This window comes from Bufo gargarizans, chromosome 2 (genome assembly GCF_014858855.1).
Source record: "Bufo gargarizans isolate SCDJY-AF-19 chromosome 2, ASM1485885v1, whole genome shotgun sequence".
Lineage (NCBI taxonomy): Eukaryota > Metazoa > Chordata > Amphibia > Anura > Bufonidae > Bufo > Bufo gargarizans.
Genome location: NC_058081.1, coordinates 483,589,053 through 483,733,231, shown reverse-complemented (window position 1 = coordinate 483,733,231; position 144,179 = coordinate 483,589,053). Strand labels below are relative to the sequence as shown.

At 46.2% G+C, this 144,179-nt stretch overlaps 1 protein-coding gene and 1 long non-coding RNA gene across 3 annotated transcripts; one reads left to right on the top strand and one right to left on the bottom strand.

The window, feature by feature from the left end:
- Nucleotides 1-26,635: 26,635 nt before the first annotated feature.
- LOC122928378 lies at nucleotides 26,636-31,169 on the top strand. Its single transcript, XR_006387878.1, has 3 exons — nucleotides 26,636-26,676; nucleotides 26,771-26,889; nucleotides 30,474-31,169. It is a non-coding gene; the product is annotated as an uncharacterized LOC122928378 (long non-coding RNA).
- Nucleotides 31,170-31,902: 733 nt separating this feature from the next.
- Nucleotides 31,903-116,204, bottom strand: DNM1L (dynamin 1 like). Of its 2 annotated transcripts, XM_044281156.1 has the most exons (19): nucleotides 115,966-116,204; nucleotides 106,040-106,187; nucleotides 104,489-104,527; nucleotides 89,401-89,447; nucleotides 85,144-85,215; nucleotides 65,356-65,442; nucleotides 64,895-65,057; nucleotides 64,129-64,249; nucleotides 62,929-63,060; nucleotides 59,673-59,879; nucleotides 58,919-59,039; nucleotides 58,655-58,810; nucleotides 53,861-53,950; nucleotides 51,690-51,782; nucleotides 51,552-51,611; nucleotides 46,171-46,344; nucleotides 45,554-45,663; nucleotides 45,319-45,478; nucleotides 31,903-32,413 (listed from the first exon to the last, which is right to left on the bottom strand). In XM_044281156.1, the coding sequence occupies exons 1-19, from the start codon at nucleotides 116,065-116,067 to the stop codon at nucleotides 32,357-32,359; spliced, it is 2,139 nt and encodes a 712-aa protein (XP_044137091.1). In that variant the 5' UTR covers nucleotides 116,068-116,204; the 3' UTR covers nucleotides 31,903-32,356. The 2 variants fall into 2 exon arrangements, with proteins under 2 accessions (XP_044137091.1, XP_044137092.1); XM_044281157.1 differs by lacking the exon at nucleotides 104,489-104,527.
- Between the last annotated feature and the right edge of the window lie 27,975 nt (nucleotides 116,205-144,179).

The following is a 144,179-nucleotide window of genomic DNA, read 5'->3' as shown; positions in this document are numbered from 1 at the left end:
GAGGACAGCAGTACAGAGTGGGAGGGATCCGCAGCACTGCAACAGGCTGAAAGAGGCAGTGGGGTGGCAAAAGGGAGAATGCGGGCCAGACCAAACAGGCCCGCAACTGGGTCCACAATCAGTGTCTGCGGGTCACATCACTACCTCCTCTTCCCCTGTTTTACGTGCTGGCCAATCCCCTGTCCAAGACGCAGGCCCGGATGTCTCCCGCCATGCACCTGGACCTTTGCAAGAACCATCAGTTACCATATCCACTTCTGTGTTCCAGCGCAGCGTACAGATATCTATACCCCAGGCCTTTGAACGAAAGCGCAAATACCCACCCACAGGCCATAGCACTGCTGGCCCTGGAAATGTTGCCATTTAGGCTTGTGGACAGAGTGAGGCTTTCCGCAGACTGATGGCGGTGGGCGTCCCGTGTTAGTCTGTCCCCAGCCGCTAATATTTTTCACGGTGTGCAGTCCCAGCCCTACACCAGCATGTGTCCTGTAACATCACCTGTGCCCTGACCAACGCAGTTATTGGGAAGGTCCACTTAACGACTGACACATGGACAAGTGCTTTTGGCCAGGGACGCTACATTTTCCTGACAGCACACTGGGTCAACATTGTGGAGGCCGGGAGCGAGTCGTACCCTGGGATGGCACAAGTGCTACCGACGCCAAAGATTGCGGGCCCTACTTCAATGAGGGTTCCCCCCCCCCCTCCCTTCTCTTCCACCTATGAATTATCGTCTTGCAGCACCAGTCAGACACCAGTCAGTAGCTGGAAGCAGTGTTGCACTGCAGTGGGGAAGCTGCAACAGGCCGTGCTTAAACTGATCTGCTTAGGTGACAAACAGCACACTGCCGCAGAGCTGTGGTAGGGGAGAAGAGACCAGAGTGAGCTGTGGCTCTCGCCACTCAACCTAGAACTAGGCATGGTTGTGTCTGATAATGGCCGTAACTTGGTGGCGGCTTTGGAGTTCGGCAAACTCACACACATACCATGCCTAGCCGACGTGTTCAACCTAGTGGTTCAGCGGTTTCTCAAAATCTACCCCAATTTGCCTGAGCTACTGGTGAAGGTGCTCAGTGTGTGTGCCCATTTCCGCAAGTCATCGTCAGCTTCCGCCGGTCTGGCAACGCTGCAGCAGTGCTTGCAATTGCTAGCTCACCGACTGTTGTGCGACGTGATCACCCGCTGGAACTCGACGTTCCACATGTTGGCCAGGCTTTGTGAGCAGCAGAGGGCAGTATCATGGCAACATGGCCGTTGCCTTTCCTGTCAACTTCTGCTCTTCATAAGTGATGAGTGGGTATTGATGTCTGACCTCTGTAAGGTTTTACGCAACTTTGATGAATCAACACAGATGGTGAGTGGCGATAACGCTATTATCGGCGTAACCATCCCACTTCTGTGTCTACTCAAACGATCGCTGCTCACAATTAAGGCGGATGCTTTTCATGTGGAAGAGGTGGAAATTGGGGAAGACAGTACACAGGGTGATAGCCAGACCACCCTCAGTTCATCTTCGAATTGAATGATGAGGAGGAGCAGGAGACGGTTGCCTCCACTACAGAGGGCAGTACCCATGGAAGTTTTATTCCATCTGTTCAGCGTGGATGGGTAGAAGAGAAGGAAGAGGTTGAGGAGAGTTAGAGTCATCCTCCTGATGAGGTCAGCAAAGTCTTGTCTGTTAGGACTCTGGCACACATGGGTGACTTTATGTTAGGCTGCCTTTCCCGTGACCCTCGCGTTGTACGCATTATGGCCAACACGGATTACTGGTTGTTCACCCTTCCCGACCCCAGCTACAAAGAGAACTCATCTCTCATTCCTGTGATGGAGAGGATGAGCAAAATTGTGCAATACCAGAAGGTCCTTGTGGAAAAATTGCTCCAAAAATTTCCAGCTGACAACGCTGGCTGCAGAGTACGTAGTTCCTTGGCCAACCGAGGAGCAGTGTCGGACTGGGGTACCTAGGGCCCCCCCAGTAAAATTTATTTTGGGGGCCCTCCGTACGTATACATTCAAATACAATAAATAATCTAACAAGTTTTTTATATGAACATAGGCTGGTTGAGGTGCTGTACATTGAATATATGTATGTATTGCATCAAGCTGATGCACGGCCTAGTGTCACAAAGAGGGAAACATTTTGGAAGATGGTGAAGGAGTACGTAGCAGACTGTGTCAGCGTCCTCAGTGATCCCTCTTTACCTTACAATTATTGGGTGTCCAAGCTGGACACGTAGCACAAACTGGCGCTCTACGCCTTGGAGGTGCTGGCTTGCTCCACCGCCAGCGTTTTGTCAGAGCGTGTATTTAGTGCTGCTGGGGGAAAATAATAAGCGCATCCGCCTGTCAACTGAAAATGCTGATCGGTTGACTCTTATTAAAATGAACAAGGCCTGGATTGCCCCTGACTTCTCTACTCCACCAGAGGAAAGTGGCTGAACATAAAGGCACTCTAAATGTGTCTTTTATGGTGTATTGAATACACTGTATTCCCATGCACCCCTTCCACCACTAAAAAGGGTATATGGTTCAATCTCCCTTTTCTCGTCCTTCTCCTCCTTCATCATCATGTCAGCTCAGCAGCAGGCCCTCATCCATAATGTTTTTAAGGGTCACCAGCAGGCCCTCGCCCATAATGTTTTTGAGGGTCACCAGAAGGCCCTCGCCCATAATGTTTTTGAGGGTCACCAGAAGGCCCTCGCCCATAATGTTTTTGAGGGTCACCAGAAGGCCCTCGCCCATAATGTTTTTGAGGGTCACCAGCAGGCCCGCACCCATAATGTTTTAGAGGGTCACCAGAAGGCCCTCGCCCATAATGTTTTAGATGGTCAGATCAGCAGCAAGCACTCGCCCCTAATGTTTTAGAGGGTCAGCTCAGCAGCAGACCCTCACCCCTAATATTTTAGATGGTCACATCAGCAGCAGGCCCTCGCCCCTAATGTTTTAGATGGTTAGATCAGCAGCCCCTTGCTCCAATAGTTTTTGAGGGTCACCAGCAGGCCATCAATCATAATTTTTCAAGGGTGTGTAGGATGCCCTCCTTTATGTGTAATAAAGGGTTATTTTAGTGCCGGTTCCTTGTAATTTATGGCAGCCCTTTCACTTAGTGCATAGGCTTTATGGGTGTAGGAGTCCCACTACCTGAACAATTGTAGCACCATGTGAATGAGGCCCTACTTTATGTGATATACAAGTTGTATCGGAGTGCCTCTTCCTTGTAATTTTTGGCAGCACTTGCACTTTATATACAAGTAAATATACAGGAAAGAATGTTTCCTAACAATTTTTCCTCTAAAATCGATTTTATCTTTGGTTTTGTGCGTATTATTGTCAGTCTGTAAAAGTGGTGTACTACTCGGACAACATCGTTCCCAGCAGTGACCTGGGAGTCCAAGATGCATCCAGACATCCTCCCCATGCTGTTCCCGAACCATTCCAGTGGTGTTTCCATCAATTTCTGACCTTTTCCTGTGAACCAGACACCCTCCTCTCTTCAGAGCAGGGGGTGTCTGTTTTAATGCTCTGGTTCTCCCATTGACTTCCATTGTGCTTGGGTGCTCTGTAGAGCACCCAAGCATCCTGAGGTGTTCTACTCTAGCACCCAAGCACTTTGGTGCTCGACCAACACTAGTAATCTCCGGTCCTCACAGGACCGCCTGTGTGTTCTTCACTCAATCGACTACAAGATTCATCACGTGCCTCTCTTCTACTCTGTAACTCCCAGCACATCAGACTCTTTCCCAACATCCATGCCTTCAAAAGTAACCTGAAAATCCACCTCTTCAGTAAAGCCTAACACCTGCAATAATCATGCTGCCACCACACAGCAAGATGAGCAGCCTTTACCCTCACGTACTCTATCCTTCAACTTCCCTTGTACCTTGTAAGCTCACGTGGGCATTGTCCTCTCCTCCTCTGTACCAGTTTGTTAATAGTTTCATGTTTATTGTGGTGATAAAGGTATCCAGATAGCAAAATTATTTTTAGGAGTAGGCAACTCCTCCCTTCACATTCCGGTGTTGGGTCATAACCTCATCCATGTTCCATTCCCAAAGCCAGGTCAGGAGATTGAAGTAAAAAAATCAGTAAGATGGAACCACTTCACAGAGACCAAACCCCTATCATGAAACTAGAAGATAGCATGATCGTCATACACAAGCCTTACACAGACTAGAACCGTTAGAGGGGTCAGGAAAAGGCTAGTGTCCTATCCAGTTGAGGTCACACATGAAATCCCTGTCTTGAGATATACAGTGCCTTGCAAAAGTATTCATCCCCCTTGACTTTTTTTGTGTTTTGTTACATTACAGCCTTAAGTTCTATGTTTTATGTGATGGATCAGAACACAATAGTCTAAGTTAGTTAAGTGAAATGTGAAAAATATATAAATAAAACTATTGTTTAGAAATAGAATATATAAAATTAGCATGTGCGTATTGTAAGGGGTTACACTCTCAGGTAGGGCCACGATGACAGATTCTCTTGTAGACCACAGGGTTAAAGTTCAATTGTTGCTTTATTTATCACACTCCGGCAATACAGGCAACCCCAGTTATAATTCACTGGGGAAGGTTAAGGTCCAGCACCACAAAACATAAACCAATGCAAAATAAACACCTGCCCGTCTGGGCTCTGGCTAATACAGTGAAGTTCCTAACTCACCTATTGAACACAGGTCACACAGAAAATTCAGCTTCTCTAGCCAGCAGGGCAGCCAGCCAAAAGATCAAACCCTCCCATTGCAAATAGTGGTCTATATAGTCCTCTTGCAAGTGCCCAGGGCGATGATTCACTATTAAGTTCACTATGCATTGAGATGCTTCATAACCTCTCTCCTGTGAGTAACAGCTGTGGTGTTCAACTGGTTGGATCCTACATTTGTCACTCAGAGCAGGGGGACGGTCAGTGAAGCAGCTCAATGCAGAGAACAGCGGGCACTTCACAGTGAAACCCCACCCTGGGCACTTGCAAGAGATAAATCTGGCAGAATAAAAACTCATATTCACACCATTGCTGATGACAAAACCTCCACAAAAGGAATGTTTGTTCTGGTTTCCCCAGCCTCTGTCTAGTGATTTCAACAGTTTAGCATAGTCAAAACTGCTGACATTCCCTTCAAACCTTTAGAGCTCCGGAATACAGAAAGATTTGTCTCCCTACTGAAGAATATTCTAATTGTTTCATAGTGAGGAGACAGAGAAGTTGTTCCAAAGAAAACATGTGTTTTAGTTTTATGCCAATCTTTGACAAACATTTTGATTTATTACTATTATTAGTGGATTTTCCTATACTCTCCAAGTCCTAATTGAGCTAATTCCAAGATATTTTCAAACTCAAAAAGCTTCAATACACCATATAAACAAAAAGAGAGGTCATAGTCCATGAAGTGCTGAAGCTAGGAGGCCAAAAAGTACTTAAGTTAGGAACAGCGAAACCACCTTTATTAAAAGGGGCCAAGATATTGATTGGTCTCATGCGTGGCTTTTTTCCCCCTCCAAATTAAATCGCTCAATAAAAAGTAAAAGACCTAAAGATCCAATCATCCAGCCAAACCGGTGAATTAGGAAAGAAAAAAAGAATTTGTGGAAACAATCATCTTGAATAAAAGGCAAATCCTATCAGCTCTTGACACAGACAAGGCTTTCCATCCTTTTATCCTAGATTGACATTCTCCAAATTATGGTTGCAAGTTTAGATCCTCAAAATCCCCCAACCTAGCTTTAATGTCAAGATATCTGAAGTGAGAGTTAGGTTTGAGCATGCAAACTTCCACACTAGTTTCAAGCAAATCTGGGTTTAATGAACGTGAACCTACAGGGAGAAGAATCAATTTACCTTTATTACTAGAAAGACCAGAGTATCGGCTGAATCCATCAACAACCCCCAAAACATCCATCAATCCATCAACAACCCCCAAAACATAAGGTACATCCTCCACCGCATGTCATAAGTAAAATAAAATATCATCCTATCCATCCGCCTACAAGGAAATACTGTCCTCTCTGACCTCATGAACAAACCCCAATGGACCTTCTGTAATCATTATAGCCAGTGGATCAATCAGCGCAGACAACAGAAGGGACAGAGGACAGCCCTGCTATGTGCCCCTAGTTATCAGAAACTCCTTTGACAACTCTCATCAGTGTGCCAGTAGGCTGCCTCTGCAGAATCTAAACCACTGCATAAAATTAGGGCCAAATTGGTAACAGTCCAGAGGAAGGGCCCCCCCCCCCACTATCAAAGGCCTTAACAGCGAAAAGAAACAGTATGGAGTGCCACTCCCTAACCTCAGTAGATTGCAGATTAAAAAACAATCTTCTGATACTAATATTGACCCCTTGCTGACGATGCGATTTTCAGTTTTTCACTCCCTGCCTTCTTGGAGCCATAGCTTTTTTATTTCTCCGTTCACGTAGCCATATGAGGACTTGTTTTTTGCGGGACAAGTTGTACTTTCTGATGGCACCATTTAACCCTTTCCTGACCGCCCAAAGTAAATTTAGGTTAGTGGCTGTGCATTTAAAAATGGCGCCCGCTGGTGCGTGCAGTGGGCGCCATAGCTGCCTGGTATCTGCTTTTTCATACACCCGGCACTAATATCTGCGACCGGAGGTAATATCGGTTGGGAACTTATAACCCTTCAGATGCCGTGGTCACATGTGACCACGGTATCTAGATGCCCTAAAGAGCGCGCACTTCTGGGTGTGCTCCGGCTCCACCTAGCGGGCATCAGGAGAACCGGAGCATGTATGCGGCAGCCCCTGTCCTCCTGTATGACATGAGGCTGCAGCATATTAGTTTCTATGGAGACCCTGCCTGTGGCTCCAATTGACTCCAATGCTAATACAAATGTAAAAAATTAAAAAATCTAAAAATTCTAATCACACCCCTTTCCCCAAAGTGTAAATAAAAATATGTAAACAAAAAAAATACACATCATGGGCATCACCACAAGCAAAAACGCCCATACTATCAAAATATAAAAAATATTTTTCCCATATGGAAAACGGCGAAATGGGAAAAAAGTCAAAATGGCCAATTTGCAGTTTTTTGGTCGCTTCACCTCCCACAAAAAATTACATAAAAGGTGATCAAAAAGTCCTTCACCCCCAAACTGGTATAATTGAAAAGTACAGATCGCCCCACAAAAAAAGAGCCCTCACACAGCTCCATACACATAGCTATAAAAAAGTTAGAGGGGTTAGAACATAACGATGAAAAGAAAAATACCGCACCACATGTGGTATTGCCGTAATCGTACTGACCTGGAAAATAAAAGTAACAGGTCAGTTTTACCGCATAGAAAATGTAAAAAAACAAACAAAACAAAAAACATAAATCATCCTCATAATTATAATGAGGTGGTTATTATGGGGGACTTCAACCACCCAGATATAGACTGGGAAACTGAAACTTGTATATCTCATAAGGGAAACAGGTTCTTGGCAATAACCAAAGACAATTACCTCTCCCAACTGGTTCAGGACCCGACTAGAGGGACGGCCATACTGGACTTAGTATTAACCAATAGGCCTGACAGAACAACAGATGTGCAGGTTGGGGGACACCTGGGAAATAGTAACCATAAAGTAATAACCTTCCAATTATCATTCAAAAGAGCTTTTCTACAGGGAGGAACAAAAATACCAAACTTTAAAAAAGCTAAATTTAGCCAACTAAGAGAGGCCATAGGCCAAACTAACTGGGACAAAGTCCTCAAAAATAAAAATACAGCCACAAAATGGGATATCTTTAAAAACATACTAAAATCTCATTGTGAGAGGTACATACCGTATGGGAATAAAAGGTTAAGGAACAAAAAGAAACCAATGTGGATAAATAGAACTGTAAAGAAAGCAATAAATGACAAAAAGAAAACATATAAATCACTAAAACAGGAGTGTAGCACAGAAGCACTGAAAAACTAAAAAAATAAAACATGTAAAAAACAAATAAAAGCGGCCAAACTAGAGACTGAGAGATAAATTGTCAAAGAGAGTAAAACTAACCGTAAAATGTTCTTCAATTATATAAAATGTTAAAAAGTATAAATCTGAAGGTATCGGCCCTCTAAAGAGTAATGAGGGGGGAGTCGCAGAGAGCGACGAGGAGAAAGCTTTTTCTCCAATGTATTCACTGAGGAAAATAAACTGTCAGATGACATGCAGAATGTAAAAATAAATTCCCCATTAAAAGTATTCTGTCTGACCCAGGAAGAAGTACATCAGCGACTTAAAAAGATTAAAATAGACAAATCGCCAGGACCGGATGACATACACCCCCGTATCCTAAGGGAATTAAGTATTGTCATAGTCAGACCCTTATTTCTGATATTTGCAGACTCTATACTGACAGGGAATGTCCCACAGGATTGGCGCATGGCAAATGTGGTGCCAATATTCAAAAATGGTCCAAAAACAGAGCCTGGAAACTATAGGCCGGTAAGTTTAACATCTGTTGTGGGTAAACTGTTTGAAGGTTTTCTAAGAGATGCTGGCTTAGAGCATCTCAAAGGAAATAAGCAAATAACGCCATATCAGCATGGCTTCGTGAAGGATCGGTCATGCCAAACTAATTTAATCAGTTTCTATGAGGAGGTAAGTTCTAGACTTGACAGCGGCGAATCAATGGATGTAGTATATCTGGACTTCTCCAAAGCATTTGACACTGCACCACATAAAAGGTTAGTATATAAAATGAGAATGCTCGGACTGGGATAAAATGTCTGTATGTGGGTAAGTAACTGGCTGAGTGATAGAAAACAGAGGGTGGTTATTAACGGTACACACTCAGATTGGGTCACTGTCACTAGCAGGGTACCTCATGGGTCAGTATTGGGCCCTATTCTCTTCAATATATTTATTAATGATCTTGTAGAAGGCTTGCATAGTAAAGTATCAATTTTTGCAGATGACACTAAACTGTGTACAGTAATTAACACTAAAGAGGACAGTATACTACTACAGAGGGATCTGGATATATTGGAGGCTTGGGCAGATAAGTGGCAGATGAGGTTTAACACTGACAAATGTAAAGTTATGCACATGGGAAGGAATAATGCAAGTCACCTGTACATACTAAATGGTAAAACACTTGGTAACACTGACATGGAAAAAGATCTAGGAATTTTAATAAACAGCAAACTAAGCTGCAAAAACCAGTGTCAGGCAGCCTTTGCCAAGGCCAATAAGATAATGGGTTGCATCAGAAGAGGCATAGATGCCCATGATAAGAACATAGTCCTACCACTTTAAAAATCGCTAGTCAGACCACACATGGAGTACTGTGTACAGTTCTGGGCTCCTGTAAACAAGGCAGACAGCAGAGCTGGAGAAGGTCCAGTAGAGGGCAACTAAATTAAATAACTGGAATGGGGCAACTACAGTACCCTGAAAAATTATCAAAATTAGGGTTATTCACTTTAGAAAAAAGACGACTGAGGGGAGATCTTATTAATATGTATAAATATATCAGGGGTCAGTACAGAGATCTATCCCATCATCTATTTATCCCCAGGACTGTGAGTGTGACGAGTGGACATCCTCTGCGTCTGGAGGAAAGAAGGTTTGTACACGAAGAAAAGGATTCTTTACGGTAAGAGCAGTGAGACTATGGAACTCTCTGCCTGAGGAGGTGGTGATGGTCAATACAATAAAGGAATTCAAGAGGGGCCTGGATGTATTTCTGGAGCATAATAATATTACAGGCTATAGCTACTAGAGAGGGGTCGTTGATCCAGGGAGTTATTCTGATTGCCTGATTAGAGTCGGGAAGGAATTTTTTATTCCCCTAAAGTGGGGAAAATTGGCTTCTACCTCACAGTTTTTTTTTTTTTTGCCTTCCTCTGGATAAACTTGCAGGATAACAGGCCGAACTGGATGGACAAATGTCTTTTTTGGGCCTTATGTACTATGTTACTATGTATAAAACTGTGGCAGAATGCTGATTCTTTTTTTTTATAATTCCAAACCATTTGGAAAAAATTTCCCTGCCTACCACCACTTTTTTTGCAACTGTATATGGTGCCATTACAAAGTGCATCTTGTACCACAAAAACAAGCCCTCTTACAGCTATGTGAATGAAAAAATAAAAAAGTTATGGCTTTGGGAGGACTGGGAGTAAAAAACGAAAATGTCCTGGTCATTACAGGGTTAATATTGCATAGGATGTAGTAGAAAGCTGGAAAAAAGCCAAATGTGGTGGAAAAATGAGATTTTTGTGGACTCACCTGTAAAATCTCTTTCTCGCTTAGTTCATTGGGGGACACAAGACCATGGGTATAGCTGCTGCTGGCACTGAGAGGCGGCACTAGGCTGTAAAGTGTTAACTCCTCCTTTGCCGGCTATACCCCCTCCAGCCTGGAGGCATATCAGTTTGTGCCCAAGCAGTAGGAGTAGGAGAAAAAATAAATAAATATAGGAAACAAACCATAACACAACTAATGCAAGTAGGAACAAACCAGAACTGAGGACCCTAGCGGCCAACCAACCGCCATCACCTGCGGCAATAATACAAAACAATGGATGGGAGCTGTGTCCCCCAATGAATTAAGCGAGAAAGAGATTTTACAGGTGAGTCCACAAAAATATTGTTTTCTTGCTCGTATCATTGGGGGACACAGGACCGTGGGACGTTCCAAAACAGTCCACGGGGAGGGAAGAACCACACGCCCATGGAAAATGTCCTCTCGGAAGCTTAAGACACTGCTGCCTTCAAGACCTTGCGGCCCAGAGCAGTGTCCACTGATCCAAAAGTATGCACCTGGTAAAACTTGGTGAACATGTGCAAGAGAGACCAAGTCGCCGCCTTACACAGCTGTGAAGCGGAAGCATGGTGAAAACGAGCCCAAGAAGCACCCACCGCCCTGGTCGAGTGGGCCATGATACCAAGGGGTGGTGCCTTGCCCCAGGAGCAGTATGCCTCAGCGATTGCCAAACAAATCCACCTGGCAATCGTCACCTTGGAGGCTGCCAAGCCTTTGTGAGGACCTTCAGGAATAACGAACAGAGAGTCTGTACGGCGGAATGAACTAGAAATGGATAAGTAAATCCTCAGAGCCCGAGCCACATCCAGCTGATGGAGAGCTTGCTCTCTAGGATGTGAAGGAGAGGGGCAGAACGAAGGGAGAACAATTTATTGGTTGACATGGAAAGCAGAGACTACCTTTGGCTGAAAAGAAGGTATCGGGCAGAGCACTGCCTTATCTTGGTGCAGAATAATAAAGGGCTCCTTACAAGAAAGCACTGCTAATTCCAAAAAGCGCCTGATGGATGTGATTGCCACCAGGAATGCAACCTTCCAGCAAAGAATACTGGGGAAAACTGCATCTAGAGGCTCAAAAGGAGCAGATTAGGGGGAACCAAGGACAAGGTTAAAGTCCCAAGAGGGCAAATGGGGGCGATAAGGAGAGACGGTGTGAGCCAACCCTTGCAGAAAGGTCTTAACCAGGGCCTGTTTTGCTATAGGACGCTGGAAAATAATTGACAGCTCTGACACCTGTCCCTTTAAGGAACTAAGAGCAAGACCCAAATACAAACCCGATTGCAGAAAGGAAAGGATAGTGGGAAGTGAGAAGCACAGTGGAGAGAGGCTACGTTCCGCACAGAAGCGCAGAAAAGACCTCCAAGTTCTATAATAAATTTTGGATGACACTGGTTTCCTGGCCTTAATCATGGTGTGAATGACCTTGTCAGTTAAACCGTGCTGCTTCAGAATGGCGTTTTCAACAGCCACGCAGTCAAACGTAGTGACTCTAAACGCTGGTGGAAGACAGGTCCCTGGGAGAGAAGATCGACTCTAAGTGGAAGAGGCCACGGCGTGTCTCCTAGAAGGAGGATGATATCGGTGTACCACGCGCGACGGGGCCAATCCGGAGCGATGAGAATCATTTGGATGCCCTCCATCCTGATTCTGGACTCTGGGCATGAGGGAAAGAGGAGGGAATATGTACAGTAGAGAGAACCCGTCCCATGGTGCCACCAGTGCGTCTACGGCGCGCGCCCGGGGATCTCTTGTTCGAGAGAAGAAGGCGGGAAGTTTGTGGTTGAGTCTGGATGCCATCAAGTCCACCTCCGGTTGGCCCCTACGGAGACAGATAGAGTCGAACACCTCCAGGTGCAGAGACCACTCTCCCAGGTCCACAGTTGTCCTACTGAGGAAATCTGCCGTTCAATTCTCCACTCCTGGAATGTAGGCTGCCGATAGAGCTGGTACATGTGTCTCCGCCCACTGCAGGATTTTGGCCGAGTCCTCCATCACCGCTTGACTGCGGATTCCCCCTTGGCGATTCATGTAAGCCACCGCCATTGCGTTGTCTGACTGGATCTGAATCCGCCGGCCCCTCAGGAGAGGGGTCCAATGGAGAAGGGATAGATGAATGGCCGGAGTTCTAGGATGTTGATGGGAAGTTTGGACTCCGACAGAGACCATACGTCTTGGACTGTCCGGGGCGGGAAGACTGCCCCAACCCTGAAGACTGGCATCGGTGGTAATGACCGTCCATGAGACCGGGAGAAAGGATTTCCCTTACTCCAAAGTTGGTGCCGAGAGCCACCACCTGAGTGCCGAAGAGCACCCTTGGGGACAGGACGATGTGACGGTCCAAGGACTCTGGCGACTTGTCCCAAGACGACAAAATTGCCCGTTGAAGGGAACAGGTGTGAAATTGTGCAAATGGAACTGCCGCGAAGGAAGCGACCATTGCACCCAAGACCTGCATGCAAAATCGGATTGACAGGTACCTGCGCTGGAGGAGAAGACGAACTGACCACAGAAGGGCTAGCCGCTTGTCCAGAGGGAGGCAAACTAATGCCGCAGCCATGTCGAGGATCATGCCCAGGAAAGTGATCCTCCTGGAGGGACGTAGGGAAGACTTCTGGAAGTTCACCAGCCAGCCAAAGCGTGCCAGGGTATCCAGAGGGATATGTAGACTGTCCTCGTTCTGACCGAAGGTCGCTGCACTGACCAGGATGTCATCCAGATATGGAACCAGGTTGATGCCCCAGGTACGAAGAAGGGTACGGAGAGGAGCGAGAACTTTCGCGAAGACTCGCTGTGCCGTTGCCAAGACAAAGGGAAGAGCAACCAACTGGTAGTGATGGGGCCCTACTGCAAAGCGGAGGAAGCGCTGATGCACTGGAGCAAAGGGGACGTGCAAGTACGCGTCCTGAATGTCCATTGAAGAGAGGAATTCGCCCCGCTCCAGTGAAGCAACAACGGAGCGAAGAGACTTCATTCTGAAGTGTTGAATCCGGAGGAACCGGTTCAGCAAGTTGAGGTCCAGAACCGGGCGAATGGATCCTTCTTTCTTGGAGACGACAAATAGGTTTGAATAAAACCCCGCGACGGCCCGACCTGAATCTCTGAGTGGCTGGGACAGAAATAATTTGTTCCGGAGGAGGATAAGCAAACTTGATATTGTAACCAGAGTTACGATTTCAAGCTTTCACGCGTCTGAGATGTGGGCCCGTCAAATTTCCTGAAAAAGGAGGAGATGACCCCCCCACCCATGAGGGCGGGGGCACTTCTTCATGCGGAGGACTGTTAGTTGGTCGAAGAACGAGCGGGCTGTGCTCGCGGGCGTCAGGCTGGTTGAGGCCTAAAGACTGGCTTCTTCCGCTGATCTTGCGTGGAGGACCTGGGAGGGGCTCCTGCTGCCGGTCGTGTACCAGAGAAGCAGCGAAAGTAATGGGCCTGAGCATTTGAATGCTTCGATCTGCCCTGTGGGAGGTGAGTACTTTTACTGCCTGTAGCCTCAGAGATAATTTCATCTAACTGGGCCCCGAATAATCGGGTGGCGGAAAAAGGGAGGCCTGTAAGGAAACGCTTTGACAATGAATCCTCTGCCCAAACCTTAAGCCACAGTTCGTGCCATAAGGTTACAGCGACAGCTGATGAGCGGGCAACAAGTGCACCCACGTCCAAGGAATCCTCACAGAGATACTTCCCCGCCTGTGAGATTTGCAGGGTCAAATGATTGGAGCTCAGCTAGAGGGAGGTCCACTGCCAAGTCCTGACTTAACCGGAGCGCCCATTCGAAGACCACCTTAGCCACCCAGGCGGAGGCAAAAATGGGACGAAGTGCTGATCCACTTGCCGCGAAAACGGATATAGAAAAAGACTCCATACGGCGATCTACGGGGTCCTGGAGGGATGATCCATAGGCCACAGGAATGGCGGTATGTTTGGCGAGACGTGCGACCAGAGGATCCACCTTAGGAGGAGAGGACCATTTAGCTACCCAATCCACCGGAAAGGGATAAAGTAGAGCAAGACGCTTGGATGTGGTGGACGGTCCCACGCCTTGACGATGACAACCTAAAAGTCATCATGTAAGGGAAAGGCTTTAGGCGTTTGCCTGGAGCGAAGAAAAGACACTCCCTGGTGGCTCGTGGAGGGGGAGTCATCCTGCACCTGGAAGGTGTCACGGACAGCAGTAACTAGGCTGTCCACCATGGAAGCAATCTTGGAAGATTGTTCCGAATCCATATCAAAGTCTGAGTCACCAATCCCCCCGTCTGATAGAAGGGAGGGAGGATGTGTCCGAGTGTGACTCGGGGTGGGGGTGGGTTGGGGATGCTGAGGCGTCAGGAGGAATGATGTCCTGCTCTGGACCGCTTGTGTGAAGGTCTGCCCCTAAGCTGCTCGCCCGAAGGGGCAGACTGTATAGGTGGGGATTTATCAACCAAACAACCCATGAGGGAAAGGGTGGATTGGGATATTTTCGTTAGGTCCTCCACTGCCCGGGATAGGGCACAGGCCCAGTCCGGTTCCACCCGGTCAGGGTGGTCATGCGGCTGCGTAGGCAGAACCTGTCTGGGCGCACAACATGCGGAGCATACAGAGCCTGGCTGGCCGCGAGGGAACTTCATTTTGCATTTAGTTCATGCATAATAAATAGTGGCTGGTGGTATGCGGGAGTCGCTAGTGGGTTCGAACATGGTTGCCTAACCAAACCTAATACTGGTCTCAGGGCTGGAGAGGGATAGTAACCATCCTATCAGCTTGCAGGAGATCCCAGGTCCTGGTGTCCCAGTAGAAGCGTGCAGCTGAGTGAAGCAGAAGGATCTGAATCAGTGCGGGGAAAATGAGATAAGGATCCTCCCAGGAAGCCACGGCGGGAAGCATAGCCCCGCCCCTTACGTCACGGAGTGACGTGCTGAATTGCGGCCTATACTTCCTATGAAGCTGCGACCTAAATTAAAAATTTGTGATCGACCGTGATGTACTTCCGGATGGCCAGAGGACGAAGGTACCCGTAGCGGCGCGCATGGGGCGCCCGCTTGCAAGGACCAGCCGCAGAGACCCATCAGCTTCCCGGGGGGAACAAATCTGGAGCGGGCTGTAACTCGAACAATGGGTAGGCCCGAAACGAAGCCGGGGCCTAGAGCAACGCGGTGGCCGGACGGGAGATTATCGGCAGTGCCGAAGCGAAGCGTGAGCTTCTATAAGGGCTTCCCTGTGGAGTAGGAGAAAATGGCCAATGGGGAAGGTAAAAGAATACTCACCTATTCCCGATTACTCACCCCATCTTCATCCTCTTCTCGTCACCCTCCCTCAGTGGACCAGTAGGGTCACCTCTTCAGCAGCTGGCACCCAAAGTGGCAGGAGTCTGGTATGGAGGGAGGGTTTTGTCGTATCCTGGTGACCCTTTGGCTGGTAGGAAGCAGGGGAGCTAGGCTGCCCTGGTTGACCTTTACTTCTTTGGGGAGGTTGGGCAGTGAGGGAAATCGACATCGGTGTTGCTCCCCGGGTAGATGGAGAGGCATGGGCGTAGGAAGCGGGGGGGACGGGGAGACGGATCCCCCCCAGGAAAAAATGCGGGGGGGGGGGACAGGTATGGTCAAATCCCCCCCAGCGGCAGCGGGGCAATGTGTGCGGCGGCGGGGCAGGCACTGAGATGAGCGCTTCCATTGTGGAAGCGAAGCGCTCATCTCCATAGTGATCTGTTTGTATCGCCGTCCTAAGGACGGCGATACAAACAGAAGGCTGTGCGGAAGAGGCCTGCATCGCATCGCTCCAAAGAGGTAAGTATAAGTGTTAATTTTTTTTAAAATATATACAATACTTAGTTTTACTGGCACATAATGATGGGGGGGGGCTGTTATTACTGGCACATGATTGGGGGGGCCGGGGGCCCTGTTATTACTAGCACATGATTAGGGGGGGGCTTTTATTACTGGCACATGATTGGGGGGGGCCCTGTTATTATTGGCACATGATGGGGGGGGGGGCTGTTATTACTAGCACATAATGGGGGGGGGGGGCGTGGGGCCCTGATATTACTGGCACATGATTGGGGGGGCCCTGTTATTACTGGCACATAATGGGGGGCCCTGTTATTACTGGCACATAATGGGGGGGGCGGGGGCCCTGTTATTACTGGCACATGATTGGGGGGGTGGCGGGGGGCCCTGTTATTACTGGCACATGATTGGGAGGGGCTGTTATTACTGGCACATGATGGGGGGGGGCTGTTATTACTGGCACATGATTGGGGAGAGCTGTTATTACTGGCTGATGAGAGGCACTGGGGGCTGCTGGAGAGGCACTAGGGGGCTGCTATGAGGCATGGGGCTTTTTTCTGAGGTCTGATTGGGGGTTATTCATATTGGGGTCTGAGCTGAGGTGTGATCTGAGGTCTTATTAACATTGGGGATCTTATTGGGGCTGTTAGCTGAGGTCTTATTAACATTGGGGTCTGATTGGTGGTCTGACCTGAGGTGTAATGAAAAATATTTTTTTCTTATTGTGCCCACTTCCAGCCCGGAGCCCAGCTGCCCAGAGCACTGATCCTGAGCAGCTTGGAGAAAAAGGCCTCACAGTCTCCCACACTTCTTCTGCCCGGCCAAGCCTGTCAGCACCCCTGAGTCTTCAGAACTGTAAGTAAATTATATATAAGGGGAGATTATTGTTTCGGCGGGGAGAAGGGGGGGGGGGGTGCCAGAGAAAGTACCCGGAATAACTGAAATATATGCTAAACGTTTGGTTAATTTCTGTGACCTGATAAACAAAAAACTGGTAATTTTGCATATTTTTTTGTTGTGAGATTTTTCACACACATACACACACACTTAAAATTTAACAATATAAACAACTCGCAGTTTACTGAATAAGAATATACCCGGCGAGCAAAAATGCTGTACCCCCCAGATTTTTTTGGGTTCCTACACCCATGCAGAGAGGCTAGGCGACTCTGTGTCCTATACCTAAAAGGGAAAAAAGAAATAAATAACAAAAGGAAACCGCCCTGCAAGCAGGGAGGTCTGTCTCCTACGACATTAAGCTAAAAACTGATATGCTCTCTCCAGGCTGGAGAGAGTTTAGACGGCAGAGGTGGAGTTAACACTTTTTAGCCTAGCGTTGCCTCCTAGTGGCAGTAGCAGCTATACCCACGGTCCTGTGTCCCTCAATAAATTAAAAAAAATGAAAATTTCCCGGTCATTAATGGGTTAATATTGCATAGGATGTAGTAGAAATCTGGAATAAAATCCAAATGGGGTGGAAAAAATGCAATTCCGCCACTGTTTTGGGGTTTTGCCCTTATAGTGTTCACTATGCTGTAAAACTGACTTTAGAAAAACATAATGTTGTTCATCACCATATTTTCAACCCCATAACTTTTTTTTATGGTTGTCTATGGAGCTGTTTGAGTGCTAATTTTTAGTGGGACAATCTGCAGTTTTTATTGATACCATTTTGGGGTGTATATAACTTTTTGATAACTTTTTATTGTTTTTTGGGGAAGGTGAAGTGATGAAAAATATGGCAAATTGGCCATATAATTTTTTTTTCAGTGACGCACTGTGGTAGGGGTTTATTTTTTTTAATTTTTTTTTTTGGGAAAGGGGAATGATTTGAATTTTTATATATTTTTTTAGGCCCTCCAAAACGCAATCATAGAATTAAATCCATGAAAAGGCTCGTATATTACAATTCAGTGCTACCACCTGCTGGCCAGAATTGGAAAATACAAGTAATAAGCCAAGAAGTCTAGTAAAGGCTCTGACTTATTACTTTAATGGAACGGCTTCCCCGATATACGCCTAGGGGAGGTGTTCCCACCCAGCAAGCGTGCTCCTCTGGGTTTTAGTCCTCTCAGATGCCTGCGATCAGTTTTACATTAGTCTGGGTGTCTGCTGTGGAAACATCAGACACCCGGTTGTTACGGCGCTCACTCCACTCCAGAGCAGATTCCATCTTTAAAGACCCAACATGTGACAAACTATTATATCACGTCATGAATGGGTTATTATACCTGTTAGGAACAAAACCTACCCTGACCAGAAGTTTAGCATTACAATTTATCAGCGATATTGGGTGATAGAGTCAATTTAAAGCATTTTTCCTTTTTTTTGTTTTTGTTTGAAGCAGTGTAATCACCGCCTCAAACATAGATATGGGCAAAGAATACGGTAGATATGCAGCCTCCAAGATCTTATCAAGTTCCTGCAACAACATCCCCTTTAGCTCCTTCATTCGCTTCTAACAACACAGGGGGTCATTTATCAAACTGGTGTAAGGTAGAACTGGCTTAGTTGCCCATAGCAACCAATCAGATTCCACCTTTAATTTTCCAAAGGAGCTGTCAAAAATAAAAGGTGGAATTTGATTGGTTGCTATGGGCAACTAAGCCAGTTTCTACTTTACACCAGTTTGATAAATGACCCCAATAGTATTTCCCACAGAAATGCCTGCAGTTCATCTGAACTATAGTTGGCTCTTGAAGTATATGATACATAGAACTGAAAAAATGCATTTATCACTTCGCTTTTTGTGGATTGCCCCATCCTGATCTTTGATTGCAGTTATGACATTTAGGGCCCTTGCACACGACCATATGCTCTCCAAGACATACAGTCCATATGTTCCGGAGCGGCATTGATTGTGCGCACGGGAGTACACAGCATCATAGATTACAATGATGCTGTGCACATCGGGCCGCTCGCAGGTCTATTGTCCTGCACTCATATGATCTTATGAATGCGGAACAATAGCCCCGCGTATGGCCAGACGTGGACAGCATCATTGTGATCTATGATGCTGTGTACTCCCGTGCGCACAATTAATGCCGCTCCGGAACATATAGCCTGCTCACGGACCGTATGTCTCGGAGGGCATACGGTCATGTGCAAGGGCCCTTACCCTCCCTCTGTTCCCAACCATTTTAACCAAAAAGCCTCCTGAAGAAAAGGGGTCCTAAAGGCCCTCTCCCTTAAATTAATCATATTCAGGTTGTGTCTCCTGCCATTTTATCTTAGATGGTTTTGTAGCATTGACTCTTTTTTCAGCAGCAGCTTTTATGTCCCTCTCCTCCAACTGCTTTTTATATGATGAGATAGACATAATCTGAGTCCCTCTTATACAGAACTTAGGGGATAATTTGCAAGCCAAAAATACGCCTATATGAGATCCTTTGAGCCACAATCTGCGACTTTTCCCCGCTCACGCCAGGTCTAAAAAAGGGGGAGTAGAAGGGCGTAGGTGCAGAAAATAGTCTAAATATAAGACAGCTAGGAAGCTGTCTCACATTTAGAAGTGGCTGTCAATGTGCCTCTACATAAATCTGGCGGATCCTCCACCAACTATAGGGGATATTAAGACCGGCGTCTAAAATGACAGTCCTAATAAATGACCCCCTTAGTCCCTGTAATGTTTCTAAATATTCTACCATGTTGGATCATATTTCCTCACAGTTTATAAACAGATCAAATCATATATTGAGCATTGCCAGCAAAGAAGAAATTATACTGTGTAATCTGTAAGAAATGTATAGGGAAAAGGCATAGAAGAAGATGAGGGAAGAAGGAATCACCGGCTTTCTCTTTTCTTGGGTGGGGGAAGCACGACTTGCTGGCTTTTTGTATTTGTGAATGTGGCAAGTAAGGCTACTTTCACACTTGCGCTTGATCGGATCCGTTCTGAACGGATCCGATCATATTAATGCAGACGGAGGCTCCGTTCAGTACGGATCCGTCTGCATTAATAACTTAGAAAAATTTCGCAAGTGCGCAAGTAGCCTGAGCGGATCCGTTCAGACTTTCAATGTAAAGTCAATGGGGGACGGATCCGCTTGAAGATTGAGCCATATGGGCTCATCTTCAAGCGGATCCGTTCCCATTGACTTACATTGTAAGTCTGAACGGATCCGCTCGCCTCCGCACGGCCAGGCGGACAGCTGAACGCTGCAAGCAGCGTTCAGCTGTCCGCCTGTCCGTGCGGAGGCGAGCGGAGCGGAGGCTGAACGCCGCCAGACTGATGCAGTCTGAGCGGATCCGCATCCATTCAGACTGCATCAGGGCTGGACGGAAGCGTTCGGGTCCGCTCGTGAGCTCCTTCAAACGGAGCTCACGAACGGACCCATGAACGCTAGTGTGAAAGTAGCCTTAGACTCTTGGGTTTCATCTTCTACCATGTAGGATATTTTTCTTGCATATGAATGTTTCAGTTACTGCACTTAACCAGTTATCTTTTTCATTTAGATATCACAATTATATACTCACATTTAGAAGTTTAGAAGCAAATCTTGAAATTTTTCTGAAATTTTAAAAAACCCAATTTTTAGGGACCAGTTCAGGTCTGAAGTCACTTTGTGAGGCTTATATAATAGGAACCACCCAAAAATGACCCCATTCTAGAAACTACACCCCTCAAGGTATTTAAAACTTATTTTACAAACGTCGTTAACCCTTTAGGTGTTCCACAAGAGTTAATGGCAAATGGAGATACATTTAAGAATTTCGATTTTTTGGCAGATTTTTCATTTTAATCAATTTTTTCCAGTAACAAAGCGAGGGTTAACAGACAAACAAAATGCTATATTTATTGCCCCGATTCTGTAGTTTGCAGAAACACCCCATATGTGGCCATAAACTACAGTACGGGCACACAGTAGGGCATAGAGCGAAAGGTGCGCCTTATGGTTTTTGTAAGGCAGATTTTGCTAGACTGGTTTACTTACACCATGTCCCATTTGAAGCCCCCCTAATGCACTCCTAGAGTAGAAACTCCATAAAAGTGACCCCATCTAAGAAACTACACCACTCAAGGTATTCAAAACTGATTTTACAAACTTTGTTAACCCTTTAGGTGTTGTACAAGCATTATTGGCAAATGTGGATGAAACTTTTCAATTTTTTGGCAAATTTTCCATTTTATTCCAGTAACAAAGCAAGGGTTAACAGCCATAAAAAATTGTATATTTATTGCCCCGATTCTGTAGTTTGCAGAAACACCCCATATCTGGCCGTACGAAGAAAAGGTGCGCCGTGTGGTTTTTGGAAGGCAGATTTTGCTGGACTGGTTTATTTACACCATGTCCCATTTGAAGCCCCCAAAGCACCCCTAGAGTAGAAACTCCATAAAAGTGACCCCATTTTGGAAACTACGGGATAAGGTGGCAGTTTTGTTGGGACTACTTTTAGGGTACATATGATTTTTGGTTTATCTATATTACATTTTTTTGAGGCAAGGTTACCAGAAATAGAAATTCTGAAATTTAATCGCCATTTGCCAATAACTCTTGTGGAACACCTAAAGGGGTTAACAACGTTTGTAAAAATCAGTTTTGGATACCTTGAGGGATGTAGTTTCTTAGATGGGGTTGCTTTTACTCTAGGGGTGCATCAGGGGGGCTTCAATGGTGCCCAAAAAAAAAAAAAGGCCATCAAAATCTGCCTTCCAGAAACCATACGGCGTTCCTCTCCTTATGCACCCTGCCGTTTGGTCATACAGCAGTTTACGGACACATATGGGATGTTTCTGTAAACTGCAGTATGAGGGTAATAAATATTAAGTTTTGTTTGGCTGTTAACCCTTACTTTGTTATTGGAAAAATACGGATTAAAATGGAAAATTTGCCAAAAAATTGCTTTTGTTTTTATTTTTTACCGTGTTCATCTGAGGGGTTGGGGGGTATTTTTATAGAGCAGATTCTTACAGACGCGGCGATACCGAATATGTCTACTTAAAAAAAAAAAATTATGTTTTACACCATATAATCTTTTTATAAACAAAACAAAACATTTTAGTATCTCCATAGTCTAAGAGTCTTTTTTTTTTTTTTTTTTTTAGGCGATCATCTTAGGTAGGGGCTCATTTTTTGCGGGAAGAGAGGACGGCCTTATTGGCACTATTTTGGTGGGCATATGACTTTTTGATCGCTTGCTATTACAATTTTTGTGATGTTAGTTGACAAAAAAAACACTTTTTTGCACCGTTTTTTTTTCATCTTTTTGACCGTGTTCATCTGAGGGGTTGGGGGGTATTTTTATAGAGCAAATTCTTACGGACGCGGCGATACCTAATATGTCTACTTTAAAAAATATATATATTATGTTTTACACCATATTATCTTTTTATAAACAAAAAAAAAAAACATTTTAGTATCTCCATAGTCTAAGAGTAATTTTTTGGGGTTTTTAGGCGATCATCTTAGGTAGGGGCTCATTTTTTGTGGGAAGAGAGGACGGCTTTATTGGCACTATTTAGGTGGGTATATGACTTTTTGATCGCTTGCTATTACAATTTTTGTGATGCAAGTTGAAAAAGAAAAAACCTTTTTTTTTTGCACCGTTTTTATTTTATCTTTTGACCGTGTTCATCTGAGGGGTTAGGGGGGAAGGGGGGGTATTTTTATAGAGCAGATTCTTACGGACGCGGCGATGCCTAATATGTCTACTTTCTTTTATTTATTTTAGTTTTACAAAATAATATTTTTTTAGTTTTTGTTTTAGTGTGGTACTCCCTGAAGCAACCGTCAATGCAGAGGCCCGGATGATCGGGGGGTCCGTCCCTTCTTTCCAGTATGGGGGACCACACCTGAAAAGTGTTGGCCAGGGACGATCCGGGCGCCTCCAGTTCCCGAGATACTCCAGCCTGCTCTTTCCCGGTCAGAAAAGATCAGGTCCTTGAGGACTGCCTCATAGAACTGAAGGAATTTCCCTGTGTTGCCAGCACTCTGGGACAGCACAAAAGAGTTGTACAAGGCAACCTACACCAAGTAGACCGCAACATTTTTGTACCATGCCCAGGTTTTGCGCATGGCGTTATATGGCTTGAGGACTTGATCAGAGAGATCAACTCCTCCCATATACCGATTGTAGTCGACGATACAATCGGGCTTGAGGACTGTTGCTGCGGTACCTCACACAGGGACAGTGGTGATGCCGTTACCATGAATTCTGGACAGTACAAGGACATCCCTTTTGTCCTTATCCCTTTTGTTTCCCGCTAACACCCAGAGTGGGGGGGACATTCTGGGGGTTGAATACGGAAATCTCGCCCCTCGTACACATGAAACCCTGAGGTACTCTCACAAAGTTTATACAGCTTCACACCATACCTCGCCCGCTTTGAGGGAACATACTGGCGGAAAATAAGTCTCCCCTTGAACGCAATGAGGGACTCATCAACTGCGACCTCCCTTCCAGGTACATAGACCTGTACAAATTTGGCCCCAAAGTGATCGATGACCAGCCTGATTTTGTACAGGCGGTCATAGGCAGGATCACCTTGGGGTGGACATGCTGCATTATCTGAATAATGCAGGCATTTCCGGATGTCCTCAAACCGGGTACGTGTCATGGCCGTACTGTAAAGTGGGGTCTGGTAGAGGATGTCCCCACTCCAGTAATGCCTGACACTAGGTTTTTTCTTTTTTTACTAACAGTGGCCGGACGTTAAGAGTGCCAGCCACAGTCAGCGTACACACAAAATACAAACAAAAAAAACTGCTTGCACCCCAAAAATGTTGTGGGGGGGAGGGGTGGGCAAGCTGCAGCACCCCTGGGGAGTCTAGGGTCACACAGCTGTGCTGTTGACCCTAGACACCCAATTTAGGGTGATGCAATCACAAACTTTTTTATTTTATTTTTTATTTCCACTAACTTTCCCTTTATATCCCTGCCTAACCCAACCTTTCCCTAAGTACCTGATTGAACAGATAGGGGGTTCTGGGGCACAGATGAGGTGATGCCTGGACAGATGGGAGGTGCTGAGATCCGATGACGTGCAGCGCTCCTCTGCTCCCCGGACTCAAAAGGAGGAGGAGAGGAGCGCTGCTCTAATTTGAACCTCCCGCCCTCCCACCTACCAATCAGAGCCGATCCTGAGAGGTGATGTCACATCACCTCTATGGATTGCAGGGTGGTGATTGGTGGTGTAATATCACACCACCGATCACCATCCTGTTCCAGGTTATCGGGTCCTCAGAGACCCGAATAACCCGGAAACGCAGCAAACTGCAGGTCTGAATTGACCTGCGGTTTGCTGCAATCACCTACAGGGGGGGGTCATAGGACCCCCCGGCGCATTGTCCTCAGGTGCCTGCTCAATGATTTGAGCAGGCACCGGGTTCCGATCACCGCCCGCCGCGGTGATCGGAGATACATAGGGCGTATAGGTGTGTCCTTTAGTACCAGAACATCAGGGCATACCTGTACGCCCTGTGTCCATAACAGGTTAAACTCATCTGGGACCCCCCTGGGCACTCCTATAGCATCTATATACACATGAGAATCAAGACTACCTCTCTTTTAGATGACGGGGAAGTGTAATCCTACTCTAAATTAGGATTTCTTAGCTTTTCTAGAGTCAGTATAAGGGGGGTAACAGGTTTGGGGCCCTGTCTCCCCAGTGGGGATCTTTATTTGCCAAATGCATCCTTTTTAGTAAGTTCTTTCCTTTAGAGTCAGTTTTCTGCACCCCCTCCACCGGCCTGTATCCCTAGTCTACCCCCGTGTTCATGAGCACATCAGACCAGGATGCACAATACTCATTACAGGGCCTGATGACATCCAACTGTCATAACATCTGCAATCAGCGACATCACAGCAGTCAATTTCAAACACTTGTATATATTCTGAAACATTCAACCAGAATACTAGTGCACCCATGTTGGGCTTTGGACTCCAGTCTGATCATTTGGCATACCAAGAAGCAGAGTAGTGGGTGTGGATATTGGCTTGCTTTAACAAGGTCCACACTCCCTCCCATTATGAGAAGGATTAGAAAATACATTTTCTTAGCAGGTTTCTGCAAGGGGAGCCAGGATCTTGTTGCAATGTGAGGCGTGTATCCAGGTCTTCTTGCCCTCAAGTTTCACTGAAGTGGGTGTTATCAGCAATACCTGGAACAGACCATCAAATCTGGGTTTGAGAGTTTTTCTGACGTGCCTCTTCACTAGGACCCAGTCTCCTGGTTGAAGGGTATGACTTCCAGGAATCTGTCTGGGACATGGAAGTAAAGAAAATACTCGAAAATGTAAGTCAGTCTGATGTTCACGCAGAGTAGATACATAAGCAGAGAAACAATCATTTTGCAAAGCAAATTCTTGGGGACAATACTGTCATAACTTAGGGGCACTACCAAACAAAATCTCAAAAGGAGACAGTTTCTCCGTCCCTCTAGGGGTATGTTTGACACTGAATAGGGCAATAGGAAAAGCCTCTGGCTAAGGCCTTCCAGTCTCTTGTGCCATTTTTAACATTTTTTAGTTTTAATGTGCCATTCATTCTTTCCACTTTTCCGCTGCTTTGCGGTCTGTATGGAGTATGGAAAGCAAGACAAACCTTAGTGTGTATACGCCAGAACTCTCCTTCTCCTTGTATGGCACCTCCCTCCCTCCAATTTATGTCTCGTTCTCCGTAGCAGTTCTACTTCTACTGCAGGCATGGCCGATGGGGCAGCCACCATCAAGGGGAGTAATGCTGTCTTTATGACTGCTTGATCTGTCACTGTATTCATCAGAGTTTCAGCAGGTCTGCTCTTTGGTGTGTGCTGAGACCTTCACCACAGCTGCCCTTTTATTTAATATCCATCCTATAGATGTCATACAGCCTCAGCATTCTATATAGGCTTACCTACAGAGCTCCAGAAACTGCAGCTCAGCCAAATGGCTCCAAAATCATGTGCTACACCAAACGCATACCTTGGGTCCATATGGATGTTCACCGCTTTTCCCTCATGCAGATTACACTTTGCAGTGATTGCCTTCAGCACCACATCTTGTGTCAAACAACTAGAAGGGAGTGGTTTCTGTATCACTGCCTCACCATTTTGGACTACAGCATACCTGCTGACAAATCTTTCTTGGTCCTTGTCCCATGATCTTGAGCCATCTACAAAAAAACTCAGCAGGATTATTGCGTGGTAAACCAGGCCGTTGTGTTCATACCTATCACTGCTTGGATTTCGCCTTGTTTTCCGCTTTCTCCTTGCCCACCACCCTTTTCCAAATACACGAGCAGCAATGTGTGAGTTCTTAATAAGCTCTTCTGATGCTACCAGATGTAAGGCAGCTATCCTATAAGTCAATGTTCAACCCTTGAGACATGACTCGGATATGGGGATTGGCAGGCTTCCATGAATGTTTGCACAGCTTCAGCATTTGTTATAGGAGTTCCATTAGCGTCTGTGAATATTTTGAACATATTGAGATCAAGGTTGCCCAAAATAGTTTGTTATTGTAAGAGGCTGTCTCTCGTTTAATAAATTCTATGCAGTCATAGCATTTTCCAGTGTAGAAGTCATCAGCAGAAGAAACATCCCCTTCATTGCCAATCCCCTCTTGCGTAAAAAGGAGGAGGGAAGTGGGGTTAGGCACATCACACCTAAAGATAGTAACAGTGTCCAGGCGGAGAAGTGAACATTACATGCGGAGATGCCTAACAGCAAAGGTGTTTGGAAGATTGCAGAAACCTCATTGGGGGGGGGGGGGGGGGGGGGTGTCAGGATCTGAAAAACTGCTTTTTTTTTTTTCCCTCTCTTCAGTGAGGTTTTGGCGTCATGACTGAGGCAATGCCAGAAGAACACTACCTGTTTGCACCACTGGATTTTGCCTTCATCCTGCAACACAATAAACTATCGCGAGGCACAGATATCACTTTAAGGTAAACCTTGCAACCAATTACAATCTCAATACCAGTGTTATTCATTACCCTTAAGATACCTAATGCTGTTTGATGGAACTCTGCATTTATTCCCCTTTAGCAGTGTGGTTTACTGAAGTACCTAGCTTTTCTTAATGTGGAATTTAATAGACTGGAACACAGGACTTCTCATCTTTCATGGGGGTGTCTTGCAACTAGGGGATGGTCTTTGTGTCTCCGACGTCTACCCTGTCCTTCTCTCTCCCTTCTTAGTCATCTAAGTCCACCCCTTCCGGTCGGACGATGTGATGCTCCCTCTTTTAATCAGTATTGTCTCAACTGTTCATGAGAACAGATCTCTGGTGTGAACAGAACATTTAACACGTAACTACAACAATTGAAAACGAACAGATGTAACAACACAGACATGAACACATAAAAGGCCCATAGGAAACGTTACATTGAATTTAAATTAAAAAAATTTAGTACTCAATCAAAAATGTTGGCACCAATAAAAAACTAAAATCTTCCAAGAACAATAAACCCCACCAATGCGCATATTATAAAAACAAATATCGCACTCCATACGCATTCACATTTTCATTTGTGCATTTCTTGCTGCAGTATTATTTAGTCATTTCCACAAACCACTCATAACCATGCCCTTATAGTGCGCGCACACACACAACTCTGCTACGCATCCATCAGTCTTCACACATAATTCGACTCAACTGCAACTCAAAGCCACACCCATTCACAGTCCACTAAATAATTTATGGCTTCCATCCCAGCCACACAGTTTTCTTTGTTTCATCCTAAAACTTGCAGCACAAACAGCTTTCCTGCAAACAGACACCACATCCAGAATCGCTGAGAATCAGTTTTTGTTCTGATGTTTCTTCCAACGCCTCCTGGTCTTCAATCTGTGATCAATCAAAATCGTATAACAAGACAGCATACAAGTTATAATCACACAATTTTTGTTAAACCCAAATCATCTTATATGCCACGTGGTCTTAATTGGTGTTACACATATACAATCATTTTCCTTTGAAACTGGATTCCCACATTACGGTAGCTGCTTGGGAAGGAAGAAAGAAAATGATTAAATCTTCACTTTTCTGTGTCTTGTAAAAGGCATTACATCATTAGCTAAACACATTCTATATTCTCATTGTTTCATACCCCACCCTCCTTCTTCAGTCACTTTGGCATTGCGAACATCTGTTATCTCAGTAACGTTTGCCTAGCAGACTATATCTCTTTGTAAGGATGGGACTCAGCCCACCACAGGCTTCAGCCCCCTTTCCAGGATTCATTCAGCTTTCCTGAGACTGCAGAGTTAACACAGACTATGAGGGGGATGGGACTATACAATGTCTTTATCCCTTAGCATCCCAGCCACAGATGGGGGTATTGTTCAACTTTCTTCAAACTCTTTCAATGATACCAGACAATACTTTATCTTTCCTGACAAACATCTCTTCTCACACTCTGGAAAGCAGAACTACTTCAACAGAGATATCTTTCTAACACCTTCATATTCTTAGTGCTAGCCACACATCTGTTGGCACATACTAGGTACAATACTTATTCATTAACTGACCCTCCTTTACTGCTCTGTTTTCTAACTCATCAGAACCCCCCCTCAATATCACAGGAGCTCTAATGTCCACAGTCTGCTCGCTCTAACTTCAAAGAGTCTTACAGATTTTCACTAGAATCTGCTCAGTTCTACAACTTTCCACAACACTGTCTCATGAGTTTACACACACTTACAATCACAGACAAGACAAAGACAACCAGCATCTCCCCCTCTCAACAGCAAGCAGAGTTCACCTCCACCAGCAGAATTTTTCCCTGGCTCCGCTAGCTCAGACTAATACATCTGCCAGCTCCTCTGGGGATTCCCAGTCCCAATTATAGGCAGAAATGTATTGTAGCCCCCTAGGACTAAAACATCTGCCACAGAAATTTATTGTAGTCCCTCCTGCGCTTCCCCTTGCCAGTAGTCTTCTTGCCTGTTACCCGGGAAAGGCTCCCGACACAAAAAAACTAAAAGGAGAATCCACAGCAGAGCAAATCTTATTCTTTTCAGGCTAAGGTTCTAAAAAACCTCGAGATTTCAACAATCAGCCGAGGGCTGCTACTTCACAGTGTAACAAGCGACCAGCAGAAAGATTACCATAGCACGCTGAGGTACAAAATAAGGCAGGCAAGGTAACCAGTTTCTTACCTTGTTTCTGGGGCTGCAGTCCCCATCCTCAAGTGTCATCCACCGTGCTTCGGGAACCCAAACCTTCAGCTACTGCTGTTACATTCTCTCGAGCCCCACGTTTCAGGCGCCAACTGTTAAAGATGCTCTTAATCAGAGCTAAAATGTTTGCTTCTGCTGCTCCAAATTAGTAGTTTAATACTAGGATTTTATGTGCACAGAAGAAGAGACTTGACGCCAACAGGGTCAATTCAGTCCTCAGCTTTTTTTTTTTTTTTACACAGCACATTCCTATACATAGTGAGGAAGGGGGAGGAGTACATTGTGTAATGTCCTCATTGGTCAGTAGTGGTACTATGTTTATCACAAATGACCCCTCCAGAAGGAGAGTATTCCAGGATGGGCTGAGACCCTCATGCTGTTCTTTGTTTGAACCAAGAGGATATAGGAGCCATCTTGATTTCTGAAGAATGATATACATGACAGCTCAGGTCCCACTCACGGATGGCAGCCGGGAACAACATTTTGATGCGTCCAGCTTTAAGTAATGCTAGGAGCATCAGGTAACTTGTGTATTCAGCTGGTAACTACATGTGCCCTCCTGAGTTCAAGTGTATTGCCATCCTCAGAGCTGTGTTTGGTAAGTTGCAAGGAGGCATCCTCAAACAGCTGATCGACGGAGGTCTCAATCTTAAGAAACCCCTTTAATACAATGTGTAGAGATACATCATTGGCAGAGCTGATCTTGGTCAACCAAGACTCTGCAGCTCAGCCATGCTGGGGCCATCGCCTAGCAATCGTGTAATTGCTAGGTCCAATAAAGACAGTTGCATTGAGTGCTGTGACATAAGAGGGTTAAAAACAGGTGGAAAGGGTTTCTTAGATTTAAAAAATAAAATAAAAAAGTGCAAAGTTGATTCTTTTTAAAATTGGGACAACAGAAAATGCTGGTTACAAATAACTCTTTCCTGGAAAACAGTTGCCCCACCATCACAGGGTGATGGGTTTAAAGAGGACGTGTCACCTCTCCTGACATGTTTGCTTTAGCTACTAATTACACCCTCTTATAATAAGAATTCTGCAGCATCTACTCTTATGACCATGCTGTGCCATTTCTTTTATAATTCCCGCAAAAAATTATGAATGAATTGCAGCCTGCAATGAAGGTCCAGTTGGGGGGCATGTCCCTGCACCGTCTGACACTGGCAATACTGATTGTATAGTGTTAGACTGTGCAGGGACCCCCCCTCCCCCCCTAATACCCAGTAATTCTGTAATAACTTCTAGCAGGAATTATAAAGGCATGGCACATAATAGAGTCATAAGAATAGATGCTCCAGAGTGAGACATGTCAGCATTGGTTACAGGTCCTCTTTATTGCTTATTTTAGGACCATCAATGGAGGACACAAGGACTGGTGAGTGAACAAGACAAGAACTTTCTGCAGGACCAGTTTATTTACAATGATAAGCACAGACATATCAGAACATACAGCGCGTCTCTGGTAGCTGAGGACGAACAGACTGGCTGCAGGCAGCGCTTGTTCCCCTACATCACACAGACTAGGTGTACAAGCAGACCTATCACAAGAGAATGGCGTAACCTCCTGATTTGGTGCAGGTCCCTTTAACGTATCACACAACCCTTACCAAGTTCTCTGGTGGCAGAAAATAAAGACACGTACAACACAGAATGTTCATCTTAAAGCTTTTTTTGTTTTATGAAGGGAACAGTTTTCACCCCCATGGGTTCACTGTCCATGACGCAAACTTAAAACCACTAAACATGCAGCTGCCTCTAGGCTCGGATAAGACTTTTTCCTAATATAAATGGCTGACATCTCTAGAGGCAAAGGCTTTTAAACTGCCCAAAACAACCTCTGAGACTTGAGATGTAACATTTTTCATATTCCATATACTGTACAATTTAAAGGGGTTACCAACTCAGGCTTACATCTTATAATGGCTTGGAGTACCAGTATACGCATTAACTCACAATCTCTATGAAGTTAAAGGGAACCTGTCACCGGGATTTTGTGTATAGAGCTGAGGACATGGGTTGCTAGATGGCCGCTAGCACATCCGCAATACCCAGTCCCCATAGCTCTGTGTGCGTTTATTGTGTAAAAAAAAACTGATTTGAAACATATGCAAATTAACCTGAGATGAGTCCTGTCCCTGAGATGAGTAAAGGACAGGACTCATCTCAGGTTAAATTTGCATATGTATCAAATCGTGTTTTTTTTTTACACAATAAAAGCACACAGAGCTATGGGGACTGGGTATTGCGGATGTGCTAGCGGTGATCTAGCAACCCATGTCCTCAGCTCTATACACAAAATCCCGGTGACAGCTTCCCTTTAAAGATTACAGGTGCCTAAACCCCCTTACTGGACATCTTAGTTTAAACTGCTAAGATCCACCATTATACATCCCAGGACCAAAGTAGGCAGGGGCAGTATACTGTGCCTGGCATCCATCTGAAAAGGATATGTGTCAGCCAGCTGCTCTTTTTACAATGCTCCTCCCACATATCCTCTTCAGATGGATGACAGGCACAGTGCACAAGCTTTTAAATTCTAGTTATAGGATCTGGACAGTAAATGCTCTTAGCTCCCACTAGATGAAAGTGCCTCTGTTATGACCTAATGATGGGTGCACAGGTGACACCTTAGCCTGAATACAGCCATTTTGTAGAGGGAGCCAGTAGAGTTTAGCCAATTAAAAACTAGTCACATGACAAAATGGGGAACCCATAAATGCATTTTCATCTACATACGCACGATCAACTCCATATTGATGAATGGAGATTTCTCCACATGTTCTGGATAACTTTATTGTATGATGGACAATGTGTAAATACTTCAGTGCAGTATCAAACAATAAAATGCAAATGTTTACACAATTCCAGAGAACTGTACGGGTTCTGTAGAAAACATACATCACCTAAAACTAAACCGATGGAACAGTCATGTGAGTGAAGGGGAACGATAAGGGGCTTCCCAGCATGCTTTGCTCCATTGTCACAACAGGTGGTCAGCTCGAATCACAACAGAAATCTGTATGGTGGGGGTGATACTTGTGACGCAATATTAATTGTGTGAATAGTATAGCTTTTTCCTAAATACATCAGGTTCCCTCCTGGACATCCGTACCCCCCATATGTACTGTATACGGATAGCAGGAATTCGATCAAGTATATGCTGACTGACGAGCTCCTGTACAAGTTGTGTGACTTTTCTTCCATCTCGTTTGGGACGTTTTGAACTCCTGGTCACCAGAGATGTGTCTCCCGGATTTCAGCAATAATCTGACTGGCTCTCTGCAAAGCCTGAGGGATGATAAGTGGTACATGTTACACATATTAGAAAGCAATTGCATGTTAACATGGATAGATATATGTTCAGCATCTGAGTACACATATAGCATACAGCTGGCCATACACATTCAACGTTTGTTCCTGAAACCACCAACTTTAAAAAAAATTTTTTTATTTAGTACAAAAGTTTCTTTATCATAGTAAAACATTGAAACCGGCAATTTCAGAGGGACCAGCTGACCATGAAATGTGTTTGGAGTCCTCCACGCTCTACCCTGATGGGCAGTGTGATCTCGGTGCCCAATTCTTTTGTTCCTGGGAAGACAATTTGCTGCTAGTGGTTCCATACATTTTCTTTTTGAGAACACTTTCTGTGAGCGATCGTTGTTGGCTGGACAAGTGTTCAGCCATAGACCTAAAATAATTGGCCAGCAGACAAATTCTTCATGTTGAAGTTGGCCCGGTGGACACCTACAGCTGGCTATCACCCCTTCATGCTGCCACCACAGGAGTGTAGCATTGGAGACTGAATATTCAAAGTCTACTAAAGCCATTCTGGCTTATGGAAAGGGGTTGCCTTCATGAAAAGGATTCTCCGTAAAAGGGAAGAACCAGAAGTTTTTTGTTTTTTTTTCAGACTAAAAGCAGTCTATTCTTCACTACTGTGCTCCTGTAAGGACAGCGCTCACTGCGGCCCCTACACCTGCAGAACTGTGGAATCAGTACACTGCATACATATCAGCGGTGTACAGATTCCAAAGCGCTATTGACACCCTGAACTTTGGGTGCCTATTTTGTCATTAAAACAAAGAAAAATAAAGGAATAACGTATATTATAACAATTATGGACCATTTATAATAGTATAAAATTAAAAGTTTCAAAGTCAAATAAAAAGTTAGTTACCCCTTAAAGGGAATGTCATCAATGCCTTGTAGGGCTAGTTCAGCTGAATGCAATGACGCTCTTAGCAATGCACTGCTTCAGGGCTCATGCATACAAAACATATTTTCTTTCAGTGTCCGTTAATTTAATTTTTTTTGTGGACCGTATGCGAAACCATTCATTTCAATGGGTCCGCAAAAAAACAGAAAGTTGCTCTAAGTGCATTCCGTTTCACAAAAAAATAAAATAAACTTCTCCTATATTAGATAGTACTGTTCTATTAGGGGCCAACTGTTCCGCTCTGCAAAATACAGAATGCACAAAGACGTCATCCATATTTTTTGCGGATCCATTTTTTGCAGACTGCAAAATACATACGGTCATGTGCATGAGCCCTCATTCTGAAGAAAAACTTTTAATCAATATGCAAATGAGCAGTTGAGGGCACTGAGGTAGGCCCCATGCCACTATGTGCACCACTGCTCCTCCTGCTTGCTCTGCCAGCCCCCCCCCCCCCCCTCTCCTTTACCGACAGAGCAAGGTTCCTGCATATCGTTCATATAAAAAAAACGCAGCACTCACTGGTCTTCAATTATGCAGGATTTATTCACCTAACACAATGCGACGTTTCGACCGACATGGTCTCTCTCAAGCTTGAGAAAGACCATATCGGTTGAAACGTTGCATTGTGTTAGGTGAATAAATCCTGCATAATTGAAGACAAATGAGTGCTGCCGTTTTTTGATATGAACGATGTTTTGAAGGGGGAGCTTCAGACTGGCTCCCAACACTGCTGGCACCACCACTAGAAAGGTTCCGTATTTACCAATTTTTCGTTTTGCGGCTACAAACTTTTCCTTTTTTCTAAGGTTCCTGCAAAGTCATCTCTCCTGGCCCCGTCACTGAAGACGACAGAGGGGCTAGCAGAGGAAGAAGGGAGCGCAAGGGTGCACAGAGTGGCTCAGGCCCGCCCCCAGTGCACGCAACTGCTCATCTACGTATGGAATAAAAGAACTTTTGTTCTCATGGGGCGTGACCTGATCAGGCATGTAAGAGGACACGATACTGAGAGGCTCCCGGCCTGCCTCCTACAATCATCCTCCTGCTATATTGCTAGCCGACAGCCTAGCTGGCCCTCGGAATACTCCCCTGGGTGTGCGGACCTCACCTGCGCCGACAAGAAGCGCACGGTAAAGAAAGAAGGAAGAGAGACGCCGGGACTCCTGCACCGCTGAGGCAAGATGGCGCCGCGTCGGAGGTGAGAGCCGCAGAGGTTGTGGCCCGTCTGGGAAAATTCGCCCGCTCATCCTCAGTGCCCCCTCCAAATGTATCAGGCCCCCCTACCAACTGTTTGGGGGAAACATCCATAAACTACTCTAAAAGCGCTGACTGTGCGCCTCAGGTCCCCAAGATGACAGCGCTACAATCAGGGAGGGAAAAGGCCATAGATCAACAGGCTCTTCCCTGTGCTACAGAGAATAATCCTATGAAGATTAACCACTTTCCTACTGATGGAGTAGAATCCACAATTAAAGATATTTTGGCAGCTGTGCAGCACTGCAACAATTCACTGGCTGTTCTTACTACACACATGGGCAGCTTGCAAGAAAATGTCTCCCTCATCAGGCAAGACCTCAGGCAGGTCACTGAGAGGATCAGAGGTTGAAGATAGAGTGAGCACTATTGAGGATCAATTGCCCCCTGTGAAAAGGGATCTCGGCAGAATTATACATAATGTCACACTACTGATGTCTTAAACGGATGACTTAGAAAATTGGTCAAGGAGAAACAACCTCAGATTGATTGGGGTTCCCGAAAAAGCAGAAGGGACTGACCCAGTGTCATTTTTTGAAGATTGGCTAACCCTTAAATTTGTCAAGGACTCTATCACGCTTGTTTGTCATTGAAAGAGCACACAGGGTGCCTTTCCGTGCTCCACCACCGGGGGCCCCCCCTCGTCCAGTCTTAATGAAAGTGCTTCACTTTAGAGACATCATTCTCAAAAAAGCCAGAAATTATCCTGAGCTTTTGATCAACTGAAATAAAATGTCCATCTTTCCAGATTTTTCTGCCGAAGTTCAGGATGTGAAACGCCATCTTCGGGACCTACAAGTTCCCTATTCTATGTTATACTTGGCCAAGCTCCGCGTGGTGGCGCATGGAGAAACCTGCATATTTGACACACCGATGGATGCGGCGCAATGGTTGGAGGCCAACAAACGCTCTCTTAAGTCCTCAGCGGACATTGGATGAACGCACCTTCTACAAGTTCCAGGAACTGTAATGGATCCTATGAGGCTCAAGGATCATGTCCGATGAGTATAATATACTACCTCTGTGTCCTCTCCTTTGCCATTGTTCTATTACAAATTTCTATTCTGATAGGAATTTGTACATTAGGCCTCATGTACACGGCCGTGCCGTTTTTTTGCGGTCCGCAAACCGTGGAAGCCGCCCGCGCCCGTTGCCTTCTGCAATTTGTGGAACGGAACGGGCGCCGGCAATATAAATGCCTATTCTTGTCCGCAAAGCGCGGACAAGAATAGGACATGTTATATTTTTTTAGCGGGGCCACGGAACGGAGCCACGGATGTGGACAGCACACGGAGTGCTGTCTGCATCTTTTGCGGCCCCATTGAAGTGAACGGGGCCGCATCCGAGCCGCCAAAACGGCGGCTCAGATGCGGACCCAAACAACGGTCGTGTGCATGAGGCCTTATAGAAATGTACTAATGATTGCTATTTAGTAGGAAGATATATATGCCTTAGAATATTAAAGGGGTTCTGCAATTTGTTTAAACTGATTATCTATCCTCTGGATAGATCAGAATCTGACCGGCGGGGGTACGACACCTGGGACCCCTGCCGATCAGCTGTTTGAGAAGGCAGCGGCACTCCAGCCTTCTCACTGTTTACCACAGGCCAAGTGACGTCACGACTAGTTATTACTGGCCTGGGCGCGGCTAAGCTCCATTCAAGTAAACAGAGCTTAGCCCCGCCCAGGCCAGTGACACTAGTCGTGACGTCACTGGGCCTGCGGTAAACAGCGAGAAGGCTGCGGCGCTGCCTTCTCAAACAAGTGATCGGCGGGGGTCGGACTCCCGCCGATCAGAAGCTGATCTATTCAGAGGATAGAAAGAACAAAACCCCTTTAATATTCTAAGGCATATATCTTCCTACTAAAGAGCAATCATTAGTACATTTATATAATGATGATAGAAAATTGTATTAGAACAATGGCAAAGGAGAGGACACAGAGGTAGTATATTGTACTCATCGGACACTATCCTTGACCCTCATAGGATCCATTACAGTTCCTGGAACTTGAAGGTGCGTTCATCCAATGTTCGCTGAGGATTTAAGAGAGCGTTTGTTGGCCTCCAACCATTGCGCTGTGTCCATTGGTGTGTCAAATATGCAGGTTTCTCCATGCGCCACCACGCGGAGCTTGGCCAGGTATAACATCGAATAGGGAATTTGTAGGTCCCGAAGATGGCGTTTCACATCCAGTCACTGATAGCTGGACCCCTGCTGCATGCGCCGGCATCGGTGAAATCACTGATGCTGGTGCATTAACCCCTGCACGGCCGCGGTCTGTGCAGGCTTCAGACATGTGCTCTGCTGTGACGGGGACCTGATGGCAGCCCAATGCCTTCCTTAGACATCGTGGCTGTCTTCCAGGAGAGTCTGTGAGATCCAGCCCCCTGGGTCTCACAGGCATGCAGGCTGAAGTGTGTAATACACTTACAGCCAATGCATGACAATACAGAAGTATTGTCATGCAATGTAAAGGGGATCAGATCCCCAAAAAAAAAAAATTATATATATATATATATATATATATATATATATATATATATATATATATATATATACATACATATACATACACACATACACATATATATACACACACATACACACACATAGTACAGACCAAAAGTTTGGACACACCTTCTCATTCATAGTTTTCTTTATTTTCATGAGTAATGGAAGCATCAAAACTATGAATTAACACATGTGGAATCATATACTTTTTAAAAACCATTTCAGATGACTACCTCTTGAAGCTCATCAAGAGAATGCCAAGAGTGTGCAAAGCAATAATCAAAGCAAAAGGTGGCTACTTTGAAGAACCTAGAATATGACATTTTCAGTTGTTTCACACTTTTTTGTTATGTATATAATTCCACATGTGCTAATTCATAGTTTTGATGCCTTCAGTGTGAATCTACAATTTTCATAGTCATGAAAATAAAGAAAACTCTTTGAATGAGAAGGTGTGTCCAAACTTTTGGTCTGTACTGTAATATATCTATCTATATATCTCCATCTATCTATATATAAATAAAATGCTTTATGTAAAACTGAAACAACCCAATTTTTTTTGTCATATTTGATATTGATCTAACCTGTCAGATGAATGTTGTAAATAAAAACTGTGCAAAAACAGCTTTTTTTTACCTTGCTTCACAAACAGTGTAATATAGAGCAACTAAAAATCATATGTACCCAAAAATAGTACGAACAAAACTGCCACCTTATCCCGTAGTTTCCAAAATGAGGTCACTTTTTTGGAGTTTCTACTCTAGGGGTGCTTCAAATGGGACATGGTGTCAAAAAAACAGTCCAGCAAAATCTGCCTTCCAAAAACCATTTAGCATTCCTTTCCTTCTGAGCAATGCTGTGTGCCCGTACAGCAGTTTACAAACACATATGGGGTGTTTCTGTAAACTACAGAATCAGGGCAATAAATATAGTTTTTTTGGCTGTCAACCCTTACTTTGTAACTGGAAAAATGGATTAACATAGAAAATCTGCTAAAAAAGTGAAATTCTGAAATTTCATCTCCATTTTCCATTAATTCTTGTGGAACACTGAATAGTTAAAGTTTGTAAAATCTGTTTTGTATACCTTGAGGGATGTAGTTTCTAAAATGGGGTCACTTTTTGGGAGAGTTTCTGCTCTAGGGGTGCATCAGGGGGTTCTGAAATGTGACATGGTAGCTTAAAAATATCCCAGTGAACTCTGCTTTCCAAAATTCATATTGCATTCCTTTCCTTCTGCACAATGCTGTGAGCCCGTACAGCAGTTTACGATCACATATGGGGTGTTTCTGTAAACTAGAGAATCAGGGCAATAAATATTGAGTTTTGTTTGGCTGTTAACCCTTGCTTTGTCAGTGGAATTTTTTTTTTTAAATGTAAAATCTGCCAAAAAAGAGTGAAATTCGGAAATTTCATCTTCATTTTCAAATAATTCTTGTAGAACAACCAAAGGGTTAACAAAGTTTGTAAAATCAATTTTGAATACCTTGAGGGGTGTAGTTTCTAAAATGGGGTCATTTTTGGGTGGTTTCTATTATATAAGCCTCACAAAGTGACTTCAGACCGGTCCTTAAAAAGTGGGTTTTGGAAATTTTCAGAAAAATTTCATAATTTGCTTCTAAACTTCTAAGCCTTCTAACGTCCCCAAAAAATGAAATGGCATTCACAAAATATCTAAACATGTAGGAGACATATGAAGAATGTAAAGTAATAACTATTTTTTGAGGTATTACTATTTATTATAAAAGTAGAGAAATTGAAATTTGGAAATATTTCAAAATTTTTGGTAAATTTGGTATTTGTTTTATAAATAAAAGTATATTTTTTTATTCAATTTTACCATGGTCATGAAGTACAGATGAGAAAACAATTTCAGAATGGCCTGGATAAGTAAAAGCGTTATCACTACATAAAGTGACATGTTAGATTTGTAAAAAAAAATGGCCTGGTCCTTAAGGTGAAATATGGCAGGGTCCCTTAAGGGGTTAAAATGAGTCTCATGCAAAAGCTTGTGTATGTCTTGCACAATTCCCCAACTAATTTTCTTCAGGATAAATTGAATGTTTAGAAGCTTGATTTGGCGTAGGAAACGAGCCAGGATTCGGTTGGATATATTACTGAGATATTTTGCTTAGAAGGGTTTTCGCCCTGGGAACGGAAAGGTGTGACATTTCTGAATCAGCTGCAGAGAGATGGATTTGAACAGCTCAGGGAAGACTTTGCCCTGCCTCATATGGCCTTTTATCAATTCTTACAGATACAGCACGCGTTCCAGGCTCAGACAAAATCTATATCGCTTACATGCACCACAGTCCCACTGTTTCAGCAGATTCTCACAAGTGACTCCAGTGGCTTAACATCATCCATATATAGCAGTGATGGTGAACCTCTTAGAGACCAAGTGCCCAAACTGCAACCCAAAACCCACTTATTTATCGCAAAGTGCCAACACGGCAATTTAACCTAAAACACCAATTTCATATATCTTCCATGTACTTTATCATTTAGCTATAATAACCTACCTCCATTCAATGTGCGGCCTGTGCTGTTCATAGCATGTCCTGCACTGATGAATGGCAGGAAAAGTCAAAGGCATATTGGTACACCATACACTTTCTCCAGGGTGCGGGTGCCCACAGAGAGGGCTCTGAGTGCCGCTTCTGGCACCCGTGCCATAGGTTCGCCATCACTGATATATAGGAACTATAGTGGTCAAGCAAAAGTGGGAAGGAGAGGTTGGCCCAATATCAGAAGACCAATGGAAGAGTTTTAGCCTTGACGCCTCAATCATCATTATGTAAGGGCCAGCTTATATCCCAGCTGTTTCTTGTCCACCGGGTATATAGAACTCTGGCATTTCTGTTCAAGATTGGTGTTAGGCATGATGCTTAATGCCCTAGATGTGGAGAGAGTCCTGCATCCTTGCTGTACATGTTCTGGGAGTGTGCAGGGCTTGGAAACTTCTGGTCAGGTGTGCTAGCAGATATCAAAAGACGCCTATCAGGTTGCGGTTTCGCCCGGTCCGAGAACATGTGTACTGGGAATATTGGCTTGCTCTTTCAGGCCAGGAAATTAATAGATAAACACTGGCTTAGACCCCAGCCCCCAACTAGGGCTGAATTTTTGAACAGAATGAGAGAGATCCTTCGCCTAGAAAAGGGCGTTTATCTTACAGAACTGGACAAAAAGTATATAAGAAAGTTGAACACCTTTACTTTCACACTTACGTTGTTGTTGTTTTCCGGTATTGAGATCCAGCAGAGGATCTCAATACCGGAAAAGTTGGATTTTTGTACTTACCGTAAAATGCATTTCTCGTTTAATTCATTGGGGGACACAGCACCATGAGTATATGCCCAGCTACCACTAGGAGGCAACACTAGATATCAAAAAGGTAGGCTCCGCCCAGGTGGGCTATACCCTCTCCACAGTCACTAGGCTAATCAGTTTGTACCAACAGCAGTAGGAGAGAGAAACAAAAGCGAAGAATCAACATGCCCTGGACCAAGAAAGGACACGAGAACAGCAGCCCGGTGACGGGAAAAGAAGTGAAAACAAGGGGTGGGATCTGTGTCCCCCAATGAATTGAACGAGAAAGGGATTTTGCGGTAAGTACAAAAATCCTACTTTCTCGTTAATGTAATTGGGGGACACAGCACCATGGGACATCCCACAGCAGTCCCCGAGGGTAGGAAGGAAATCTCATGCAAAAAGTTGGACGCACAGGTGCTGGAGAACCCTGTGACCCAACCGGACCAGGAGAGGCCATAGCATGAAATGGTTCCAAAGGAAACAATATAGGAGACCGTCAAGATTCCAAGGACAAGTGCCTGGGAAAAGAGCCCAAGAAGGAACAAGGGGAAACACTCGGTTCCTCCTGAGGTGGGATAGGGAGCAAGGCAGATGTCCTGAGCAAGAACCAAGAGTTGAACAAGTGCGCGCTAAAGAGCCCGAGGAAGGATCTGGAAGAACCAGGGCTCCTCCTGAAGAAACAGGACAGTAGAACAGCAACGTCTGTTGGTAACAACCTAGCGCTCTGCATATGGAAGGATGCTCCAGGAGGAGAATCCATAAGAAGACAGACCCAACAAGAAAATTTGACTATGAGGGTACCTGGCAGGAGGAAAAATGCCTGGAAAAAGGACGGAGCATTCCTTAACCAAGGAGAAAAACTTCCTGGAAACAAGCTAAAAGACCCTGTGGACCGCCCCTCAGCAAAATGAAGGCACTTCTATAAAAGGTCTGGAAGCAAAGGAACCCGACCAGAAAGAGGACAGAGAAAGGAAAAAAACTAACTTGTCGCAGACCAAACACATGGCCTGTCTGTGGCCAACCTCCTGTAAAGGCCAGGGTAGAGAGGAACCATGGGAAAAGAGCGAGCCTCCTTCCACAGCAAGGCATGTGGGCAAAGAGAAACACCCTATGAGAAGGTGGCAACCCCATCCTGCTAGAGAAAGCAGCCAACCCCTGGGGGGGGAGGGGATCCTAGGTAATGGCCAGGAGAAGGGAACGTAAAGATCTGTTTCCCAGAAAAAAAAAAAAAAGCCTAGGATCGAGCCTCCGAAAAACTAACAAAATATCGCTATGAAATGTAAGACCAGAGATATCCCTGGCCACATGAAGTCTTAGGGAAAAGGGAAACAGTAGCAGGCCCTGGTAATACAAGTGGAGACACACCTGAGAAATATTGGAGTAGAAGGAAGAGGACTCCAAACAGCCTAAGGAGGAACAGTTCTGAAAATGAGGTAAACCTCCATCCTGAAAGTGACCAATACGATCCAAATTGCAAACCGTAGCATTAAACTCCCAGATACCAGGTACTTGACCTGGGGAGACGGGAAGAGCCTATGAGGACCCAGGAGGGAAAAGAACCAAACTGGGCCCAAAGAAGCAGCAATCATACAGAGCATGTACGGTCAAAGAAGCCACGAGTAGATTCCCCAGAGGGAACAGGCCAGCTAGACGGTCAAGGAATCATTGTGGCAGGGACTACAAGCAAGATTACCCAGACAGAGGATCAAGTACGGTCCACAGAACTGGACCACATGAGGACAAAAATAGCCAGATTATCAAGGGGAAAATGAAATGTATCCACCATAGGAAAAAAAAAAAAACACATCAGCCATGGTTAAACAACCATCCCAAGTGTAGTGGCTAGCATACTGTATAACACTGCCCTGGAATGGGAAAGTATAGCAGCCTGGATTTTGTAAAAGAAAGGCCAGATATCCATATATCAAAAGAGGATGCAGAATTTGCCTGGGGAGACTACACGGACATGTAGAAACCAGCTACCAGCAGAGCACAATGAAACCCCCAAGGAAGGGGGAAGAAACTGACAGGTGCAGAAAACAGCAAGGCCCAAGTGGACGGCTCTACTATCATGTAGCACCACTAATCCACGAATCTAAGGGTGTACAAGAACACCCGGACCATGGAAGAACTACGGGACCATATGCGATACCAGAGTGAGCAGCGAAAAATCCCACCCACCAAGTAGGTGTGTGGCGCTCACTAGTCCTGTCACAGCCATATCAGCGAGGACATCCAGCGATGACCCGAAAACTGCAGTAGCGGCTGGTGCTCACAATGCTTCGTATCCCTGCAGGATAGAGCATTCAGTGGAGATCCAGGAACTCTGTCAGGACTGGACCATGTAACTGTGTGAAAACAAAGCAGAAAAGCAGTAAAAACAACGCAAGTACTCCATCATGAAATGGGGTAATGCAAATGTGCGGAATACAGTAAATTTATAGGGTTGAAAATCTAGCATGACAGCCAACAACCTGCGCACGCGAGGGGAGTGTGGTTGTCTGGTGCGAGACGAGCAATAAAGTAAAAATCATGCCCAGTACAGGGGCAATGAGAAGACTTGGAGGTACTGCACCAGTTGTCACATCTGAAGAGGCCAGCCATATACTGGATCTAAGAATTGCAACTCTACTCCGCCCAAAAAGGGGAGAGAACATATGGTTGCCAGGTACATACTCCAACCACAATGGCCTGTCGGATACAGCGCCTTGAGATAGTACAAGTACACCGCCACGCACGACGATAATGAGGAGCCAGATGCATACTAGAACCAGAAAAGGGTGATTAATACAGCGTCTGGGGATGGTACCATCACTCAGCATGATCAGGGGCCCCATGATTGCCTAGCACACATTAGAGCCAGGAAAATACACACAGTAATGCAGGAGCCGTATGTGCCACAGATTGTACCAATAGGGCACAGCACTTGTTGATACTACAAATACTCCGCCTGAGAATGGGAGTAATCTGGCTGCATGGTGCACATGATAATGAGAGTGAAGACACAGCTACAGCGTCTGGAAATGGCATAGGTACTGCGCTTGATAAAGCAGTAGAGTGACTGTATAATGCATACTAGAACCAGACATGTGTAATGGCGAGAAAAACGGCTGTGTAATGCAGACTAAAAACCAGACAGGTGTAAAGGCTATAGCATCTAGAATCTGTGCAGAGGTGTCCCCCGAGGAGGCGTAAGATGCGTCAGGGAAGAATACGTCACCAGTCTCAGACCTGTCCTGGGGGTGACCCGAGGATGAGCGGGACTTAGTTGTGACAACCCGAGGTCGTTTGCGGGACCTGCGGGACCTGGTGTCTGAATGTGAGCGTGCCCCGTCCGCTGGTAGGGGCAGAGGCGGCCGCACTTTGGGCAGGCGAGCTGTCCAGCGCCTCCACCATGGATTGAGAGAGAGAGAGAGAGAGAGAGAGAGAGAGTCAGACAAGAGGCCCATTCAGGAGGGACTGACACAGAAGGGGTGGTCAGGGAGACATGAAGGGCCTGGGAGCAAGGTACTGCGCACAAACAGGGAAGGCTGACCACATGGCAACTTTTTATCGCAACAGGTTCATGTAAAATACATGGTGACCAGGAATGAGAGTCCTCTCTGGAGGAGGATATGGGGGCTGATAGGGAGCCTGAAAAAAGAAAAACAGCCAGGCAGAGACTGTCCTACCGGACCCCAGGTGCTGTGTACCCGAAGAGGTGCTTCAGCAGCTGCAGAAACATGCAAGGTGGGGGTGAGGGGAGCTCCTGAGGAGAAATGACAAATGACGCTCCAGGAGGGTAAAACCGGGGCAAAAGGAGCACCAGGGGCCCGAGGGCAGGCCGGAGACTAAAGTAGAGGGAAAGACTGGGAGAGGCATGGGTGGCCAGGGAGGTGAAGGATACCCAAGGGAGGGAAGAAAAGGGGGAAAGGAGGGACCTAACCAGGCCCCACAAATAAAATGAATCCCATCCCTTGGAGCAGGGATACAGGAGAGAATACTTACCGTCTGGCGTCTTCAGGCGCCGCAGGGTCACCCCTTCGGCAAACTCAACAATTAGGTGGGATTGCAGGCATGCCACTGCAGATGCAGTAATAGGTGACTGGGTGACCAGCGTAGGTACTTCAAGTACGCGCCCGCAGGAGGTGCAACTAAAGTGGTAATCCACGATTGAGCCCCATCCTGCAGAAGAAAGGAAAAAAATAAAATAAAAATGAAAAGCAGCAAGACCTGCAAAAAAAAACCAGTAGGTCATGTCTGCCGTCCGTAGGACTAAATCCGTAGACTAAAACGGATTAGCCTAGTGGCTGTGGAGAGGGTATAGCCCCCCCTGGGCAGAGGCAACCTTTTTGATATCTAGTGTCGCCTGCTAGTGGTAGCTGGGCATATACCCATGGTGCTGTGTCCCCCAATGACATTAACGAGAAAAACACATTTCCGTTTAGTCCTCATGCATTCTGGAAAGAATGGAAAGAGATCATCAGGATGTCTTCCGTTCCAGCAGCATTCTGTTTTGTGACCCGAACACAAAACCGCTGCAAGCTGCGGTTTTGTGTATGGTCATAAAAACTTTAAAAAAATGGCTCTGTCACGGAAAACAATGCAAGTCAATGGTGACGGGTCTGTTTTTTTTTTAGGAGTCTAAAAAAAGGATCTGTCGACCATTGACTTTCAATCTATTTAGTGACAGATCCGTTTTTTCTCCCGTTTTGATTTCACACAACCGCATCCTAACGGAATGGATGCATCCTGATGTGCCAAATCAAAACAAATCCATTTCATTCTGGTATTGAGATCCTCTGACGGATCTCCAAACCGGAATTAATAACCAAGAGTGAAAGTAGCCTAAGCAAATTCAGGGTGGGCCACAGACACTGCATCACAATATACTATAACTGCCGCATATTGAATACCTTTAACATATCGGCAGCCTCATTCCTGCGCTGGGCCATGTCCTCAGACTCTGTGAGCAGATCATCCAGCAGCATGGATTTATAAAGCTGACCCACGAGCTCGCTCTGTAAGGCGTCCTTCACGTGGTTCACTAGAAAGTGCATTACAGCCTTTGGCACACTGTGAGGACACAGAACAACAGTCATTAAAGCCCGGTGTGAAGTGATGGGCACCGCGCTGCCCCCAGCTACTCACCTGTCCTGAATATTCTTCCGTACTATTAGGAAGTAAGATTTAATTAATCGCTCGATCACTTCGCAGTCGCGCTGCTCTCGGGCGGAAAGTTTTCTGGCAACAGGCACAGGCTGGAATGAGAGAGAATAAAATCAGAGAAGACAAGACAGAGGTAGAGGAGAATCGTGGCAGTGTCACGTGCTGTGGGGACATTCTCATCTAGTACCGCCATATGGAAGCAGAAGTTCTCCAGTTTAATGTTTCCTGGAAATTTCGCAGGACTTGATCTATGCCCAAACCTCATCTGGAATAGTCTAGGGCAGGGATGTCAAACTCGTGGCCCTCCAGCTGTCGCAAAACTACAACTCCCATCATGCCTGGGCATACTACAGCTATCAGGGAATGATGGGAGTTGTAGTTTTGCAACATCTGGAGGGCCATGAGTTTGACATCCATGGTCTAGGGTCAAAATGTTGAAGAACTGCTGTCAAAACCATATGAGCGGCCGGAGAGGTCAGACAGTGGGTTTTTAGGCAAAGGTCATAAAAAAAGCAACCAAATAGGAAAAAATCTACAAATCTCGCTTCATTCCATAGCATGCTGGATTATTAGAATTTTGCGAAGTTCAGTGGACGTACCACATCCAGCAGATTTACAGCATGACCCCTCTGAGGGCTGGCAGGAAGGGCATGGGCTGATCTGTTCTTGTCTTCACCCGACAGGTCATCTCCTTTTGAGTATTTTAACATCCCCCTCCAATTACCAGTCCCAGCATCAGGGATATTGTCACCAGTGCCCACGGCTGGTACAGCCTGTAATGACAGCAGACACAATATAGTCAGGCAAAAGTCGAGTATTAAGGTATATGAAAAACTGATTAAATGGAACCCTGCAGCAAATTGTGCGCACAAACAGCAGGATGCCAGTAACGCAGGACATTATGTGGCGTTCGGACAGGCTGTTACTTCCATCAACCCACCAAGCAGGGAGAGGAGCTCGCACACGCCGAACCAGGAGAGCACTGAATGTGGCAAATTAAAGGAGTACTCTGGTTTCAGCAAATAAAATTCTACAATTTTCCAATTTACCTCAGCAATTTCTCAGCTTTCAAGATCTCTGGTTGCTGTCAATCAATAAGAACCTAGGGCTGCACGAGGTATCAGAGTCTCCATACTTTTTCAGTACTTTGATAATTTCGGTATTTTTTTGATAAGTTGCACTATTGTGCAGATTAGTATCAGTCCCTATCAGAGAACATGGCGCATGCAAAGCGCAGTGCACACCATGTTCTCATCAGCGACCACACCGACGCCGCTGGCCACTGCCAAAAATGAAAAAAACTGAGTGGCCCGATAGGGGTGGGTGATGTCAGGGAAAGGGAAAAATAGGAGGACAGGGGAGAGATACATTCACCATGGTCCACACTCCTAGTGGATGATCACAGAATAAAGGACCTGACATTGCCTTCTGACCAGAAGCATTCACTTGGTCACACAGTGATGACATCATCGCTGGTCCTTTATCCTACAACAACCAGGAGGATCTTGCGGCAGAACAAGTTTCCTGAAGTTTTCAAGTGGAGAAGGTGCAAGGTATGTTCTTCATGGAGACACTGCTGTATTCCTTTGAGGCACAGGGTCTTATTACTTTAGTACCATCATGTATATAATCTAATGGGCAACATGGGGTTAATGTGTGAGGTACATGTTGGTGTCGTTTACTATTAATATGAGGCACATGGCGCTTCAAAATTAGTAACACTACGTGCTCACATTAATAGTAACCCCATCATGTACCGCCTCACATGATGGACAACATGGGGTTAATACGAGGTACATGATGGGGTTAATTAGTATCAATGTGAGGCACATGGAGGTCCACACTGGTAAAACCACGTGTCTCATGTAAATAGCAAATAATCCCATCATATGCCTCCTCACATAATGGCAACATGGGGTTATTGTGAGGTGCAAACTGATAAAACCACGTGCCACGTGGCCAGTAAGCAACGGCGTCATGTACCAAACACATTAACCTCATGTTGGCCATTATGTGAGGAAGTAGTTGCCATCAACGAGAGGCAAATGGTTTTATCAATTTAGACTTTCCTCACATTATTAGTAATTAACCCCATCAAGCACGTCTTCACATAATGAGCAATTAATACTTTCCCAAAAAAATAAAATAATATAAATAAATATATATACACATATACCCCCCCCCCCCCATGTTGCCAGCATGGGGTAAATGCGTGGGTATTTATTTTATTTTTTGCGTGGTGTAGAGTATTGCAATACTTTTATTGGTATCGAAATCTAATCAAATTCTGGAATTCTAGACCAGGGATGAGCGAACTTGGGTTTTCAAGTTCGGCGTACAAGGTTTGGGTTATGTAAGAATTCCGCTATGGACTCCTTAGATAACCCGAACCTTGTACACCAAACTAGAAGACACAAGTTCGCTCAAAACTAATCATGAGAACTCTATAGAAACCTTCATTGTTTACGTGAGGGATTAAAATGTCAACCACTCCCTATGGTTTTACTGAACCAAACTGATCACCACAGGGTTCTACGTCCAATAGTGAAGGGGTTAGGGTTGTTGCCGCCCTAATATTGACCCTAAAATGCAACCGTACAGTTGTGAGAACATGGCCTAAGCCGTGTTGCTGCATGTTCTGCAGAGTTCTTATTAGGACTCCTGTGTCATGCATGAATGATGCACAGCATGCAAAATGGAGCCACAGCCACAATCCTCATGCTGCTGGGTGAACATACAACACGTGTCCTTTCATGCCAATGTAAAAGAACATGCAACATTGCGTTAGCTGGCACAGACCTTGCCATCAGTATCAGCTGAAGTAGCAGGGGAAGGCTCCAGAGAGGCAGGGGCCAGGGGCCCTTGAGTTTTAGTAGACTGAAGGAAGAAAGAGAACCAGATGCAGAATTAGCCAAAAGCACAGACTCTCGCACAGTAACACGAGCAGCATGTCCTGTTTGGAGAAGCATGCAGAGACGTCTGCTGGATCCAAGAGGACGACAGAACTGCTGGAATGTCAGACCACGTAATACATGGCCAAACCAGGTCCTCAAGCGTGAGAGTCTCTCTGGCTCCTAAGAGAACAGACTATACTGTAGTGATCTCCAACTGCTCCATAACCACAACCCTCAGGATGCCCCAGGTGTGCCCTGACATAAGGCAGATGCCCAGTTTGGACATCACTGCAGTACGAGACTATGTTAAGAAAGTACTCTAGCCGACAAAAAAACAACACGCCAAGGAGTTGTTAGAATTGAATGAAACTTTCTACGTGCGAGTGATTACAACATTAGCGCGAAAGGAGAAGTTTATTGGAGAAAACTGTGCAGTTGAAAGGAGGCACTAGTAACCTGTTGTGCCATCTCTAGCCTGGATACAAGAGGAGATAAGGTTGGGCATGGAGGCATACAGGTGCCGTATGGTCTTCCGCAGCCGTTTGGCCACAGATGTTGTAGTTGGGACTGTAGACCCTGCACGCTTGTCAGCTGCTGAAGCTGGTGCCCCAGCTGGTCCCATAAATGCCCGAGTGTGGGTTAGGGTTCATTCACACGTCCGCAAATGGGTCCGCAATACCCATTCATTCTCTATGTGGCCGGAAGAGATGCGGAGAACACACTATGTGTGACCCCAAACTTCCGGGCTGCGGCTCCAAAAAAAAATAAAAAATAGAACATGTCCTATTCTTGTCCACAATTGCGGACAAGAATAGGCAGTTCTATGGGGGGCGCCGGCCGGGTGTATTGCGGATCCGCAACACACTACGGACGTGTGAATGGACCCATAGCATTATGCTGCTGAAAACTGCCAGTTGGAAGCCCTGCCATGAGAGGCAACACCTGTGGTCTCAGGATGTCCTGTACATATCCCTGAGCTGACAGTGTCCCTTGTGGTAACTGACTGTCATATGTGATGGCTTCCCAGTTCAGCACACCAGCAGGATTGAAGCTCTCACCACAAGGCCTCCATCGTGGGATCACAAACAGAAGCTGGATCACTAAAGATTATACAGTTTCAGCCTGCAGTAGTCCAGATTTCTCGTTTAAGGCACACCTCCCAACAATGGTGACTGTGGCTGGCTGTCAAATGGTGGCTGGCTTCCTCTAAATGGTTCGGGCACAGACAGGGGGGTGTAGTGAAAGGGCCACCTGTGTCTGGATGGTGGACAATGAAACTGTGGATCAAATTATCCTCTTTACTAGTGGTCTGTCAGGGCCTGTACACTGTGTGTGCCGTCATGTCACAGCTAGGTCTCTTGTGGCACGACCAAGCGTCTGATCAGACCATGCTTGTAATCATCTACATATCTGCATGCCACGTTTTGCTTCTATCTGGGTGCGTTATTTTTTTGTCAATGAGTGTGTAAGATTTCAAATGTAGAAATCTGGTAATTCACATAGCACTGCAGCTAGAAGAGTTTTTACCCCCTCCCCTCCTTTTGTTGATGACCTTTATATGCAGACAAAACCTTTTGAATTGTTATCAATAGCAAAATCCATGCACGGCAACGGATCATGAGCGGCAAAGCATCTTTAAGTCGTTTTAGCTGATGCATGAAAAAAACTAAATTAGATGGAAAAAAAAAAAGCATACTATATAAATCAAATATATATACAAATAAATAAATAAATAAATAAAGCAACCCTAAGGCCCCTTTCACACGGGCGAGATTTCCGCGCGGATGCGATGCGTGAATGCATTACACCTGCACTGAATCCTGACCCATTCATTTCTATGGGGCTGTGCACACGAGCGGTGATTTTCACGCATCACTTGTGCGTTGCCTGAAAATCGCAGCATGCTCCTCTTTGTGCATTTTTCACGTAACGCAGGCCCCATAGAAATGAATGGGGTTGCGTGAAAATCGCAAGTATCCGCAAGCAAGTGCGGATGCGGTGCGATTTTCACGCACGGTTGCTAGGAGACGATCGGGATGGAGACCTGATTATTATTTTCCCTTATAACATGGTTATAAGGGAAAATAGCATTCTGAATACAGAATGCATAGTAAAATAGCGCTGGAGGGTTTAAAAATAAAAAATGTTACTCGCCTTAATCCACTTGATCGCGCAGCCCGGCTTCTCTTCTGTCGTCTTCTTTGCTGTGTGCAGGAAAAGGACCTGTGGTGACGTCACTCCGGTCATCATATGATCCATCACCATGGTAAAAGATCATGTGATGGACCATGTGATGACCGGAGTGACGTCACCACAAGTCCTTTTCCTGCACACAGCAAAGAAGACGACAGAAGATAAGCCGGGCTGCGCGATCAAGTGGATTAAGGAGAGTTAAATTATTTATTTTTAACCCCTCCAGCGCTATCGTCCCATGCATTCTGTATTCAGAATGATATTAATTTTCCCTTATAACCATGTTATAAGGGGAAATAATACAATATACAGAACACCGATCCCAATCCCGAACTTCTGCAAAGAAGTTCGGGTTTGGGTACCAAACATGCCGACTTTTCTCACGCGCGTGCAAAACGCATTACAATGTTTTGCACTCGCGCTGAAAAATCGTGCATGTTCCCGCAACGCACCTGCACCTTTTCCTGCAACGCCCGTGTGAAAGAGGCCTAACACTATCTGTAATTGTGGAAATTAATAGGAAGGGGTTGAAAGGCTACTGGGCGGCAAGCCACCCAAGAATGATAGAGGACACCTACAAACAATGGAGCCCTCCATAACACCTTCAAGTCGGCTACACCTGTGAAGTACTAACAGTAGTAGAACCCTAAAATAATATATTGTTTTTTAGTAAATGGCCATGTAGAGGAAGCTTATGGATCAAGCAGAAGACAAAGGAACTCTTGCCACTTCAAGCTAGCAATGGGCAGGGGAAGCAGCAGTCGGACCCCCACTGATCACATACTGATTACTAGTGATAGGCCATCACCGTCAGTCCAGAGACCACCTCTTATATCATGCTACTGGGATCTACAGAATTCCTTCTGTTTCACCGACGTCATTTACACAATCACCTTATCTCTGGGCGCTGCAGGAGGGGGCAAATCTCTGGCTATTCTATTCCGCCTCTGTTCCTGCATACACAAAAATAAAAGGGCATTACTGTTTAGATGGCCACTTCAGGGGAAGGGCGGGTGTGATGCCACCCTTACCTCTATGTTGTTGTTCATCACTCCGCAGGCATCTGCAAAGTCAGGGTGCTTGGTGTTGATGTAAGCCAGTTCAATCGCCACTAAATTGTGAACCTAGAGGGGAATTTATAAGATGGCTGATGACCGTTATATACAGACAGAACTACACACACAGCTACAAATGTGAAAGGGTACAGAGTGTGTCATCAATGCTATTATTAAGCTTGGGAGATCAATGAGAGCAACTGCAGCGGCCTCTGCAGGCAAAAGGAGGTATTACACAGCACCCATTCAAATGAGTAGATTACTTATCTTATATGCTGAGCTCTTCAGAGTCAAATATGTCTGGAGCAATGGACTCCCTTCTATGGATTGGATTAGGACAACCCTCTTAAAGGGGTTCTGTACCTTTTTATCACTGATTATCTATCCTCTGGGTAGATTATGAGCATCTGATAAGCGGGGGTCCGTCACCTGGGATCCTGCCAATCAGCTGTTTGAAAAGGCAGTGGTGCAGGCCAGGGACATCATGACTATGTACATGGCCTGGGTGCGGTTTAGCACCACCACCTTCTCAAACAGCTGATCGTCGGGAGTCCCGGGTGTCGGATAGATGCTGATGATCATCAGTAATAAAAAGTTATAGAAACCCTTAAAAGAGGACTGGTTAGCAGCCCCATTTCGGAAAAAGTACTTGTACTTCGCCTTGAAGTAACAATCCTGGTGCATCTTCTCTCACAACTCTCCATTATGCCATGTGTTCCAGTCAGATTGTGTAGGGGCCAGGTGACAACTAGTTGTCAAATTATTCAAAGATGTCCAGGAGGAATAAAAGAGGAACAACATGACTCAGATGTTCCAGTATTGTTATTTCACGAGCATTACAAGGATTTACTAAAACAGAAGAGTTTACAGTCACATTTTAATTATTACTTCGCTGAGGTTCAGATTACAGGCGTTTAAGAAAATGGCAGTGCGTCTTATGGGGCAAACGCTGCCATTTTTACTATGCCAACACTGATACATCGCCGGATGCGATGCTGCACAGAACGGCGATGTATCAGCAGGGAGGGAGGAAGGGCTGGAGGCTAGCAACTGCTGTTGGAATTGCGGCGGGGCCCGGTGCAGTCACTGTACTCTTACACGGGCACCGCCGCTCACAGCAGTCTTCATATGTAAACTGTAATCATCCTTAACCTCTTGGTAACGTTAGTTAAAAAATAGCACTATCCCGTGTACTAGTACTTACTATTAAACTCCCGTAGCATGCACGGCAGCCAGCAGCGTAACGCCACGCGCCTGCTCCTCCCAATTTATTAATGAAGCAGGCGCATGACGCGAGTTACTGACTCTACGCTGCCGGCTGCCCTGCATGCTATGAGAGTTTGATAGTAAGTACTAGTACACGGTATAGGGCTACTTTAACATTGCCAAGAGGTTAAGGATGATTACAGTTTAGATATGAAGACTGCTGTGAGCGGGCCCTGTGTTTTGGGGGACACTTATCTGTGTCATCCACAGACCCCCCCCCCCCCCCCCCCCCTCCATAACAGAGTCATCCACAGACCCCCCCCCTCCATAAACAGAGTCATCCACAGACCCCCCCCCCCCCATAACAGAGTCATCCACAGACCCCCCCCCTCCATAACAGAGTCATCCACAGACCCCCCCCCCCCCTCCATAACAGAGTCATCCACAGACTCCCCTCCATAACAGTGTCATCCACAGACCCCCCCTCCATAACAGTGTCATCCACAGACCCCCCCCCTCCATAACAGTGTCATCCACAGACCCCCCCCTCCATAACAGTGTCATCCACAGACCCCCCCCTCCATAACAGTGTCATCCACAGACCCCCCCCTCCATAACAGTGTCATCCACAGACCCCCCCCCCTCCATAACAGTGTCATCCACAGACCCCCCCCCCTCCATAACAGTGTCATCCACAGACCCCCCTCCATAACAGTGTCATCCACAGACTACCATTAGTTCAAAACCCACCAAAAGCACACATTTTTGTTCAAAATATATATTTTTTCTTATTTTCTGCCTCAAAAACCTAGGTGCGTCTTATAGGGCGAAAAATACGGTACATCAATTATATATAACTTCAATTATTCCCACTGGGTAGAGAGCAGATCTCAATGTATTCTTGCTGTGGCCAGGTTAAGGTCATGAAAAGGACTTCTTACCATCTCATTAGTCACTGGCAGTCGCTTCCGCAGAAGACATGTGACTACTTCGACAATGGCATCATGTAATTTAGGAAACCTCAAGAGCTCCTGTAAGAAAAGCATAAAATGTAACAGTAATATATATATTTTTTTTATATATTACTTTAAAAAGAACCTCTGAAGGACGTGATAATCTTGTCCCGACAATGTGTTAGTCTGTAGAATTTCCAGCCTTGTAAAAATCCTGCAGAGAACACAGGGGTTAATTTCTTGCTGCTCTTTAGCTGGGGAATTGCTGAGGTGCAGGGCTTAGTCTATGTGCCCTACTGCAGACAAAGCAGACGAGGAGGATCCTGCTGCAGCCAGCTGTCCTACAGCCAGACACAGGACAGTTGGGATAATTTCATATAAGTGTATTTAGTCCGGGAAACACGCACCGTGTGATGGTCGTATTTTACGGACCAAACACTGCTCCTCTGACTGAACTTAAAGTATCATCATGACTTACGGTGCTGTCACTGCCTGAACACAGGTCTACTGTACTGTACTCACATAATGCCGTGAGCACAGTACAACACACCACTGGTCAGGTAGGAGCTGACAGCATCACAAGTCAATAGGATGCTGTGATTTCCGGTCAGAGGAGCAATGTTCAGTCTGGGAAACGTGGCCATCACACAGACAGCGTTTCCTGGATCGACCACATTTGAGTGAAACTCGCCTTAAAAGGAGGGGGCATGGCTGAGCTCCTTGGACACACATAGATGTCTTTATATATTTCTTAATTATAAGCTATAGTTATAATTTGATCTTTGCACATTTTCTATGTTTTTGCTCCTTTAGGACAAATGCACACGGCTGTGAGCGGTCCGTGGTATCCCGGCCTGGATTCCTGCTGACAGCAGGAGTGCACGGCGTCATTGGTTGCTATGAAGCCATGCGCTTCATGCTACCGCTGTACTACAGTAATACACTCATATAGATCATACGAGTGTATTATTGTAGTGCAGCGGCGGCATGAAGCAGGAATCCAGGCCAGGATACCACGGACCGTTCATGGCCGCGGAACACAGCTGTGTGCATTCAGCCTTAATCCAACATTAACTGTTTATGTCTCTGTAGCAAATACAAAATGTCAGTACCAATTTGGTCTCGCTTATAGAATTCTGAGTCCAAATGGGAAGGAAAATTTAAAAAACTTTTTGCCTGAATGGTAAAAACTTGCAACCTGCTAGATCGCAATCACTCGGAATCTTGTGACATCCTGTTATTTCAGTGAATTAAACGCATGGAAATGGGAGATTCAGCTTTGATTCTGCCCCAAGATAGAAAAAGAAAAAAAAGAAAAAAAAAAAAAAAAAAGGATGCCAAAATGCTCCAAAATCAGCGCCAAAAAAAACCAAAAAAAAACACCTCAGTGTGAACTGGCCCTAAGGGTGGTAATACACTGCCTAATCTTCAAGCAGTGCGAGCGCCGATGGACGATAACACATACATCAGCGATCGTTTGCACCGGTCTGATTAGACAGGCCGATGCATACTGAATGTAGGAGGAACGGTTGCTTCCACATTTGTTCCCCCTCATTCTGTTCTATTGATTATCGGTAGCACATCCCTGATTAGGAAGATACGCTGGTGGTAATCAGGCATCTTTCATCCTGATGAATAAATAAGCGTTTGCTCGTTTATCAGCTGCTCGTTACGAGCAGATTATCAGGGATGAGTGTTCGTATTTCCGCTAACTGGCCTATACGGCCACAATACATTAATATTCAAATATTGCAGACGAAACTGTAGTTCGACTGAATTTTTGAGTCCATATCACCTACAACAGCTGGGCTTAATGTGCCATATGCATGAGGTACGGTTAGCAAGGGCAAGCGGAGACTCACAAATCTGGCGGTGCTCACCAACCAGTCCAGTATTGATCTCTCCACAACAGAATATAGAATCCAGCACTTACTAGAGTAAAACTTCATGATGTCTTTACTCAAGTTTCCGACATGAACATCCAGGCAAAAATACAGGCTGAAAAATAAGGCAACTGCCATCTCACTACAATGCTTTTCCTCAGGCCCTGGGGGGGGACCACACTTGGATCACCATAGGGTTCCCACAGTAATCCAAGGCTATTTTAGCACAAACCATTAGCGAATTGTGTGCTGCATTCAAAGGGTAGGTTCACAGCAAGTTTTTGGAGGCAGATTTTCCTGCAGGTTTTTCAGCCAAAGCCAGAAGTGGATTTAGCAGGAAGGAGAACAATAGTCCTTCCAATTTTTATTTCCCATTCCTCTTCTCATCCAGTTCCAGCTGGAAAATCTGCCTCAAACTCCAAAATAGGATTTTTTGTGCTTACCTGTTAAATCCTTTTCTCGCCGAGTTCATTGGGGGGACACAAGACCATGGGTATAGCTGCTGCCACTAGGAGGCGACACTAAGCAAAAAGTGTTGGCTCCTCCTCTCGGCTATACCCCTCCTGCAGGCACTGAGATAATCAGTCTGCACAAAAACAGTAGGAGCAGCCAACAGAAAACAAAAAAAAGTAAGAAAGACGAAGATGGGTCAGAATCAAGAACTGGAGGGACCCATCAAGGAGAGCCAGCAATGTACTTACAGGGTAAGAGATGTGTCCCCCAATGAACTCAGCAAGAAAAGGAAAGAACTGAAAAATGGTGTCTGGCAACCAAGGGACAAAGATTTTTTTCCCCCCGGCATTTCCTGTTTTCTCTGGATGCAAAAAGGTCCATTGTTGGGGACCCTCCCAGAGCTTCTATCTGATGAAAGACTTCTTGGTTTAGACACCAGTTTCCTTGACTGAGCTGGTATCTGCTCAGAAAGTCCGCTTGGCAGTTCTCAAAGCCTTTCAGGTGTACTGCTGAGAGAGATAGAACCTTCCTCTCCATTAGCTGGAAAATTAAGGATGCTATATTCAATAGCCACCACCGTCGCGCTGTCGGATAGCATTCTGACGTGTCTATCAGAAAGGGAAGACCCTCCCTCGAGGCACATAGTACTGCCATCAGTTCCCTGGAGTTTTGGGATTGTAGACTCAGATTTTGACCACTGACCTTGGGAAAACCCCAAAATTGAGTGGGCAAACCAGATAAAGTACAATAATGCCATAGTCACAAAAAATATTCAAGTGCTAATGCTACGCTTATTTAAGTGAGATGCTTGGCAAATGCTTTTATTTTTTGTGACTATGGCATTATTGTACTTTATCTGGTTTGCAGAGTGCTGTTGCATTGTCTTTTTTCTCTATGTTTCAAGCTATGGCAGCATGTACCTGCGCATTGGGATGTGCTGACTGACCCCCTTTTCTTTGCAGATTTACAGCGCTGGAGGTGTGGCACTCCGGCGAGACGTGCACTCCCGATTAGCCCATCTGCCCCATAGGCTGATTTTAATTAGTGTCCGTATAAAGCTCCGGCCTGCTCTCACTACATTAATTGGAAGCCATCTGGAGCCAGGAGAGGTATGGAGTGGTCACGGCATGCATGTTGGAACCTGCATCCCGTGGAAGTAATTGAGGCCATTATGGCACCAAAAATGGTAAAAGGCAGAGTGGACCCAGCATGCATGTGGAACCAACACTTCCTGAACTTTATGGCGGCCATTATGGCGCATAACAGGCAGTATTTAGTGTTAGGTTCCAGTCTTACAGAGATCGCCTTGACGTTTGGCAGACGGGCTCAAATGGTTTTGTACAAAATGCATTTGCCAAGCATCTCACTTTATAAATAAGCGTAGCATTAGCACTTGATTATTTTTTGCGACTATGGCACTATTGTACTTTATCTGGTTTGCAGAGTGCTGTTGCATTGCGTTTCTCTACCATAAGGAGGTCGTCTAGATAAGGAATTAGGAAATTGTCCGATCTCCTTACTTGTGCCATCACCTCTGCCATTAGTTTCGTGAACACTCTTGGCGCTTGCGATAATCCAAAAGGGAACGCTCTGAATTGTAGATGAGATTCCCCCATCCGTTCTGCCACCCTGAGACATTTTAGAGATAAAGGATGTATGGGTACATGGTAGTAGGCATCTTATGTCTAGAGAGGTCATCACGCAGTAGGGGGAATTTGTGAAGAACTGTTGAGGATATTGATTCCATTAAAAATTTATTTTAGATTTATTATCGTCCGTAAGTCCCGTTGGGTTTGAGGACAAGGAAGGCCGAAGACCGAAGGGTACGAGGTGGCCACCAGGGATCCCCCTATGGCATAATGAAGGGGAACGACCGGGCTTTACAGCAGCTCCTAGTGGAGACTTAGCCGTCAGGTACCTCCACTAGGCCTAAGGTAATAACCCTAGGAGGTCCTGCAGCCCCCTAATAGACCTGGGAAATAACCATCCCCCTGTCCTACAGACAGGAAACAGGAAGAAACTGAGCAGTGGAGTACAGAGGACCCTTTTAAAGATATGGGAAGTTCCTGGTCGGAAGGGGGAGGATCTCTCACAGATGCTGTCATGCGGCATAATATGGGGGGGGGACACAACAACATGGCAACCAATACATTATCTTTTAGACGGTTTTTGTAGTTCAATTTCTCACCATTTTCAATTCCTCCGCTTGCTGTCAGCAAACGGTAAAATTCATGGTTTATATTCAGAGACTGAGAGCCTGTCATGTTCACACTGGTGCAGATTTTACCTGCAATCAATTTAACGCCATGGTGTCAAAAGCCAGGCCCTAGTCTAACAGAGGTCAGATTACAGGCGTGTTAGCCCTGCAGTAAGGGCAGATTCACATGCTGTGTAATTAGCGCCAGCCACGGCGGTGTATTATTAGTAAGGTGTGTACGGTGCCGACCTGGGTGCTGTAATTACTGCAGTGCTGGATAATCCTCTGCATCTCCTCGTGGACAAGCTCCACACAGCGCAAACTCGGCTCCTCCAATCGTTTCACCTGCCGCTTTACAAGCAGCTCAAAGGAGACTTCTGGAACAAATAAGGCTGGCCGGGGACCCTGGAGACGTAACAGAAGACTTGTCAGGAGAGGATACGTTATATATTTATATACCGAGTTGTGTTACTTAACCCCCCCAAAATCTAGGAACACCTTAGTAAAACTCACAGTTGCATTTCTGATAGCGGTCAGGATGTCGATCGTAGTCAGGCCGCCCAATGGATCTACAGACTCCAACGTCCTCCCAAACGTTTCATGAAAAATGTAGCAAATTCGAGCACCCCCGCACCTGGACAGAGAAAGATTGTAGCAGAGACATTCCAGAAGGGAAAGCTGGGTGCCAATTAGTATGGCCGATATTACAGGTAGTCAACCCAGCATTCCCAGACTCCTACACAGCAGTCTTTTCCATCGAGGCATTCCCCTCTCATCTTACTGCATAATCAGGCTCTAGGAAAGCTGGGTAATAACCACCAGCTGCTTCAGTAACAGGGTCACTTTCCAGGAAGAGACATCATATTTAAAAGGGTTTTCCGAGACTTTTCTACTGATCCATTGGAAGGGATAGGTAATCACTAATCAGTATCTGACAACTGGGATCCCCACTGGTCAGTTGCTTGTGAATAACGCCGCAGCCTTCTCCCAGATCACCAAGCACATCGCTGTCTATTTGATAGCGGCTGTGCTTGGTATCGCAGCTCAGCCCCATTCAATGCTATGGGGCTGAGCTGCTCTTAGGTCATGTGATCAATGAACATGTCGTCACATGGCCTAGGCTATACTGCAAGAAGGCTCCAGTGCCTTCTCCAACAGCTGATCGGCAGGGGTTCCGGGTATTAGACCCCCAACGATCAGATATCCAGAGGATAGATCATCAGTGGAAAAGTCTCAGAATAACCCTTTACGATCCAGGTTCACTTACAGCTCTGAGGTTTCAATGTATTTTGCGGTTCCTTCGATTGTGTTACAATATTCAGCTGCAAACTTTGTAATGAGCTGGAGCAGTGTGGCGCTCTTGTCATCCACCGGCTCGCCATAACTATTCAGCAGAGACTGATACTGAGCTGCTAACACATTGATCCTGGTCTTCAGCTCCGGCAAGCAGTCTCTGATATGGTGCATCAGCAGCCTATAGACAGGACACAGAATATGATAATGTACATCAACGCACTGTAATAAGGAATCAGCTCTCTTCCTCCTACAACTGGATATATTAAAAATCCTCGGAATCAGGGGGTCTTAAAGGGGTTGTCTCACTTCAGCAAATGGCTTTTTTTATGTAGAGAAAGTTACTAGGAACCACTTACTAATGTATTGTGATTGTTCATATTGCTTTCATTGCTGGTTAGACAATTTTTTCCCATTACAATATACACTTCTCGTTTCCATGGTTACGACTATCCTGCAATCCATCAGCACTAGTCGTGCTTGCCCACTATAGGAAAAAGCGCAGGCCTATGTAAGTTTCCACAGTCCCGGCCACCAGAAAGGCCAGCACTTTTTGCTATAATGTACAAGCATGACCACCGCTGATGGATTGCAGGGCGGTCATAAGCCATATGGACAATCAAAATACATTAGTAAGTGCCTTGTATTAACTTCCTCTACATGATAAATGCCATTTGCTGAAGTGAGACAACCCCTTTTAAATATCGATGAGCTATCCACTGGTAAGGTTATCAATATCTTATCAATGCGGGGTCCAAATCCCAACACCTCCCCCAGTCGGCTATTAGAAGCAGCTATGGAACTCGGGTGAGCGTTGCAGTCTCTTCCTTAGTCACACTGCCTTCTGCTGCTCAGTACCATTCAAGTGCCTGGGACTGAGCTGATATAAAAAGCACGGCCACTATACATTGTACTGAGCTGAGGTTTATAGACAGGAAAGTTGGAAAAAAGGTTTCCTGGGATTACTATGGTGTTTACAGATATGCTCCTGCAGTTGCTTACCACATGTACATCTCCCCCTGCTTTTTCTTTTAAAATTTTGACTCTCCTGGCCCATTTTTACCACGTAAAAAAAAAATAAAAAAAATCACTGGTTACTTTCCATCCTGTATCCAACCAAACCCATGATGCACCCCTCTCTCTGCCACAGCTCCAGCACCGCCCCTAACAACGTCCTGCCAGTTTATAGCTCCTCCCACCCAGTTACATAGACACTCCTCCCCTATCACTGCCCCTATTGCTGCTTTGACACAGCCATGAACATAGTTAGAGATTATATATATATATATATATATATATATATATATATATATATATTTGGACACTGTCACATTTTGTTTTTATTACCGGTTTACTAAAACATTCAAGATATAGTTATATAATGGACAAAGTCTTTCCTTTGAGCATATCCACATAAAAATTGGATGAAGGGTTTAGGAGTTTCAGCTTCTTTACATGTGGCACCCTGTTTTTAAAGGGACCAAAAGTAATTGGGCAACTGACTCAAAGGCTGTGTCATGGGCAGGTGTGGACCATTCCTTCATTATGTAATTTTTAATTAAGCACATAAAAGGCCTGGAGTTTATTTGAGGTGTGGTGCTTGGATTTTGAAGATTTTGAAGTAAAGTAGAGTAAACATTTTGGTCAAAGGAGCTCTCCATGGAGGTGAAACAAGCCATCCTTTATCTGCGAAAGCAGAAAAAAAAAAAAAAAACATCCGAGAAATTGCTACACTATTAGGAGGGGCAATATCCACAATTTGGTACATCCTGAGAAAGAAAGAAAGCACTGGTGACTTCAACAATGTAAAAAGACCCGGACGCCCACGAAAGACAACAGTGGTGGATGATCGCAGGATAATTACCATGGTGAAGAGAAACCCCTTCCCAACAGCCAACCAAGTGAACAACGCTCTCCAGGATTTAGGCGTATCAATATCCAAATCTACCATAAAGAGAAGACTGTAGGAAAGTAAATACAGAGGGTTCACTGCACGGTGCAAGACACTCATAAGCCTCAAGAATAAGAAGGCTAGATTGGACTTTGCTAAAAACATCTTAAAAAACCTGGACACTTCTGGAAGAACATTCTTTAGACAGATGAAACCAAGATCAATCTCTACCTGAATGATGGAAAGAAAAAAGTATGGCGAAGGCATGGTACAGCTCATGATCCAAAGCATACCACGTAAAACACGGTGAAGGCACTGTGATGGCTTGGGCATGCATGGCTACCAGTGGCACTGGGTCCTAGTGTTTATTGATGATGTGACACAGAACAGAAGCAGCTGGATGAATTCTGGGGTTTTCAGAGACATACTGTGTGCTCAAATCCAGCCAAACTGATTGGTCGGCGTTTCATAATACAGATGGACAAGGACCCGAAACAAAGCGAAAGCAACCCAGGAGTTTATTAAAGCAAAGAAGTGGAATATTCCTGAACGGCCGAGTCAGTCACCTGATCTGAACCCAATAGAGCATTTCACTTGGTAAAGACTAAACTTCAGACAGAAAGACCCACAAACAAACAGCAACTGAAAACCGCTGCAGTAAAGGCCTGGCAGAGCATTAAAAAGGAGGAAACTGCGTCTGGTGATGTCCATGAGTTCAAGACTTCAGGCAGTCATTGCCAACAAAGGGGTTTCAACCAAGTATTAGAAATTAACATTTTAGTTACAATTATGTAATTTGTCCAATTACTTTTTAGCCCCTGAAATAAAGGAACGGAGTTTAAAAATGTTTTAGTTCCTCACATTTTTATGCAATCAACCCACTGACGTAAAGCTGAAAGTCTGAACTTCAGCTGCATCTGAATTGTTCTGTTCACAATCCATTGTGGTAATGTACAGAACAGAAATTAGGAAAATGTTGTCTCTGTCCAAATACAGTACATATATGTGACCTAACTGTAATATCACAGGAAACAGCTGCATGGACATGGCCATGTGACCACAGCCCAGAACAGAAACAGCAGCTATACCAGTAAAAGAAATACATTAGAAGACTACAGCTACCATCATAAATAATTATTTTAAAGGAAAACCCCTTAAAGTATTACATGGTTACTATTCAAAAGAGCTACTCTTAGCGGCTCTCCATCCTGGTTCATTAGAGGGGGGGGGGGGGTCTGAAACAGATATATGCCCCAATAACTCAGAAATAATATCAAGTTTATGTCAGGTGAGCTGAAACATGCACCGACAATCACAACCTACCTCCCGGTTCACTTACCTGTTCAGTGTCCGTGCTAGGTACTTGGTTCCATTTCTATTGGCCAAAGATGGGTATTTCTTCTGTAGAAAAGCATACTCATCCCGGATGGAGTCTGCCACACTTTTCTTGTTATTAATATCTAGCTGACTCCTAAAATATAGTATAAAACAATAGATTAAAGTAAATCCCAACCATTTATCATTGTCATTTTCAATACTTAAAATCTCGCTGTGCGAGTCAGACTTCATCTTTCTTGATTCAGAGCTTTAAATCTCAAACATTTAAAACAAGGCATTCTTCCTGCCTGCGGTCACCACTAGAGGGAGCTTTAAAGGGACACTGTCAGGCCTTCTGAGCATAATTAGATCTTTATATGCCCTCCTAGGTCTTGTAATACGTTTCCAATTCATATAAGTATTATCCCTGTGCGCATTTTAAAACGTGAAAAATAATCTTTATAATCACCTGTCCTTTATGCCCAAGGGGCGTTCTTTGCGCCACATTTATGCCCAGCCGCGCCCCCAACTGCTGGATCAGTATTCACTTCGCTGGGCGGTATTTTCTTGTCCCTGACATTCAGAGATCCTGCGCATGCACAATATGAAGTTACGGTCATCGGCATCAATAGGGGATGATGTGATCCCGGCGAACGAGGGTGCCGGGCGCATGCGCAGGAACTCAGAATGTCGGGGACAGGAAAATACCGCCCAGCGAAGTGAATACGGATGAGATGGGCGTGTCTAAGGGTCCGGCAGTTGGGGCGCAGCTGGGCACAAATGCGGCGCAAAGAACGCCCCTTGGGCATAAAGGACAGGTGATTATAAAGATTATTTTTCACGTTTTAAAATGTGCACAGGGATAATACTTATATGAATTGGAAACGTATTACAAGACCTAGGAGGGCATATAAAGATCTAATTATGCTCGGAAGGCCTGACAGTGTCCCTTTAAGAGCCATTTGCAATTGTGCTACTACTGCGTTTAATATATAACCAGCATGTAGTAAGCGCCCTCTAGTGGTGACAACAGGCAGCAAGTGGGTTGCTGGGGATTCAGAGCTTTGCATCAGAAAATAAAAGCTTTAACCATTATAAAGATGTATTACGGATGAATCAACATAGAATTTTGGATCTATTAAGATTAAAACACCAAAAAAATAGATTATTTAATATATCGGCAGCGTGATTTAATTATTCCTTGAACTTATTAAGTCACTACCTGTTGACCACTCCAATAATGCCCAGTTTCACAGGAATGACCCTCCCCAGCAAAACGTCCATGGCATCTGTACCAGCATCCATGAGGTCCAGCTTGGTGATGACAGCGAGCGTTCTCCGCCCTGACAGACAGATTTTGACAAAGTTAGATCAAAATGTTCCTATTCCGAAATAGTGATGCGAGTTCTAATATTCCCCGAGAAAAAAATAAAATAAATAAAAAAAAAATAAAAATTTGCATGCACCGATCACAAAAACTTACAATTTGCAGGACTAGCCTCAGTCATATGCATCTTCCTTCTCTTGCAACTTCTTACTTATTTGAAGGCCTCGTGCACACGACCGTATCCCTTCTGTGGTCCCAAAATTGCGTATCCGCAAAACACAGATATGGTCTATGTGCTGTCCACATTTTATTCACAGACCTATTCTTTTTAATGGGTCCATGGTCTGCATTTTGCGGACATGTTCTTTTTTCAGAAAGGACATAGTTATGAGAAAAGCAAAAAGGTGATCAGCGTGCTTTCCGCATCCATATGTCTGCTCCGCAAAAAGATAGAACATGTCCTACACTTGTCCGCAAAATGCAGACCAAGGACCCATCGTAGCCAATAGGTCCAGAAAACATGCAGATGCAACACAGACAGGATCCGTGATTTGCAGACCGAGGAACAGGTAAGGTTGTGTGCATGGGACCTATATGAGATTAGAAGAAAAGATCTATGTGTCAGTAAAACATGTCAGGCCCTGCACTCCTCAATGCTCACCGTCCGGATCACACTCTCTGGCAACCTTCAGAGCCTCAGACGTAGCCATGTCCGTGTTGGCAGCAGTGACGGCCAGAATGATGGAATTGGGGTTACCGATGTACCGGAAAATGAGCTCCCGGATCTGAACTTCAATGTCTTTGGGCTGGTCGCCTACAGGTACCTACAGGTATTGGTTAGAGAGGAAAAAAAAATAAAAAAATTGATAACGGAATTGTGCCATCAGACCAACATGGCCGATTTCTTCTAGCAACAGCGCCACACCTGTCCATGGTTTGTTCCTGTACTGCAGCTTAGCATAACTAAAGTAAATGTGGCAGTAATGCAATACCGGGCACAACCCATACACAGGGGTGGCGCTGTTTAATAAAAAAAAAAAAAAAAGCAGCCATGTATTCAAATCCAGGACAGCCATTTAAAAAGGGAGTTATTGATGGCATAAAGAACATAAAATCTGTTACCTTTGTCATCCCGGGTAAATCCACCAGTGTCAGGTTGACGACATTGGGAGAGAATATCTTCAAATGGATGGGTTCTGAACTAATACCCTAGTATAAAGAAAAGACTGTCAGCTAAAAAGGTATTATAAATCAATTATCAATAATACTGATTAGAGAATTAACTATAATTCTCAGGGCCTTATAGTGAAATAAGATGGGGCCCCACGACCTAGTGTAAGAGAATTATAACAGCAGCAAAAATAGCAATAATTAAAGGTATAATAGCACTATACAATTGCAAGAAAAAGTATGTGAACCCTTTGGAATGATCTGGAATTCCGCACAAATTAGTCATAAAATGTGATCTGATCTTCATCTAAGTCACAACAATAGACAATGACAGTCTGCTTAAACTAATAACACACAAAGAATAAAATGTTACCATGTTTTTATTGAACACACCATGTAAACATTCACAGTGCAGGTGGAAAAAGTATGTGAACCCTTGGATTTAATAACTGGTTGAACCTCCGTTGGCAGCAATAACTTCAACCAAACGTTTCCTGTAGTTGCAGATCAGACGTGCACAACAGTCAGGAGTAATTCTTGACCATTCCTCTTTACAGAACTGTTTCAGTTCAGCAATATTCTTGGGATGTCTGGTGTGAATCGCTTTCTTGAGGTCATGCCACAGCATCTCAATCGGGTTGAGGTTAGGACTCTGACTGGGCCACTCCAGAAGGCGTATTTTCTTCTGTTTAAGCCATTCTGCTGTTGATTTACTTCTATGCTTTGGGTCGTTGTCCTGTTGCAACACCCATCTTCTGTTGAGCTTCAGCTGGTGGACAGATGGCCTTAAGTTCTCCTGCAAAATGTCTTGATAAACTTGGGAATTCATTTTTCCTTCGATGATCGCAATCCGTCCAGGCCCTGACGCAGCAAAGCAGCCCCAAACCATGATACCCCCACCACCATACTTCACAGCTGGGATGAGGTTTTGATGTTGGTGTGCTGTGCCTCTTTCTCCACACATAGGGGCACATTTATCATTAGCTCAAGTCAGAATAATGGAGTGAAAAAGTCAAAAAAAATTGCGCAATCGCTTTAACTACGCAAACATTTGCAACTTTTTTCTGCTCTGCACTATGCTTGCCAGTTTTCTGAAAGTGAGCGTGTTTTCTTATGTAAATGAATCTCTAGACAGATTTACTTTTGCGACTATTTAACCGCCTCCGGACCGCCTTAGGCTACTTTCACACTAGCGTTCGATCGGATCCGTTCTGAACGGATCCGATCATAATAATGCAGACGGAGGCTCCGTTCAGAACGGATCCGTCTGCATTATTTTTAGCATATAACAGCTAAGTGTGAAAATAGCCTCGTACGGATCCGTCCAGACTTTCAATGTAAAGTCAATGGGGGACGGATCCGCCTGAAGATTGAGCCATATTGTGGCATCTTCAAACGGATCCGTCCCCATTGACTTACATTGTAAGTCTGGGCGGATCCGCACGCCTCCGCACGGCCAGGCGGACACCCGAACGCTGCAAGCAGCGTTCAGCTGTCCGCCTGTCCGTGCGGAGGCGAGCGGAGGCTGAACGCCGCCAGACTGATGCAGTCTGAGCGGATCCGCTCCATTCAGACTGCATCAGGGCTGGACGGCTGCGTTCGGGTCCGCTCGTGAGCTCCTTCAAACGGAGCTCACGAGCGGACCGACGAACGCTAGTGTGAAAGTAGCCTAACGCAGGATCGCGTTCCGGAGGCAGCTGTCTCAGGCAGAGTCACGCATCTACGCGTCATCTTGCGAGACGCGAGATTTCCTGTGAACGTGCGCACACAGGCGCGCGCGTTCACAGGAACTGCAGGTAAGCGAGTGAATCTACAGCCTGCCAGCGGCCATCGTTTGCTGGCAGGCTGTAGATGCGATTTTTTTAAACCCCTAACAGGTATATTAGATGCTGTTTTGATAACAGCGTCTAATATACCTGCTACCTGGTCCTCTACCTTCCACCAGAGGACACAGGCAGCTCTGTAATAAGTAGCACCAAACTACACTACACTACACCCCCCCCCCCCCCATCACTTATTAACCCCTGATCACCACATACAGACTCCCTGATCACCCCCCCTGTCAGGCTCCATTCAGACGTCCGTATGAGTTTTGCGGATCCGATCCGTGGATCCGCAAAACACATACGGACCTCTGAATGGAGCCTTACAGGGGGGTGATCAATGACAGGGGGTGATCAGGGAGTGTATTCGGGGTGATCACCCCCCTGTAAGACTCCATTCAGACGTCCGTATGCGTTTTGCGGATTCGCAAAACACGGACACCGCGGATCCGCAAAACACATACGGACGTCTGAATGGAGCCTTACAAGGGGGTAATCACCCCATATAGACTCCCTGATCACCCCCGTCAGGCTCCATTCAGACATTTTTTTGGCACAAGTTAGCGGAAATTGATTTATTAATTTTTTTGTTTTTTCTTACAGAGTCTCATATTCCACTAACTTGTGTCAAAAAATAAAATCTCACATGAACTCACCATACCCCTCACGGAATCCAAATGCATAACATTTTTTAGACATTTATATTCCAGACTTCTTCTCACGCTTTAGGGCCCCTAAAATGCCAGGGCAGTATAAATACCCCACATGTGACCCCATTTCGGAAAGAAGACACCCCAAGGTATTCGCTGAGGGGCATATTGAGTCCATTAACTTTTTGTCCCAAGTTAGCGGAAAGGGAGACTTTGTGAGAAAAATTAAAATAAAAAAAATAAAATATCAATTTACGCTAACTTGTTCCCAAATGCCCCCCCCAAAAAAAATCTTCTATGAACTCGCCATGCCCCTCATTGAATACCTTGGGGGGTCTTTCCAAAATGGGGTCACATGTGGGGTATTTATACTGCCCTGGCTTTTTAGCGGCCCTAAAGCGTGAGAAGAAGTCTGGGATCCAAATGTCTAAAAATGCCCTCCTAAAAGGAATTTGGGCCCCTTTGCGCATCTAATCAGCAAAATAGTGTCACACATGTGGTATCGCCGTACTCAGGAGATGTAGGGCAATGTTTTGGGGTTTCTTTTTACATATACCCATGCTGGGTGAGAGAAATATCTCTCTATAATTAGACTTTTAGAGAGATATTTCTCTTACCCAGCGTGGGTATATGTAAAAATACCTTAGGGTGTCTACTTTCCGAAATAGGGTCATTTGTGGGGGTTTTCTACTGTCTGGGCATTGTAGAACCTCAGGAAACATGACAGGTGCTCAGAAAGTCAGAGCTGCTTCAAAAAGCAGAAATTCACATTTTTGTACCATAGTTTGTAAACGCTATAACTTTTACCCAAACATTTTTTTTTTCAAAAGACATGTAAAACAATACATTTAGAGAACAATTTATATAGAAATGTAGTTGTTGAAAAATGTTACAACTGAAAGTGAAAAATGACATTTTTTTTGCAAAAATTTCGGTAAATTTCAATTAATAACAAAAAAAGTAAAAATGTCAGCAGCAATGAAATACCACCAAATGAAAGCTCTATTAGTGAGAAGAAAAGGAGGTAAATTTCATTTGGGTGGTAAGTAGCATGACCGAGCAATAAACCGTGAAAGTAGTATAGTGCAGAATTGTACAAAGTGGTCTGGTCATTAAGGGTGTTTAAGCTAGGGGAGCTGAGGTGGTTAAAAAGTCGCAATAAAATGTGCAATTTCACTCCAGTGATGACCATGCTTATTTTATGAGACTTTTTAATAGAACATGGGACTTTTTTTGTAAAGACGTGCAACTTTTGTAAAGCTGCTTACTGACGGATAAACTACTACAGTCAAACCACATTTATTACAGTCTTAACCCTTTGAGGACCATAAGATTACCGTCATCAATATAAAAATAATTATATATTTTCCATTTAAGAATGTATTTGAACAATAAATAAAACCATTTCCACACTTGTGTCATTTTTGAAGGAGCAGTTATGACACTGGACAAATGTGACTATTTAGGTTACTTTTAATGGAAGGCCAAAAGAAGCTAAAAATTTTTGTTACGGCAACTGGAGTTCGTACACTTCAGTTGCTGTAACTAAGCAATTTCATGAAATAACTGTCAAAAAGCTAGATCCATTTGTTAAGAACTTTTTTTTTTTGTGTCAAAATATAAGTATTTTAAGTTCTTAATCATACGTTACAGGCAATTAAATCTGACTTGGCTAAAACGGACTTTAGCCATATGTGAAAGTGGAGTGAGCTGTCAGAGTAATGATAAATCTGGCCCATAGTGTTGTGCGTTTCTTCCAAACAACTCAACTTTGGTTTCATCTGTCCACAGAATATTTTGCCAGTACTGCTGTGGAATATCCAGGTGCTCTTGTGCAAACTGTAAACATGCAGCAATGTTTTTTTGGACAGCAGTGGCTTCCTCTGTGGTATCCTCCCATGAAATCCCTTCTTGTTTAGTGTTTTACGTATCGTAGATTCGCTAACAGGGATGTCAGCATATGCCAGAGACTATTGTAAGTCTTTAGCTGACACTCTAGGATTCTTCTTCACCTCATTGAGCAGTCTGTGCTGTGCTCTTGCAGTCATCTTTACAGGATGGCCACTCCTAGGGAGAGTAGCAGCAGTGCTGAACTTTCTCCATTTATAGACAATTTGTCTTACCGTGGACTGATGAACAGCAAGGCTTTTGGAGATACTTTTATAACCCTTTCCAGCTTTGTGCAAGCCAACAATTCTTAATCATCGGTCTTCTGAGAGCTCTTTTGTGCGAGGCATCATTCACATCAGGCAATGCTTCTTGTGAAAAGCAAACCCAGAACTGGTGTGTGTTTTTTATAGGGCAGGGCAGCTGTAACCAACACCTCCAATCTCATCTCATTGATTGGACTCCAGTTGGCTCACACCTCACTCCAATTAGCTCTTAGAGATGTCATTAGTCTAGGGGTTCACATACTTTTTCCACCTGCACTGTAAATGTTTACATGGTGTGTTCAATAAAAACATGGTAACATTTAATTCTGTGTGTGTTATTAGTTTACGCAGACTGTGATTGTCTATTGCTGTGACTTAGATGAAGATCAGATCACATTTTATGACCAATTTGTGCAGAAATCCATATCATTCCAAAGGGTTCACATACTTTTTCTTGCAACTGTATATACCCGAAAACCCACATTATAACAAAAAGCTAGCATATTGTTATTCCCTCCAAAAAGGTACAATGCTCCTACACCTTACTGGGCCCCATAACAAGCGCTATGCTATAATTAAGCCCATGGTCCTGGTACTTTCTGTTGCTTACAAGTAAAATTTCGATTAAAGGAGTTAGCTACTTTAAAAGAATATGCGGTATATGGCCATACAGTGCATGCTGCGGCATAATAAACTCATGGTATGCTTTCAGCGGAGCTGCCGTTGGCCCCAGGCCGTCTGTCCATGGGCTATGTCATGAGTGCAGTGCCTCGGCCACCTTATCCATGGGAAGCAAAATGGCAGTGGTCATGCGAGTTACTCGTGTGACTGCTTTCGGCTGAATCCTCCAGAGGGGTGAGCTGTAGTTTGTATTCGTACCATTTTGATCATTCCATTTTTTCGGGAGGCAGGACAGCAAACCTTACATGGATTTTTTTTCTTTTTACAGTGTTAATCATGCAGGATGAATAATGTGATATTGTTATAACCCATATTAACCCCCCCACTGCATTTTTTTTTTTTAGACTACCCCAGTGGAATTACTCACTACTTGATCAATATACTGCAAGCGCATAAACCCATTGCACAGGAGGGTAAAGTTTTTTTTGTGGCGGTGGGAAGAATACAGCAATTCCTTCATTGTTTTCCCTTTTTTTTTTTTTTTTTTTTTTACATAAAATGGAAATTACCTGTCAGCATTATTCTGTGAGTCGGGGTGATTGTGGCAATATATCATATCAGGAAAGGAAACCAGTCACATATTTATATATACAGGTCCTTCTAAAAAAAATTAGCATATTGTGATAAAGTTCATTATTTTCTGTAATGTACTGCTAAACATTAGACTTTCATATATTTTAGATTCATTACACACCAACTGAAGTAGTTCAAGCCTTTTATTGTTTTAATATTGATGATTTTGGCATACAGCTCATGAAAACCCCAAATTCCTATCTCAAAAAATTAGCATATCATGAAAAGGTTCTCTAAACGAGCTATTAACCTAATCATCTGAATCAACTAATTAACTCTAAACACCTGCAAAAGATTCCTGAGGCTTTTAAAAACTCCCAGCCTGGTTCATTACTCAAAACCGCAATCATGGGTAAGACTGCCGACCTGACTGCTGTCCAGAAGGCCATCATTGACACCCTCAAGCAAGAGGGTAAGACACAGAAAGAAATGTCTGAAGGAATAGGCTGTTCCCAGAGTGCTGTATCAAGGCACCTCAGTGGGAAGTCTGTGGGAAGGAAAAAGTGTGGCAGAAAACGCTGCACAACGAGAAGAGGTGACCGGACCCTGAGGAAGATTGTGGAGAAGGACCGATTCCAGACCTTGGGGGACCTGCGGAAGCAGTGGACCGAGTCTGGAGTAGAAACATCCAGAGCCACCGTGTACAGGGGTGTGCAGGAAATGGGCTACAGGTGCCGCATTCCCCAGGTCAAGCCACTTTTGAACCAGAAACAGCGGCAGAAGCGCCTGACCTGGGCTACAGAGAAGCAGCACTGGACTGTTGCATGTCATTCGGAAATCAAGGTGCCAGAATCTGGAGGAAGACTGGGGAGAGGGAAATGCCAAAATGTCTGAAGTCCAGTGTCAAGTACCCACAGTCAGTGATGGTCTGGGGTGCCATGTCAGCTGCTGGTGTTGGTCCACTGTGTTTTATCAAGGGCAGGGTCAATGCAGCTAGCTATCAGGAGATTTTGGAGCACTTCATGCTTCCATCTGCTGAAAAGCTTTATGGAGATGAAGATTTCATTTTTCAGCACGACCTGGCACCTGCTCACAGTGCCAAAACCACTGGTAAATGGTTTACTGACCATGGTATTACTGTGCTCAATTGGCCTGCCAACTCTCCTGACCTGAACCCCATAGAGAATCTGTGAGATATTGGGAAGAGAAAGTTGAGAGACGCAAGACCCAACACTCTGGATGAGCTTAAGGCCGCTATCGAAGCATCCTGGGCCTCCATAACACCTCAGCAGTGCCACAGGCTGATTGCCTCCATGCCACGCCGCATTGAAGCATCCTGGGCCTCCATAACACCTCAGCAGTGCCACAGGCTGATTGCCTCCATGCCACGCCGCATTGAAGCAGTCATTGCTGCAAAAGGATTCCCGACCAAGTATTGAGTGCATAACTGAACATAATTATTTGAAGGTTGACTTTTTTTGTATTAAAAACACTTTTCTTTTATTGGTCGGATGAAATATGCTAATTTTTTTAGATAGGAATTTTGGGTTTTCATGAGCTGTATGCCAAAATCATCAATATTAAAACAATAAAAGGCTTGAACTACTTCAGTTGGTGTGTAATGAATCTAAAATATATGAAAGTCTAATGTTTATCAGGACATTACAGAAAATAATGAACTTTATCACAATATGCTAATTTTTTTTAGAAGGACCTGTATATATTTTTTTTAATAGCATGTTATTTAAAAAAAAATAAAAAAAAGACTAACAACATTTTAACTTCTGTGTAATTAGCTGTATGTTTTTTGTGGGACAAGTGGGATATTATATTACTACAACAGTATATATTCAGTCACTTTTTTTCGTGTTTTTATACATTTATTTGAACTGCAACATGCATGGTTTAAGGCTACTTTCACATTAGCGTGAAAGGCATATCCCCATGGATGTCTTCAGTTCAGTCATTTTGACCAATCAGGCAAAAGATAAAACCGCAGCATGCTACGGTTTTATCTTCGGCCCAAAAAAAACCTGAAGACTTGCCTAATGCCGCATTTTTTTCCATAGGAATATATTAGTGCCGGATCTGGCATTCAAGACATACTGGCGACCCTATCCGTAGGAAGGTTTCTGATTGTTTCTATTTTCTATTTTAAAGTCACATTTCCCTGAAGAAAACCATGCAGCGGAGCCTAATTACATTATGAGCAGCAGAAGTGGAAGTCTGAGACACTGGTACATATGCCGGGAAATCATAAAGGCACAATGAGGACACGTGAAAATTTTACAGGATTAATTAGGCTCTTCTCCAATCCTCTATAATGACTTCATGCAGCCGGTAACGTAGACATAGAACAGGAACAGCAACATGATACGCCCACACTACACCCTTTATTAGTGCACAGACGTGACCACTAGGGATTAGCGAATTTCATATTTTGAACTTCGACTTTGTGTTGTGGTATAAGCTGAATTGCCTTATGGATTCTGTTACCACGGACCATAACGCAATTCCATGACAGAATGCATGGCATGGCGTTATTCATTCCGTCATAATAGAAGTCTATGGGCTGCATAACAAATCCGTCCGGTTTCCGTTATGCAGGAGAGGACTCCTACTGTACATAACAGAAACCGGACCAATCCGTTACGCAGATCATAGACTTCTATTATGACGGAATGAATAACGCAATGCCTCTAAAGGCACTCCATCATAGAATTGCATTATGGTCCGTGGTAATGGAATCCATAACGCAATTCAGCTTATACAACAACACGACTTCAAAACATGAAATTCACTCATCCCTAGTGGTCACGTCTGTACACTAACATGTCATTGACCCATGGGACTTAAGGACACTTATTCTCATGATTGCCAGGAAGCCTGGGGATAGGCTGATAAAATTGGTTAATGAGAAAAGCCCTTTAAAGACACCTCCTTCCTCAGGATCCTGTTTCCTCAGTCCCTACGAACATTATATAAAATGGAATACATGTGAATCCCGGTGAGGTATTTGCTGCTCCGCACAAGTCTCTACTTCCTAAAGACAACTTGAGGGAGATTTATCATAACTGGGACAAAGGAAAACTGACCCGTTGGCCCTAACAACCAATAAGATTCATCCCCCCATTTTTCAAAGGAGCTCTGAAAAATAAAAAGCAGAATCTGATTGGTTGTTATGGGGAACTAAAGCAAGCAACTGTCAAGAGGGAAGCTTTCCCTCCCAGCAATCTCTTGCTAGCTAATAGAGGAGATCGCTGCTGTTACATGCAGCGATCTCCTTCGCAGCATGGGGAGGAGCGATCGCTATGCCATTGCTCATTCCCATACTGTGTAGTGGTTTGCTGGTGGGAGATCGTTATTAGACAGCACGATCTGCCGCTGGCAAGCACTGATCTTTAAGAATGCTTAAAGGGGTTCTCTGGGATTTAAGAAAATGAAAATACTTTATTATAAATATATTCCCAAATACCTTTCATTAGTTATAATGGTTCATTTTGTCTAGGGAGCAATCATTAGGAGAAATAAAATGCCCACTGTCTATTAGTCCACACAGAACCTGTCCTAATCACACAGGCGGGTGAAGTTACTTCACAACACTGAGCTAAAGAGCCGCCTCATCCTCCTCTCTGCTCTACTTGTCAGGGATTATGATCCTGAATACAGATAAGATCTTCAGCTGAATCTCTGTAGGAATGGAGTTCATGAGGAGACATGAAGTACAGAGAGGATATTGGAGATGTAAGTAATGAGCAGCAGCACTTGTACGCAGTCTCCATTACCACAGTCTGTCCATGTCTCCTAATGAGCTCATTTCCTTCAGAGATTCAGCTGAAGATCTTATCAGCTGTATTCATGATCATAATCCCTGACAAGCAGGACGGCGGACATTTTATCTCTCCTAACGATGGGTATTTGGGAATATGTTTATAATAAAGTAATAATAGATATTTTCATTTTCTTAATTCCTGGAGGACCCCTTTAACCACTTCAGCCCCGCTAGGTGAAACCCCCTTCATGACCAGAGCACTTTTTACACTTCGGCACTACACTACTTTCACCGTTTATCGCTCGGTCATGCAACTTACCACCCAAATGAATTTTACCTCCTTTTCTTCTCACTAATAGAGCTTTCATTTGGAGGTATTTCATTGCTGCTGGCATTTTTACTTTTTTTGTTATTAATCAAAATGTAACGATTTTTTTGCAAAAAAATGATATTTTTCACTTTCAGCTGTAAAATTTTGCAAAAAAAAAACGACATCCATATATAAATTTTTCGCCAAATTTATTGTTCTACATGTCTTTGATAAAAAAAAAATGTTTGGGCAAAAAAAAAAAAATGGTTTGGGTAAAAGTTATAGCATTTACAAACTATGGTACAAAAAGGAGATTTTTGTATAACTTACCAGTTAAATCTCTTTCTCGCTCTTCCTTGGGGGACACAGACCTTGGGTATAGCTCAGCTCCCTAGGAGGCGTGACACTAAGTAAAACTGTTAAGCCCCTCCTCCATCAGCTATACCCTCAGCCTGGAGATAGAGGCTACCAGTTGCGTGTCCAAGTAGTGAAAGGATAACAACCAATAACGGAAACAACCAGCCAGCAACCCAACGGGGCGCCAGACCATAACCCTGTAACCAAACACAGAAGGGTGGGTGCTGTGTCCCCCAAGGAAGAGCGAGAAAGAGATTTAACTGGTAAGTTATACAAAAATCTCCTTTTCTCGCCCATTTTCCTTGGGGGACACAGACCTTGGGACGTTCAAGAGCAGTCCAAGAAGGGAGGGACCACAAACCCAAGGCGGAACACCACCAGAGCATCAGGAAACCGCTGCCTGCAAAACCAGGCGGCCCAACGCAGCATCCGCTGATGCATGCGTATGCACCCTATAGAACTTTGTGAAAGTGTGCAGAGAGGACCAAGTGGCTGCTTTGCACAACTGTTCAGCCGAGGCCCGATGCCTCTGCGCCCAGGAAGCTCCGACTGCTCTGGTGGAATGAGCAGTGACGCCGAAAGGCGGAGGTCTGCCCTTGGCTCGATAAGCCTCAGACACCGCCAGTTTAATGAAACGGGCAATAGCCACCTTGGAGACCGCCAACCCTTTGCGCGAACCCTCCGGAACCACAAACAGGGAGTCCGTGCGCCGAAAGGACCCGGTGACCTCCAAGTAAATCCTCAACGCCCTGACCACATCCAGACGGTGCAGTTCCCGTTCTCTGGGGTGGGAAGGAGAGGGACAGAGCGACGGAAGGACGATGTCCTCATTGATGTGAAAGGCGGAGACCACCTTTGGCAGGAAAGTCGGGACAGGCCGAAGCACAACCTTATCCTGGTGGAAGATCAGGAAAGGTTCGGAGCAAGAAAGAGCCGCTAACTCCGACACCCGTCGGAGAGACGTGACGGCCACAAGAAAGATGACCTTGCAGGACAGAAGGCGAAGGGAGACCTCCCGTAAAGGCTCGAAGGGGGCTGATTGGAGCGCCGAGAGCACCACATTCAGGTCCCAGGAAGGAACTGGAGGGCGGTACGGCGGAACAGAGTGAGCCACCCCTTGTAAAAAGGTCTTAATTGGCCCTAGAGGGGCCAGGGGACGCTGGAGAAGAATAGACAGCGCCGAAATCTGACCCTTCAGAGAACTGAGGCACAGCCCCAGGTCCAGACCCGACTGGAGGAAGGACAGGATTGTGGGAAGAGAAAACCGGAGAGGTGGGATGCTCCGGGACTCACAGAACCCCAGATAGGACCTCCAAACCCGATAGTAGATCCTAGAGGATACGGGCTTACGAGCCCGGATCATGGTGCGGACTACGTCCGCGGAGAAACCCCGTCGCGTTAAGACGGCGGTCTCAATAGCCACGCCGTCAAACGTAGCGAGCCTAAATGCTCGTGGAAGATCGGTCCCTGAGAGAGAAGGTCTTCCCTGGAGGGCAGTGGCCACGGTGCGTCTGCCAACAGCAACATTAGGTCGGCGTACCAAGACCGGCGGGGCCAATCCGGGGCGATTAGAATCGCGGGGACGCCCTCTGCCGCGATCCTCCGAAGAACCCGTGGCAGGAGGGGAAAAGGAGGAAAGACGTACAGAAGGGAGAATTCGCGCCACGGAAGGACGAGCGCGTCGGCGCCGTATGCCTTCGGGTCCCGTGCCCTGGCCAGGTATAGGGGGACCTTGTGGTTGAATTTGGAGGCCATGAGGTCCACGTCGGGGCGACCCCAGTGAAGACAAAGGGCTTCGAACACCTCTGGGTGCAGGGACCATTCTCCCGGGTCGATGGTGGACCGGCTGAGGAAATCCGCCGCCCAGTTGTCCACCCCCGGGATGTAAATCGCAGATAAGGCCGGCACGTGCGTCTCCGCCCAGAGGAGAATGAGGGTCACCTCTTGCATCGCTGCGAGTGCCTCCCTGATGGTTTATGTATGCCACAGCCGTGGCATTGTCCGATTGGATCCGAACAGGGTGGCCCTCAGCAGATGGGTCCAGTGTCTGAGGGACAGAAGAATCGCCCTCAGTTCCAGAATATTGATTGGAAGTCTGGACTCCGATAGAGACCAAACGCCCTGGACGGACCGGGGAGGGAAAACCCCCCCCCACCCCCGTAAGCTGGCATCTGTGGTAATCACCAGCCAGTTCAGTGGAAGGAAGGACTTCCCCCTTAGAGGGATATGCAACCACCAGCCGAGGGAAGCTCGAGCCAGGGGAGGCAGAAGAAAGGTCCTGTCCAGACTCCTCAGTGATTTGTCCCAGGCCGACAGAATTGCCCTCTGAAAGGTGCGGGATCGGAATTGTGCGAACGGCACCGCTTCGAAACAGGCAACCATCTTTCCCAACAACCGCATGCTGGATCTGAGGGAAGGGCGGTGATGACGGAGGAGACTGCGAACCGACCCGCGAAGGGCCAGACGCTTGTCCGACGGAAGGCGGACCTCCGCCAACTCTGTATCCAGGAGCATCCCCAGGAAGATCAGCCGTCTGGAGGGGGTAAGGGAAGATTTGGGGTGGTTGATAATCCAACCGAACCGCGTCAGGGTCTCCAGAGTGAGTTCCACACTGCGGGATGTCTGAGAGAAGGAGGGTGCCTTGACCAGGATGTCGTCCAAGTATGGGAGAAGAAAAACACTTCTTGAACGTAGAAGGGCCAAGACAGGGGCCAGGACCTTGGTGAACACTCGAGGAGCAGTCGCCAGACTAAAGGGAAGGGCGACGAATTGGAAGTGATCGTCCCCCACCGCAAAGCGCAGGAAGCGGTGATGACATGGAGCAACCGGAACGTGGAGGTATGCATCCTGAAAGTCGATTGAGGCCATGAAATCCCCTCTTTCCAGGGAGGCCACTGCGGACCTGAGAGACTCCATCCGGAATCTCTGCAGTCGGAGAAAACGGTTCAGGCGTTTTAGGTCCAAGATCGGACGCACTGAGCCTTCCTTCTTGGGAACCACAAAGAGGTTCGAGTAGAACCCCCTGAACCTTTCCGTCGGAGGCACGGGGGCGACGACACCCTTGTCCATTAGAGAGTGAATGGCCGCGAAGAAGGCGGCCACTCGTACGGGATCTCGCGGAGGACGGGATCGGAAGAAACGGTCTGGCGGAATGGACGCAAATTCGATTTTGTATCCGCAAGATACAATCTCGAGCGCCCATGCGTCTGAGATGTGGGCCCGCCATACGTTCCTGAATAGGAGAAGGCGGCCCCCCACCCGGGTGGGTGGGGGCGCACCTTCAGGCAGAGGGCTGCTGGCCTGTGGGAGCCCGTGCAGGCTGGGACTTGCACCAGGTAGGTTGCGTCCGAAAAAACGGCTTCTTGCGTCTATCCTGGGCTGGGCCAGAGGAAGAAGAACTGGCCGCGGGTCTAGACCCGGTGGGCTTGCGAAAGGACCGAAAACGGGACGAACCAGCGCGACCACGGGGGGCGCCCATTGGCCTGGACTGGGGGAGGTGAGTACTCTTCCCACCCGTGGCCTCTGATATAAGTTCGTCCAGACGGGTTCCGAACAGGTGGGAACCCGTGAATGGTAGGCCGGCCAAAGAGCGTTTGGAAGCGGCGTCCGCCGCCCAAACCTTCAGCCAGAGTTCCCTCCTGACAGAAACTGCCAGGGCAGAGGAACGGGCAATGAGGGCACCCGCATCAAGGGAGGCCTCACAGACGAATTTTCCGGCCTGAACAATTAGTTGGGCTAAGGAACGGAGGTCCTGAACAGGGACGTCCGACCCTAACTCCCGTTCCAGTTGCAAACCCCATTCAGAGACTGCTTTGCCAACCCAGGCGGAGGCAAAGACCGGTCTAAGGGCCGAACCAGAGGCAGTAAATATGGCCTTGGAGAGGGATTCCGTACGACGGTCCTCAACAGACTGGAGGGAAGATCCGTCCTGTACAGGAATAGTAGTGCTTTTGGACAGGCGAGCCACGGGAGGATCAACCTTAGGCGGGGATGTCCACGTGGTCACAGAATCCGCTGGAAAGGGATAACAAATGTCCAGCTTTTTGGGTGTAATAAAGCGGACGTTAGGCCGAGTCCAAGCCTTGGATACCACAGAAGAAAAATCAGCGTGTATGGGAAAAACCTTGGAGGCCTGTTTGGGGCGGAGAAAGGACACGCCGGCCTGTTCAGAGCTGGGGGGGTCATCGTGTAGCTGAAAGGTATCACGGATGCTAGTGACAAGATGCCCCACCGCGGACGCCAATTTGGACGGAAGCTCTGAGTCCATGTCCACGTCCGAATCCGCCAGTTCTCCCTCAGAAAGCGTATCCCTTTGAGAGGATAGACTTGACTGAGCTCGCACGCATGGCGGAGAGAGCGAAGCATCTGGAGAAGATGTGCGCTCAACCCTTGAACGTTTCTGAGTATGCCGGGCCCTGGAAGATTCGCTGGGAGGCAGGGAACCAGTGGGGGCGGCAGAAACGGTAGTCCCAGCGGGTGCGACAGGGATTGTGGCAGCCTGCGGGAGAGGCGGTCTATCCACGAGACGGCCCACTACGTGTGTAAGGCTTTCCACCGCCTGAGACAGAGACCTAGCCCAGTCAGGGGGTTCAGAGGCACCGGGGGGCGCAGCGGGAAGCGGGCCCTGCACCGGGGCCTGACATGCAAGGCAATGCGGCTCAGATTGCCCACGCGGAAAAAGTTCCTTACAGGCGGTACAGGCATGGTACCAGGGTTTGGGGGCACCTGTGGGATCTGACATGCTGAAGTGTGGTTGTACTCTAATATAGAGACCACAAAGGGTTATAGCAGCTATGACCAGGAGGGTTAGGAGAGGGTTAACTGTCCTACCAGTGCCTCAGAAGAACGTCAGGAGATGGCCCAGATCAGCAGCAGCAGAGAAGCAGTGAACAGCAGTGAGCAGCAGAGAGCGCCCACAGAAGCCGAGCGATGTACACAGGAGGTCCCCCACCGTGTCCCAGCTTCCTGTCAGGAGTGAGGAAGCGCGGGAAACCTCAGCAGAAAGCGCGGGGAACAAGCTCCGCCCCCTCCAGCGCTTGAAATGTCTCCTGTGAAGGAGAACGTAGCTCCGCCCCCAAAATGACGCGCGGAAGCCCCGCCCCCTGCCGGGACCGCTAAGCCCCGCCCCCCGTTCTCGGCGGGAAGGGGGAGAGAGAGAAGAGAAAAATGGAGTCAGCCCCGATGAGGGGGAGGGGGGGGGAGAAAGATAGCAGCGTGGGGGGGAAAAGCGTGGGGGTGCTGAGGATGCTGCTGTGCTGCATTGTCCTGCAGATGAGCGCTCAGAATGAGCGACCACGGGTGCCCCCCTTACCCAGAGGGGTAGATGCTGCAGATAGGGACGGGGTATGGGCTGGAATAGCCATCTCACCGTGCGACGTCTTCACCCTCAGTCCTTTCCAGCAGGGTCGCCCCTTCAGCCACTGGCACCGCAGTGGCAGGAAGCTGGAAGAGGGGCTTGGCGTGCGGGCGACCCCCTAGCTGGCGGGATGTAGGGGAGCCATTGCTGCCCAGATCCTCCTATTGCTTCTGTGGGGGAGGCAGCAGTGCAGATAAGTTGGCACTGGCGCAGCTCAACCCCGGGAGAGCAGAGAGGTCAAATGCGTCTCTGGTATCCCTAGGAAAAAATGAAATAACAAAATTAGAAGAAAAAGTAAAAATAACAAGGAGAAAACAGCCCTGCAGTAGCAGGGAGTGTCTTGCCTCCTTGGACACTAAGCTAAAACTGGTAGCCTCTATCTCCAGGCTGAGGGTATAGCTGATGGAGGAGGGGCTTAACAGTTTTACTTAGTGTCACGCCTCCTAGGGAGCTGAGCTATACCCAAGGTCTGTGTCCCCCAAGGAAAATGGGCGAGAAAATGTGAATTTCCGCTTTTTCAAACAGCTCTGACTTTCTGAGCACCTGTCATGTTTCCTGAGGTTCTACAATGCCCAAACAGTAGAAAAACCCCACAAATGACCCCATTTCGGAAAGTAGACACCCTAAGGTATTCGCTGATGGGCATAGTGAGTTCATAGAACTTTTTATTTTTTGTCACAAGTTAGCGGAAAATGATGATGATTTTATTTTTTTTATTTTTTCTTACAAAGTCTCATATTCCACTAACTTGCGACAAAAAATAAAAAAATTCTAGGAACTCACCATGCCCCTCACAGAATACCTTGGGGTGTCTTCTTTCCAAAATGGGGTCACTTGTGGGGTAGTTATACTGCCCTGGCAATTTAGGGGCCCAAATGTGTGAGAAGAACTTTGCAATCAAAATGTGTAAAAAAATGACCGGTGAAATCCAAAAGGTGCACTTTGGAATATGTGCCCCTTTGCCCACCTTGGCAGCAAAAAAGTGTGACATGTGGTATCGCCGTACTCAGGAGAAGTTGGGCAATGTGTTTTGGGGTGTCATTTTACATATACCCATGCTGGGTGAGAAAAATATCTTGGTCAAATGCCAACTTTGTATAAAAAAATGGGAAAAGTTGTCTTTTGCCAAGATATTTCTCTCATCCAGCATGGGTATATGTAAAATGACCCCCCAAAACACATTCCCCAACTTCTCCTGAGTACGGCGATACCAGATGTGTGACACTTTTTTGCTGCCAAGGTGGGCAAAGGGGCACATATTCCAAAGTGCACCTTTCGGATTTTGCAGGGCATTTTTTACACATTTTGATTGTAAAGTTCTTCTCACACATTTGGGCCCCTAAATTGCCAGGGCAGTATAACTACGCCACAAGTGACCCCATTTTGGAAAGAAGACACCCCAAGGTATTCCGTGAGGGGCATGGCGAGTTCCTAGAATTTTTTATTTTTTGTCACAAGTTAGCGGAAAATGATGATTTATTTTTTTTCTCTTTTTTCCTTACAAAGTCTCATATTCCACTAACTTGCGACAAAAAATAAAAAATTCTAGGAACTCGCCATGCCCCTCACGGAATACCTTGGGGTGTCTTCTTTCCAAAATGGGGTCACTTGTGGCGTAGTTATACTGCCCTGGCAATTTAGGGGCCCATATGTGTGAGAAGAACTTTGCAATCAAAATGTGTAAAAAATGCCCTGCAAAATCCGAAAGGTGCACTTTGGAATATGTGCCCCTTTGCCCACCTTGGCATCAAAAAAGTGTCACACATCTGGTATCGCCGTACTCAGGAGAAGTTGGGGAATGTGATTTGGGGTGTCATTTTACATATACCCATGCTGGGTGAGAGAAATATCTTGGCAAAAGACAACTTTTCCCATTTTTTTATACAAAGTTGGCATTTGACCAAGATATTTTTCTCACCCAGCATGGGTATATGTAAAATGACACCCCAAAACACATTCCCCAACTTCTCCTGAGTACGGCGATACCAGATGTGTGACACTTTTTTGCAGCCTAGATGCGCAAAGGTGCCCAAATTCCTTTTAGGAGGGCATTTTTAGACATTTGGATCCCAGACTTCTTCTCACACTTTCGGGCCCCTAAAAAGCCAGGGCAGTATAAATACCCCACATGTGACCCCACTTTGGAAAGAAGACACCCCAAGGTATTCAATGAGGGGCATGGCGAGTTCCTAGATTATTTTTTTTGCATAAGTTAGCGGATATTGATTTTTTTTTTTGTTTTTTTCTCACAAAGTCTCACTTTCCGCTAACTTAGGACAAAAATTTCAATCTTTCATGGACTCAATATGCCCCTCACGGAATACCTTGGGGTGTCTTCTTTCCGAAATGGGGTCACTTGTGGCGTAGTTATACTGCCCTGGCTTTTTAGGGGCCCTAAAGCGTGAGAAGAAGTCTGGAATATAAATGTCTAAAAATGTTTACGCATTTGGATTCCGTGAGGGGTATGGTGCGTCCATGTGAGATTTTATTTTTTGACACAAGTTAGTGGAGTATGAGACTTAGTAAGAAAAAACAAAAACAAAAACAAACAAAAAATTTCCGCTAACTTGTGCCAAAAAAAATGTCTGAATGGAGCCTTACCAGGGGGGGGGGGGGGGGGGGGTGATCACCCATATAGACTCCCTGATCACCCCCCTGTCATTGATCACCCCCCCTGTAAGGCTCCATTCAGACATCCGCATGATTTTTTACGGATCCATGGATACATGGATCGGATCCACAGAACGCATGCGGACGTCTGAATGGAGCCTTACAGGGGGGTTATCAATGACAGGGGGTGATCAGGGTAATCAGGGTGATCACCCCCCTGTCACTGATCACCCCCCCTGTAAGGCTCCATTCAGACATCCGCATGATTTTTTACGGATCCATGGATACATGGATCGGATCCACAAAACGCATGCGGACGTCTGAATGGAGCCTTACAGGGGGGTTATCAATGACAGGGGATGATCAGGGTGATCACCCCCCTGTCACTGATCACCCCCCCTGTAAGGCTCCATTCAGACATCCGCATGATTTTTTACGGATCCATGGATACATGGATCGGATCCACAGAACGCATGCGGACGTCTGAATGGAGCCTTACAGGGGGGTTATCAATGACAGGGGGTGATCAGGGTAATCAGGGTGATCACCCCCCCTGTCACTGATCACCCCCCCTGTAAGGCTCCATTCAGACGTCCGCATGATTTTTACGGATCCATGGATACATGGATCGGATCCGTAAAAATCATGCGGACGTCTGAATGGAGCCTTACAGGGGGGTGATCAATGACAGGGGGGTGATCAATGACAGGGGGGTGATCAGGGAGTGTATATGGGTGATCACCCGCCTGTCATTGATCACCCCCCTGTAAGGCTCCATTCAGACGTCCGCATGATTTTTACGGATCCATGGATACATGGATCGGATCCGTAAAAATCATACGGACGTCTGAACGGAGCCTGACAGGGGGGTGATCAATGACAGGGCGGTGATCAATGACAGGGGGGTGATCAGGGAGTTTATATGGGGTGATCATGGGTGATCAGGGGTTTATACGGGGTTAATAAGTGACGGGGGGGGGTGTAGTGTAGTGTAGTGTGGTGTTTGGTGGGACTGTACTGACCTACCTGAGTCCTCTGGTGGTCGATCCTAACAAAAGGGACCACCAGAGGACCAGGTAGGAGGTATATTAGACGCTGTTATGAAAACAGCGTCTAATATACCTGTTAGGGGTTAAAAAATTCGGATCTCCAGCCTGCCAGCGAGCGATCGCCGCTGGCAGGCTGGAGATCCACTCGCTTACCTTCCGTTCCTGTGAGCGCGCGCGCCTGTGTGCGCGCGTTCACAGGAAATCTCGCGTCTCGCGAGAAGACGCGTATATGCGTCCAGGAAGAATAAAGCAACCACCTCCCGGACGCATATACGCGTACAGCGGTCGGGAGGTGGTTAAACATCAGAACTGCCCGATGAACGAGTGTTTGCCGTTCATCAGGCAATTGGCAGCAGTATTATACTGCAAGATGATCACTGATCAGTGCTCATGCGAACGCTTGCTAGCGATTACCGGTCGAAATATCTGCAGGTGTAATACAGCCTTTGCACTAATTCACACTTACTTTATTGTTCCCAGAAATCCTCTCTGTTTCATTCTCAATTTCTTGACGAATTTCATCAAAGTCTGTAAAAATCTGAAAAAGGAAATATCATGACACATTTATTACAAAGCAGTAGCGGAAGACCAAAAGAAACATACTTACAGATATAGATCCCACCCGCTGTGTTCTGACGATGCTCTCCACATCCTGGATCAACATGCTGGAACACCAAGAAAGGCCTGCACACCCAAACACTATCTGAGTAGGGGTCACCACTGCGGGCAGTGAGCTGTGTGGCACTTCCCCGGCATTTCCAGTGTGTTGAGCTGGTATCAGTGGAGAGCGTCAGGAACCAGAGCAGCATTAGGACAGTAGCAGTGAGGGATTAGGGAGGGGGATTTTAAACCTTTCAGGCCTTTATTTTTATCTCTTTGGAATCCCCTTTAATATTATGACAGTTGCCCCTCAGCAACAGAATACAAGTTGGAAGTCCCTCTTGGGGGAAGCACAGACAGGGGCGAAACTGGATAATCTCTTCAAAGGGAACCTGTCACCATAAATATGGAGTGCAATCTGCAGGCAGCATGTTATAGAGCAGGAGGAGCTGAGCTGATTGATATATAGTTTTATGGGAAAGGGAAAAAATTCAGTAAAACTTTATAAATTATACATTTTTATTATAATTTATTATAAATTTAAAGGGCTTCTCCTGGAATGATTTAAAATGGCTGCCAGCAACCTGTCCTAGAAAGTGAGTAGGACTGGTTGCCTCCACTTGCAGAGCTGTCTAGGGGGTGAGGCCACACTACACATTAGTGTGTATTCCTTTCAGGCTGCTCAGCCATGATGGCATATCATAGGCAGGATCGCATCATTACCATCTATTGTAGAGCTGTGTAGTTAAGCCGTGCCAACTCACCCACCTAGGCAGCTCTGCAAGTGGTGGAAACCAGTCCTCATATCCTAGGACAGGTTCCTGGTGTCCATTTTAAATCATTCCCAGAGAACCCCTTTAAGTCCCTGCTCTTTTTAAGTTTAGTAGTCGCGTGGTTGACAGCTAACTGAGCATTACTAAGCATACAGGGAAGGTTGTCAATCACAGGACGACAGATATGATGGCACTGCACTTTGCTGCTGACAGGTTCCCTTCAAGTATAAGGCCTCATGTACATGTCTACATTATAGTTATATAATGCCCATAAAGTGTGCTTTTCATTTTATATGGCGCCACAAATTCCAATTCCTCAGATATTGTATTGGGTCTATGCAAAACAACTGCATACTCCATCACATGGAATAAGATGGTCCTTTGGGGAGTCGCTGCTCAGGGCCTGTGCATATGACTTTACCAAGTGCTCCTTTATGTCCTATAAGTAGGGAAGAGCGAACCCGGAGAAGTTCGGGTTCGGCCAAAGTTTGGGTTCGGGACCCGAACACCAAACCCGAACCCTACTAAAGTCAATGGGGACCCAAACTTCACTTTATTATTTTCCATTATAACATGGTTATAACAGAAAATAATAGCATTCTTAAGATAGAATGCTAAATAAAATGGCCATTGAGGGGTTAAAACTTATGAATTTTTTTTGAAACTCCCCTCATCCGGTATCCCCTTCTTTCTTCAGGATCTGCGATGACGTCACCGCGCTCACCTATCTTCATTCAGCAGGACCTGCGATGACGTCACTGCGCTCACCATGTGGTGAGCGTGGTATTGTCATCGCAGGTGCTGAAGAAAGAAGAGGATACGGGCTGCGCGATCAAATAGATGAGGTGAGTTTTTTTTTTTTTTAACTCACCTCATCTATTTGATCGCGCAGCCCGTATCCTCTTCTTTCTTCAGGACCTGCGATGACAATACCACGCTCACCACATGGTGAGCGCAGTGACGTCATCTCAGGTCCTGCTGAATGAAGATAGGTGAGCGCGGTGACGTCATCGAAGGTCCTTTTGCAGGTCCTGAAGAAAGAAGGGGATACCGGCTGCGCGATCAAGTGGATGAGGGGAGTTTAAAAAAAATATATATATTTTTAACCCCTCAATGGCCATTTTATTTAGCATTCTATCTTAAGAATGCTATTATTTTCTGTTATAACCATGTTATAACGGAAAATATAATCACCCGAACTTCAGTGAAAAAGTCCGGGTTCGGGTACCCAAACTCGCAAAGTTCGGTACGAACCCAAACATTGTAGTTCGGGTTTGCTCAACCCTACCTATGAGGCCTTTTTTTGAGGGGGGGGGAAAGAAGATACAATATTTTCTTATGGAGAGTGCCTGAAACGGCGTGATGAGTCTCATAGGCCAGGAAACGCTCCTCTGGAATCCTGGGAAGAGGGCATGCAAATGCTACAAGTCAATGTTCTTGAGACATGACTTGGATAATAACTCAGGCTACTTTCACACTAGCGTTTTCAATTACGCTATTGAGATCCATCATAGGATCTCATTAGCAAGGGAAAACTTCCGTTTTGTCCCCATTCATTGTCAATGGGGACAAAACTGAACGAAATGGAGTGCACCAGAATGCATTCCGTTCCATTTGGTTGCTTCCCCATTGCGGACAGAATAACGCTGCAAGCAGCGATTTTCTGTCCGCAATGTGGTGTGGGGCAAGACAGATCCGTCCCGACACACAATGTAAGTCAATGGGGACGGAGCCGTTTTCTCTGACAATTGAAGACGGGTCCCCCATTGACTTTCAATGGTGTTTATGACGGATCCGTCATGGCTATTTAAGACATAATACAACCAGATTTATTCATGACAGATGCATGAGATTGTATTATTGTAACGGAAGTGTTTTTTTTGAGTTTTTTTTGCAGATGCATGACGGATCCGCAAAAACGCTAATGTGATAGTAGCCTAAGCCAGCATCTCATCTGCAGACAACAGTTTAGTGGAAATTGCCCCTCATCAGGGCAGAGCAGAGAGTACCGGTTTAACTGGGTGAGAGGCCTAAGGCCTCTTTCACACGGGCGTGAGTTTTTTTGCCCGGATAAGAGCCGGGTACGTTGCGGGAAAATGCGCAATTTTTTCTGCGCAAGTGCAAAACATTGTCATGCGTTGCACTCGCGTGAGAAAAATCGCGCATGTTTGGTACCCAAACCCGAACTTCTTCATAGAAGTTCGGGCTTGGGATTGATGTTCTGAAGATTGTATTATTTTCCCTTATAACATGGTTATAAGGGAAAATAATAGCATTCTGAATACAGAATGCATAGTAAACCAGCACTAGAGGGGTTAAAAAAAAATTAAAAATTTAACTCACCTTAGTCCACTTGCTCGCGAAGCCGGCATCTCCTTGTGTCTCCGCTGCTGATGAACAGGACCTGGGGTGAGCTGCTCCATTAAATACAGGTTAAGGACCTTCGATGACGTCACTCCGGTCATCACATGGTACGTCACATGATCTTTTACCATGGTGATTCACCATGGTAAAAGATCATGTGATGACCGGAGTGACGTCATCGAAGGTCCTTAAGCTCTATTTAATGGAGTAGCTCACCCCAGGTCCAGTTCATCAGCAGCGGAGACACAAGGAGATGCCAGCTTCGCGAGCAAGTGGACTAAGGTGAGTTAAATTATTTTTTTTAACCCCTCTAGCGCTGGTTTACTATGCATTCTGTATTTAGAATGCTATTATTTTCCCTTATAACCATGTTATAAGGGAAAATAATAATGATAGGGTCTCCATCCCGATGGTCTCCTAGCAACCATGCGTGCAAATCGCACGGCATCCGTACTTGCTTGCGGATGCCATCCGATTTTCACACACCCCATTCACTTCTATGGGGCCTGCGTCACGTCAAAATCGGAAAATATAGAGCATGCTGCGATTTCAACTGAACGCACAAGTGATGCGTTAAAAACATCGCTCATGTGCACAGCCCCATAGAAATGAATGGGTCAGGATTTAGTGCGGGTGCCATACGTTCGCCGCACGGATCGCACCCGCACGGAAAACTCGCCCGTGTGAAAGGGGCCTAAGTCAGGTTAGGTCTCCATAAGGAGATATATTATTCCCTAAATCCTGACCTTGGCCTCTCATCCAGTTAAGCCAGTACTCTCTGCTCTGAGAGGGACAATCACCCTGAAACAGCTGCCTGCAGATGAGACGCTGGCTTATTATCCAAGTCATGTCAAGGTCTTTTAAGAGGTCAAACTGACTTATAGGATAGCTGCCTTATATCTGGTGGTATCAGAGCCAGAGCTTGTTAAAAGCTCATTCACATATTACCCTCTTCTCTTATGAGGACTTCTGAGATGCAGCCCTACCTTGTTCTTGGTATGGAGAAACTTGCCCCATTCCTCAGCATCCACCCCTGAGGGGAAAAAAATAAAACGTAAAACTTTCCAGTCTGTGTGAGAGGACAAGTGACATTACACAAAAATTAGAAGAAAAAGAAGAAAATCAAGGGGCGAGGATGTGACGGCACTTTAACCTCCTCTCACTCATCCATCAAATAACCCGCACATGTCTGGCCTACTCTTCACCTTTGAAATCAGAGGAGTTCCCAACCACAGAGCTCCACACTTATCCTTTCTATATATGAGGAAACGCCAATACACCTTTAACCCCTTGAGTAACAGCGCTGTACATGTACGGCAGAAGTAGGGTTTTAAATATGGCATCCGCTCGCAAATGTGACCACGGCATCTAAATGCTGAAAAACTGGAAGTGCGCGCTTCTGGGTTCAGCCCCCTTTACCAAGAATTACAATAAATAAAACAATGATTATGGGCATCACTACGTCCCAAAATGCCTGAACTATTAAAATATAAAAATATTTTATCCCATACAGCAAAAAGGCATAACAAAAAAAATAAAAAAAAAAAAATTGCAGATTCAACATTTTTTGCTTTACTTACCCCACCTAAAAAATGTAATAAAATGTGATAAAAAAACTCACACTCCAAAATGTGGTATACTTGTAATCGTACTAACCCAGACAATGAAGGGAATAGGTCAGTTTTACAAAATAGGGTAGCGCGTAGTGACAAAACCCATAAATGTGGCGAAATAGCGTTTTTTTTCCTAATTTGGAATCTCCCCCCCCCCCCCCACACTACTACTACACTGTATGCCATATTAAATGGTGGCATTAGAAAGCACAACTTGTCCCACAAAATACAAGCCCACATATGGCTATGTGAATGGAAAAAAAATAAAAAATGAAAAATAAAAGTTATGGCTCTGGGAAAACATGGGAAGAAAAATAAAACACAAAAATGAAAAAAAAAATATAAATCATCATTTACAATACATGAAACCACTTTAGGCCTCCTGCTGCGTGGCCGCGCTGCGGCCTGCTGAGGCCGCAATGCACAAATACCGGCCGTGGAGCAGCCGCAGCGGATCGCAAAAAATAGGACACGTTCTATCTTTTTGCGGGACGGAAGTACGGGACGAAACCCCACAGAAGCACTCTGTAGTACTTCCGTAGGGTTCCGTTCTGTGCTTCCATTCCGCATCTCCGGATTTGCGAACCCATTGAAGTGAATGGGTCCGCATCCATGATGAGGAATGCCCACGGAACGGCACCCGTGTATCGTGGATCCACATATGCAGTCCGCAGCACTGGCAAGGGACACCTATGGTTGTGTGCAGGAGGCCATAAAGATTCATCAAAAACTGATGTAAAAGGAAACTGGCTAAGTTACTTATCGCAACCAATCAGATTCTACCTCTCATTTTTAGAGGTCTTTTGGAAAAATAAAAGAAGAAATCTGATTGGTTGCTATGGGCAACTAAGCAAGTTTTAATAAAAGCCCCCCAAATATGTCTCCTCTTCTGATAGGTCTATCTAACTAAATACTTGTAGGAAACAACCATTTTGTAGCATCTTTTCTTAGATCTCTACACAGTTATTCCTCCTAGTAATGTATGAATTCCTGGCCAGTTGGGCGTTAGCAGCTGCTAGGGGATAAGGATGTCTCCAATCAGTGATGCCAGACTGTGTAGGGGGACACCCCTTTAGAATTGAAACACACATTTACCAATTTATTCATACATATCTAGGAGGAACAACATAATCCAAGCGTTCTAAGAAAATAATTGCTATTTTAGGGTACTTTCACACTAGCGTTTTTCTTTTCCAGTATTGAGTTCCGTCCTAGGGGACAAAACTGCCTGCCGGAACCCTCTGCCACAAGTGTGAAAGTAGCCGTATAGGGGAATACGAGTACTGACTAAAACAGACATGTCACGTGTGGCGACAGGTCCTCTTTAAATCCACTGGTGAAAAAAGATTCCAAGTGGTCCGCTCCGAGGTCCACCTAAGATATTCCAGGCACATTGTACGTGGAATTATTTATGGTGAGGAGAGCCAGATGAGTCACAGTCTTCCATTCAAGAAGCCACAGGCACTTTCCTACATAATGAGTCACAGGCAGAGGGAAGGAGCCTGGAAAAGGTCATGAAGAACATTTGTGTGCAGAGCCCATGAAGACCAGGGTTATACAAGTAACCCCAGCACTGCTGAGAGTGCCACACTCGGCACCAATGTCATCCAGCCCTACCCGACCTTACACCTTCCTGCAGCATTGCAGACCCATGATCCAATCCCAAAAAGTCCTTGTGCAAACAAGCTAGAGGGTGCAACTGAACAGCCCCCATATACATGAAAGGGGTGATCTGTATTCAAAAATCCATTGAAATACCCTGTATGGAAATTCTGAGTTAAAAGAGGGGGGGGGAGGGTCTCATTCAGGACCCTCATCTACTGTACTGAACTCCGTTTTTTTCCACTAGATCAATGTTGCAGATAAGTACCTGATCCTTTTTTAGAACCAAGTGCAAGGAGGTTCTTAGCTGGTACCATGAAGACCAAGTGACCACCCTGCTGACTAGTGACTGGTCCTAGAGAATAGTCACTATGCTGCTACCAGCTACATCCGGGGGGTACAATATCCACAATGGAAAAAAAAATTAATAAAACTACTTGGCACCAAAGCAGAGTAGAGATGAGCGGAATAAAGTAGGGCCGGTACCATGCAGTGGGAAAGTGGCAGAAGTGTCCCTCTGAGGTTGGGTAAAAAAGGATTCCAATGGGAAATGTGTAATGCCTTGTTTCTCCTGTGGAGGTGCTGTGATTGAACTGAGCACCAGCAGTCAGATTCCCCCAGTGTCTAAAGCTGACGGCATCCTACTAACTAAATGGGATTGTCCAAAATCGACTTTAGCCTCGAGATTAACGTAATCGTTCTTATACCGCATCCCGAAAGAAGGACCACAGTAGTAACCCTAGAAGTAAGTGGAGTGTAACTATAAACTCTTTAAAAGGGGTTGTCCGACCCTCAAAGCAGTTTTACTTAGGGCCCTGAATGTGCTTAGTATAATGCCAGTCCACAGGAGACCAGAAGCAGCAGAGACAGGACCCTCATGGGATGGAATGAGGGTGAACAGAAGGGGTGGCTTCCCCCCCCTCCCCCCCCGTTATGACAAGCACTTCAGGGCCATCAGTAAAATGGCTTTGGGGCTTGGACAACTGCTTTAAATAACAAAATCAGCCCTGCTACATCTTCATATTAAAAATCCTGTGTGTTACTGGAATTACTGGTTACTGCACACAGACATGAGGCATATGACAAGTTACTATTTGTTTAAGAGCACTTTCATCAGCGCCCTCTGAAAACAAGGCATTACCCAAGGACAGAGTAAATCTGGTCATGTGACCAGGGTCAAATACACCGACAGATTCCCACACTGACATAGCAACACAAACACGTAAGAAGTGCTGCCCTTATACCAGAGATAAATCCTATATAATACAGGGGATCTATAATGTGCACACAGGCATTATGAGCTCCATTGCTGAGGGCCGCTCAGAGGTCACTGGGTGCTACAGAAGATGACCACTAGAGGGCGATTACAGGCATTATGAGCTCCATTGCTGAGGGCCGCTCAGAGGTCACTGGGTGCTACAGAAGATGACCACTAGAGGGCGATTACAGGCATTATGAGCTCCGTTGCTGAGGGCCACTGAGAGGTCGCTGAGTGCTACAGAAAATGGCCACTAGAGGGCGATTCTCACACATTTGCAGCGAGTCATTACAGTGACCAGATGCTACACTTATGTGAACATATGACGTCCCTTTTTTACACAAAGTGAAAAATCAGATACTTTTAGTGTACACTTCCAAATTTGCAATGCTTTTTACGTTTTTTTCTTTTCCCCATTGACCAATGACTTGGCACCGTGGTAGAATATCTATGTTCCCCCGATGCATGTGTCCTAACAGTTTCCTTTGGAGCCGACTGCATGAATTCTGAAACAGACAATGGGGGTCTGGTTGTCACCAGGTTTTCTAAGTAAAAACCGTGGAGCATAATGTTTGGGTGTGGCAGGGAAGATCAGGTGACAACCAACATGGCTACCATTCCTGCTCATACAGGGGTTGTCATTCAGCTTTCCCAGATTCCAGAACAGCAAACTTCTAACACAAGAACAGGGGTATCGTGACGGGAGGCTCTCATTTCCATAAGTCCCATAGACTTCAGTGGAGAGAGTCAAACATGGGCGGCTCTTCTATACAGCAGGCTGAGAAGATGCCCTTATAATTAATATACCCAGGGAATATGCCAAGTGTTTCATGAGGTGGAAGGGCCAATTAATTATAGGCTTCAAACCCCACTGTCTGGGCCGTGTGTGGAAGGGGTGCTTCCCACCAGATCGCCGGCCCCCAGCACTGATCATGAGGCTTGTGGGATATCAGAGTTGCTGACGTCACATAGTATTTGGGGGAGTTGTGCGTTTTTTGTTTTTTTTTTAAACTTTCTTTCCTCAGCAAAGAACAGGATGTAGAACTGAAGATCATGGCGGTCACTTCTGACGATGCTGCCCCAACATAGCAATGATATACTCCGAATCTCCTTCTTGCTTCCCGACATCACAAAGTTAGAGCATGCGCAGTTTGTTCCCTGAGGCTGATCACCAGCACAGAGAAGGAACACTATGCCAGCACTGACATGCCACGTACTCTCGCATCACGAGATTACGGCGCTCTAACTTGGTGACCACGGAGAGCAAGGAGGAGATTTGGAGGATACGGGGCGTGGCTGGGCTCCGGAAACGTTAGTAACAGCCCCTTGGGCTCCTTACTTGCCTCATTTACATGTATACATGATTGTTTTTTTGCCTAAATAAAAGCACTGCTATGGGGAATGTATATTGCGGACGTGCTAGCGGCGATCTAGCAGCCTACAGCTCTATAGGCAAAAAATCCAGGTGACGGGTTCCCTTTAATAGCAGAACTAAACACAAGTCATTTCCATTAGACAAAAAAAGAACCATGAAAAAAAAAAATATATATATATATATATATATATATATATATATATATATATATATATATATATATATATATATATATATATTCCATCTTGTATACTCCCTCACTACAAAAAAAGAAATGCACAATCATCAAGGTATCAAAACAAGAAAGCCCCCGCATCCAATTAAAGAGACACTATCATTTCATCTCATCTCTTGCCTGAACTTTAAAGTGATGGCAGGAGCAGTGTCTGGCACAGCTAGGGTGCCACCATGAACCGGTCGGGTCGCGGCCAATTAAATTCTTAATGGCAGCGTGGAACCTTCAATACTGCGCTGCCATTAAGAATTCAGACCACCTATACAGTCTGGTCTTCATTAGTTAACCTTTCGCTACCGACAAAGGGCGACGGAGCGATGTGGGTCAAAATAGCCGATTTGCCATTTTTTCATTGCTTCTCTTAACCCAAATTTAATTTTTTTTATAAAATGTCATCAAAAAGTCACACACTCCAAAATGGTATTAATGGTCCCACCCAAAAATTAGCCCCTATATAGCTCAGTAGACATAAGTATAAAAAGAGTTATGGGGGTCAGAATACGGTGATGTAAGAAAAAAAAAGTTTACATTTATTTTTATACTATTTAGACATTAAAAAAACTATACATATGGGGTATCGTTGTAATCATACTGACACAGAACGAAGGGCATTGGTCAGTTTTGCTGCAAACAAAACGCAGTGGGAACAAAACCCATAAAACGGAGGAGGAATTGCGTTTTGTTTTTTGGTTTTTTTATTACCACTTCACACTACATTTTAAGCCATAATTAACGGTGGCATTAGAAAGTACAACTTGTCCCACAAAAAATAAGCCCTCATACAGCTATGTGACTGGAAATATGAAAAAAGTTATGGCTCAAGGAAGAAAAATGACAACGCAAAAATGGAAAAAATTTAAAACTCCAGCAGTGAAAGGGTTAAATATCAGGCAGCTGTGGCCTAATTGGCTGCGAAGTTCTTGACTACAGCTGGCCAGGACATGACCAGATCATGACCGCGTCATGTGGTCGTACCCTTACGGAGAAGGGGTTGCACCAGGTATCAAATTATCATACTTTTGTGCCGGTATTTGCCATTTTCCTATACTAGGCTGTGCTACTGCGCTTAAAAGATCCCAGGTTCTAGCCCCTAAGGGGGAAATAGTTATTAAATAAAAAGCTTTAAAAATATATATATAAAAACACACACCAAAATATTAAGTATAAATCACCCTTTTTCCCAATTTATAAATATAAAATATATAAAACAATAAACATATTACATATAGCCATGTCCGAAAAGTCCAAACGCCGTAGCAGAATTATTATTATTATTTTTTTATAAATTCGCCATTTTTTTTAATCACCTTGTCCCCCCCCAAAAAAGGAGATTTTTGTGAAACTCACCTGTAAAATCTTTTTCTCGTCTTTTCCATTGGGGGACACAGACCATGGGTATAGCTTAGAGGTATTAGTAGGAGGGACACTATGCAAATGAAAGAGCTCCTCCTCCTCGGGCTATACCCCCAGACTCCACCAGGAGGAACTCAGGCGTTGCACAAGCAGTAGGAGAAGGAGCAAGAAAAAATCATGGAAACCATCGGACCAAGCCATAAGGTCCAACCAGAAACAGAAAAACTGAACTAAAGACCCCTCCTGCAACAGGAATAATGGGTGGGAGCTGTGTCCCCCAATGGAAAAGACGAGAAAAAGATTTTACAGGTGAGTTTCACAAAAATCTCCTTTTCTCGTGCTTTTTTCCATTGGGGGACACAGACCATGGGACGTCCAAAAGCAGTCCATGGGGTGGGAAAAAATATCAGCACCGCCAGGAGGAACGCCCCAACGGTCAAACAGGAACCACAGCCTGCAAAACCCTGCGGCCAAAGCCGCATCAGCCGAAGCCAGTGAATGCAACTGACAAAAATTTGCAAAGGTTTGCAAGGACGACCAGGTGGCCGCCGTACACAGCTGAGACGCAGAGGCACGACTGCGTCTTGCCCAGAAAGCCCCCTCCGCCCCAATGGAGTGAGCGGCAATTCTAGCCGGGGGAACTCCACCACAAGCGTAACAAGCCGCGGAAATAGCCAAGCAGATCCAGAGCGCCAAGAACGGCGGACGGAAGCAGTAGCCGCGAGACACCTTCAGGACCCGTACAACATCCAGGGAATGCAGAGTGCGTTCCTTGGGGTTAGCCGGAGAAGGACAAAAGGAAGGCAGGACAAGATCCTCATCAAGGCGGAAGGGAGAGACCACCCTGGGCAAAAGGAAGGGGACTGGACGGAGCACAACTTAATCCTGGAGGAAAACCATTAAGGCTCCTGACAGGAAAGAGCGGCCAGCTTCGACACCAGTCTGACCTAAAAGCTCGTGATGGGACGTGAACTCACAGCCACTGCATAATAGCCCAGAACTTTAATCACTACGCTATGTAGCTGTATCAGAAGCTATGGTCACAAGGAAGTCCAGATGAGAACAGTCAGAGAGACCCTCCTCAAAGGCTCGAAGGGAGCCGACTGCAGAGCGCGCAGAACCAAATTGAGATCCCAAGGAGACAAAGGGGGAACATACGGGGAACCGAATGCGCCACCCCCGAAGAAAGGTCACCACCGGACCCTTAAGAGCAAGGGACCTCTGACGGCCCGCGCCGAAACCTGACCTTACAGGGAACTAAGCGACAGTCCCTGCACAAGCCCAGACTGAAGAAAAGACAGTACCATCAAGATGGAAAACCGAAGGGGAGGGAACCCCGAACCCTCAAAAAAGGATAGGAAGGCCATCCAGGTACGATAGTAAATCCGGGAGGAAGAAGACTTCCCCGGACTGATCATGGTCCTAACCACTGAATCCGAGAACCCCATCTTTATCAGGATGGCGGTTTCAACAGTCACGCCGGTAAACGAAGAGACCGCAAATTCCGGTGGAAGAACGGGCCCTGAGACAGTAAGTCCTGTCCGTCGGGAAGAGGCCATGGGGCGTCCGCCAGCAACCGAGCCACTTCCGAAAAACCACGCGCGGCGAGGCCACTCTGGGGTGATGAGAACGGTCGGAGTCCCTTCCGCCTCGAACTGGCGTAGACCCTTTGGTAGGAGAGGAAAACAGAGGAGGCTGAAGTCCTGCCACGGAGACACCTGCGCATCCATCCGTACGCCTCCGGATCTCGGGCGCGAGCCAGGACCACTGGGATCTTGTTGTTGAACCCGGACGCCATTAAGTCCACATCCGGACGGTCCCATCTGTGGCAGATTTCTTCGAACCCTTCTGGATGCAGAGACCACTCGCTTGGATCCACCGTGTTGTGGCTTAGAAAGTCCGCTGTCCAGTTGTCCATTCCTGGAATGCAAACTGCTGACAACACCGGAACGTGAGTCTCCGCCCACGTCAGAATTCACTTCACCTCCTGCATCACCATCCGGCTGCGGGTCCCGTCCTGATGGTCGATATAGGCCACGGCCGCGGCATTGCCCGTTTGAACCCGCACTGGGAGGCCCGCAAGGAGAGAGGTCCAATAGGAGAGAGAGAGCGGAAAAAATCGCCCTCAATTCCAGAAAGTTGATTGGAAGGCGAGACTCTGCCGCCGGCCAAATTCCTTGAACCGTGCGAGACTGGAAAACGCCCCCCCAACCCAGGATGCTGGCATCGGTGGCGGCGATCGCCCAGGAGAATGCGAGAAAGGAACTCCCCGACCTCAGGTTCTTTGGGAACAGCCACCAAGGGAGAACTGCCCGAACCCGCTGAAAGGTAAAGGATCTCCTGTTGCGCCAGGCGAGTGTGAAACTGGGCATATGGAAAGGCCTCGAAAGAGGCTACCATAAGACCCAGGACCTGCAAGTATTCCCGAATGGAGAGGCACGGGGAGCGCAGCAGATGCGACACTGCCCCCTGGACCTGGGAGGACTTGAAGGCTGGTAGAATACTTTGGCAGCCGAGGTGTCCAAAATCACCCTCCGGAAGGAGAGCCTCTGGGACGGGAAGAGGCAGGAGTTTGGGAAAGTTACCAGGCAGCCGAACCGTTCCAGGGTCTGAACAGTGATCCGGACGCTGTCCGTGGTCTGCGGTAGAGAGGGGGGCCTCTATCCGGATATCGTCCCGACAGGGCAGCAAAGGAATGCCCCTGGTACGAAGAAGCGCCATGAGCGGTCCAGGACCGTGGCAAGGACCCGCGGGGTGGTCGCCAACCCGAAGGAAGGGCGACAAACTGACAGTGTCGACCCATAATGGCGAAGCGCAGGAATCGATGGTGGGATTCCGCAATCGGGACATGTGATAGGCCTAGGAGCAGCAGGGCGGGCTGACTGGGCCCTCTAGTGCCGGGAAGGCTGGTGCAAAGGAAGGCCTCTTTGCGGGCGACCTGAGACCCCCGGCGGAGGAAGCAGGCGACGGCCTACCAGATGAGAAACGGCAAAAGGCATGCAGAGACGAACTCGTCCAGCTGATCCCCACAAGGCCTGGAAACCCCAAAGGGGAGATTAGCAAGGGAACGCTTGGTGGAGGCGTCAGCGTCCCACACCTTCAATCAGATCTCTTCGCGCTGAGTGACAGAGATGGCCAACCTGCGGGCAAAGAGGGAAACAATGTCCCTAGAAGCTTCGCAAAGAATGTTAGAAGCCTGAGACATCTGGAGAACCAACTCCAGTGTGTTAGTAGCCGCATCTCGTACCGCCAGTTCCTGGTGGTGGTGTTGTAACCACACCGAGAGAGCACTGGCTACCCCTGCTGAGTGAAAGGTAGGTCACAGGGACGCGCTGCCAGCGAAAAAAGGACCTGGAAGAGAGTCTATGCGTCTGTCTACAGCATCCTGGAAAGAGGAACTGACTAAGACAGGAAGGGCCACATAATTGGCTAATCCGGCCACCGGAGGATCCACCTTAGGGGGAGGAGACACCTCTCCTCGCCGTCAGCAGGGAAAGGAAAGTATATTCATGCGCTGGGTGGTCGAGAACCTTATTAAGACCACCCCAGGCCCTGGACATGACCGCGGAAAAATCCCTCATGGACCGGGAACATGGTAGTCTCCGACTGCCTGGACGGAAAAAGGGGGAACTCCTGACCAGTGGAAGGAGGAGAATCCCCTTGGAGAATAAAGGTGTCTCGGACAGTCACCACTAAGTCAGCCACCCTGGTGGAGAGCTTAGGCGAGGGGTCCCGCTCCATGACCTAATCAGAGCCGGAAATTCTCCTTCAGACTTGCGCTCCCTAAGGGAGGGGAGAGTCGCCCGAACGCGCCTCTAGACGAGGGGGGGGGGGGGGGGGGGGAGCCAGAGCCATCCGAGGAGGGATGCTGCTGCTCACGCTCCCTGTTAGTATTCGGGCGTCTTCTGTGGAAAACCACTTAGAGAGGTGGTTGGCGTCACAGGATTTGAAAATGCCCTATAGTCCAAAAAGGACGTGGCTCGTCCGAGCCGGATAATTCTCCTTCGGAGTACTCTCCCTAGGGAGGGGGAAGAGCAGTCCGCAAGCGCCACCGGCGAGGTGAGGGGGGTGGAGAGACAGAGACATCCGAGGTGGGATGCTGCCGCTCACGCTGCCTCTTCGTAGTCAGTCACCCACTGTGGGGACCACTGAGAGAGATGGAGTCGTTAGCGCCACAGGATTAAAGGACATGGTTGCCTTGGTGACTAAGACCAATTTAGCGGCCGCGCTGGACATGGCAGATGCCCAAGCGGGGACCGCAGGCCCCCAGGGACGTGGAGGAGGGGTGGAGGAGGGGGGTAAGGCAGGGATGCAGGTAATACTTATCTGCTCCTGCAGAACTTCTCCCTCGACTCCAGGACCAGCAGGGATGCACCTCTTCAGGCGTCTGACTCCTTGTCCAGGAGTGCAGTGTTCTGGTGGAGGGTGGCAGCAGGAGACCCAGTAGCTGGTGGGATACCGGAGCTGCAGGTCGAGCCCGGATCCACTTGTCTTCTTTGGGGGGCAATGGAGGCAGCCAGGCAGCGTCCAAGGACGGCAGCGGGCATTCCACGGGGGACCAGGAAGGCGCCATGCCGACCTGTGTCCCCATCTAGAATAATATAAACAATTTTTGAAGGCTGAAAGGGGCTTTGAACTCAGAAAGCCTGGACATGGGGCAACAGCAGCAGTACCACTGAGCTACCGGCTTGCCTGGCACAAAACGGAGTAGAGTGATGAGGAGCTGCACGGCCATGAGCAAACAGAGTCTCCGGTGTAAGGAGAGTCAGAGCGGCATGCCGAGGCTCCGCCTCCCCTAACGCGTCATTATGGCGCGAAAAAAGCGCGCGAAAATAAGCGCGCGCACGAAAAATAAGCGCGCGCGCGAAAATATGCGCGAGCGCGAAAATATGCGCGAGCGCGAAAATATGCGCGAAAATAAGCGCACCACGTGGAGGAGCGGCCTGCCGGCGGGCGCTGAGGGAGCGCAGCAGCCAAGGCCCGACGAGAGAAGCGCTGAAGCCCACAGTTTAAGGGGAAGAGATGCCAGTACTCCAGTGCCAAAATGAAGAAAGTGCCCCATCAGGATCCTTCTTCAAGCTCACCCAGGTAGCCACAGACAAATAGACACAGAGGGAGGGGGAGGGATTGGGCAATACTTATCTGCTCAGCATGCTCCCTCGATGTCCAGACCAGCAGGGATGCGCCTCTTCAGACTTCTGACTCCAATCCAGGAGAACAGTGCTCTGGAGGAGGGTAGGCAGCAGGCGTCCCAGCAGCTGGTGGGATGCCGGAGCTAACAGGTCGAGCCCGGATCCACTTATCTTCTTGGGGGGAAATGGAGGCAGCCAGGCAACGTCCCAAAGACGGCGGCGGGCACTCCACGGGGGACCAGGAAGGCGCCATGCCGACCTGTGTCCCCATCTAGAATAAAAATAACAAAAAGGAGTAGAATCAGAGAGTGTCAACCTCCTTCACCAGACACTAAGCAAAGACTGAGTTCCTCCTGGTGGAGTCTGGGGGTATAGCCCGAGGAGGAGGAGCTCTTTCATTTGCATAGTGTCCCTCCTACTAATACCTCTAAGCTATACCCATGGTCTGTGTCCCCCAATGGAAAAAAGCACGAGAAAAATAGGATCAGACTGTTCTATTATGGTCCAGACGTTCCATAAAATGCGGAATGCACACGGCTTTTTGGGGGTTTTATTTTTTTGTGTGGTATCGAATATCGCAATAGTTTTTTTATGGTATCGAAATTGAATCAAAATTTTGTTATCGTGACAACCCTACTTTGGACACAATATGGCTGCCTTAGCAACTGTACCACTAAAAGCTCAGCCACGTCTCCTGGTAACATGTTAAACTTCAGGTCGGAAATAAATAAGACTGATCCTTAGAATATACCTACAGGTGATCCATACACAGGCCACTTTATTAGAGACACCTGCCTTTAATTTACAGGGAAGCTTCAGTCATGAGACGTGACCCCCGGGTTCAGCATAAAAATCAACTTTTCTGTGGAACAGTTTCAGTGGAAATCCACAATAAAATGGGAAAATTTGTAATAATGAACAGTATTTCAAAACCTTCCAACGTTGTGGGGATTTCTCGTGCAATGGTGTTGACAGTATACTGGGAATGGTGTGATGGCAGAAAACATCCAATGAAAGCAATCAGAGGAGGATGTCAAGAATCATTCTGATAGACAGTTAACCAATCTGCAGCCAAATACAAAGCTGGTGCCCCACCTAACATGTACAACTTGTTGTTCCTCAGCACAGATGACCTATAGACAACCAGTTCCAGTGCGGTCTACAAGAAGCAATATGGAAGGACTCCAGTGGGAAAAAAAACAAAACAAAAATTGGATAACCAAGAAGGGGACAAAAATTGCCTGGTCAACAATCCAGGTTTCTGTCTCACCATGCTGATGGGAGGGTAAGAATTTATTTGGCTCAAGCAGTAGATATTGAAGAACTTTCCCCTTAGGTTCCAACAACTCAGGCAGGTGGAGTAATGGTATGGGGAATGTTTTCTTAGTTCACCCTGGGTCCACAGATACCTGTAAATGAACGCTTGGACAGTAGGGCTTATGTAAGCATTGAAGCCAACCAAGTGCATCCTTGGACACTTTCAGAAGGACAATGCACCATGCCACAAAGGTTATATGGTCATGGAGTGGTTCCAGGAATTAGGACAGCACATTTTCCTTGATCTTCCCAGTCCCCACATTTCAGGGAAACTGTAGAATAAGCTGCTCAGAGCATGTCAGTACCTCCTCTAATGTGCAGCAACTGCAAGAAGCTGTCCTTCCTGTGTATGGACTCATATTCCTTCAGAACGATTCCAACACCTAGTGAAATCTATACGGTTCTGAAGGCCATAGGAAGTCCAATGTGCTACTAGATAGGTGTCTCTAATAAAGTGGTCATTCAGTGCATAGTCTTATTCTGTTAGGTCGATAAAAGTTTATACAGCCATCTCATAGTCCTAGCCATTTCTGGGAAAGTTGGGTCACCTCCTATATGGATGCCAATCATTCTTGCACACACAAGAGTAGTCACTCGGTTTTCTCAGACTCCTGAACAGCTTCACAACAAGTCTACCAAGTCATGAGTGATTAAGAAATGGCTCAATAGGGTCATCAAATCTCTGCCTTTCATGGTCGACATGGGAGTAACTTAAAGTAAGAGCTGTCCCAGGGTGGGCAGAGTTATGGAAACAGCCAAGCTGTTGCTACTCCGCTATTTCCATAACTCCCATACAAGTGAAAGGGAGCGATGCGCACAGCGGATGCCACAACACTCCCTCCCTGGACCTGCACTTACCGTTAGTTATTTCCATCTCAGCCATAAAAGGCCAAAACAGGACAACCCCTTTAAGAGTCCATTCACACGTCCGTAGTGTATGGGCTGGCACTCCTATAAAAATGCCTATTCTTGTCCACTATTGCAGACCGGAGCTGCGGACCGGACATGCGGATAGCACAATGTGTGCTGTCCGCATCCTTTCTGTCCCCTTTGAGAAAGAATGGGTCTGCACCCATACCGTAGAATTGCAGAACGGATGCGGACCCATTCTACAGACGTGTGAATAGACCCCAAAGGTGGTTTCTCAATCCATCTTTTTGGCACTTTTTTTATTTATTTTTTACCAAAAAGCAGGGCATACCAATCGGAAATTATAAAACACCATATAAACAATACCTTAAAGGGGTTGTCCAGGTTCAGAGCTGAACCTGGACAGCCCTCCATTTTCACCCCGGCAGCCCCCCCTGACATGAGCATCGGAGCAGTTCATGCTCCGATGCTCTCCTTTGCCCTGCGCTAAATCACGCTGGGCAAAGGCATTTTTCAGAGTTCCGGTGACGTACCGGGGCTCTCTATGGGGCTGACAGGAACCCCGGTGACGTCACCGGCACTGATGGGCGGGATTTGGCTCTGCCCTAGCCAGTAAAACGGCTAGGGCAGAGCTAAAGCCCGCCCCTCAGAGCCGGTGACGTCACCGAACACACTGCTGGGCGGAAGTTACCGCCCGGCAGTGTGTTATTGTAAACACAAGAGCCTGTGCCCTGCGCGATCTAGCGCAGGGCACGGGAGCGCATCGGAGCATGAGATGCTCCGATGCTAGGCTCAGGGGGGCTGCCGGGGTGAAAATAAGGGTATGTCCGGGTTCAGCTCTGAACCCGGACAACCCCTTTAAGACAGTTTCCTAGCGTTTTTTGGTTTTTTTTATTGCAGCATGCTCTGGGTGTGTCTTTTTCCCATAGACAGCTATTGGGAAAAACAAGTCTGAAAAAAATTAAGATCACCCAAAAAACGCTTTTAAAAAGCGCCATGAAAAAGATAGTGTGGCAGCAGCCTAATAGAATATCAAAGACTTGACACAAGGGAACAGTTATGATATCTGCAAGGAAAAGCTGTTTTAAAGCATAAAAGAAGTTTAAAAAAAAAAAAAAAAAAAAAAAGCTGAATAAATAAGAAACCTAAAATGAGGAAGACGACAAAATAAGCAAATAAAATGGATACACTGCTGCACTATCCAGACGAGGCTACATATAGCAATGAGGGGGTAGGTGATGGCGCATAGTACTGATACAGCCAGTGGTCCACAGGGGAGCCCCATGCAGGTATAGAAGTAGAGTATGGAAACCAGAGACCTTTGGATAACTGTCTTGGATTTTTCCAGGTGTCCAGGTCTGGAATCAGAGAAACGTGGAAAGAAAAGACAAGAGAGGCAGAGACAATTGTTAGGTGTCAGCTCAGCCCATGGTGCTCTGTTCACATCTAGCAGGTTATCAATCCATTTATTATGACGCTGAGACATATGGAAACAACCCCTATAGTTCATGGAATGGATCTTTGTTCAGCCCTCGCCCCATTCAATTCAAAATATGGTAAAATGCTTTTAATCCGGCATCAACTGGGCCTGAAAGGTGTAGATCCTAGGTAGGCAACCTCCAGGACTCCAGCTGTGGTGTGAAACTACAACTCCCAGCATGCATACTTGCTCTGCTCTTCTAAGATCTATCCTAGAAATGCTGGGAATTGTAGTTTCGCAACAGCTGGAGTGCTGAACGTTGCTGACCGCCGGTGTAGATTATTCCGCTTTATTACGTGTCGGATTACAGAACTTTCACTGTAATTTGAAGGGACACCTCTAGTCCATGTACAATTCATCACATCTATAATGCATGGATGCCACTCAGCATCTACGGGGGTCAATAGGACACACAAATCCCATGATGCTCGGTGACATGCTCTGAAGTCGTAGAAACAAGAACCGGTCTCCGTTTTTTCTTGTCTGATTCCATTGCCGCTTATCTTCCCTCTGTTTCTCAGCACTGTGGGTGTCCCAGTGTTCAGACATTTATACGAAATCTATGTACCCTCATAATCATCCTCCTCGCCCGAGATGAATCCAATGAAACAGGAGTCAGCCGTTACAGGAAAATTATTTTTTTTCTGGCTGACCACAAAGCAGCTCTTACGGGAAACCGAACCTGTCCTTCCTGCAGCTCTGTCCCCGCAGAGAGCACTTATGATTATATGTTCCATTGCTAGTGGAGCCAATAAGCAAGTCAATCCTGAGCTTCCTGGTTCATGATTATGACAACAGATTTACAGGGCTGGTGCCACAAAGCCATACCACTACCAAGCGATAAACGGGGTTGTCTCAACTGGACAAGCCATGTCAATATGCCTCTATTATCAGGTCAAGTGAATGGGCGAAACTGCAATACCAAGTGCAGCCACTATACGGCGCTGTGCTTGGTAAGCTACGAGAAGGCCACATCGCTCAAGGGAGGCACTGCGGCTTCCTCAAACAGCTGATCAGCACAGGTGCCGAAAGATTGGTCCCCCCGCTAATCGTATCCTGAGGATAGGTCACGAAAATACCCCCTTTAAGAGAAGGGTGTCGGTACCCCCACTCAGGATATCCCTCTACTAGCCAGGGAGGAGACCCAGCATGATCATGGCGGCCCCTTCATTTAACGTTATACAGAGAATATGGAATTACACAGGCTGTAATCTGGGTAGGTCTGTTCATATCGGCTGTATTACAGAGCTACCTACAAGGGGCGTATTCCTGTGAAGACCCGATCGTTCACACTGTGCATACTACAACCCTAATCATCCTCTTCTGTACACAGCACAACGTTAGAGGCTTTAGTCCACATAAAATATGTAACAGAAGAGACATTCATTACCATTCTCCTCTCCAGAGGTTTTGCGCCGATCATCAGTGGATACATGAACCAGCTGTAGGATCAGGGGTCTTCTCGTCACTATGCCTGTGCCTCGGGGGAGCAGATCACGGCCAACTAAGCTTTCTAGGACGGAGCTTTTACCGCTGCTCTGTAAACAGAAAAAAAAAAAAAAAAAAAAATTATAAATAAAAAAATTCTGTACAATGTCTGCACCGGAATTGGGGAAAAGCAGATAATTGGGGAACATTACCACAGGATATCTCTTTATTGTGACCGGAGCTCTATTTTTCGAACACAGAGCTGCAAATCCTCCAAAATAGACTTGAAGGATACAATTCTGACTGCCTGCAGCCACCACTAGGGGGAGCTTTCTGTATATAGATTACATCCTGAAATAAAAGGGTATACCGAAGCTTAGATATTGATGGCCTATCCTCAGGTAGGTAATCAATATCAGTTCAGTGGTGGTCTGACACTCAGCACCCCCAGTGATCAGCAGCAACTGGCACTTGAAACTATACAGTGGGTGGAAGGTTTTTGACATTGTGTAGTTTCTGGTGCAGGCCCACTCCTATTCACTTGGCTAGAAGCTCGGCTGAAGTACCTCGGCATGGCCACTACTCAATGGACAGGACCCTGTGCTTCAATTTCTGGTGGCTGAATGAAATCAGTGGGGGTGCGGGGGGCAATGTGACCCAGTGACATCACCCCTGTGCACAGTCATTGGCTGCAGCAGTCACGCGACCCGTGTCAAACTGGGTGTTGATGCAGGGAGATCTGGGACCTGCAGATCCATCGGGGCAGCGACGCAGTGTTGACGATCAGGTAAGTATGACTACCACAGCGGGCCCGCCCATGCTGGGGGAAGGGGTCTGTAGATATTTCTGAAATATTTGTCACGCCGCTGCCTGGTGCTCTTTATATTCCCACTCAGATCTCGCGAGTCCAGTGTCAGTGAGAAGACGTCTCTTCTACCACGCGGATTGTTACTGGCTAGCCTGTACCATAGCAGGAATAACCCCGCCACCACGTAGACAAGGATCCTTGCGATGAAGCTTAGCTCCCAAGCATGTGTGACCACCAGAACTAGCACATGAGGTGGACTGGACATTCTGAGAGGGAATCAAGAGAACAGTAGGGGGCGCAATAACACATATGTAACAGCAATATCTAGACAGACACAGGAGCATTTTTTACATGACTAATTGAAGACATATGTTCTGCCAGATCTCATACAGTAAGTATGTACTAGTCCGACTACCCGTTTAATAGCTCACCAGACAGCAGTCATGCTGCACTTCAGGGAGGAGGTTGGGAGCAGGGACACAATCTGAAATCCCAGCCCTTTCCTGGTTACTTCTTCCTCAGAACCATGAAATGTAAGATTTCTTTGATATACTTACTACATGAGATCCATGTAATATTCAGAGGTAAGTGTTCCCTAATGTGATAATACAATGAGCAGATGGGGCCCATTCTGGGTGGGTGGAGGAGCCAGCAATATCTGTTAATGCTTTCGGAAAGTCTTCAGACATTTTCACATTTTATGTTGGGGCCTTGAGCTAAAATAAAACTTAAAGGGGTTCTGCACTTTCATTTAACTGACGATCTATCCTCTGGATAGATCATTAGCTTCTGATCGGCAGGGGTCCCGGGCGTCAGACCCCCGACGATCAGCTGTTTGAGTAGGCAGCGGCGCTCCAGCAGCGCAGCGGCCTTCTCATTGTTTACCGCCGGCCAACTGACGTCACGACTAGTATCGACTAGCGTGGGCGGGGCTAAGCTCTGGTAACTTGAATGGAGCTTAGCCCCGCCCATGCTAGTCGATACTAGTCGTGACGTCAGTGAGCCGGCAGTAAACAGTGAGAAAGCCGCGGCGCTGCTGGAGCGCCGCTGCCTTCTCAAATAGCTTATTGTCAGGGGTCCCGGGTGTTGGACCCCCGCCGATCAGAAGCTGATGATCTATCCAGAGGATAGATCGTCAGTTAAATGAAAGTGCAGAACCCCTTTAAAATAAAATAAAAATCTAGAAAGGATTCTGATATCTAGGCGCTCAAGGCAAAAAGTAATGACAGGATGAGCCATTGAAAGAATAAGTTAATAAACATTTAATAGATCACTGTAAAATGGCCAAAATCAATAACATAATGAGATATAGTAAAATTAATATAGTACTCAGATTAATTGCCTTGAGAGCCGAGATATCAGAAGCATTTCTAGTTGTTTTCTCCATTTACCCCGATGTGTACAGGGGTTTATCCAGTGCACTCGGCATTTATTAGTCCATATACAGTTAGCCGTCTGATTTTTTACAAAACTTAAAGTTTTTCCCCCCATCGATCTGCCCCCAATACCCCATAATGACAAAGTGAAAACAGAATTTTGGACATTTTTACTAACTTATTAAAAAGGAAAAACTAACATTTTGCGTGGACAAGTATTCATATACTTTGCTGACACTTGAAATTTAGCTCTTTTTCTTAGGACATGCACACGAGCGCGTGTGCCCTGTGTCCGTGCTGTGGACCACAAATAATGGTTCGCAACGCACGGGTCTCAGCGCTGTTCTGTTTTTTTGCAGTGCGGGGGCCCGGACCATGGGCTTCCGATACGTGCCTCCGCTCCACATCTTGCGGACTCATTCAAGTCAATACATTATATGGAGTGCACACTGCCGGTGCCCGTATATTGCAGCCATGTACATGAGCCCTTAGGGACCCATTCACACGATCGGATATTTTTGTCGGCATCCGTTCTGCAATTTTGAGGGATGGATGTGGACTCATTCATTTGAATGGGGCTGCAAAAGATGCAGACAGCACACAGTGTGCTGTCCACATTCATAATTCCGTTCCACTCCCCCGAAAAAAAAACATGTCCTATTCTTCATTTTGCTGACAAGAATAGGCACTTCTATCACTGGGCTGGCCATTCCGCAATACGCGGAACGCACACCAACGATATCCGTTTTCTGCGGACCGCAAAAAGGATACGGTTGTCTCAATGACCCCTTATTCATCTTTGAACTGTTTCTACCTCTTGACTGGACACTGCACCAAATAAAAAATCAAGATACGTTGCCCCAGACGAAGCGTCAAGTGAAACCCGGGTCGGGTATGAACACGAGGCTTTGCTGTTTTGTTTTAAGGCTTTTTAAGCTTATATGTTTGTGAGTATAATAAATCGTATTTCACCTATTGTGACGGTACGTCACTATTTTGCACGTCTCCTTTGAAGGTCCTTAGAAGCCTACCAGGAGCATAATAGCTTATGTGACGATTCATAGGTTGCCGCATTTGGGAAGTGCACAGAAATCCTGACTGCGAGAGATCGCCCCTTGAGGAAAAGTGAAGCAGCACGGTCCCTCATGCATGATAAGCTGCAATGCACTGCGCCCACCCGACGCTACTATATACATATTACATACACAGCTCTACCACGCGCCCATTACACAGATAGTTTACTATATAAACATTGCACACACACAGCTCTGCTACATGTCCATTACACAGATAGAACTACTGTGTGCACATTACACACAGAAAACTGTACGGTAGACTGGTTACACTGAGATAGCCCCACTTTATACACACCTTCCATTCTGCATTCTCCACCAGCACAGTCCTACACGGAGCCTGTGTTCCCCTAACTCCTCCCACACACATGGCTGATCACATGACTGTGACATCACCACAGGTCCTGTAACCACAATGTAGTCTGGAGCTGCTCCTGGTGAGAGAGATGTCCGTGAGGGGTGGGGCTTCATGTGTGCTGGACTGGACCTGGTAGCTTCTGACACAGCGCTCCAGACTAGAAAAAGACCATGTGTAAAAATACACAAGTCTTTTTCCAGGGAGTAAAATGGCCTGAACAGGTGTCTATGACGCTTGTATAGGTTTTATTGCGACCTCTGCGCCCCCCCTCTCTCTCCCCTCTCCTTTGTTTATCACAGCTGGCAATGCATATCAGAGCAAGAGCTAAGCAATGAGGAGGAAAGAACTGCCTGTGGAGCTCAGAGACAGAATTGTGAGGAGGCACAGATCCATCACTCTGAGCTTTATGGCAGCGTGGCCAGAAAAAAAAGCCTCTGATCAGTAAAAGACACATGAAAGTATCCCTGGAGGTTGCAAAAAGCACCTAAAGGGGTCTCAAGCCATGAGAAACAAGATTCTCTGGTCTGATGTAACCAAGATTGAGCTTTTTAGGCTTCAATTCTAAGAGTCGTGTCTGTAGAAAACCAGGCACTGCTTGTCACCTGTCCAATACCAGCCCTAAAGTGAAACATGGTGGTGGCAGCATCATGCTGGGGAAGGGGTTCAGCAGCTGGGACAGGGTGACCATCAAGGTTGAGGGAAAGCTGAATGGAACGAAGTACGGGATAGTCTTAATGAAAACCTGATCCAGAGTGCCTGGACCTCTGGTTCACCTTCCAAGAGGACAACGACCCAATGCACACAGCTAAAACAACATAGGAGTCCTGACTTGAACCCAATCGAACATCTCTAGGGAGACCTAAAAATGGCAGTCCTCTGACAGTCTGAAGACTTTCCGAATGGACTGTATACCTGTATCTGGGAAAGCTGAGTGAGTAGATTTCAGTTATAACACCAGTTTTCTGGAAATTATTGTAAATGTCTCAGGTGGTGGAAGACACACCCTTATGCTAAGCACTTCTTAAAACGTAGTAAGAGCGGAGGAAAGAAAAAATAAAATAAAACATTTATGAAATGTTTGCGCAAAATCAACTTTGCGCCAGACTTTTAAACTAGACCTGGGTTATTGTTATTGTTTGTGCCCGGGGCACATGTATGAAGCTGCAGAGCAGGCGGCTCTATGGACGTGCCTGGTGCACTCTAACCCAGTGACAGAGCAAGGAAGAACCTGGAGGGAAACACTATGACAGGCAGGTGATGTGACAACACAATGCGGGGGGGGGCAGCTTGGAAAACACAGACATGTCAGCAGTACACGCAACCTCAGTCATCACCAGGCACAGATATAAGTAAAGAGCTGTCTCAAAATGGCCGACATTATTGATAAGGAATATGGCTGACATTACATTTCCCATAGTTATAAAGTGACATGGGGTGGGGTGGCAAGGTATCACTGCATAGTAGGACAGACTCCTTCAGGTGTCTGGGAAAGCTGGATGTCAACCGATGTGGAAGCTGTAATAGAAGGCTGGACAAATCCTAGGAGCTCAGAGCCAATGCCATAAAAAATTTGCCTCAGGCGCCTAATTTAAGTTTTGGTCTATGAGAGTTCTTACTGGTCTGCTATAGTCTACCAAGCTTTCCCACAAACAGATACAGACAAGAGCTGACTGACAAAAGTTATACAAGTTAAACACTCCAAATAAAATAGGCCGACCATAAGACCTCCACCAAAATCTGATCCCCTATTGTGTGTACTGAGGGAACTTACCCGATTTTGGCTTCCAGGTGGTTTGTCCAAAATACTCCAAATACTAAAAACTGCCTACACGCCAGGAGAGTTCACACCGCCATGTCACTGCTACAGGACTACATCACTATGGGTTTTGAGGGCCAGCATATTAGAAACACTTGATGTATTTGTCAGGGGGCGGAATATCCGAATCTTAGAACATACTGGGACATCTAACTCGTGGCCCTCCAGCTGTAGCAAAACTACAACTCTCAGAATGTCCTGACAGCTGTAGACTGTCTGGGCATGATGGAAGTTGTATTTTTGCAACAGCTGGAGCTCCAGGACGTGGAATCCTTTCACAGAGAGGGAGGGTCAGCCATATGATCCAAATGGGTTAATGAGTGGAGTAGACAGGCCAAGCAGACACCATTAGTAATCACGCTGTGGAGCCTGTAACCTTGTGAGGGTCAGGAGCCTTGTATCTATGGAGGAATCCTCCTCCCGTGTCATTCAATCTCACAGCACGGCCTGCCCTCAGCTACCGGCACACTCACAAGACGGCAAGCCGAGGAAATCAGCCGTCTTATGTAACTGGCTTGTCATCTCCAGTTCATACATAAAAGGGGCATCCAGGAGAAGACGTCAGATGACACGGCCTCCGGCTTCCTTTAAATTGTTGTGTTTGTGGTCCCTGCCGCTAACAGCTGATTGGTGGGGGTGGGTCAGACCCCGCCAAACTCATATTGATTACCTATCTTCAGAATAGGTCATCAATATCTAAACGGCAGAACCCCTCCAAAGGGTTGTCTCACTTCAGCAAATGGCATTTATCATGTAGACAAAGTTACTACAAGGCACTTACTAATGTATTGTGATTGTCCTTATTGACTCCTTTACTGCCTCAATTCATTTTTCCATCACATTATACACTGCTCGTTTCCATGGTTACAACCACCCTGCAATGCAGCAGTGGCGGCCGTGCTGGTACAATATATATATAATATATAAAAAAAGCTGGAAAATGGGCATGGGTCTACATTCAGTTGGTCACCAGGGGCCCTGCGATGTGACAATGGTCTGATTGGTTCCTGTAGGCAATTGCCCAATTTTTTTGTTTGTTCTTCCAACATTTTAGACCACAGCTGTCCAACATGTGCCTCTGCAGCCATTGTATTGTAGATTGTGATTGGTTACTAAAAGGGGTTCTCTGGGCTACAGATACTGATGACCTATCCTCAGGACACAGCATAGACCCCGGCACTGTGGCAGCATGAAACAGCTGATCGTGTCAGATCTCCACTGATCTGATATTGATGAGTTATCCTGAGGATAGGTCATCAATATCTGTGGTCAGGAGTACCCCTTTAAGAAATGTCATGCTGTCATAACTCCATGCATGCCCTTGCAGCCAAGGCTTTTAGGGGTTGTAGTTCCGCAGCAGCTGCAGAGCCTGGGCACCACTGTATGAGGTCTCATGCACAAACTCACATGTATTTCGTGGTACGCAAAAAAAAATAAACAAAACGGATGATGTCTGTTTGACACACGGATAAGAATAGGACATGGAGTCATTTCAGTTTTTTTACGGACCCATTGAAGTGAATGGTTCTGCATATGGACTGAAATGGAATAAGCCCTAAGGACTGACCCTTACCCTGACAACCGTCATCACGCCTGTATTTTTACCTGCTCCTGTGACGTCCTGATGCATATTTCCTGACCAAGCACCAAGAACCCTGGAAGAGGGGGGAGCACCAGCGGTCCTGGCACAGCATATCACACACATTGGAAAAGCATTAAAAAAAAACAAAAAAACAAACAAAAAAAAAAACACTGGTGTGAGCGGAGCAGTTGTCCATAGCAACCAATGACACCTCTGCTTTCATTCTGTAGAAGACTTCTAAAACATGAGGATGCCTGCCCTATAGTTTAGTGTATATAATACAAACTGCTGCTGCCCTTCTCCATCTGCTGGTAATGTCACAAGAAAGGGATTTTCTTATTTTTTTCCCCTCGTTCTGGCTAAAAATCAGGACGTTAAAGGTGTTTATATCAGTACGTTTATCTGCCCGTCTACTACAGAACTGAGAAGAAGCATCCAACCCAGAACCGAACCTGTGTGACACTGACAAATCGGATATTCCCCCGCCAATGGTATATCGCTAGGATTGGCTCCCATAGGTCGTATAGTGGTTGCCTTACAGATGCCCACTTTACTACTCTTCCCTTATCACACCAAGGGGAAGAGACCCTTATGTCCGCTCGCCACCTGTTCCCAGGGCCCAAGGGGTGCCCATGAATCAGATACATAACAGCACAGAAAGAAAATCACTAGAATCACTTTGGTGCAACACGGGCACAAAACACGTTGCACCCAAAAATCTGTGTAGCCGTACGCTAAATCCTATAAAAATTAAAAGCAAAAGTCAACAGCAGCCCAAAAATCACAGCGATGAAGCATCAGTCCCTGGCATGGCAGAAACCCGAATTCAGAAGCAACCGTACAGGGCAAAAAATACCCTATAGATATATAGCGCATAAATAAATAGGGGGTCATTTACAAACAGATATACGCTACTTTTGTGGCGTACATCTGGAGCAGATCCTGTCGCGCGCCATTTTGCGGCAGAATCTGCAACTTCTTCCCCGCCGCGTGGCATGGGCGGGGCCCGTCTCATTCATCAATTTCTATGCCCGGTTTAGGAGTAGAAAATGGTCTAAATGTAAGACAGCAAGGAAACTTCCTTAGATCTAGAAGCGGCGGAGGATCTTATGTAGAGGCCAGTGTCTTCACATAAATTTGGCAGATCCACCGTCAGCGCAGCGGCTTATTAAGACCGGCGCATAAAACGCCTGTCTAAATAAATCACCCCCCCCCAATAATGTTTGGGGAAGTATGGACACGTTAGTGACTCCTGACACTTGATAGCTGCGGTCCTGCTCTCAGTAGCTCCACTGAATGGCACTAAACAGTGAGCAGCTCCTGCCACGGCTTTTCGAGGTGTCCGCCCAATAACCACCATCAAGAATGGACACGTAAATTCTTGGCGTGGCTGGGAAAACTGCACATGAAAAATCCTCGACCACATGAAGCGTGGGCGGCGGTTTCAGCGTGCAGTTTTGGGCAACCCGTGCCAAAAATCCATTATGTGACGTGAACATACCCCGAGACACTTGTGGAGAATGGCACCGAATATGAATCGGTGAGGCAGCTGTATAGTGAATCCGGCGCTCTTCCAGTCTCCTACAATGCAATCCTATGATCTGTCAGGCGCCCCTGATGCGTTGTACCTCCGCAGCTTCAGTGGGTGACAGCACTTTCCAAAAGTTTATCAGTATAGAAGAGCTATTTATTTTTTTCCCCCTTAGGCTGTGTTCACACATCAGATTATGACACAGTCACGTTTTTTTTTTTTAAGGCTACTTTCACACTAGCGTTCGGGTTTCCGCTCGTGAGCTCCGTTTGAAGGAGCTCACGAGCGGACCCGAACGCAGCCGTCCAGCCCTGATGAAGTCTGAATGGAGGCGGATCCGCTCAGACTGCATCAGTCTGGCGGCGTTCAGCCTCCGCTCCGCTCGCCTCCGCACGGACAGGCGGACAGCTGAACGCTGCTTGCAGCGTTCGGGTGTCCGCCTGGCCGTGCGGAGGCGTGCGGATGCGTCCAGACTTTCAATGTAAGTCAATGGGGACGGATCCGTTTGAAGATGCCACAATGTGGCTCAATCTTCAGGCGGATCCGTCCCCCATTGACTTTACATTGAAAGTCTGGACGGATCCGTACTAGGCTATTTTCACACTTAGCTGTTCTATGCTAAAAATAATGCAGACGGATCCGTTCTGAACGGAGCCTCCGTCTGCATTATTATGAGCGGATCCATTCAGAACGGATCCGCCCGAACGCTAGTGTGAAAGTAGCCTAAATCGCATTGTGGTGGACTCGCTGTGGTTTCGCCCCGCTGCGTCTTCCAGCAGCGTCCACACAGACATTGAGAAATGATGAAAGGACATGTCCATTCTTGGTGCAGTTGAGGTCTTGGACCACCACCCACGCAACCAACAGTATGGCCTCCCTCCAAAATCAACTGGAGGTGGAGACCACGTGGCCGCCGGTGATGGAGGAGCCACAACCAAATCCAGAGGCTAAATGATGGCATGTAAATGGGTGCTTAATTTGAGTTTTATCATTAACGGCGAGTAGATGTGCCAGGCCTGCCACCTGCTTTGGGAGGAATTGGTGAATGGTCTCCCTTATATTGGATGAAATCAGCAAAATTCCAATATTATAGCACTTTCAAGAGGAGATATATATATATATATATTAGATAGCTGAGATATATGACAGACAGAGAGATAGATAGCACTTGATGGTAATGGGGGAACACTGTTTGCAGCCTCAGGGCTGACCTCCATGTCATAATAAATAACATCCAATGGGCCATACCAATGTTACCACTGCCCCTGTCAATAAAGGAGATCCCCCGCTGACATATCACCTTTAGTCTCCTCCGCTACCTTTATGAGCCCCACCATAACCCACCTGGGTCCCCACCACCACGATCTGCGGCAGCTGGATGACGTCGGCCCCCACAGTGTTGAAGACATCCTGCAGCTTGTTGATCACCGGGATGAGCGCCTCCATGTCTCAGGCCTGTGACGGGCGATGAATGGAGGGGACAGGAGGTGGGCGGCCACTGCTCTCCACAACCGGCACCACCGCTAAGCAACCATTGACCTGGCCCACAAGCCACTGCGCCAGGGAGGGGCGCGGAAAGAATTAGTGCGCATGCCCACGGCTCAAAGCACCCCAGGAATTGTAGTCCTTGCCACTGAAACGAAGACTACGCAGCCTATGTATTTGACTCTGATTTCTCAGAGTACTGCTCACTGTCTCTTATTTCATGACTTGTAAATTCGTAACAGGTGAAATGTCGTTAAACAATGTTATTTTGGTCGTGAATGGCTCGCAATGGTGAATTGTTAGAGGTATTTTAACTAGAAATTGAAATGCGTCTGACCACAGTAAATATGGCGACTGTAGCGTCGTTAATGAGAACAGGAAGTGCGTCATGTGAGATACCGGAAGTTGTCTTCTGAGAGGTCCCTCAGTGACATTGGGAAATAAGACCATGCAGCAGAGGCGTTCAGTGCTGACAGATAAGAGGGGCTGTGTGTGAGCTGCACAGGGGGCTCTCCTCTTCATGTTAGGAGTTATGTGAAGAATATTTCCCTCTAAAAGAAAAATCACCAATAAAAAATGGCACTGGTCAAGGCTACTTTCACATTAGCGGTTTCAATTCAGAAATCGAGATCCGTCATAGGATCTCAATAGCGGAAGAAAACGCTTCAGTTTTGTCCTCATTGGGGACTAAACTGGACTGAGGATACTTTCACACTTGCGGCAGAGGATTCCGGAACTTCCTGCCGCTTCCGTCAAAACGTGTGCAAACTGATGGCATTTGTCAGGCGGATCAGGATGACAAATACATTGAAATTCCGGATCCGTCTCTCCGGTGTCATCCGAAAAAACGGATACGGCATTTATTTTTTTTCTAATTTTTTTTGTGGTCTGAGCATGGGCAGATCGCAAAAATGGACCAGTTTTGCCGGAACACTCGAGGCCGGATCCGGCATTAATGCAATTCAATGGGAAAAAATGCCGCATTCCGTCAAGTGTTCCGGAATTTTGGCTGGAGCACGCTGCGGTATTATCTCTGTCCTGAAAAGGCAAGACTGAACTGAAGACATCCTGAATGGATTGCTCTCCATTCAGAATGCATGGGGATAAAACTGATCAGTTCTTTTCCGGTATTGAGCCCCTAGGACGGAACTCTATGGCGGAAAAGTATAACGCTAGTGTGAAAGCACCCTAAACGGAATGCACCAGAATGCGTTCCGATTGGTTGTGTCCCCGTCGCGGACAGAAAAACGCTGCAATGTGGTGCAGAGCAAGACGGATCCATTCTGGCACACAATGTAAGTCAATGGGGACGGATCCGTTTTCTCTGGCACAACAGAAAACGGATCCGTCCCCATTGGCTTTCAGTGGTGTTCATGACAGATCCGTCATGGCTATAGAAGACATAATACAACCGGATCCGTTCATGACGGATGCATGCAGTTGTATTATGGTAACGGAAGCGTTTTTGTAGATCCATGACGGATCCGCAAAAACCACTAGTGTAAAAGTAGCCTTAGGCCTCATGCACACGACAGTATTTTTTCACTGTCCGCAAAACGGGGTTCCGTTGGTCCGTGACCGTTTTTTCGTCCGTGGGTCTTCCTTGATTTTTGGAGGATCCGTGCGGAGCCAAACGGATCCGTCCTGAATTACAATGCAAGTCAATGGGGACGGATCAGTTTGACGTTGACACAATATGGTGCAATTGCAAACGGATCCGTCCCCATTGACTTTCAATGTAAAGTCTGGAGTCTCTTTTATACCATCGGATCGGAGTTTTCTCCAATCCGATGGTATATTTTAACTTGAAGCGTCCCCATCACCATGGGAACGCCTCTATGTTAGAATATACTGTCGGATATGAGTTACATCGTGAAAACTCTTATCCGACAGTATATTCTAACACAGAGGCGTTCCCATGGTGATGGGGACGCTTCTAGTTAGAATATACTACAAACTGTGTACATGACTGCCCCCTGCTGCCTGGCGGCACCCGATCTCTTACAGGAGGCCGTGATCAGCACAATTAACCCCTCAGGTGCCGCACCTGAAGGGGTTAATTGTGCGTATCATAGCCCCCTGTAAGAAATCAGGGCTGCCAGGCAGCAGGGGGCAGACCCCACCCTCTCCCTAGTTTGAATATCATTGGTTGCCAGTGCGGCCCCCCTCCCTCCCTCTATTGTATTAATAACATTGGTGGCACAGTGTGCGGCCTGCCCCGGCCCCCCCCCCCTCCCTCCCTCTATTATAATAGGAACATTGGTGGCAGTGTGCGGCCTCCCCCGGCCCCCCTCCCTCCCTCTATTGTAATAAGAACATTGGTGGCAGTGTGTGGCCTCCCCCGGCCCCCCCTCCCCCCTCTATTGTAATTAGAACATTGGTGGCAGTGTGCGGCCTCCTCCGGCCCCCCTCCCTCCATTGTAATAAGAACAATGGTGGCAGTGTGCGGCTTCCCCCGCCCCAAACTGCAGTAGCGTCCTGGTTGCCATGGTTACCGATCGGAGCCCCAGCGGATAAACTGGGACTCCGATCGGAACTCCACTGCCACCAATGATCGGGGGGGGGGGGGGGGGGGGGGGGGCGGGGGAGGCCGCAAACTGCCACCAATGTTCTTATTACAATAGAGGGAAGGAGGGGGGCCGGGGGAGGCCGCACACTGCCACCAATGTTCTAATTACAATAGAGGGAGGGGGGGGCCGGGGGAGGCCGCACACTGCCACCAATGTTCTTATTGCAATAGAGGGAGGGGGGCCAGGGGAGGCCGCACACTGCCACCAATGTTGTATATTCTAACTAGAAGCGTCCCCATCACTATGGGAACGCCTATGTGTTGGAATATACTGTCGGATCTGAGTTTTCACGAAGTGAAAACTCAGCTCTGAAAAAGCTTTTATGCAGACGGATCTTCGGATCTGTCTGTATGAAAGTAACCTACGGATCACGGATGCCAATCTTGTGTGCATCCGTGTTCTTTCACGGACCCATTGACTTGAATGGGTCTGTGAACCGTTGTCCGTAAAAATAGGACAGGTCTTATTTTTTTGACGGACAGGATACACGGATCACGGTCTCGGCTGCAAAACGGTGCATTTTCTGATTTTTCCATGGACCCATTGAAAGTCAATGGGTCCGCGAAAAAAAACGGAAAACGGCACAACGGCCACGGATGCACACAACGGTCGTGTGCATGAGGCCTTAGGCTGAGTTAACATCAGCGTTTGTTATTTCCGTTCTGTTTTCAATCCGTTCGGATCAAGAATCGGATTGATTCATAACGGAACACAACGGACCCCTTTTTGTGTGTTTTAAAGACGGATTACAGTAATGGATCCGGATTATGTGATTTTGAATCTCTTTGCTGGAAGTGGAACTATGCTGCCTGCTCGTGTCCTGGAGACTCAGACACATGAGAATGGCTTGCATACGTCAAAGAAGACGGCGACATTAGGTGCATCCCAATACATCAGCCCGAATGACACGCGGTGTGTTTTCTACACTTTATGGCCTCATGCACACGACAGTATTTTTTTGCAATCCGCAAAAAGGGGTTTCGGTGATCGTGTCCGTTTTTGTTTCCGTGTGTCTTCCATTATTTTTGGAGGATCTCCAGACATGAAGGAAAGTAAAAAAAATCAAAGTCTAGTTTGCCATGCAAATGATAGGAAAAAAACGGACGCGGACACGGATGACAATCTTGTGTGCCTCCGTGTTTTTTCACTGACCCATTGACTTGAATGGGTCCGCGAACCGTTATCTGTGAAAAAAATAGGACAGGTCTTATTTTTTTCACGGACAGGAAACACAGATCACGGACGCGGATGACAAACGGTGCATTAGCTGAGTTTTCCACGGACCCATTGAAAGTCAATGGGTCCGCAGAAAATCACGGAAAACGGAACAACAGACACGGGGCACAACAACGGTCGTGTGCATGAGGCCTATAAAGAACTTTGAAAACACCCTGAAAATTTTTTGGACTATCTCCGTGTTAGTGTCTCAAGCTTCAATGACCATGTCCATTGTTTTCATAGACGATTAAGGCCTCTTTCACACTGGCGTGTTCGACCTGTTTCCATATTGCGTGCCGCAATACACGGGCGCCGTTCCGTGGGCATTCCGCATCACGGATGCGGACCTATTCCTGATTGGAGTCAGGGAGGAATTTTTTATTCCCCTAAAGTGGGGAAAATTGGCTTCTACCTCACAGTTTTTTTTTTGCCTTCCTCTGGATCAACTTGCAGGATGACAGGCCGAACTGGATGGACAAATGTCAGAGGCGTTCAGTGCTGACAGATAAGAGGGGCTGTGTGTGAGCCGCACAGGGGGCTCTCCTCTTCATGTTAGGAGTTATGTGAAGAATATTTCCCCCTAAAAGAAAAATCACCAATAAAAAATGGCACTGGTCAAGGCTACTTTCACATTAGCGGTTTCAATTCAGAAATCGAGATCCGTCATAGGATCTCAATAGCGGAAGAAAACGCTTCAGTTTTGTCCTCATTGGGGACTAAACTGGACTGAGGATACTTTCACACTTGCGGCAGAGGATTCCGGAACTTCCTGCCGCTTCCGTCAAAACGTGTGCAAACTGATGGCATTTGTCAGGCGGATCAGGATGACAAATACATTGAAATTCCGGATCCGTCTCTCCGGTGTCATCCGAAAAAACGGATACGGCATTTATTTTTTTTCTAATTTTTTTTGTGGTCTGAGCATGGGCAGATCGCAAAAATGGATCAGTTTTGCCGGAACACTCGAGGCCGGATCCGGCATTAATGCAATTCAATGGGAAAAAATGCCGCATTCCGTCAAGTGTTCCGGAATTTTGGCTGGAGCACGCTGCGGTATTATCTCTGTCCTGAAAAGGCAAGACTGAACTGAAGACATCCTGAATGGATTGCTCTCCATTCAGAATGCATGGGGATAAAACTGATCAGTTCTTTTCCGGTATTGAGCCCCTAGGACGGAACTCTATGGCGGAAAAGTATAACGCTAGTGTGAAAGCACCCTAAACGGAATGCACCAGAATGCGTTCCGATTGGTTGTGTCCCCGTCGCGGACAGAAAAACGCTGCAATGTGGTGCAGAGCAAGACGGATCCATTCTGGCACACAATGTAAGTCAATGGGGACGGATCCGTTTTCTCTGGCACAACAGAAAACGGATCCGTCCCCATTGGCTTTCAGTGGTGTTCATGACAGATCCGTCATGGCTATAGAAGACATAATACAACCGGATCCGTTCATGACGGATGCATGCAGTTGTATTATGGTAACGGAAGCGTTTTTGTAGATCCATGACGGATCCGCAAAAACCACTAGTGTAAAAGTAGCCTTAGGCCTCATGCACACGACAGTATTTTTTCACTGTCCGCAAAACGGGGTTCCGTTGATCCGTGACCGTTTTTTCGTCCGTGGGTCTTCCTTGATTTTTGGAGGATCCGTGCGGAGCCAAACGGATCCGTCCTGAATTACAATGCAAGTCAATGGGGACGGATCAGTTTGACGTTGACACAATATGGTGCAATTGCAAACGGATCCGTCCCCATTGACTTTCAATGTAAAGTCTGGAGTCCCTTTTATACCATCGGATCGGAGTTTTCTCCAATCCGATGGTATATTTTAACTTGAAGCGTCCCCATCACCATGGGAACGCCTCTATGTTAGAATATACTGTCGGATATGAGTTACATCGTGAAAACTCTTATCCGACAGTATATTCTAACACAGAGGCGTTCCCATGGTGATGGGGACGCTTCTAGTTAGAATATACTACAAACTGTGTACATGACTGCCCCCTGCTGCCTGGCAGCACCCGATCTCTTACAGGAGGCCGTGATCAGCACAATTAACCCCTCAGGTGCCGCACCTGAAGGGGTTAATTGTGCGTATCATAGCCCCCTGTAAGAAATCAGGGCTGCCAGGCAGCAGGGGGCAGACCCCACCCTCTCCCTAGTTTGAATATCATTGGTTGCCAGTGCGGCCCCCCTCCCTCCCTCTATTGTATTAATAACATTGGTGGCACAGTGTGCGGCCTGCCCCGGCCCCCCCCCTCCCTCCCTCTATTATAATAGGAACATTGGTGGCAGTGTGCGGCCTCCCCCGGCCCCCCTCCCTCCCTCTATTGTAATAAGAACATTGGTGGCAGTGTGTGGCCTCCCCCGGCCCCCCCTCCCCCCTCTATTGTAATTAGAACATTGGTGGCAGTGTGCGGCCTCCTCCGGCCCCCCTCCCTCCATTGTAATAAGAACAATGGTGGCAGTGTGCGGCTTCCCCCGCCCCCCCCCCCGCCGGATCATTGGTGCAGTCCTGGTTGCCATGGTTACTTAGCAATAGTAGAAGCATCATACTTACCTGCTGGCTGCTGCGATGTCTGTGTCCGGCCGGGAGCTCCTCCTACTGGTAAGTGACAGGTCTGTGCGGCGCATTGCTAAATGAACTGTCACTTACCAGTAGGAGGAGCTCCCGGCCGGACACAGACATCGCAGCAGCCAGCAGGTAAGTATGATGCTTCTACTATTGCTAAGTAACCATGGCAACCAGGACTGCAGTAGCGTCCTGGTTGCCATGGTTACCGATCGGAGCCCCAGCGGATAAACTGGGACTCCGATCGGAACTCCACTGCCACCAATGATCGGGGGGGGGGGGCGGGGGAGGCCGCAAACTGCCACCAATGTTCTTATTACAATAGAGGGAAGGAGGGGGGCCGGGGGAGGCCGCACACTGCCACCAATGTTCTAATTACAATAGAGGGAGGGGGGGGCCGGGGGAGGCCGCACACTGCCACCAATGTTCTTATTGCAATAGAGGGAGGGGGGCCAGGGGAGGCCGCACACTGCCACCAATGTTCTTATTACAATAGAGGGAGGAGGTGGGGGGGGCGCACACTGTGCCACCAATGTTATTAATACAATAGAGGGAGGGGGGCCGCACTGGCCACCAATGAAATTTAAACTGGGGAGGGAGGGGGTCTGCCCCCTGCTGCCTGGCAGCCCCAGATCTCTTACAGGGGGCTATGATACGCACAATTAACCCCTTCAGGTGCAGCACCTGAGGGGTTAATTGTACGGATCACAGCCCCCTGTAAAAGATCGGGTGCTGCCAGGCAGCAGGGGGCAGTCATGTACACAGTTCGTTGTATATTCTAACTAGAAGCGTCCCCATCACTATGGGAACGCCTATGTGTTGGAATATACTGTCGGATCTGAGTTTTCACGAAGTGAAAACTCAGCTCTGAAAAAGCTTTTATGCAGACGGATCTTCGGATCTGTCTGTATGAAAGTAACCTACGGATCACGGATGCCAATCTTGTGTGCATCCGTGTTCTTTCACGGACCCATTGACTTGAATGGGTCTGTGAACCGTTGTCCGTAAAAATAGGACAGGTCTTATTTTTTTGACGGACAGGATACACGGATCACGGTCTCGGCTGCAAAACGGTGCATTTTCTGATTTTTCCATGGACCCATTGAAAGTCAATGGGTCCGCGAAAAAAAAACGGAAAACGGCACAACGGCCACGGATGCACACAACGGTCGTGTGCATGAGGCCTTAGGCTGAGTTAACATCAGCGTTTGTTATTTCCGTTCTGTTTTCAATCCGTTCGGATCAAGAATCGGATTGATTCATAACGGAACACAACGGACCCCTTTTTGTGTGTTTTAAAGACGGATTACAGTAATGGATCCGGATTATGTGATTTTGAATCTCTTTGCTGGAAGTGGAACTATGCTGCCTGCTCGTGTCCTGGAGACTCAGACACATGAGAATGGCTTGCATACGTCAAAGAAGACGGCGACATTAGGTGCATCCCAATACATCAGCCCGAATGACACGCGGTGTGTTTTCTACACTTTATGGCCTCATGCACACGACAGTATTTTTTTGCAGTCCGCAAAAAGGGGTTTCGGTGATCGTGTCCGTTTTTGTTTCCGTGTGTCTTCCATTATTTTTGGAGGATCTCCAGACATGAAGGAAAGTAAAAAAAATCAAAGTCTAGTTTGCCATGCAAATGATAGGAAAAAAACGGACGCGGACACGGATGACAATCTTGTGTGCCTCCGTGTTTTTTCACTGACCCATTGACTTGAATGGGTCCGCGAACCGTTATCTGTGAAAAAAATAGGACAGGTCTTATTTTTTTCACGGACAGGAAACACAGATCACGGACGCGGATGACAAACGGTGCATTAGCTGAGTTTTCCACGGACCCATTGAAAGTCAATGGGTCCGCAGAAAATCACGGAAAACGGAACAACAGACACGGGGCACAACAACGGTCGTGTGCATGAGGCCTATAAAGAACTTTGAAAACACCCTGAAAATTTTTTGGACTATCTCCGTGTTAGTGTCTCAAGCTTCAATGACCATGTCCATTGTTTTCATAGACGATTAAGGCCTCTTTCACACTGGCGTGTTCGACCTGTTTCCATATTGCGTGCCGCAATACACGGGCGCCGTTCCGTGGGCATTCCGCATCACGGATGCGGACCTATTCCTGATTGGAGTCAGGGAGGAATTTTTTATTCCCCTAAAGTGGGGAAAATTGGCTTCTACCTCACAGTTTTTTTTTTGCCTTCCTCTGGATCAACTTGCAGGATGACAGGCCGAACTGGATGGACAAATGTCAGAGGCGTTCAGTGCTGACAGATAAGAGGGGCTGTGTGTGAGCCGCACAGGGGGCTCTCCTCTTCATGTTAGGAGTTATGTGAAGAATATTTCCCCCTAAAAGAAAAATCACCAATAAAAAATGGCACTGGTCAAGGCTACTTTCACATTAGCGGTTTCAATTCAGAAATCGAGATCCGTCATAGGATCTCAATAGCGGAAGAAAACGCTTCAGTTTTGTCCTCATTGGGGACTAAACTGGACTGAGGATACTTTCACACTTGCGGCAGAGGATTCCGGAACTTCCTGCCGCTTCCGTCAAAACGTGTGCAAACTGATGGCATTTGTCAGGCGGATCAGGATGACAAATACATTGAAATTCCGGATCCGTCTCTCCGGTGTCATCCGAAAAAACGGATACGGCATTTATTTTTTTTCTAATTTTTTTTGTGGTCTGAGCATGGGCAGATCGCAAAAATGGATCAGTTTTGCCGGAACACTCGAGGCCGGATCCGGCATTAATGCAATTCAATGGGAAAAAATGCCGCATTCCGTCAAGTGTTCCGGAATTTTGGCTGGAGCACGCTGCGGTATTATCTCTGTCCTGAAAAGGCAAGACTGAACTGAAGACATCCTGAATGGATTGCTCTCCATTCAGAATGCATGGGGATAAAACTGATCAGTTCTTTTCCGGTATTGAGCCCCTAGGACGGAACTCTATGGCGGAAAAGTATAACGCTAGTGTGAAAGCACCCTAAACGGAATGCACCAGAATGCGTTCCGATTGGTTGTGTCCCCGTCGCGGACAGAAAAACGCTGCAATGTGGTGCAGAGCAAGACGGATCCATTCTGGCACACAATGTAAGTCAATGGGGACGGATCCGTTTTCTCTGGCACAACAGAAAACGGATCCGTCCCCATTGGCTTTCAGTGGTGTTCATGACAGATCCGTCATGGCTATAGAAGACATAATACAACCGGATCCGTTCATGACGGATGCATGCAGTTGTATTATGGTAACGGAAGCGTTTTTGTAGATCCATGACGGATCCGCAAAAACCACTAGTGTAAAAGTAGCCTTAGGCCTCATGCACACGACAGTATTTTTTCACTGTCCGCAAAACGGGGTTCCGTTGATCCGTGACCGTTTTTTCGTCCGTGGGTCTTCCTTGATTTTTGGAGGATCCGTGCGGAGCCAAACGGATCCGTCCTGAATTACAATGCAAGTCAATGGGGACGGATCAGTTTGACGTTGACACAATATGGTGCAATTGCAAACGGATCCGTCCCCATTGACTTTCAATGTAAAGTCTGGAGTCCCTTTTATACCATCGGATCGGAGTTTTCTCCAATCCGATGGTATATTTTAACTTGAAGCGTCCCCATCACCATGGGAACGCCTCTATGTTAGAATATACTGTCGGATATGAGTTACATCGTGAAAACTCTTATCCGACAGTATATTCTAACACAGAGGCGTTCCCATGGTGATGGGGACGCTTCTAGTTAGAATATACTACAAACTGTGTACATGACTGCCCCCTGCTGCCTGGCAGCACCCGATCTCTTACAGGAGGCCGTGATCAGCACAATTAACCCCTCAGGTGCCGCACCTGAAGGGGTTAATTGTGCGTATCATAGCCCCCTGTAAGAAATCAGGGCTGCCAGGCAGCAGGGGGCAGACCCCACCCTCTCCCTAGTTTGAATATCATTGGTTGCCAGTGCGGCCCCCCTCCCTCCCTCTATTGTATTAATAACATTGGTGGCACAGTGTGCGGCCTGCCCCGGCCCCCCCCCTCCCTCCCTCTATTATAATAGGAACATTGGTGGCAGTGTGCGGCCTCCCCCGGCCCCCCTCCCTCCCTCTATTGTAATAAGAACATTGGTGGCAGTGTGTGGCCTCCCCCGGCCCCCCCTCCCCCCTCTATTGTAATTAGAACATTGGTGGCAGTGTGCGGCCTCCTCCGGCCCCCCTCCCTCCATTGTAATAAGAACAATGGTGGCAGTGTGCGGCTTCCCCCGCCCCCCCCCCCGCCGGATCATTGGTGCAGTCCTGGTTGCCATGGTTACTTAGCAATAGTAGAAGCATCATACTTACCTGCTGGCTGCTGCGATGTCTGTGTCCGGCCGGGAGCTCCTCCTACTGGTAAGTGACAGGTCTGTGCGGCGCATTGCTAAATGAACTGTCACTTACCAGTAGGAGGAGCTCCCGGCCGGACACAGACATCGCAGCAGCCAGCAGGTAAGTATGATGCTTCTACTATTGCTAAGTAACCATGGCAACCAGGACTGCAGTAGCGTCCTGGTTGCCATGGTTACCGATCGGAGCCCCAGCGGATAAACTGGGACTCCGATCGGAACTCCACTGCCACCAATGATCGGGGGGGGGGGGGCGGGGGAGGCCGCAAACTGCCACCAATGTTCTTATTACAATAGAGGGAAGGAGGGGGGCCGGGGGAGGCCGCACACTGCCACCAATGTTCTAATTACAATAGAGGGAGGGGGGGGCCGGGGGAGGCCGCACACTGCCACCAATGTTCTTATTGCAATAGAGGGAGGGGGGCCAGGGGAGGCCGCACACTGCCACCAATGTTCTTATTACAATAGAGGGAGGAGGTGGGGGGGGCGCACACTGTGCCACCAATGTTATTAATACAATAGAGGGAGGGGGGCCGCACTGGCCACCAATGAAATTTAAACTGGGGAGGGAGGGGGTCTGCCCCCTGCTGCCTGGCAGCCCCAGATCTCTTACAGGGGGCTATGATACGCACAATTAACCCCTTCAGGTGCAGCACCTGAGGGGTTAATTGTACGGATCACAGCCCCCTGTAAAAGATCGGGTGCTGCCAGGCAGCAGGGGGCAGTCATGTACACAGTTCGTTGTATATTCTAACTAGAAGCGTCCCCATCACTATGGGAACGCCTATGTGTTGGAATATACTGTCGGATCTGAGTTTTCACGAAGTGAAAACTCAGCTCTGAAAAAGCTTTTATGCAGACGGATCTTCGGATCTGTCTGTATGAAAGTAACCTACGGATCACGGATGCCAATCTTGTGTGCATCCGTGTTCTTTCACGGACCCATTGACTTGAATGGGTCTGTGAACCGTTGTCCGTAAAAATAGGACAGGTCTTATTTTTTTGACGGACAGGATACACGGATCACGGTCTCGGCTGCAAAACGGTGCATTTTCTGATTTTTCCATGGACCCATTGAAAGTCAATGGGTCCGCGAAAAAAAACGGAAAACGGCACAACGGCCACGGATGCACACAACGGTCGTGTGCATGAGGCCTTAGGCTGAGTTAACATCAGCGTTTGTTATTTCCGTTCTGTTTTCAATCCGTTCGGATCAAGAATCGGATTGATTCATAACGGAACACAACGGACCCCTTTTTGTGCGTTTTAAAGACGGATTACAGTAATGGATCCGGATTATGTGATTTTGAATCTCTTTGCTGGAAGTGGAACTATGCTGCCTGCTCGTGTCCTGGAGACTCAGACACATGAGAATGGCTTGCATACGTCAAAGAAGACGGCGACATTAGGTGCATCCCAATACATCAGCCCGAATGACACGCGGTGTGTTTTCTACACTTTATGGCCTCATGCACACGACAGTATTTTTTTGCAGTCCGCAAAAAGGGGTTTCGGTGATCGTGTCCGTTTTTGTTTCCGTGTGTCTTCCATTATTTTTGGAGGATCTCCAGACATGAAGGAAAGTAAAAAAAATCAAAGTCTAGTTTGCCATGCAAATGATAGGAAAAAAACGGACGCGGACACGGATGACAATCTTGTGTGCCTCCGTGTTTTTTCACTGACCCATTGACTTGAATGGGTCCGCGAACCGTTATCTGTGAAAAAAATAGGACAGGTCTTATTTTTTTCACGGACAGGAAACACAGATCACGGACGCGGATGACAAACGGTGCATTAGCTGAGTTTTCCACGGACCCATTGAAAGTCAATGGGTCCGCAGAAAATCACGGAAAACGGAACAACAGACACGGGGCACAACAACGGTCGTGTGCATGAGGCCTATAAAGAACTTTGAAAACACCCTGAAAATTTTTTGGACTATCTCCGTGTTAGTGTCTCAAGCTTCAATGACCATGTCCATTGTTTTCATAGACGATTAAGGCCTCTTTCACACTGGCGTGTTCGACCTGTTTCCATATTGCGTGCCGCAATACACGGGCGCCGTTCCGTGGGCATTCCGCATCACGGATGCGGACCTATTCCTGATTGGAGTCAGGGAGGAATTTTTTATTCCCCTAAAGTGGGGAAAATTGGCTTCTACCTCACAGTTTTTTTTTTGCCTTCCTCTGGATCAACTTGCAGGATGACAGGCCGAACTGGATGGACAAATGTCTTTTTTCGGCCTTATGTACTATGTTACTATTCACTTGAATAGGTCCACAAATCCGGAGATGCGGAATGGTGCGGAACGGAACCCTACGGAAGCACTACGGAGTGCTTCTGCGGGGTTTCGTCCCGTACTTCCGTTCCGCAAAAAGATAGAACATGTCCTATCTTTTTGCGCAACGGCCAGATCGCGGAACCATTCAAGTGCATGCCCCACGGACTGTGCTCGTGCATTTTGCGGGCCGCAGCACGACCATGGGCCGCACACGCCAGTGTGAAAGACGCAAGGATACTAAATTTCGTCGGAGTGTAAGGCTACTTTCACACTAGGCAGGGTGAACATCCTGTCGGATCTGTCCTGCCGCTAGTGAACTCGTGCCCCCGGACTGCCGTTCCTTCCCCATTGACTATAATGGGGGGGGCGGGGGCGTAGTTCCGGCGGAGGCACGGCGAGAGGCTGCCGGAATAAAACTACGACATGTCCGACATTTATTCCGGCAGCCCTTCGACGTGTCTCCGCCGGAACTCCGCACTGCCCCCATTATAGTCAATAGGGACGGAGCGGCAGTCCGGGGGCACACGTTCACTAGCAGCAGGATGGATCCGACAGGCTGTTCACCCGCCGGAACAGCCTGCCAGAGGTCCGTGCCGCTAGTGTGAAAGTAGCCTTACTCCTGAAGAACGACTGATGGTCACTCTGAGGTATGCATAAGGCCTCCTGCACACAACTATAGGTGTCCCGTGGCCGTATTGTGGACCGCATTTGTGGATCCGCAATACACGGGCACTGTTCGCGTGCATTCTGCATTACGGATGCGGACCCATTCACTTCAATGGGTCCACAAATCTGGAGATGTGGAATGGTGCAGAATGGAAGCACGGAAAGGAACTCTACGGAAGTACTACGGAGTGCTTCTGCGGGGTTTTGTCCCATACTTCCATTCCGCAAAATGATAGAACATGTCCTATCTTTTTGCGGAACGGCGATATCGCGGACACATTAAGTAAATGGGTCCTCAAAAAATACAGAACGCACATGGAACACATCCATATGTCATCCAGATTTTGCGGATCCATACTGTAGAAATGCTATGCCCAGCCCATATTGCTTATGTGTTTGGTGATTAATAAGTTACTGTTTCCGTTTCCGATCCGCCAAAAACGGATCAAATACGGAAACCATACGGATATGTTTTGTGCAATAACGCAATGACAGAGTACTTAACTCAGATTTAAAAAAAACTCTGAGGTGGATCAGCAAATCTGTGAAAAATGGACCGCAAAACAACAACGGTTGTGTGCATGAGCCCTTAATGGGAGTCAGAAAGGTTGTATACCATATTTTCTTCTAAACATGGGTAAAATACATAAGGGCAGATTTATCATTAGCTCAAGTCAAAATAACAGAGTGGAAAAAGTCACAAATTTTTGCGCAATCGCTAAAACTGCGCAAAAATTTGCGATTTTTATTGGCTCTGCGCTATACTCGCCAGTTTTCTGAAAGTGGGCGTGTTTTCTTATGTAAATTAACCTCTAGACAAATTTACTATTGCGACAATTTAAAAAGTCGCAGATAATTGTGCAATTTTACTCCAGTGAGGACCATGTTTATCTTATGCAACATTTTAATAGAACATGCGTCTTTCTCGTAAAGACGTGCAACTTTTGTATCAGGCCTTGTGTGTTTCACCAATGTTACTGTGAGCTACTATATGGTCATTTACATTTTTATCTACCTGGTATTAGAGGGGTTTTGCAGTTTTTTTAAACTGATGACCTATCCTCTGGAGCGGAACCGAGGCAAACTGATGCATTCTGAGCGTATCCTTTTCCATTCAGAATGCATTAGGGCAAAACTGATCTGTTTTAGACCGCTTGTGAGCCCTGAACGGATCTCACAAACGGAAAGCCAGAACGCTAGTGTGAAAGTAGCCATAATTGTATTGCTACATTAGGTGTAATATGTGGTACTTATGTTTTTGTTTCCTAGGTTTCTGGCCATAAGTGAAAGTTTTTAAAGTCTTCAATTTCAATTTCGTCTTGGAAAATCAGCCATTTCTTATATAGTTAGAGATAGAGCCAGACAATATGGAATCTTCTGCGTGAAGAATTAGTTCCTCCTCCTACTCACCAGCAATGGGTCAGCATAGCCGACAAGTTTTGGGAGGTCACCCAGTTTCCAAATTGTATTAGGGCTGTGGACGGAAAGCATGTGAGAATCATGAAGCCCCCACGTAGTGGATTCTCCTTTTTTAACTATAAAAAGTATTTCTCTGTCATATTAATGGCTATAGCGGATGCCCGGTACCAATTTGTTTCTTGTGTTTTTAAAAATTCTTCTATGGGAAGAAGTCTATACTCTGGAAACTTTGACATTCCTGAGCCTAGGCCTTCACCTAGTACTTCAAACCCCGCTCTACCATTTGTTCTTGTAGGAGATGAAACTTTCCGACTGTGTGGAAATTTACTGAAGCCATATCCTAGCCGTGGTTCAACCTATCCTAAAAGAGTTTTTAATTACTGCCAGACCTGCGCTTTTGGCATTTTGGTTGCATAATGGGGAATATTCACTAGGCCAATACAATTACAAATAGAGGCAGTGGATGACGTAATAAAAGCATGTGTTGTGTTGCACATTTATGTACTGACCAAAGAGCCTTTGCTTTTAGACCCCCTGTCAGTTTCTACACCTGGAGATACAGTTCAAACTGGCCCAAGATCAACAGCCGCTGTGAATCACATGTGGGATCAATTTTCCGAATATTTTATCTCTTCGGCTGGATCTGTGCCTTGGCAAGATGAGCATATCTGAATTTTTCAAAAACATTCATGCTGTGCACTTTTATGTTTTGGATTTGATTTTTGATTCAATTTAATTCTCAGTTTTGTTAAAGGGGTTCTGCACTTTCAATTAACTGATGATCTATCCTCTGGATAGATCATCAGCTTCTGATCGGCGGGGGTCCGACACCCGGGACCCCCGCCGATCAGCTGTTTGAGAAGGCAGCGGCGCTCCAGCAGCGCCGCGGCCTTCTCACTGTTTACCGCCGAGCCGCCCGCCCACTGACGTCACGACTTGTATCAACTAGAGTGGGCGCGGCTAAGCTCCATTCAAGTGAACAGAGTTTAGCCGCGCCCACTCTAGTTGATACAAGTCGTGACATCAGTGGGCGGGCGGCCCGGCGGTAAACAGTGAGAAGGCCGCGGCGCTGCTGGAGCGCCGCTGCCTTCTCAAACAGCTGATCGGCGGGGGTCCCGGGTGTCGGACCCCCGCCGATCAGAAGCTGATGATCTATCCAGAGGATAGATCATCAGTTAATTGAAAGTGCAGAACCCCTTTAAGTATTGTTTAAAAAAAATTAAATAAACAGTTGTTATACAAATTGTATATTTTCTTGTGGTTAATGATTCCATAGACAGCATATCATCTTAATTTACATAGTCTCATTTATTCAAATTATGTTGTTGTATATGGGAGCCTGGTTCATAATTGTTGGGAGAGTCGATCAGCATGCATTGGTCAACCACCATTGATTGACTGTGGTGTTACGAACAAATCTTCATTAGGGTTGCGACGTGTCTCCAACTAGCATATCTTCTGTAGTGATGAACATTAAATGAATTATAAAAGGTTCTTTAACCCCTTCAAGACCAAACTAGTTTTCACCATAAGGACCAAGCCACATTTTGCAAATCTGACATGTTTCACTTTATGTGGTAATAACTCTGGAACGCTTTTACTTATATAAGCGATTCTGAGTTTGTTTTCTCGTGACATATTGTACTTCCTGTTAGTGGAAAATTTGAGTTAATATGTTTCACCTTTATTTATAAAAAATTTACTGAAAATTTTGAAAAATTCGCAATTTTCAAAATTTGAATTTCTCTGGTTCTCTGACAGACAGTGGTAACTTACAAAATAGTTATAACTTTACATTTACCATATGTCTACTTTATGTTTGCATCACTTTGTAAATGTTATTACATTTTTTTGGGATGTTAGAAGGCTTAGAAGTTTAGAAGCAATTTTTTTAATTTTACAGAACATTTCCAAAACCCACTTTTTAAGGCCAAAACCCACTTTTTAAGGACCAGTTAGAAACATAGAAACATAGAATGTGTCGGCAGATAAGAACCATTTGGCCCATCTAGTCTGCCCAATATATCTGAATCCTATGAATAGTCCCTGGCCCTATCTTATATGAAGGATAGCCTTATGCCTATCCCATGCATGCTTAAACTCCTTCACTGTATTTGCCTCTACCACTTCTGCAGGAAGGCTATTCCATGCATCCACTACTCTCTCAGTAAAGTAATACTTCCTTATATTACTTTTAAACCTTTGCCCCTCTAATTTAGAACTGTGTCCTCTTGTGGTAGTTTTTCTTCTTTTAAATATGCTCTCCTCCTTTACCGAGTTGATTCCCTTTATGTATTTAAAAGTTTCTATCATATCCCCTCGGTCTCTTCTTTCTTCCAAGCTATACATATTAAGGTCTTTTAACCTTTCCTGGTAAGTTTTATCCTGCAATCCATGGACCAGTTTAGTAGCTCTTCTCTGAACTCTCTCTACAGTATCTATATCCTTCTGGAGATATGACCTCCAGTACTGCGCACAATACTCCAAGTGAGGTCTTACCAGTGTTCTGTACAGCGGCATAAGCACTTCACTCTTTCTACTGCTTATACCTCTCCCTATACATCCAAGCATTCTGCTGGCATTTTGTGCTGCTTTATTACATTGTCTTCCCACCTTTAAGTCTTCTGAAATAATTACTCCTAAATCCCTTTCCTCAGATACTGAGGTCAGGACTGTGTCAAATATTCTATATTCTGCCCTTGGGTTTTTACGCCCCAGGTGCATTATCTTGCACTTATCCACATTAAATTTCAGTTGCCAGAGTTCTGACCATTCTTCTAGTTTTCCTAAATCCTTTTCCATTTGGCGTTTCCCTCCAGGAACATCAACCCTGTTACATATCTTTGTGTCATCAGCAAAAAGACAAACCTTACCATCGAGGCCTTTTGCAATATCACTTATGAAGATATTAAACAAAATTGGTCCCAGTACAGATCCCTGTCGAATCCCACTGGTAACATGACCTTGTTTTGAATGTTCTCCATTGACTACAACCCTCTGTTGTCTGTCACTCAGCCACTGCCTAATCCACTCAACAATATGGGAGTCCATGCTCAATGACTGTAGTTTATTGATAAGTCTTCTATGTGGGACAGTGTCAAAAGCCTTACTAAAATCTAGATATGCGATGTCTACTGCACCTCCACCGTCTATTATTTTAGTCACCCAGTCAAAAAAATCTATAAGATTTGTTTGACATGATCTCCCTGAAGTAAACCCATGCTGTTTTTCATCTTGCAATCCATGGGATTTTAGATGTTCCACAATCCTATCCTTTAATAGGGTTTCCATTAATTTGCCTACTATTGATGTCAGACTCACTGGTCTATAGTTGCTCGATTCCTCCTTACTACCTTTCTTGTGAATGGGCACGACATTTGCCAATTTCCAATCTTCCGGGACGACTCCTGTTACTAATGATTGGTTAAATAAATCTGTTAACGGTTTTGCCAGCTCACCACTAAGCTCTTTTAATAATTTTGGGTGTATCTCATCAGGCCCCTGTGACTTATTTGTCTTCACTTTAGACAGCAAACTTAGAACATCTTCCTCTGTAAAGACACATGCATCAAACGATTTAATAGTCATCCTTTCTAGTGGAGGTCCTTCTCCTTCTTTTTCTTTTGTAAAAACTGAACAGAAGTATTCATTAAGGCAGTCGGCTAGCCCTTTATTCTCTTCTACATACCTTCCGTCCTTTATTTTTAATTTAGTTATTCCTTGTTTTAATTTCCTTTTTTCATTTATATATCTGAAGAATGTCTTATCCCCTTTTTTCATAGACTGAGCTAGTTTTTCTTCTGCCTGAGCTTTAGAAGTTCTTATAACTTGCTTGGCCTCTTTCTGCCTAATCTTGTAGATTTCCTTATCTTCATTGCTCTGGTTTTTTTTATAATTACAAAATGCTAGCTTTTTATTTTTAATGATTTGGGCCACTTCTGCTGAGTACCACAGTGGTCTCTTCCTTTTTTTGCTTTTACTGACAAGTCTAATGCAATTTTCTGTTGCCTTCAATAATGCACCTTTTACAGGGGCGTAGCTATAGGCTCATGGGCCCTGGTGCAAGAGTTCAATTTGGGGCCCCCCTACCCTCAATACCGTTTCCTAACACCACCAGACCCCTGCACACCCACCATGTTCAAGCTAAACTAACAGGATTGTGCTCCACACCCAGTTTATCACGCCGCCAGTTAATACATCCCTGATGTATTAACTGACCAATAACATGGAGATCCCAGTGCCAGCTGCCTTGCTGGTGGACGATTGGCATATACTTCTGCTGTGACCCACAGCAGAAGTATATGCCAATCGTCCACCAGCAAGGCAGCTGGCACTGGGATCTCCATGTTATTGGTCAGTTAATACATCAGGGACCCCCTGGCATGGGGCCTGGGCATAACTAAGTGCACACTGTGTGATCCATAGGCAGGACTGAGTGGCTGCCCTCATCCACCAGCCCGTCCCTAATACCAGTCAATACCCCCTTAGGAAATCTCTCATCAGATGTGAGAGCAGCAGCGATCGATCATCCAGGATTAATGTGCACAGTGGGAGGCCTCCCTTAGGCAAGTGACAAACTGCCCCCCTCATTCTTATGCAAGTGACAAACTCAGCTCTGCTACATCTACAATGAGCAACTACAACAAATGTAATGCCAAACTGCAGTTCCTCTATGTGATGCCTTGGATAGCTTCCACTGGACCCACAGGCTGTGGGTCCAGTGGAAGCTATCCAAGGCATCACAATCACATAGAGGAACTGCAGTTTGGCATTACATTTGTTGTAGTTGCTCATTGTAGATGTAGCAGAGCTGAGTTTGTCACTTGCCTCTGATTGAGGGGGGGGGGGGGGCAGTTTGTCACTTGCCTAAGGCCAGGGTAAGGGGGGCCTCCCACCCAGGCTGTGCACATTAATCCTGGCTGATCGATCGCTTCTGGCCTGCTGCTGTGCTGCCTGCAGTCACATTTGATGAGAGTACTGATTTGTTTTTTCCTAAAGGAGCGGGTATTGACTGGTCTGGGGCTGCTGGGCTTAGTTATCACTGACTATGTCACCGCCACAGGCGCTCCCACCAGGCGGGTTAGGGCCCCCGGACCAGACTCACTCACTCAGGGACAATCACAGTTCACAGACATACACTTTAACTGGTCTGGACCGGACCACCAGGACCCTGGTCCGGTCGGATGGTCCAGCCAGCCACGCTCACCTCAGCACAGCAGACAGTCTGGCAGGCAGTCGCAGGCTCAGGATAGGAGGAGCTGAGGAGGGGAGCTCTCAGCCAGGAGAGGAGGCGGAGTCAGCCAGGAGAGGAGGCGGAGTCAGTCAGTACCGGCGGCTGCACACAGCTTCCTCTTTCGTCTTCTGACCTCAACTGAAGCCGCTCCCCCTCCCTCCTCCTACTTAGCCTGCCCTGCACAGAGCACGTCACGCAGGGCCTCGCCTCTGCCCCGCCTCCGCCCGCCTCCGCCCCATGTGAATCTGGTTTCACGCAGTTAAAACTGATATCAGCTGCGGGCCGCGTTCTCCTGGCTGAGGGGGCCCCGTGGGCCCCCCTGACTTAGGGGCCCGGTCGCAATTGCGACCGCTGCGACCCCTATAGCTACGCCACTGAGTCCTTTTAAGTAGTCCCATTTCTCCTGGACTCCATGTAATCCGTTTCAGTCTGATAAGGACTCATTTATGACTAATTTCATTTTTGAAAAGTCAGTTTTTCTAAAATCTAAAACTTTTGTTTTTGTGTGGTGGGACTCTTTCACAGTTCTTATATTAAACCACACTGACTGGTGATCACTAGATCCCAAGGTTTCGCCTACAATGACATCATATACCGAATCCCCATTTGTGAATATCAAATCCAAAATGGCCTCCCTCCGGGTTGGCTCCTCAACCGTTTGTTGTAGGGATAACCCCAGTGGGGAATTTAGAATATCTGTACTCCTGGTAGAACTTGCTATTTTGGTTTTCCAGTTTATATCTGGAAGATTGAAATCTCCCATAATGATAACTTCTCCTTTCATTGTCATTTTAGCTATTTCTTCAACTAGTAGATCATCTAGTTCTTTAACTTGATCAGGTGGTCTATATATCACACCTACACGAGTTACTGCATGATTAGCAAACTGCAACGTAACCCAAACTGACTCTATGTTGGCCTCACCAACTTGTATTAGGTTAGATTTAATGCTATCTTTCACATACAGGGCCACTCCTCCTCTTTTCTTGCCTTCTCTGTCTCTTCTGTATAAAGAGTACCCTGGTATGGTTATGTCCCAGTCATTTCTTTCATTAAACCATGTCTCCGTAACAGCCACTAAATCTACATTCTCAGATGCCATTATTGACCCAAGTTCATTGATTTTTTTACCTAAACTGCGAGCATTTGTAGAGAGGACTCGGAGCTTATCATTTCTTACCCTCTATGCTTCAGACCTGTTCTGACATTGTTTCGGGGGGCAATTGGACTCTTTTATTTTCACTCTTTTGCCCCCCCCTTCCTAGTTTAAATACTCTTTTGCAAATTCTTGGAGTTGTTCACTAAGTACATTTGTTCCTTTGAGAGAAAGATGCAAACCATCTTTTTTGTACAGTTCCTTTCTATTCCAAGTAGAGCTATTTTGAGAAACAAAGCCAAATCCTTGCTCTTGACACCATTTACCAAGCCATATGTTGAACTCCTTTATGCGCCTCTGCCTATCATTCTGAACATTATGCACAGGCAGAACTTCAGAAAATGAAATGGTGGATGCAAAATCCTGTACGTCATTACCAAGTGTGATAAAAGATTTTTTCACCTCTGACACTTCATTGCAAGCCAGGTCATTTGTCCCTAGATGGACAAGAACATCCACGTCCCCTTCCTGCTTTGCTTGCTTAACAATATTAATAATACGTCTTCTATCTCTTCTAGCAGTAGCCCCAGGGAGACATCTCACAAAACCATTTTCTTTAAGCTCCACACTTCTTATGATTGAATCACCCAGCAACAGCTGCTTCCTTTGAGACTTCACTTTATCTTTTTTGTTCTTTATCTTCATGTCTGAAGTCACTTTGTGAGGCTTATATAATAGAAACCACCCAAAAATGACCCAATTTTAGAAACTACACCCCTCAAGGTATTCAAACTAATTTTAGAAACGTTGTTAACCCTTTAAGTGTTCCACCAGCATTAATGGAAAATGGAGGTGAATTTTTAAAATTCCATTTTTTTGCAGATTTGTACATTTAAATCCATTTCTCCTGCAACCCAGCATCGGTTAACAGCAAAATAAACCTTAATATTTGTTACCCTGATTCTTAAGTTTACAGAAACACCCCATATGTGGTGATAAAGTGCTATATGGGGGCACAGCGGGGCTCAGAATAAGAGGAACACTGTGTGGCTTTTGGAAGGCAGATTTCGCTGGATTAATTTTCAAGCACCATTTGCATTTGAAGAGGCACCCTTACAGTGAAAAAAAACCAAAGTGACCCTATTATGGAAAACACACCCACCAAGGAATTTTTCAAGGGGTGCAACTGAGCACTTTGGCCCAATAGCCGTTTCATAGAATTTAGAAAGACTTGGCAGTAAAAATGAAAAATGTCATATTTTACAAGAATATCTCGCTTTAGGCCCAAATTTTTCATTTTAACAAGGGGTATCAGGAGAAAATGCACCCCATAATCTGTTACCCATTTTCTTCTGAGTACGTCAACACCCCATATGTGGTTGTAAAGTGCTGTATGAGCACACAGCGGGGCTCAGAATGGGAGGAACACTGTGTGGCTTTTGGAAGGCAGATTTCGCTGGAATAATTTTCAGGCACCATGTCGGATTTGAAGACACTCTGAGGCACCCAAACAGTGAAAAACGCAAAAACGAGGCTCTAGGGGTGCCAGAACATAAAAGGAAATTGAAGAATCGCCTCATTTAATAAAATGACACCTTTCAATGTATTCATCTAGGGGTATAATGGGAATTTTTTTTATTTTTTATTTTTTTTTGGGGGGGGGGGGGGGGGAGCTATTATTGGATTGCCAAATGAAAAAATGCTCAACTGAAAATGTCTTGCCATGGATTAATTAAGAAATTAGTGAACGGATTTAATGGATATCAGTGGAGGTGTGATAAACTTGAAAGCACTCTCCAATGCAGAGGCCCGGTTTAGAGGGGCAGGTCTGACAGCAGTGAGTGGTGTCTTTCCGAATCCCTTTAACTGAGCAAACTCAACACCTTTTTTGGGGTCGCCTTTTTTTTCTGTGGGGGGGGGGGGGGTAAGTACTCCAGGGAAATGCTGCCCACGTATTATTCTTGATACCCCAGAAGCACTGCTGGATGAAAAACTGCCCTCTCCTTCCTGAACGCCAAAAATCTATTTTTTTTATTATTTTTTTCCTGAAATTCCAAGAAGGTCCCCCCATGACCAGCTGTTCTGTGGATGACAAAGGCATTATATAGTGACACTTGGGTTAGGTACACAGCAAATTTTTTGTACCACACCAAAGATTTTCTTAAGGCACTGTAGGGCTGTAGTACCTGGTCTGAAAGATCCACTCCACCCATGAACTTGTTGTAATCCTGGATACACACAGGCTTGATGTTCTGCTCTGTGGTTCCTCGGACTGGGACTGGGGTGGAATGATCTGCATGGATGGTAGTCAACACAAGAACATCCCGTTTGTCCTTTGTATTTTAGCAGCATCAAATTTTCTGAGCAAACAGCCCTGCTTTCCCCACGACACACTGTCTGATCTATAAAGGATTTAGGGAGCCCTTTTTGATTTCTTCTAATTGTGCCACATGCGCCTATGCCTCCGGCAGCAACGCACTTCAGGAGAGGGACACTATTGTAAAAGTTGTCCAAATACAGAAGGTATCCGTGGTCCAGCAGGGGGTGGACTAAATCCCATACTATCTTCCCACTTATACCCAGATCCAGGGGACAATCGGGTGGCTCAATTTTGGAATCTTTTCCCTCGTAAATACGAAAGCGCAGTGTATACCCGGATACACTTTCACAGGCCTTATACAACTTCACACCATACCAAGCCCTTTTATTGGGCAGGTACTGGCGGAAATGTAATCGGCCTTTGAAGTGGACCAATGATTCATCCACTGAAAGACATTTTTGCGGGGTATATACTTGACCAAATTTGGAATTGTAGTGGTCAACCACTGGCCTAATTTTAAAGAGTCTCTCGTAACTGGGGTTGCTTGGGGGTGGGCATTCATTATTATTGCTGAAGTGTAGGAATCTTAGAAGCGCTTCGAAATGGGCCCAGGGCATGGCAAGACAGTGAAGAGGGGTGTGATATAAAATATCTTTGTTCCAATACGAACGTATTGTTGTTTTTTTTATAATGCCCATGCTTAGGAGAAGTCCCCAAAACCTTTGCATTTAAGTCGTGTTAGTAGGGGTCTATTTGCGGGGCCTTGAGATATAACTGTCTGGATGGGAGGCAATAACTTGCTCTGCATATATATTTGTTTGTTCCACCATCAAGTTAATTAGGTCATTAGTGAAGAATAATTGGAAAAAATTAATTTCACTGAAACTTGTTGTATCTACATTGATGCCTGGAGTCGCTGTAAATTCAGGCATCTGGGGCACATAGTTATCTGCGGGGATCCATGATGAGTCACTTGTACGGGGCCGCGACTGCGCACTACCCCTAGGACGCCTACGAGGGGGTTCATCATTAGATGAATCATCTGAGGAAGATGAAACTAAAAATGTCACTTCATCTCCACTGTTGGAGTCAGTGTCCAAAAGTACGGCATATGACTCTTCGGCAGTGAAAAGGCGTTTAGTCATTTTAAACTGTAAACTAACGTAGATTTTTTTGGTCATATATATATATATATATATATATATATATATATATATATATATATAAAACGGGACAGCACTCCAAGACTTGAAAAGGATAGAAATCTTTATTCACCCATGTGACACCATGCAGACTGATGCGGAAACAGTGAACATAGAAGTTCGGACACATGTGACAGCTCGCGATGTTCTATGTGTATAAAATTAACTGGATAGATTTTCCTCTGTTACTGTATCCACGCTGTGTCAAAATTAATCTCTGCTACTAAGTGGTCTATATGGGAGATCCCCATTACACTGTCTATGGACCGAAACAGTGAGACGGTTCGGGGTACACTACACTCACGTGTGATGTCCCCCTTACCTGACCATAATTTTGGAGGGGTTGATCCACCCGGGAGGTTGGATCCCTTTCCGATGGGCCCAGACAGTGAGGTTGATACAGTGATAAGTGCCTGATTCCAAACTGAGACGATTCCTTGAAATAATGCCACATTATGCGCGTGCAATAGCCCCTACACAGCAACATTATGAAATCTGGTTGCTGATGATGTAATGGAGCTGAGTTGCGAGCGCATGGTGGAGACAGAGGTCTGTCTTTGACATTTTGTGGTATTGGCAGTATTAGTTAACAGTGCTGTTCTTGGCCAGTATTCACATGGACATGCGATTTTGTCGGACATGGTCAAACTTTCACTGTTTTCCCCCAGTCTCCGTGGTGTATGATTTTAAACATTAATATATGATTTATCTCTTTTGTATTTTTATGCACTTTATTCATGCACATATGCACTTTGTTAAATGCACTATTCAAATGTTAAAAGTTTGGATGCAATACTAATGGACACAGCTCCATGTATTCAGTAGTAGGATACTTTGCATAAGCAATTGTTCACATGACCTAATGAGGTCAACTAGTTTCACATGTTGAACAGTCACATGTTTTTGATCTGTAAAATTCATTGGTTACCTGATTTTTGAGAATGCTGTATAAGACATGCACAGGCTTGTGTTTCTTTGCTTGAGAAAGGCTCAGTTGTGAGCTGAAACGTTGCTATTATTTTTCACATGGGTGAATAAAGATTTCTGTTCTTTTCAAGTCTTGGAGTGCTGTCCCGTTTTCTACATATATAAGAAGGTTGAAGCTCATTCCTTTGGACATAGCACCTGAGCCAGCAGACTGGTGCCGCCGAATTCTTTTTCTGGTATATATATATATATATATTTATTTATTTTTTATATATTTTTTTAAATAGAACAGCATACTAAAATACTGTATATCCTTTAGGATAGGATAAAAACTCCTGAGTCACTTGGAAATTATTGACAGGTGTCACAGGTAGCACAGATGGCTGGCGATGAGCCAGGGGTCTAGTATGGGGCACAGAGTAGTGCCAATATCCTTACTGGGGCAGAAAAGGGGTTAATTAATGTATTATTTTACAGTATTAGGTGGCACAAATCCACATGGGGCATAATAGACTTATATTTTATAGAATGGTGCCACTCAAGCACAGGACACGAGTATATACACACAGGAGGATGGCACACCTATTAACGGTTATTATTACTTATTTTTTTATGTAACTTGGGAGTGTGTGACAGGTGACTTGACGGACAAACAGACTGGAGTGACAGGTGTCTTTATTGAACAGACAAACTTTAGCGACAGGTGTCTTGAGGGACGGACAGACTGGAGTCACAGGTGTCTTGATGGACGGACAGGCTGGAGGGACAGGTGTCTTTATTGAACGGACAAACTTTAGCGACAGGTGTCTTGATGGACGGACAGACTGGAGTGACAGGTGTCTTGATGGATGGACAGACTGGAGTGACGGGTGTCTTGATGGACGGACAGGCTGGAGTGACAGGTGTCTTGATGGACGGACAGGCTGGAGTGACAGGTGTCTTGATGGATGGACAGACTGGAGTGACGGGTGTCTTGATGGATGGACAGACTGGAATTACAGGTGTCTTAACGGACGAATAGGCTGGACTGACAGGTGTCTTGATGGACGGACAGGCTGGAGTGACAGGTGTCTTTATTGAACGGACAACCTGGAATGACAGGTGTCTTGATGGATGGACAGACTATAGTGACAGGTGTCTTGACGGACGGACAGGCTGGAGTGACAGGTGTCTAAATGGACGGACAGGCTGGAGTGACAGGTGTCTTGACGGGCAGACAGTTGTCTTAACGGATGGACAGTAGTGACAGGTGTCTGGATGAGGTGATGATGACAGGACTGGACAGGACTAATCTCACTGACTGGGGCAAATCAGGCACAGAAGAATGGCAAATCGGTACTGAAGGGGTTAATTAGGGGTTAATTATGTACGAAGCAGGGGATGAGGCACAGAACTGACTACAGATGACAGACGACAGGTGAGGCACAGAACTGACTACAGATGACAGACAGGTGAGGCACAGAACTGATCTGTGTCACTGACTGGGGCATAGAAGCAGCTTTTCGGCACAAAAGTGGTTAATTCGATCTGGTAGGTATTATTGTAAAGCAGCTTTTCACACTCTTTCCTTCGCTGATCGCTTCCCTGCCAGGAATTGGGACGATCAAAGAAGGAGAAGCACATAGTCCCTCCCTAACCCCCCCTTACCTGCCCCGATGCGCTGCGATTGGTCCCTCTGCAGTATTTGACCAATCACTACACTACACATGAAGTACCGGTACGTCACGTGTCCTTAAGTACCAGGACATCATGACGTACCGATATGTCATGTGTCCCCAACAGGTTAAAACGCTGCACACATATGTTGCCTATTGAATGCCCTTTTATGTTATTTGTAATATGTCTGCTCTAGGGCTCATTCACAGGACCATATGGTCGCGTGCCTCGCTGTGGAGGCACAGATCCGAAAGCCCATGGAAGGGCTTCCAAGTGTTTCTGTGGGGTTACGATCCATGCCTCCCCTCTGCAAAAGATAGGACATGTCCTATCTTTTGCAGGTCACAGACCCGTTTAAGTCAATGTGCTGCAATACGGGGTTTACATGGCCAGTGCCCTGTTTGCAGTCTGCAACATGGGCATGACGGCCATATGGTCAAGACCCCAAAATCTGAGCTGTCAGAGGCTTCATAAACGTGGTTCCCACAGCTACACAATTGAGGACATCTCTTACTTACCAGTGCTTCAGGAC

Bases quoted from the DNA above. Each gene is read 5' to 3' on its own strand.
- DNM1L (XM_044281156.1), bottom strand. From the start codon at position 116,067: ATGGAGGCGCTCATCCCGGTGATCAACAAGCTGCAGGATGTCTTCAAC. The intron at 104,528-106,039 runs GTAATGAATGTC...CTCTGATTCCAG, and splicing joins AACCTCTGGAGAGGAGAATG to ACCTGGACACCTGGAAAAAT. The intron at 65,058-65,355 runs GTAACAGATTTT...CAATACCTGTAG, and splicing joins ATTTACCCGGGATGACAAAG to GTACCTGTAGGCGACCAGCC.